The 144,179-nt window shown below is 46.0% G+C and overlaps 2 protein-coding genes and 1 long non-coding RNA gene across 14 annotated transcripts in view; 2 read left to right on the top strand and 1 right to left on the bottom strand.

Annotated features, from left to right (window-relative positions):
* Positions 1-55,027, top strand: part of LOC137425199 (kazrin) — a 738,641-nt gene extending 683,614 nt beyond the window's left edge. For all 10 annotated transcript variants that reach the window (XM_078776419.1, XM_068113383.2, XM_078776417.1 and 7 more), the window contains 5 exons: positions 17,901-18,132; positions 18,395-18,496; positions 21,135-21,301; positions 26,418-26,559; positions 51,509-55,027. In XM_078776419.1, coding sequence (XP_078632545.1) covers positions 17,901-18,132; positions 18,395-18,496; positions 21,135-21,301; positions 26,418-26,559; positions 51,509-51,640 — 775 coding nt within the window. In that variant the 3' untranslated portion in view covers positions 51,641-55,027. The remainder of the gene's footprint in view (positions 1-17,900; positions 18,133-18,394; positions 18,497-21,134; positions 21,302-26,417; positions 26,560-51,508) is intronic.
* LOC137425201 (uncharacterized) lies at positions 27,175-75,674 on the bottom strand. The gene is made up of 3 exons (XR_010984071.2): positions 75,575-75,674; positions 75,144-75,224; positions 27,175-27,304 (listed from the first exon to the last, which is right to left on the bottom strand). It is a non-coding gene; the product is annotated as an uncharacterized LOC137425201 (long non-coding RNA).
* A 7,187-nt stretch (positions 75,675-82,861) lies between these two features.
* Positions 82,862-143,662, top strand: LOC137425196 (transmembrane protein 51). 3 transcript variants are annotated; one of them, XM_078776421.1, is made up of 4 exons: positions 83,844-83,958; positions 98,153-98,238; positions 115,577-116,196; positions 142,829-143,662. In XM_078776421.1, exons 3-4 carry the CDS (start codon positions 115,880-115,882, stop codon positions 143,160-143,162), a joined length of 651 nt encoding a protein of 216 aa, XP_078632547.1. In that variant the 5' UTR covers positions 83,844-83,958; positions 98,153-98,238; positions 115,577-115,879; the 3' UTR covers positions 143,163-143,662. The 3 variants fall into 3 exon arrangements, with proteins under 3 accessions (XP_067969471.1, XP_078632547.1, XP_067969472.1); XM_068113370.2 differs by lacking the exon at positions 98,153-98,238 and having other exon boundaries at positions 82,862-83,958; XM_068113371.2 differs by lacking the exons at positions 83,844-83,958; positions 98,153-98,238 and adding an exon at positions 83,986-84,098.
* The last annotated feature ends 517 nt before the right edge of the window (positions 143,663-144,179 follow it).

The raw sequence follows: 144,179 nt of genomic DNA, 5'->3' as shown, positions 1-144,179 counted from the left end.
TTTTACATGGCGCACAAAGGACCTTCCATGAACGCCCGGGTGCCGTCTGGATCCCAAGCGCGCAAAAAATCCTCTCGCGCCAAACACTTTCGCGCCAAACCCCTTAGCACCATATACAGCCCAGCTTACCTTCGGGGTCCTTTTCTCCACATGCACCTGCAAATCTTTATAAGGATTAGCATGTACAGCATCAGGATGCGAACACAGACTTTGAGCATAATCCATTTCTTCCTCCCGCGGGTGCTTTTCTAAGTCCGGCGTCTTCTTAATCCCAATTTCAACTATTATTAATTCTTTAATTTATTTTTCCTCGACGACCGCTGGCGCTAATGAAATTAAATCTTTTAATTCGGCGGTCGTCGGCTTCTCTATACCCCAGGTCGTGATTTCTATACCCGTCCAGTTACCTTCGCCTTGCTCAGCCTCGCTCAACCCGCGCTCCTCAAGCCACGCTACCTCGTCGCGTACCCGTGTGCCTCTCCCGCGCAACTCGCGGTGTCCTTCCCTCTCCAATGCTTTTATTTTATACCTGGCTTTGTCCCTCGCCAACCCCTCATTAATTTCTTGGGCTTGGCCACCCATGTCCTCCAATTGCTCCCCTAATTTGTTTTCTAATCCCCCAATTTTGTTGTCTACTCCCCCAATTTGACTTCCCAAATGCTCAATTTGGTTTCCCATTCGTTCCAATTGTTCTCCCACCTTGTCCATGATATCGTTCTCTTTCTGCATTTCTGCCATGAATTGGGCATGAGGGCTCGCATTTCGACCACCCCCATTTGCGCAGCGGGCGCGGCCCTCATCGCCATGTGTGAGGCGCCGCCATTTTGTGCGCCTGCAACCCCCACTACCGCATCCTCATTGCTTTCCTCCTCCATCTCTCCCACTTCTTCCTTGGGGTCCTGGGTTGCCTCTAATCCTTCCTCTACCCCCTCATTTACCCTCACCGGCATCCGATCGCCTTGGTTATCCATGGCACGATTTAATTTAGATGTTGTAAAAATTTCGGCCGCTCGAAATTTTGACCAACTTTTTGTCCAAAAATATATAAATTTGGTTCGGGTCCAAATCCCACTCCCAGACACCATTTGTTACGGATTCGGGGGTCGGCTCTCCCCTTATCAAGGGGGAGGGTTAATCCCATTGTCCTTTTAAGCTGGCCGTCCCGCGTCCTGGAAGCTACAACGCTCCTCCCGGTCGGTCTTGGGTAGGGTGATTGGTCAATTTGGGTCCCAAATACCTAATTACCAACACCAACCGCGAGCAGGGAAATAACTCCAGCTCGAACCACGGACGTGATGGTAAATGCCGAGCGGTTAGCAGTCCGCGATCCGAGCCGTTAACAAATGACTAACCCGATTCTGAGCGGTTGCGATCGTGCCACAGGTACTCAATGGAAATAAAGGACGGAGGCGATCGGATTAGGGAAAAACCAAGAAATAACAAGGTGATTTATTAACAACCAAAAAGAAGAAAGGAAAGAAATATACAAGGAAGAAGAAGAAGAAGAAGCAGGACACAGGGCCGGCTTAACTATACAGTCTTAACTTAACACCCCAGGACAAACATACACACTCACACGGGATTGTAGTGGGTAGGGTGGAAGGTCCAGGTAGATGATCCAGGCTCCAATCGACCCCTCTCCAGGCTCCGGTTCCACAGGCGAAACCCGGCAGGCAGCTCTGCGTATCGTTGGCGCGCGACCGGACCTAACATATGGCTGGGGGGGAAGTCCTTCGCAAATGTGCGCTCTTGGATCAGTCCTTTCAATAAGCGCCTATACCCACAAGTTCGTTATCAGCCCTCTCTCCCAACGAGTCCGTTGTGCGCAGTTCTTTCAAAAGGAGTCCGTTTGCAAAGTCAATAACGACGGTCCACTGCGCAGTTCGTACAAAAAGTTACAATCAGCCACCTCCGCGCAGTCCGTAAAAGGGCTTGGCGCTCGCGCTTATATAAACGCGCTTTTAGATCACTCCGCGCGCTTCGAATCCACGCCCGCCAGCGAGCTCACCTCAGCCCTGGTTGGCTGGGAGGGGCTTACCGGCACCGCCTTTGACGGCTCGTTGACAGGGCCACGCCTTATCCTTGGCGCTCCACCCCCTTCCTCCTCGAGCCGACCGGTTGGTCAATGGCGGCGCCTGAGTGAGCGCTAATGCGCGAACGCTGCTGGCAAGGCGGGTAATAGAATTGAGAGAGAGAGACTGGCAAAATGGACGAAAGGGCCTACTCCTTATTTGATTGATACAACTCAGATTCAACTATTGGAAACACAGCCTTAACTAACACCTAATAAGGAAATAACTGGAATTTCTAAGGTGACCTACGTGTTGCTGTGGCCCAACTAAGGGTGATACCTTTAACCTTTAATGTCATGGAATATTTACAGGTAATTATTTATTTACAAAAAGTGTGGGTTCTAAAACCGCAACAATATATATATATATATGTATGTAGATACAGTCACGTAAAAAAGTAAGTACACCCCATGTAAAGTTTTGACTTTTTCAACATATTTCAATATAAAGCTATTTGATCTTCATTTCAACAATATTGATAGATAAAGGTGATATAATATAACAAATATCATGAAACATTTACATTTTGTAGTCCATTGTATAATTTAAATAAACATAAATGCAAATTTCGCATGTGGAAAAAGTAAGTACACCCCTACATTTAACACTACTTCAAATACCTAAAATTAGAATCAGGTTCACCACCTCAGGCGCAAATGATTAGAACATCGTTAGAGAGGATCTTGGAGGAACCTGTCTTATTTAAACCTCAGACATTTAGTTTGGTTTGCTCTTTGTTGTTGAAGTGTGCGGCGTCACCATGCTTAGATCAAAAGAGCTCTCTGGGGCCTTCAGAAAGAAGGGTACAGATGCCTATGCATCTGGGAAGGGATTTAAAAAGATCTCCAAACAATTTGAAATCAATCATTCGACTGTCCAGAAGATCATCTACAAGTGGAGAAGATTCCAAACAACTGCCAACTTGTTCAGGCCAGGCCGCCCCAGCATGTTCAGCCCGAGAGCAGACCGCAAGATGCTGAAAGAAGTCTCTAAGAACCCCAGAATGTCATCACGGCATCTACAGGTAGCTCTTGCCACTGTTGATGTCAAAGTGCACGAGTCTACCATTAGAAAGAGGCTGCACAAATTTGATCTACATGGGAGGTGTGCCAGGAGGAAGCCTTTGCTGTCCAGAAAGAATATCAGGGAAAGACTCAAGTTTGCCGATCAACCCCTAGGCAAAGACCAGCACTTCTGGAACAATGTGCTCTGGACAGATGAGTCAAAGGTAGGGCTATTTGGCCACAGTACCAGAAGACATGTTTGGCAAAAACCAAAGACAGCAATTGACCACAAGAACCTGATACCAACTGTAAAGCATGGTGGTGGAAATATTATGGTTTGGGGCAGCATTGCTGCATCAGGGCCTGGGCAGCTCACCATCATAGAATCCACTATGAATTCTTCATTGTACCATAGGGTGCTTGAGGATAATGTGAGACCATCTGTCGGAAAGTTGAAGCTCAACCGAAGGTGGACCTTGCAACATGACAATGACCCTAAACATACCAGTAAATCCACCAAGGAATGGCTGTAAAGAAAGAAATGGAGGGTTCTGGAATGGCCAAGTCAAAGCCCGGATCTAAATCCCATCGATATGTTGTGGGGGGATTTAAAACGAGCTGTGCATGCAAGCAACCCCTCAAACATCGTACAGCTGAAATAATTCTGCATGGAGGAGTGGGGAAAAATTTCACCCAGTCGATGTCAGAGACTGGTAGACAGTTATAAGAAACGCCTACTTGAGGTTCTGCCAAAGGGGGCAATACCACCTATTAGAGCCAAGGGTGTACTTACTTTTTCCACATGCGAAATTTGCATTTATGTTTATTTAAATTATACAATGGACTACAAAATGTAAATGGTTCATGATATTTGTTGTACTATATCACCTTTATCTATCAATATTGTTGAAATGAAGATCAAATACATCAAATACATGAAATGAAGATCAACACCACATCTTTTCGAAGCTGCTCCATGCGCTCACGCTTTTGAAGCTAAGTGATATTTCTCAATTGTGTTTTTGTCGAGACTGTATCTATCTTTCGGTGTATGTACCTACAGCGTATCTTTTGGAAAATTTTCGGTGCTAATTTTTCGTACATGTATACACAATCGTCGGTTAATGGTATCGAGTATTCTGCGGCCTAGTACTCGTAAGCATAGACTACCGTACCGTCTCCGACCTTGTGGTTTGTTTTTCTCTCAGCGATCCGTCGAATGCGCTGAAATTATTTTTCGTTCTCTGTTTCGTACCAGTCGTTCACCCCGTACCTCCTTGTTTAATATCTGTACTCACAACAAAAAAAAAAAAAAAAAAAAAACCCCCCAAAAAAAAATTTCCTTCCCAGGTCTTATTCGTTTATTTGTTGTTCTTTTTGTTCGTTCGTTCTTCGTTCGCGATCACGCGGTTAGAAATGTATAATCTCTCCCCTGAACTATTTTCTCTCGTATATTATAACACCCTTTTCTTCTTTTCCTACAAAAGGATGCTTTCGTCTTGCTCACCAAATCTATTCATTCCAAAAAAATACCATCTCTTACAGTTCCTCCTTTCTACATTCCCTAAACTATCCAGAACTCCATCCCTCCTCCAGTGTCCTCAAACGTATTTTTGACTCGAAGGTCTCAAACTCATTTTGCAAAAAATGTTCGTTTCCCATGAATCGTACACTTTTCAAAATCCAATCTCACCCCTCCCTTCCAAATCCTCCCCATCACCCATCCCTTTCAAATCTTCCCCCTTGCCCCTTCCCTCCCCTCCCTCCTAAACTCCCCCCACACACCTCCCCTCCGAGACTCTCCCTCGCTCCTCCCCTCCTAGACTCCCCTCTCACCCCTCCTCCTCAAAGCATCCTCCCTGCTTCTTCCTCCTTCCAACTTTCACCTTCATCTCCCCAAACCTTCTGCCTTGCTCTTCCCCCTCCTCAAATAACACCTCACTGTGCCTCACCCAATCTCCATCAAACCTTTTGTCCGCCCCATTCTTCCCTTTCTCCAAGCTATTCTGAAATCTCTGACACACCTTCAACAGCTCTCCCTACCTCTTCCTCCTCTTCCACATCTTACCCTACCCCTCCCCCCCCCTGTTCTGGACCCGATGCTCCCCCTTCCTCTTCATTAACGGTATGGACCTCAAACATCCGGGGCCTTCGCTCAAACTTGACTGACCTCTCCATACAGGTTGCTTCTGACAAACCAGATGTGATCTGCTTAACAGAAACTTTCCTCCTTCATGATGTCTCTGATGCCTTGGTATCTCTCCCAGGTTACTCCCTCCTCCGGTATGATAGACCTGAGCCTCGTCCTGGAGGTGGGGTTGCTATCTTTATAAAAAACTCTCTTCCTCACTCGCCCTCCACTGCCCTCTCTCCACCTCACCCCCAGGAATACCTTTGGCTACGGCTTCCCCTTCGCTCCCACCTTTTGTTCATATGTGTGTTGTACCGTCCACCAATCAGCGATGACTCCATCTACATCTCACTGTCTGATAATATGGACCAACTTCTATCTACCCATCCCAACTCTCTCTTCCTCATATGTGGTGATTTCAATTGTCACCATGCCAGTTGGCTGGGTGTGGGTACCTCTCTCACCAGCCATGGCTCTTCAGCAAAGGACTTCTGCGACTCACTGAGACTGACACAATCTGTCAATTTCCCGACCCGGATCTCAGTCAACGGAGCATCTTCTCTTCTGGATTTGGTTATGACAAACTTCCCTGAAAATGGCTGCTGCTCTTCTTCTGCTCCAATCGGCTCATCTGATCATGTGCTTGTCAAAGTGGACATCTCTCTGACCATTCTCAGAGAGCCTCCTCAGCGTCGACGAGTCTGGCATTTCACTCAGGCTAACTGGCACGGTCTTCAAGCAGCCATCAATCATCTGGACTGGTCTCCCATCTCTACGGCCTCTGACATCAACTCATCCTGGGAATTCTTTCAAAGTAAATTGCTCTCTCTCATGCACAGATTTATACCATCTCGTCTTCAGTTGTCATACCCTTCCTCCCATCCATGGTACACGGAATCTTGTGGTGAGGCTGTTGCCCTGAAACAACTTGCTTTCGTCTCCTGGAAAGCAAATCCAACGGAAGGAAATCTCATTTCCTTTCACAAAGCCCGAAACAAGTGTGTGTCCACCCTCAGGAGAGCCAGGAAACAATATCTCACCATTCTCAAGACCGAACTCTCTTATCTGTCTCCCTCTTCCAAATCCTGGTGGCGTCTGGTCAAATCTGTTTCTGGTGTTTGTTCCCCCTCCATCCCCTCCCTCACCTCAAACGGCTTAACGGCTGACTCCGCACGTGAAAAAGCTGAATGCCTCAACTCTGTGTTTGCCTCCAAATCTTGTGTCCCAAACCCATCCCTCTCTGTACCCACCGTACCCAGTCGTACCCAGCTGCTCCTGGACTCTGTGTCCTTTCCTCCTGACAAGGTGGAAAAGTTTCTGTCAACCCTCGACTCTGATTCTGCAACTGGTCCTGATGGCATCAGCCCACGGGTCCTAAAATCGTGTTCTTCTGCTCTTTCACTCCCTCTTTCTGTTCTCTTCACCCTCTCTTTTGCTCAAGGTCATCTGCCATCTGCTTGGAAATCAGCCAACATCACCGCTTTGCACAAAAAAGGTGCAAAAACAGATCCCAGCAACTACAGACCAATCAGCCTTCTCCCAATTATCAGCAAAGTCATGGAATCCATCATTGCTTCAGATATTAAATCTTTCCTCTTCTCCAATGGCTTGATCTCTGATCATCAATTTGGTTTCAGACCTGGTCACTCTACTCTGGACATGCTGCTTCTGCTTTCTCAACAATGGATGGAGGTCCTCAACGCCAAACAGGAAATTAGAGCTGTCTCCCTTGACATTTCACGTGCCTTCGATACGGTCTGGCACCCTGCTCTGCTCACCAAACTCTCCTCCTTTGGTATCCATGGAAATCTCCACGCATGGCTGGCGGACTTTCTCTCTGGTCGTAGTCAACGTGTGGCCCTGAATGGGTTTCTCTCATCTCCTCTTCCTGTTCAGGCTGGAGTTCCCCAAGGTAGTGTTCTGGGCCCTGTGCTTTTTCTGGTCTTCATCAATGATCTCTCTGACTCTCTTGAAAATCCTCTCTATCTCTTTGCTGACGACTCTACTCTCTGTCGCTCCATTCCTCATCCCTCAGATCGGCAGTCTGCAGCCTCCTCACTCTCTGCAGACCTGGACAAAATCACAGACTGGTCAAACAAGTGGACATGTCTTTCAATCCTGACAAATCTCACACTCTTACAATGTCTCTCCGAAAGGACCGACTGGACAACCCTCCCATCTACTTTCTCAACAATCCTCTCCAAGAAGTTCTGTCGCTCAAGCTTTTGGGTCTCACTATCTGCCATGATCTTTCTTGGGAAAACCACATTTCCAAGCTGGCCTCCAAAGCCAGTCGCCGACTGGGCATCCTCCGTCGTGCGAAGTCCTTCCTTGGCACACCTGAGCTCCTCACCACATACAAGGCTTTCATCCGCAGCTCAATGGAATACTGTTCCCCCCTCTGGGCTGGTGCTCCTACCTCACACCTTGCTCGGCTTCACGCTGTGGAGGCCAAAGCTTTCAGAATCATTGGAATCTCCTGCGATGTAGTCAACGCCGAGGGCCTTTCACTCACTCACCGCAGGCAGGTTGGTGGTCTTTCTGTCTTCTACCGACTCCTCTCCGGCCTTGCTCCCCCAGCTCTCTCTGTGCTCTGTCCCCCCAATATTCCTTCAGGTCGCACAAGATCTGCCTGCAACCCTCTTATGGTTAAACTGCCAAAGTCTAGGCTCTCTGCTCACCTTCACTCTTTCATTCCCCTTTTCTCCCGCCTCTGGAACAAACTCCCCCACTCCGTTCAATCCCACTCCTCCCTCCAGGTCTTTAAAACAGCTGTTCACCACCATCTCTTATCTTCCCCCATCGAAAACCTTGATCTTTTCTACCCCCGGTAATTCACCCCAGAGTCCTTGCAGTGTTCATATGTTTTAATCCTCTCCCACCTCCCCCCAAGTCCTCCCGATGTCCCTGCTCTCAAATGTTGTGTTTGTGTCCTTCCCCCTCTTCCCCCTCTCTTTTGTGTCCTTCCCCCTCTCTCCCCATCTTGTCTGCCGCTCCCCTTGTTTTTTGTGTTTTGTGTGTCGGTTTGTCTTTTTGTGTGATTAATGTTAGCTCTTTCACGAGCCTCGATCTTGTATACAAAAAAAAAAAAAAAAAAAAAAAAAAAAAAAACTGTATGTTGAAATATGTTGAAAAAGTCAAAACTTTACATAATCAATTGTTACGGATCCGGGGTACGGCACTCCCGTTAGCAAGGGGGGGGGTTAATCCCCTTGTCTTGTTAAGCTGGCCGTCCGACCGGTCCTGGGGGTATGACGTCACGCCCGGTCAGCGCTGAATAGGGTAGTAGGCCAATTATTCCTATGACCTAAGTACCAGCGCCTTCCGGTACGCGAGGAAATACTCCCGCCCGGGCTGCAGCGTAATAGATGTATTGCGCCGAGCGAAGCGAGCTGCGACGCGGGCCGTTAACAGAAGACTAAACCCGATTGTAAGCGGTTCGGCCGACATCGCGCCACAGGTACTCAATGGGGAAATCACTAAAGCGATGGAACGAGAAATAACCCAAAGAATAAGAAGGAACAAGGATTTATTAATGAACTATACAAAACCAAAGAAACCAAAGGAGAAACGAAAGCAATACACAGAAGAAGAAGAAGAAGAAGACACAGCGCAAATCCTTAAACAGTCTTACTTCAACCCAGTGACAAGACAAACAGAACAAACTAACGTACACTAATGGGGTTTCCAGGCAGGAATGGCGGGAAGGATGAGAAGGGCAGACGGTCCACAGGACTGGTGGGCAGGGAGGTTCGGGAATCGCGGCACGCCGTTGGTGTCCCGCGTGCACGCACTCGCTCTTGGTTCAGCAAAACCCGGTCGTCAGCGCGTCTCTCTTCGCGTCTCTCTCCAGTGCTCCCTTCTCATGCGTCTTTGCCTTCTCACCGTCTCCTGGTGGGCGCCGTCATTGTGTGTCCTGTTGGGCATGTGGATCCGTGTGGCGGAGACGGGGGTTCGCATCGAGACCAGCCGATGATCGCAGAGCGCGTACCACAACCAACTCCAACCGCACATGTGTATGTATATATATATATATATATATATATATATATATATATATATATATATATATATATATATATATATATATATATATATATATACACACACATGTGCGGTTGGAGTTGGTTGTGGTACATATGTATGTATGTATGTATGTATGTATGTATGTGTGTGTGTGTGTGTGTATATATATATATATACAGACTTGGCATTTAATATGGAATATATATATTTTTTCTTGACGGGTTTACTTTCGAAACTCAGTATATCAATCTGGTGAGTTTCTTTTACACTTTGGTGATTTATTTGTTAAAAGAACCATGTCACTAATTGTCTGTCGCAGCAAGAAGTCAACAACAGGATTATATCACAGGTGGTGTGGCAAAATGTACGGACAGGTGCATTTGATGATTGGCTTCACAGTCGGGTATACAAGGGTTGTTGCGTTCTGTATTAGTGGAAAACAACTGCTGCACGTCTCCAAAAGTTATTGCCGCTTCCTCTGGAGATGGTCCGTCAACTCGACAATGCTGTTTGTCATGGAGTGGTGGCTTTACGAAATTACGGCATGAAACAGCGTGCTATTGCTCGGCAGTATGGCATCACTCAAGGTCAGGTGTCAAAGATCCTGAAACGAAATGCTCAGAGGGTTGTCCCTACTCCAATACCGAGGCCAGGACGTCCCCGCAGAACCACAAGGAGGGATGATCGCCAGCTGCACCGGTTAGTCCGCAATGGCCGTACCAAGTGAGCTAATCGGCTTAGGGCTGAGTGGCAGCAACTGACAAATGTGCCTGTATCCAGAAGGCTAGTCAACCAACGACTGGTTCAAGCAGGCGATCGTGCCAGGCGTCCCCTGAGAAAGCCACGCCTGACCAGACAACACCACCAGCGCCGATTGCAGTGGGCCAGAGAGCACCGTCAATGGCAGCCAGGACACTGGAATCACGTGATCTTCAGTGACGAGTCTAGATTTCTGGTCTATCGTCAAGATGGCCGTGTCCGAGTGCGCAGACAAGTGCATGTAGCCTACAACAAAGATTGTATAGTGCCAAGGGTCCAAGCTGGAGGTGGTGGGGTAACCGTTTGGGCTGCTTTTCATGCAGGGGGCAAAACTGACCTGGTTGTTCTGAATGGAAACCTGAACCAGTTCAAGTACAGGGTCATTCTGGAAGAAACATTGCTTCCATTTGCTCGTGCAGCCTTTCGAGGAAACTTTGTCTTCCAAGATGACAATGCACGGCCTCATCGTGCTCGCATGATCCAACACTTTCTTGCTGACCGTGGTGTAGAGCATATGGAGTGGCCTGCCATGTCCCCGGATATGAATCCGATAAAGAACTTGTGGGCAGAATTAATGCATCAAATCGACCACTTGGACCAGCAGCCGACCTCTGTGCGTGAATTGCAGCAGGCTATTGTCACTGCATGGCAAGCGATTCCTGTCCAAACCTTGGCAAATCTCGTGAACAGCATGCCTCAATATGTACGTGCTCTCCTGAATGCTCGTGGGTGTTACACGAAGTGCTGAACTGTAATTTTACTGTCCGTAATCCCAGTCATAATTTAACTTTTGTTTTTGTGAAAAAAATTTTTGGCTAATGTGCAAAATAAAGAGATACTTCTGGAAAACGTACAGAAGTTTAACACAGTACTGTCCGTGAATTGAGTTCGATATCAGTTTACATCACTTTCAAGGATCAATTTATTTGTTTCGAAATGTCAAATGTGGTTTTTGTTTCTTTTAAAGGTCACATTAACAAAATCTAGAATAATTTCAACATAATTCCAATGAACTTTTGGTTGTAAGACATCTTGAAAAGTAAGTTCACCCCCACAAAAAAATATTCCATATAAAATGCCAAGTCTGTATATATATATATATATATATATATATATATATATATATATATATATATATATATATATATATATATATATATATATATATATATATATATATATATATATATATATATATATATATATACATATATATATATACATATATATATATGTATATATATATATATATATATATATATATATATATATATATATATATATATATATATATATATACATACACACACACACACACACACACACACACACACACACACACACACACACACACATACATACATACATACATACATACACACACACACACACACACACACACACACACACATACACACACACATACACACACACACACACACATACACATACACACACACACAGTGCAGCCCGGAAGTATTCAGACCCCTTCACTTTTTTCACATTTTGTTATGTTTCAGCCTTATGCTGTAATCTTTAAATTCATTTTTTTCCCTCATCAATCTACACTCAATACCCCATAATGACAAAGAGAAAACAGGATTTTAGAAAGTTTTGCAAATTTATTTTAAAAAAAAAACTGAAATATCATATTTACATAAGTATTCAGACCCTTTGCTATGACACTTGAAATTTAGCTCAGGTGCCTCCCATTTCTCTTGATCATCTTTGAGATGTTTCTACACCTTGTTGGAGTCCACCTGTGGTAAATTCAATTGATTGGACATTATTTGGAAAGGCACACACCTGTCTATATAAGGTCTCACAGCTGACAATGCATATCAGAGCAAAAACCAAGCCATGAGGTCAAAGGAACTGCCTGCAGAGCTCAGAGACAGGATTGTGTCGAGGCACAGATCTGGGGAAGCCTACAAAAAAAAATTCTGCTGCATTGAAGGTTGTCAAGAGTACAGTGGCCTCCATAATTCTTAAATGGAAGAAGTTTGGAACAACCAGGACTCTTCCTAGAGCTGGCCGCCTGGCTGAACTGAGCAATCAGGGGAGAAGGGCCTTGGTAAGGGAGGTGACCAAGAACCCGATGGTCACTCTGGCTGAGCTCCAGAGATCCTGTGTGGAGATGGGAGAAACTTCCAGAAGGACAACCATCACTGCAACACTCCACCGATCTGGGCTTTATGGCAGAGTGGCCAGACGGAAGCCTCTCCTCAGTGAAAGACACATGAAAGTCCACAGAATCTTGTTTCTCACAGTCTGACAGTCCTTTCGGTGCTTTTTTGGAAACTCCAACCGGGCTTTAACTTGGGTTAACAACTTTAATTAACTTTAATGGTTAACTTTAATGGGTTAACAACTTACAGCTGTTCTTCAGCAATGTAAGTAAATTAAGCCTTGAAAGTTGATGCAAACAATTCCTGCAGGTGTCCCAACCTCTGCTGATGACTTGATTACAAACCCCCTGTCTGTATAAAAGCAGTGTTGGAACAGACTGTTATTACACCCTCTGAAGCATTATTTGGACAATATTGCACTGCAGGAAGTAGTATATTGGAAACTGGAGGAAACTCTGACAGGAAGAGGTGTGGCAGACCCAAAGCCACAACAGAATCAGAAGACAAGTTTCTGAGTCAACAGCTTGCATGATAGGTGGCTCACAGGACAACAGCTTCAAGCACAGCTTAACACTGGTCGAAGTAAGCAAGTCTCAGTTTCAACTGTGAAGAGAAGACTTCGAGCTGCAGGTTTGACAGGTCGAGTGGCAGTAAGAAAGCCATTGCTAAGATGGCAAAATAAGAAAAAGAGGGTTGCCTGGGCTATGAAGCACCGCCAGTGGACTACTGAAGACTGGAAAAAGGTCTTGTGGCCCGATGAATCAAAATTTGAAATCTTTGGTTCATCATGCAGGGTTTTTGTACACCGTCGAGTAGGCGGAAGGATGGTTCCTCAGTGCGTGACACCAACTGTCAAACATGGAGGAGGAAGCGTGATGGTCTGGGGCTCTTTTGCTGGATCCAGAGTTGGTGACTTGCACAGAGTGGCTGGCACCCTGAACCAAAAGGGCTCCCATAGCATTTTGCAGCGCCATGCAATACCCTCTGGTATACGCCGAGTTGGTCAGGGGTTCATCCTACAGCAAGATAATGACCCGAAACACACCTCCAGGCTATGTCAAAACTACCTTCGAGGAAAAGAACAAGACGATAGGCTTCAAATCAAGGAATGGCCAGCACAGTCTCCAGACTTAAACCCCATCGAGCTGGTTTGGGATGAACTGGACAGAAGGGTGAAAGCAAAGCAACCTACAAGTGCAACACATTTGTGGGAACTTCTGCAACAGTGTGGGGAAGAACTTCCCAAACAATATTTGATTTCCATTGTAGAAAGAATGCCACGAGTGTGTTTGGCGGTTATTTCTGCAAAAGGTGGCTACTTTGCCGAGTCAAAAATATAAAAATTAAATTTGGTTGAACAAAATGATTCTATGATTTTTTTAAATCTCCAATTGTTTCTTTGTTCTATGCTTAATTTCAGAGTACATTGAGACATTAAACTGCGTAAATTTCAATAAAAATTGGAAAAATTGAGGTGTTCTAAAACCTTTGACCGGTAGTGTATATATATGTATATACAGACTTGGCATTTAATATGGAATTTTTTTTTTTTTCTTGACTTGGGTTTACTTTCTTAACTCAGTATATCAATCTTGTGAGTTTCTTTTACACTTTGCTGATTTATTTGTTGAAAGAACCATGTCACTGATTGTCTGTCGCAGCAAGAAGTCAACAACAGGATTATATCACAGGTGGCGTGGCAAAATGTACGGACAGGTGCATTTGATGATTGGCTTCACAGTCGGGTATACAAGGGTTGATGCGTTCTGTATTTGTGGAAAACAACTGCTGCATGTCTCCAAAAGTTATTGCCACTTCCTCTGGAGATGGTCCGTCAACTCGACAATGCTGTTTGTCATGGAGTGGTGGCTTTACGAAATTACGGCATGAAACAGCGTGCTATTGCTCGGCAGTATGGCATCACTCAAGGTCAGGTGTCAAAGATCCTGAAACGAAATGCTCAGAGGGGTGTCCCTACTCCAATACCGAGGCCAGGATGTCCCCGCAGAACCACAAGGAGGGATGATCGCCAGCTGCACCGGTTAGTCCGCAATGGCCGTACCAAGTTAGCTAATCGGCTTAGGGATGAGTGGCAGCAACTGACAAATGTGCCTGTATCCAGAAGGCTCGTCAACCAACAACTGTTTCAGGCAGGCTATCGTGCCAGGCGTCCCCTGAGAAAGCCACGCCTGACCAGACAACACCGCCAGCGCCGATTGCAGTGGGCCAGAGAGCACCGTCAATGGCAGCCAGGACGCTGGAATCACGTGATCTTCAGTGACCAGTCTAGATTTCTGTTCTATCGTCAAGATGGCCGCGTCCGAGTGCGCAGACAAGTGCATGAAGCCTACAACAAAGATTGTATAGTGCCAAGAGTCCAAGCTGGAGGTGCTGGGGTGACCGTTTGGGCTGCTTTTCATGCAGGGGGAAAAACTGACCTGGTTGTTCTGAATGGAAACCTGAACCAGTTCAAGTACAGGGCCATTCTGGAAGAAACATTGCTTCCATTTGCTCGTGCAGCCTTTCGAGGAAACTTTGTCTTCCAAAATGACAATGCACGGCCTCATCGTGCTCGCATGATCCAACACTTTCTTGCTGACCGTGGTTTAGAGCATATGGAGTGGCTTGCCATGTCCCCGGATATGAATCCCATAGAGAACTTGTGGGCAGAATTAACGCGCAAATCGACCACTTGGACCAGCAGCCGACCTCTATGCGTGAATTGCAGCAGGCTATTGTCACTGCATGGCAAGCAATTCTTGTCCAAACCTTGGCAAATCTCGTGAAGAGCATGCCTCAACGTGTACGTGCTCTCCTGAATGCTCGTGGGGGTTACACGAAGTACTGAACTGTAACTTTACTGTCCGTAATGCCAGTCGTAATTTAACTTTTGTTTTTGTTGAAATTTTTTTTGGCTAATGTGCAAAATAAAGAGATACTTCTGGAAAACGTACAGAAGTTTATCACAGTACTGTCCATGAATTTAGTTCGATATCAGTTTACATCACTTTCAAGGATCAATTTATTTGTTTTGAAATGTCAAATGTGGTTTTTGTTTCTTTTAAAGGTCACATTAACAAAATCTAGAATAATTTCAACATAATTCCAATGAACTTTTGGTTCTAAGACATCTTGAAAAGTAAGTTCACCCCCACAAAAAAAATAATCCATATTAAATGCCAAGTCTGTATATATATAACAATGAAACAGTTCTGCCCATCACATTATGACAATCCTATTTACCAAAAATGGTTAAAGTTTCACCATCATGCTGAAGGCCCGCTCTAGCTGACGGTATTAGACGAGTACATGCTTACATTTCATCTCCACAATTGAATTTGAGGATAAAAACAGCCAGCTCGCTCCATAATGCGAAACCATGACCACTTATTGTTGCATTAGTTGTTTTATTTTTTTAGAAAAGCAGCATGTAAAAAAAACTTAACAGAAAATATCAAATTCCACAAGAGATACAGTCCGTCAGCAGCAGCAGCAGCAGTTAAATGGTAAGCACAAATGGCCTTTACTTCTGGTTCCATGAGCTTTGGTCGTGCTGATTTTCCCCTCAGCCGACTTCCTCAAAGATAAGTTTTCCCGGCCATTTTTGTCGTGCATTTACTGTTGTTTTGTTATCTCCATGTTTACTGTGTGTTCCCAGTTCGGTTTTGTTTTAAAATTTGTGCGAATTTGTGAGTATTCGTTGGACTTTTCGTACCGGATTATTTGAGGCCTACATTTTCCTAGTTTGTGAACTTTCATTCAATCAATAAATTTCATTTACCTTTCCATTCATTCATTCATTCTTTTCCTAGTTTGTGTCCAGATCCCCTTTTCCCTACCGATGTTCACATGTTGTGCTTCCCTCTCCTGCCCCCTCTTGTCTTCTGCTCCCTTTGTTATATGTTCTGTATGTTAGCTCTTGCACGAGCCTCGACGTAGTCTACAAAAAAGAGCCATTGACACCAAAATTCAAAGTAAATTTGAGGGGTGAGACTCGGGGAAAAGAAATAATTAGTTAAAAAAAACAGGGGAAATGGAACTGGAAAGTAAATGAAAAAGAATATAAATCAGTATGAAGGTGTACATGGTGAAGAAGTTTGTAACTGTGGATTACAGGAGTTTTAGTGGTTTTATGTTGAGAAAGCGGTGACATCTCATAGACCGCCTTACCTGGGAATCGACACCAAAGGAGAACCGGTGCACAAAGAAGGCGTTGGAAATCTTCGCAGATTGACAGTGGGCCTCTTCATTTTCATCGTCGTTTATGATGACCCCAGGGATTGAATTTATATTGAAACATTCCAAAGTAAGCTTGCTAGCTGTTCTCATAAATGTAGTCGACTCGGTGATTTGAAGGGCTTCAGGCAAGCTTCATGCAATGCATTTGTATTCGTTAAGTTGTCAGTATGCCGCATGCACTTTACCATCAGAGCCATCTTTACTTGCTCCGACCCGAAAGCTATGTGTTTCAATTGGACATTCTTGATATATACATTATTGCTTTTGGGTACATTGTGCAGCAAATTTCTGGTGTAAATGGTAGCAGAGTATCCACCACAACCATCGGTCTTGTGATCGTCATCGATGATCAAATTGCCCTTTGGATTACGAACAATCAGCGACATGGTTCTGATGATCATCAATGCAGTGAAATCTGTGCATCCTTCTTTTTCCCCCATTTGAGTGATGCTAATAAAGGCACCGCAGTGTCACTGGAAAGTGGAATCCTGTTGCACCTAAGCCTGGGGGAGGTGGAATTGGAGGTGAGAGAGTGGACGAAGAAGGAAATGCTATTGTAATTTTTAAGTGATTCTTCACCGTTGGGAGATAAGGCCAAAACGATACATAGCGGGATATCTCAAAACGTTATGGATGGATTTGGATGAAACTTGGTGGAAAGATTGTGTGTGTCACAAGGAAGAATCGATTCGATTTTGGTGAAGATTTGAATATGGATTCGGATATGAGAATTATTTAATTTTTTAAGTGATTCTTCACTATTGGGAGATGAGGCCAAAAACGATACATAGCGGGATATCTCAAAACTTTATGGATGGATTTGGATGAAACTTGGTGGAAAGATTGTGTGTGTCACAAGGAAGAATCGATTCGATTTTGGTGAAGATTTGAATATGGATTCGGATATGAGGATTATTTAATTTTTTCAGTGATTCTTTACCATTGAGGTACATGGCCAAAAACGATACATAGCGGGATATCTCAAAAAGTTATGGATGGATTTAGATGAAACTTGGTGGAGATGTTGGGTGTGTCACAAGGAAGAATCGATTCGATTTTGGTGAAGATCTGAATATGGATTCGGATATGAGAATTATTTAATTTTTTAAGTGATTCTTCACTATTGGGAGATGAGGCCAAAAACGATACATAGCGGGATATCTCAAAACTTTATGGATGGATTTGGATGAAACTTGGTGGAGAGGTTTGGTGTGCGACAAGGAAGAATCGATTCGGTTTTGGTGAAGATTTGAATATGGATTTGGATATGAGGATTATTTAATTTTTTCAGTGATTCTTTACCATTGAGGTATATGGCCAACCAGGCAGAAGTATGTTCTCTACCGAGTGCCGTTCTCGTTAAGTTTGTGGTCAGGACAGTTTATTTTTCCAGTGGATTCTGCATTGACTGTGAGTGAACTAAGGTGCAAAGCACCCAAGGTTGTTTCGATTACTGTAATGGTTGTTGATTGTATTGTCGTTCAAGTTTGAAATTCATGGGCAACTTTTCGCTGTAAAATGTTTGCTTTGTGTTGGGCAGCTTATCGCAAGCGGCGGAGCTGGACACGCTGTGGGTGACAACGGTGTGGCTCCCAGAATTGGGCCTTCCCCAGCACGCCCCTGCGTTTCGTGCACAGCTCATAGACGGGCGGCTCCTGCGGACACTCACCCGCCGTGATCTGGAAAAGCAGCTGCACGTGACACGAAGACAGCATCAGCAGAGTGTGCTTTGTGGAATGGTGCTGCTTCGGCGAGTCGGTTTCAACAAGCAGGTCCGTTGGTTTGGTTTCAGGATGGTTTAGCTCATGACTGCCTTGATTTTTCAGTGTTTATTTCCAAGGACTCCAACCCTCCATTTCATTACTAAAAAATTATTGATCACATCCTATTTAGTGATGTTTTTGGGATTTTTTTGATTAGCATGTGCAGGGACATGCTCTTTTTTGCTTATAATTTATTTCTCACAAATTTGAAACCTTTTAATTTGAATAGCCCTTTATGAATCGTGGTGATAAATGAATGAACTCGTGTTAGGTGCTCATTGAAAGGAGGAAGCAGTGTGAGAATGAAGACCACGACATCATCGTGTGGACAAATCAGCGGGTTGTGAAGTGGCTTCGGTCCATTGACCTTCACGTGAGTGTTGTGATGGACTGGACATCCGTTATTTTTATTCTACTGCAATGAGACAGCAAAATTGCAGCTGTGGAAGCACTCACCCATTATCCATCAATCCTCACCTTCCGTAACAAGTCTTTTGGAAAGCCAACAGGGTGCTATCCTTTCCCAGCCAACCTCTTCCCCGAAAAGCCCTTCTGAGACCCCAATTCGGGCATTAGCCTGCCTCGGGCTTATATTTTGGAACCTGTCTTTCCATCCTTCCATCCGTGCATCAGTGCGTCTATCGGCAGCCTCTACTCAGAGATGACTGATCGCATTTCCTTCATAAATTGGCGCATGCATAATGGCTGGGTGTGGGGTAGGTCAAATTATTTTGGGGTCAGAGCCAACTTGGAATTTTGGCAAATAAAAACAAATTATGGGAGAGAATAGTACGAGATTGTATATGCTTTTGGGAACCATTATTTATCGAAATTAACTTTGCCATTTCCACTACCAACACCCAACTTTGAATTACTGTATATATTTATAGACACTTTACCATACTTCTATCTGCATACCACCATTATTTATTTATATTCATTTTATTTTCCCGGTTGCATAAAATTCCCTCATCCTTAAGGAAAGATTCCCCTTAAGGTACACTGTGATTCCTTAGCGAAGGATTTCTTTGAGGGCTGTTGCATAAACAACCCATAGGAAATCCTGAAGTAAGGATTCCCTTAAGGTTGAGGAAATACTTTGAAGCCACTCCTATACTCGGCAACCAATCAGGTTAGAGATAGGAAGAGGTGTCTGAAAGCAAGAACATGTAATGAAAACATAATTTTAAATGACACTTCTAAAATGTTGCATGGGGAACACGTGCTTCCTGATGAAGGTGAAATAAAATGATTGTTGTATAAAATTCATTCAATTGGAATTTTATTACCTTTGCCACTGAAGGAGGATGGAGGTTGTTTTTCACCCCTGTCTGTTTCTTTGTCTGTTTGTGAACAGGATATCTGAAAAATTTGTGGACGGATTGAAACAAAATTTGGTGGAGAGGTTTGGTGTATGACAAGGACGAAATTATTAGATTTTGGTGAAGATTCGGATCCGAGAATTTTTTAAGTGATTCATTACCATTGAAAGATAGGGCGAAAAACGATATATATCATGATACCTTGAAAGGTTATGGGCGGATTCGGCCGAAACTTAGTAGACATGTTGTGTGTGACGAGGACGAATCGATTCGACTTTGCTGAAGATTCAAAGACGGATCCGGATACGAGAGTTTTTAAAATCATAAGTGATTCTTCACCATTGAGTGATGGGGCCAAAAACGATGTATCGCATGATATTTCAAAAGGTTGTGGATGACTTATGACAAAACTAGGTGGAAGAGTTGGATAGGCAACAACAACAAGCCAATTCGATTTAAGTTCAGGTTTGAATCCCGATGTGGCCTAACAGTGGGATACAAAATGTAAACTGTTCAGCCTGGAGGAGGTATGCACTCTACCGAGTGCCGTTCTAGTTGTAAATGCGTTAATCTCTGCAGTAAATGTTTGGAAACTTTCCAATAATGGTGAAGGTGTGAAATTATAAAAGTGAAATATGAGTGTGAAACAACCAGCAAAAGATTCTGGATGTCATGAAAGAGTGAAAATGTAATCCAAGTCACTGTGCCGCCACTCAGAGCGTATTTCGCAATGTACAATCATTTCTCAATTGTGGAAGTGTTGGTCTATCAGCCTCTGGCGTCGCACTGCGCTATTTTGGCCTTTAACTTTTCGGTACTCCTTTGGTGGTACTTGAAGCTCATCTTCTTCTGGGAAGGTTGGTAGCCCACATCTCCGAGCGATAATCGTCCTCTTCGTCACCAATTTCGATGAAGAGTACCATTTGGAAACTCAAAGGTTGGTACTTAAGTATGAGAGGTGTTGGGGGAGGCAGTGCTCCCTTGAGTTTAAGGGAGATTTCAAGGAAAAACTTAAGGAATATTTATGTAATCCTCAATTTAAGGATGTCCTTCAGGGGAAACTTGACGAAATATTTAAGTAAATCCTCAACTCTTTCCTTAAGAATGCTTTATGCAACTGGGCCTGTGTCCTCCTTGAGGACTTGTATTCTTGCTTAGTTTGAAATGTTTAGCCAAGACTGGCTTTGCCCTTCAAAACCAAAACAATTTCAATGACCTTTACAGGTCATTCTTGATGATGAAATCGACCACAAAAGGACAATTTCCAGTTGTGCTCAGTTCCTTTTTATTTGTACGTGTTGGGTTCTGACTTCTGATTTACAGTATACTGTATATTCAGTCAGAGCATAAAATATATTTGGCCGACCTCCCCCACCCTATCTCCTCTCCACCATTCCCCCATATTCCCACAACCCCCGATTCACCATCACCCCACCCACCATTCCTCCTTTCTCTCGTTCCCAGAGAAAGTAGGCATGGTCAAAGATGCCTATACCATCTGCAACGATGTGTGGTGAGGCGCGCAAAGCATGCTTATCCATGCTGGTATTAATATTTTTCTATAGTTACACTATCTCTGCTGGATCCTTTCCCAGCTGCAATATATTATTTTCTGTTAAAAATCCCTTACATCAAGGTGTGCGCAAAATATGATCGCCCACAATGATCATGACATGTCGCTCTACACAGGAGTATGCTGACAATCTGACGAGCAGTGGTGTGCATGGGGCTTTGCTGGTTCTTGAGCCGAGCTTCTCAGCTGAATCCTTGGCCACGGTTCTAGGTATTCCAACCTGTAAGGGGTACCTTCGACGACATCTTGTCGGTGAGCTTCAGATCCTCGTCGGTCCTGCCAGGTAATGTTGGTTCTTTTTTCCTTGAAAACTGACATTGAATACTTTGCAGGAGCAAGGCTCATGGAAGAGCAGGGTAAAACTGACAAGTGGCCAAACATCAAGGGACAGAATGAACAGGAAAAAAGGAGAGGTAGGAGGGGAGGAACACTGAAACAAGCAAGCAAAATAGTTGACTGATGAAAGTTTAATGGGGTAATAAGGATCAAAGGTCAGAATTGAGGATGACAAGATAGCGGTGCATTGTTTCTTTGAAGACCTGAAGGAACGAGTGCGTATGTGGTTCTGGAAGGTGGTTTTATAGGTGGGAGAAGTGAGGAGTAAAAGAGTTGGGGTGTGCAGTTTGCCTGGATTTTGGAGGCCTAACCAGGAGGAGGTTACTGTAAGAATGCATGCATCCTGGAATAGATAGGGAGGGCCAAAGAAGAGCATAATAATACCAATTTTCAAACAAAAAGGGGATACCATGGACTGTGGAAACTACAGAGGAATCAAATTGATGGAGCAATGAAGGGACAGGAGAGGATTGTAGATTAAAAGCTAAAGAGATTGTAAAAAATAGATGAGATGCAGTACAGATTCATGCAAGGAAGGGGGAACAGTGGATGTGATTTTTAACATGAGACAGATTCAGGAAAAGATGCTGCACAGAAATAAGAAGCTATATTGCACATTGAAAGATAGAGAAGACATATTATAGGATCTCAAGAGAAGTGATGTATTGGTGTTTAATGAGAAGGGCGTACCAGAGAGGTTTATTAGAATTGTGATGGAAATGTATAAGGGAGCGAGCACCATGGCAAGGACAGTCAATGGGGCTCACCTGACACTTTAGAGTGGAGTTTTGTCTCCATCAGGCTGAGTCGCTTCCTTTTTGTGATTGTGATGGATGTGCTGAGTGAAAATATCACAGATGGAAAACTGTGAGGGCTCCTCTTTGCAGATGCCCTCATCATAACAGCAGAGTCAAAAGAAGAGCTGCAGAGAAGTGTTGAAATGGCAAGAGAGTTGGCAGGGATGGAGGATTCATACTAAAACCTCAGAAGTTATGATGGGTAGTAACACTAGAGCAGAGAGGGTGAAGATCACGTTTTGGTCAAGATCAACTGAAGAGTTGAAACAAGTGGACAAATTTAAAATATCTTCGCTCGACATGAAAAGAAGAGGGTGCTTGTGAAGCAGAAGTTCAGGACAAAGTATAAGCAACACGGATAAGGTGGAATGGAGGTTAGTGGTGTCGTCTCTGATAAAAGGATACCGCATAAATTGAAGGTAAGAATCTGCAAGACCGTGATCAGCATGGACTTTAAGACTATAATATACGGTGCAAAAACATGGACTTTAAGAAAAAGGAAAATAAGTTGCTAAAGAGGACAGAAATGAGAATGCTTAGGTGGATTCTTAGAGTATCACAAAGAGAGCGGTTGAGAAATAAGGAAATACGCAAGAGAGCTGGAGTTGCATGCATTGCAGAAAATATAGGATAGGCTAGGTGACGGTGGTTTGGGCCAATGAGGAAAAAGAAAGGATGAGGAACCAATTAAGAAAGTATGGAATGAGCCATTTAGATGGAAAAGATCAAGAGGAAGATATAGATTATGGTGGACGGGTGTTGTGGAAAAACGCTTTGAAGGACAAGGGATTGGGAGAATAACATACAAAAGACAGGGGCAAATGGAGAAGGCTGATCTGAGTAGCCACCGCCCAACTGTTGGGATTATGGCTTAAGAAAGAAGAAGAAGAAGGCAAAGAGCAGCGGGAGAAATATTGGAAAGTAGATGTTAGGAAACAGAGAGACATCCGAACTGCCTGCAATGTGGAAGCAACACACCCGAACTTCCACATCATCACGGGAGATACCGATAATTTTGAGAACAATAGATGATTCCACAGAATCCAGGAGATACAGATTTAATGCTGAGGCACCAACCCATAATGGAGATTGGTAATACATTGAGCCAAGGACAAAGGCCTTGTAAGACTATAGGTAGCTCTGGTTTACCAAGTGTGTGACTGACTTTGGATGCCAGTTTTGTAATGCGGTCGGCCCAGGAAATGTCATGGCTGATGGTGAGTCCAAAAGAGAGACACAGAGAGAGACACAGAGAGAGACAGAGAGAGAGAGAGAGAGAGAGAGAGAGAGAGAGAGAGAGAGAGAGAGAGAGAGAGACAGACAGACACAGAGAGAGACACAGAGAGAGACACAGAGAGAGAGAGAGACACAGCTGCTGTCTGGCTAGCAGAGGGATGGGTACTCTAGGACACAATGTGGAGTTGTCTGCAAAAGGGAAGAGATGGTTTCCAGGGCATCAGTGAGGTCATTTTTTATAGATGAGAAACTACGTGATTGGAGAAGGTCAGAAATTCAGGAATTAAGGCGACCTTCTATGCCATAGGGTTGACGAGCAAAGCAGCGTGCCAGCCTGTATTGAGTGCCCGAGAGATGTCCAGGGAGTCGGTTCTAACCTATTGTTTGAGATTGAGAGCCTCCAGCCCTTGCTGAGAGAGGAGCAGAAGCATGTACAGAGTTGAGTGACCAGGATGGAAAAACAATGACAAACGATTGGCAGATACAGTTTCACAAAAGGAAATCCTAGGTTGGGTATATTGGAGGTAAGCAGACAGCACAGTGCCAGGCAGCTAGAGGCAAATCTAGAAGGGATTTAGGATATATTCACATGAGGACAAATTATAAAAGATAGAGTTAAGACTGCACAGGAATTTAATGAGTCTTCACCAAGAATATTATGCATAGTTTTTGTCACCATTTCTGAGGAAGGGCATAGCTATCATAGAGAGGTTTCTGCGCAAAACAATTACAACGACTCTGGGGTTAGCGAGACAAGTTACGAGAAGCGACGAAAAAAGACACCATTTATACATTAACAAGATTGACCGCACTGTGGTCACAACCTGCAACACAAAATATGTTTTTCGCTTCCTCTGTCCATTGTCACCTCCTCGGTCATTTGGAGTACGGGACTTCCATTAACAACACAACAACAACATGCATTTTAAGGCCATTTTCCCTGCTAGAGCGGGGGTTAGCCTTGCGGTCCCCATGAGAATCTTCTCCATTTTGCCCTATTTTCTGCATCTCTCCTTGTTAACCCCCTTGCCCGCATTTCTTCTTCCACCATCTTTAGCCAAGTCTTTCTCGGTCTTCCCCGTCCTCTACTTCCTTCTACATTCATTTCCATCACTCTTCTCAACCAGTCACTTTCATCCTTCCTCAACACATGACCAAACCATCTCAACCTGTTCCTCTTCACAGCATCCATCACCGGCTCTATTCCCATCATCTTTCGCAATTCATCATTTCATGGTTCTCTTTTTGAGGCAATGTTTTCATGGCCGGATGCCCTTCCTGACGCCAACCCTCTTAGTCGCCTCTTACGACACGCAGGGATATGGTGTACCTATTCTAAACCAGGGTACACACTTCCATTAAGCACGAGTGAATTGACTTTAAAAATGTTTTAAGGGCCAATTGGGAAATGCGCATTTAAAACACTCGTAAAAGATGAACAGTGCGATTGGGAAACACACATTTAATGTGCTATTAAAATATTAACTCAAAACCTCTCATCCATGTCAGCCTCCACCACGGTTATATCAGACGAGCTCATTTTTCACATAGTCACAGATTGTTGAACCCAATTTGGGGCTGTTCAAAAATTATGTAACGCTATTTTTTAAATAAAATCTGACACCCCACTCCGCCCCTCCCCCATCTTCCAATCAACACTCGACATCAAACAAAACCAATGGAAATCTGACACAACAAACTCAGGCAGTATATAATCAACAGAGGCCTGTAGGCCTAATGTCTTGGGCCCAACAGAAAACCAAGATGGTGGCCATGTTATTTTGTATGGGTTTCATGGTGGGTGTAGTTGAGCGACAAATGTGGGTGGAGTCCGGCAGTTGTCCGAACAAGTGGAGCACGTTTTTAAAATTGACCCCCAACAAGAACAACAACAACAAGCATGCACAGCTCTTGTAGACCTGCGAAACCATGAAACCCAGTGGCTCAAAACTTTCCATGCATACTAAGAGAGCTCCAAGGGAGTGCATGAATGAAAAGTGGGTGTTTGGATAAATTTAAACACCAATTTTGAAGATAAATAATTAACCAGATTATTAAATGAAAACAAAAACAGGCTTTATCCTCGGTCAGCCCGCTATCTATCGTAGGGGTCTTCATGTTTGTTTCAGCCTGCTCAAAACGCCTTGCATTGGAGCAGGCCACAACAGTTTCTGCACAATAAAGTGCTCAAAATGTTTGTTTTTTTTACTTTCCTCACTCATCATTGAATGTCTGATCTTAGTACTTGCGGTTTGCTGTATACATCACTTATGTAGGTGCTATAGTTTTCAAATTAGGAGCTTGGAGTGATTTTATGCTTTATATGATGTGATTTTCCATGGTGGCCTCTCACAAAATAATTAAAGTATATAATCAAAATCTGTCTTTTGATTTGAGGATCGGAGCTGGTGGACTAAATAACCTGTGAAATAATTGTTGAACATCATGTACTGTACCAATCAGCATCGCTTTTCATGCCATTTTTATGATTCCTATAAATTTTTCCCCATTGTTTCAACAAATACTAACTTGATGGGAGCATTTTTGCCTCCAATATGTTTAGTTCATGGATTAATTTGACAATCAGCTGTTCTGGTAAGGTGTCAGCAAGTGTTTCTACATCTTGGGAACACCGTCCTTTGAGAGGACATTCAGCCAGCTATCCCATCCGTAATCTTGACAAAATAAAACTCCCATTGATGGATTAAGAATTCTGGGTTCAAACTCATCATTATGATTCCAAGTTGAAAATGTCTTGTTGATGTTTTTAAAATAATAAACCCCATAAGTTTCTGCTTTATGTATCCTGGAATCACACATAATGACATGTAGGCAGTGATGGAATTTTTCCCACGTTTGTGTAAATGTCACCATCGTGAAGTATATTTTTGAATTGTGTAATTCATTCCACGATACTGCCAGCAAAACGCTATCCAGTGTCATAATCCTGGCACGCATAGCAACATTGATGACTGCGCTGCCATTGTTGAATCACTCGTGTACACATTGATGTCATTCACGTATGCGCAGGAGCAAGGACGAACGGCAAACAAGCGAGAGGGAGAGGAAGCCCACGGGTTGTGTGGAACCATTTGGACGACAGTTTGTGAGAAGCAACAGCACAGGGAAAATTATTGAGGAAGATGGCAACGTCAGCAATAATGAGGGCAAGGTCTGTTGGCATAGAACCTGATGCTCTTCGCTTTGAGCTGTGGCAACCTTGATAAACGCCGACGAGCTTTGGACTTTGTGACTCAGAAATGCCATTAAAATTTGCCTTGAGCTTGCTATCTTGAAGGTGGCTGGCAAGTATCAACGTCGTTTGTGCTATAACCATGACGTGAAGCATATCAGATTGCTGCAGTCTGTTTTATTTGCCTGCATTAATTTTTTTGCAAAGTGTAACGTTGAATAATATTTATTGAATGTCAAAACAAAAAGCAAACCAGCTGTCATTATATTATTATTTGCTTGATTTGAGCATTTCCTTGTGTGGCCATTTTATTTGAACAGAGCAGGTGGTAAACCTTTACAATGCACTTATCTATATCAAGGGCAGTATTGCATGTGAGGAGGAGTGGGTGATGCAGAACTTTGGATGGCTCAGATAACGAATGAGGGTTTCTCAATACTGTACCAGGCAGCGTCACCTCATAAGGATGTTGATCTATCACGTCATTTACCCCAATTAAATATGGTGCAATACTTGAGCCAATCGTCATGAAGTTGGAAAGAAAAACAAACAAACCACGAGCAGTTATTTCAGATAATTTTATCGAACCAATGTTAGGAGGTAGGCTCACCTCCATGGGAAGGTGAAGTGACGTTTTTGGGTGTGAGCACTGTCGTGAAAATCAAGCACAGACACGACTTGTCCCTTGGGTAGGTTTAATATCATTTAGATCTGTAGTAATATCCTGTAAAATACATTCATGCAACAGACATTAGAATCAGAGTATTACATGGGCAATGTCCGATATCAATAGGTGAAACAAAACAGGCGCAGCATATAGGGGCATACATACCATTCAAACTACAGGACTATGTCACAGTAAGTGCCGCTGGAGTGTCCGTGCCCCGCGGTTGTCCCGGGTCTTATAGACGTCCCTTTTAGTGGGATAAGCGAGCACTCCCTGGGTTCACCTTCGGTATAATTTCACTACAAGCACTCTTGTTTTTGAAGGACTCATGCCTGAAACGTCGCTTCACCTCCTTTCCCATGGTGGTTAGCATTCCTCTTGATATTTCGTTGAGAAAATTCATTATCCTTATTTTGCCACCAATGCAAACCGACTCTAGTCCTTATAAAGACTAGTTTTCCATCATGGTTATTTAATTTATTTATGTAAAAGCATTTCCCCCATTACATTATTGCAACCAGTAGTTTGCAAATTAATTTTTCGATTTTCAAGTGTTAGGCTAAGGTAAGCTTAATTGTCTGCGTTTTGATCCTTGACCCGAAGCATTGTCCTTCATTAGCAGCTGCTGATGCTCAAATCTATTGTCAATTATTGGCAGCTGCTACCAATGACATGATGTTTAAAGAGCAGGTAGCTTTTAGCAAAGGCTGAAACAACAGCAACAATTGGCAGCGCTACGGCTACCTGATAACTGGGGATTCCTGAGCAGGACATTTTAACGCTTAATCACTGAAGAATTAAATGGCAATAATCTAGTTGCTAGGAAGACTAGAGAGAGATTATACTTATAGACGAACGAGTTTCCACTTCTGTGAATGCAACAAACCTGGTCTGAGTTCTGAACTGTGTTTTTGCCCACAAACCTGTTTCCCTTTTCTCCCCTTTCCTCCCCTTACATCCGAGCATGAGCCACAGTAAATCTTGAGAAAAAAGTACATATATATTCTTGCGGTTTTGAGAACCTTCACATGTAAATTTAGTTGTAAATTTCCTTATAAATAACCCCTGTGTACATTTCCCCTTAATTGGCTGTGGAATGAAATAATTGCACCTTAGTTAGTCCACATTGCAACACGTAGCAAATCATAGGCCCTTTCGTAGTTATATCATAATTATGTGTTTCAGGTAAGGCCATGTTTCCAATAGTTGAATCTGCATTGCATCAAACAAATAAGATAGTTCCCCTTTTCAATTTCCCCAAAGCGCCTCTGCCAGCCGCAGCCGCCTTACCGCTCGCTCCAAAACTCCATTGCCCACGAGGCCAGGATCGGGGAAGAAGGGCGTGTCCCCACCTCGTCATACAAGGTGGAGCCAGGGAGCCCTCGTCATCAAGGTGGAGTCAGCCAGCCCTTGCCGACCAACCAAGAATCGGTGGGCATGGCTTGAGAGGGCGGGGGCAGAAAGATCTAGCAGGTTCGAGAGGGTTCAACGGGGCTGGCCATATAACCCGTTGCGCGAAGCCCCCACCGCAGTTCTGTGGAGGGAGGCGCTTGAACAAGTTCGGAGTTCTGTGGAGTGGTGAGCGTGCAAGTGTTTATGAAAACGGCGCTTGAGTGTTGAGCAAGTTACGAGGCCTGAGAGAGACGCGCAACCTGCAGAGGTACGAGAGAGAGACGCTGCTTCAAACAGCCCCGGCCGCGTGAAGCTTTGACGCGCTGCCGCGAGCAACCCCGCCGTGTGAACCAGAGTGCGGGGAGTCGGCGGCCGCTCGCCTCCAGCCCTGCCATTCTGCACGGACCTGAACCTCATCCTTCGGCCAGCCATTCCTGCCTGCAATTCCCCATTCGTGTACGTGAGTTTGTGCTGTCTGTGTTGTCTGGGATTCTATAAGTAAGCCTGTTTAAGAATTGCCCTGTGTATCTTCTTCTTCCTTTTCTGTAAATTACCTTCGTTTCTTCTTCTTCTTTAGTCTTGTATAGGAATTAATAAATATCTGTTCCTCCGTACTCTTCTGGTTTTCATTCTCATCCGATCGTCCTTGTCTTTCCCATGATTGAATACTTGTGGCACGATTTTGGCAGAACCGCTTACAATTGGGTTAGTCAATTGCTAACGGCTCGGATTCCGGATTGCTAAACCGCTCGGCAAATACCATCTTGACCGGGATTCGAGCGGGGCCATCCACCTGCTTTGTGGAGGGGTTGGCGGAGGTGTCCAGGAATCCCTTGACCAATCACCTTGGCCAATCCTATCCCACAGAGGAGCGGGGTGGGTCCAGGAACGGAGACGGCCAGCTTAAAAAGACGAGGGGATTAAACCCCCCTCGGTAATGGGAGTGCCATCGCCCGATTCCGTAACAATTGGTGTCAGGAGTGGGATTTGAGGCCCGAACCAAATTGTTTTTAAAAAACTAAAAATTTGGTCGAAATTACGAGCGGCAGAAATTTCGTGTAATATTCCAAATTAAAGTCGTGCCATGGATAATCAAGGCGATTGGATGCCGGTAGGGGAGGTAGAAGAAGAAGGGTTAGAGGCAGCCCAGGACCCCAGGGAGGAATTGGAGGAGAAACGCGATGAGGATGTGGTAGAGGGGGCGGCAGGCGCACAAAATGGCGGCGTCGCGCATGAGGTTGCAGCAGCACCAAATGGCGCCTCGCACATGGCAGCGAGGACCGAGCCCGCGGTACCAGCGGGTTGGGACCTGCATTTACTCATAGAGCAATTACGAGCATCTGTAGAAATGCAGAGGGCCAAATGAAGGGCAGAAATGGGAGAAGTGGGGGACAAATCCACCCAGGAAATAAAAGGGTTAAAATTAACCCAGGACCCCAGGGAAGGAGAAGCACAATTGGTAATGGAGGGAGCCGATGAGGGCACAGTAGAGGGGGATGCAGAGGGACAAAATGGCGGCGCTTCGCATGCGGCGACGAGGGCAGCGCCCGCTGCGCAAGTAAGGGCTGGGGACATGCAAGCGTTAATGGCACAATTCATGTCGGAAATCAGGCAAATGAATGACAAGACCACCAAAGAAATTCGGGAAGTGAATATTGGCATGAATAAAATGAATGGTAAAATAGATATCCAAGGGGAGCAATTGGGAAACCAAATTGAGGAATTGAAAAAGGAGGTGGGAAATCAAATTGAAGGGTTTAAAACCACAATAGGTGACCAAATAAAAGCATTGGAGAGGGAGGTTGACCGCAGGTTGAGCGGGAGGGGCACACACGACGAGGTAAAGCGGGTTGAGAAGCGCGGGTTGAGCGAGTTGGAGCAAAGCACAGCCGGGTGGACCGGGATAGAAATCGCGACACAGGGTGTGAAAAACCCGACTGCCGTCGAATTGGACAGGGCAAATTCAGGTGCAGCGACGGAAAAAGAATTAATTCAGAATGAATTGGTTATCGGTGAAATTGGGATTGAAGAGACGGCAGAGATAGGAATTAAATTGGAGAGGGAGATGGAATATGTACAATGTCCATGTTCACATCATGATGCCGTGCTTCGTAACCAAAATGAAAGTTTGCAGGTGGTGGAGGAACGAGGAAGAGGAAGCGCCCAGGTGAGTCGGACTGTATATGGCACGAAAGGATTTTTCGTGCGCTTGGGATCGCGAAAGCACCCGGGCATTCGTGGAAGGTCCTTTGTGTGCTGTGTTAAAGCGAATGGCGCGCGTGTGAAGAAAAGGTGTGTGAAGGTGAACGGTGCGCGTGTACGAAGGGCGTCGGAGCACGAGTGTGTTACCGAAAGTGAGGCTGAGTGCACAGCAGAGTGTGAAAGTGAGGATGAGTGCACAACAGAGTGTGAAAGTGAGGATGAGTGCACAACAGAGTGCGAAGTTGAGGATGAGTGCACAACAGAGTGTGGAAGTGAGGATGAGTGCACAACAGAGTGTGAAAGTGAGGATGAGTGCACAAAAGAGTATGTGAGCGTTATGAGTAGACCTGAGTTTGTGCGAGGGGAGGCACGAGCGAGTGCTGTGACAAAGTGTGTGGGATATACGAGCGGCGTTGGAGCGCCGGGTTTGGTGAGTGTGAAAAGGAACGCGTGGTGTGAGCATGTCCGGGGAGCATCGAAGTTAAACGGGACAGTGGTTAGACCGACGTATAACCGACGCGAGCCCTCGGTCCGTGCCGGGCTGTGTGTACTGCGGGAGCCGGCGGGGATCGGTGCCGCGTCCCTCCTGTTCGGAGAGTCGCGCACGATCCGGGCCTGGCCCCGCCCTGCACGGTCGAGTCCGGGCCTTGCTGGGCAAGGCGACCGGCCCGGTTTGAGGGCAGGTAGGAGGGATCGGAGCGGCGCCCCCCCCCCGTCCCCCCCCCCCCCCCCCCCCCCCGTGGTGGCGGCGTTCCACCCGGGCAAGGTTGGCCCATTGCGCTTGGGAGCGAAAGGCCCTGCGTAGGGATGGTGCTTTAAACCTCGGTCCAACCAAACCGCCTCCCTTGAACCGAATGCTGGACGGACCCAACCCACGGTAGACAAACCACCCGCATTCGTTGCTCGGCTTTGCGAAGCCGAGCTTTGAAAATGTCATGACATACCGAGAGGCTCAGATATAGCGGACTGTGATGATGATAGTGTTTGGATTCGAAATTGGGAATAGTAAATTTGATTGGCGAAGATGATTGGCAGTAAAGATTGGCAAGAATTGGATGGGCAAAATTGATAGGGGGAGATGTCCGATGTAGAGGGATGGTAAATCCACCATCCTTCACAACCCCCGGGCACATGAGCTATAGTTTATGGGGTTGTTTTTTTTTTTTTTTTGTATACTGAATCGAGGCTCGTGAAAGAGCTGACATTTACTTCACAAACAAATCAAGCAGACAAACAAAATATATAAAAAGAGGGAGCGGAAGACAAGAGAAGGGGAAGCACACAAACACTTGAGAGCACACAACATTTAAGAGCAGGGAGATGTGTGGGAAGGAGAGGGCTTTGGGGGGAGGAGGCGTGGGAAGGGGGGGGGGTGGGAGAAATATAAAACACAAGGACACCAAGGACTTCCAGGACAGAAGTTGGTATTTCAAAAAAGTGGAATTGGGGTGAAATTAGCGGGGATAGAAAAGATCAAGGTTTTGGATGGGGGAAGATAAGAGATGGTGGTGAACAGCTGTTTTAAAGACCTGGAGGGTGGAGTGGGATTGAAGAGAGTGAGGGAGTTTGTTCCAGAGGCGGGAGAAAAGAGGAATGAAGGAGTGAAGGTGAGCAGAGAGTCTTGATTTTGGCAGTTTAACCATAAGAGGGTTGCAGGCAGATCTTGTGCGACCTGTAGGAATATTTGCGGGACAGAGCCCAGAGAGAGCTGGGGGGGCAAGGCCAGAGAGGAGTCGGTAGAAGACGGAAAGACCATCAACCTGCCTGCGGTGAGTGAGTGAGAGGCCCTTGGAGTTAGCTTCATCGCGGGAGATTCCAATGATTCTCAATGCTTTGGTTTCAACAGCGTGAAGACGAGCTAGGTGTGAGGCAGGAGCACCAGCCCAGAGGGGAGAGCAGTATTCCATTGAGCTGCAGATGAAAGCCTTGTATGTGGTGAGGAGCTCAGGTGTGCCAAGGAAGGACCTCGCACAACGGAGGATGCCCAGTCGGCGACTGGCTTTGGAGGTCAGATTTGAAATGTGGTTTTCCCAGGAAAGATCATGGCAGAAAGTGAGACCCAAAAGCTTGAGTGACAGAACTTCTTGGAGAGGATTATTCAGAAAGTGGATGGGAGGGTTGTCCAGTCGGTCTTTTCAGAGAGACATCGTAAGAGTGTGAGATTTGTCAGCATTGAAAGACATGTTCCACTTGTTTGCCCAGTCTGTGATTTTGTCCAGGTCTGCAGAGAGTGAGGAGGCTGCAGACTCCCGATCTGAGGGATGAAGAATGGAGCGACAGAGAGTAGAGTCATCAGCAAAGAGATAGAGAGGATTTTCAAGAGAGTCAGAGAGATCATTGATGAAGACCAGAAAAAGCACAGGGCCCAGAACACTGCCTTGGGGAACTCCAGCCTGAACAGGAAGAGGAGATGAGAGAAACCCATTCAGGGCCACACGTTGACTACGACTAGAGAGGAAGTGCACCAGCCATGCGTGGAGATTTCCATGGATACCAAAAGAGGAGAGTTTGGTGAGCAGAGCGGGGTGCCAGACCGTATCGAAGGCACGTGATATGTCAAGGGAGACAGCTCTAATTTCCTGTTTGGCATTGAGGACCTCCATCCATTGTTGAGAAAGCAGAAGCAGCATGTCCAGAGTAGAGTGACCAGGTCTGAAACCAAATTGATGATCAGAGATCAAGCCATTGGAGAAGAGGAAAGATTTCATATCTGAAGCAATGATGGATTCCATGACTTTGCTGATAATTGGGAGAAGGCTGATTGGTCTGTAGTTGCTGGGATCTGTTTTTGCACCTTTTTTGTGCAAAGCGGTGATGTTGGCAGATTTCCAAGCAGATGGCAGATGACCTTGAGCAAAAGAGAGGGTGAAGAGAACAGATAGAGGGAGTGAAAGAGCGGAAGAACAGGATTTTAGGACCCGTGGGCTGATGCCGTCAGGTCCAGTTGCAGAATCAGAGTCGAGGGTTGACAGAAACATTTCCACCTTGTCAGGAGGAAAGGACACAGAGTCCAGGAGCAGCTGGGTACGACTGGGTATGGTGGGTACAGAGAGGGATGGGTTTGGGACACAAGATTTAGAGGCAAACACAGAGTTGAGGCATTCAGCTTTTTCACGTGTGGAGTCAGCCGTGTGGCCGTTTGAGGTGAGGGAGGGGATGGAGGGGGAACAAACACCAGAAACAGATTTGACCAGACGCCACCAGGATTTGGAAGAGGGAGACAGATAAGAGAGTTCTGTCCCGAGAACGGAGAGATATTGTTTCCTGGCTCTCCTGGGGGTGGACAGGACACACACTTGTTTCGGGCTTTGTGAAAGGAAATGAGATTTCCTTCCATTGGATTTGCTTTCCAGGAGACGAAAGCAAGTTGTTTCTGGGCAATAGCCTCACCACAAGATCCGTGTACCATGGACGGGAGGAAGGGTATGACAACTGAAGACGAGACGGGATAAATCTGTGCATGAGAGAGAGCAATTTACTTTGGAAGAATTCCCAGGATGAGTTGATGTCAGAGGCGGTAGAGATGGGAGACCAGTCCAGATGATTGATAGCTGCTTGAAGACTGTGCCAGTTGGCCTGAGTGAAATGCCAGACTCGTCGACGCTGAAGAGGCTCTCTGAGAATGGTCAGAGAGATGTCCACTTTAACAAGCACATGATCAGATGAGCCGATTGGAGCAGAAGAAGAGCAGCAGACATTTTCAGGGAAGTTAGTCATAACCAAGTCCAGAAGAGAAGATGCTCCGTTGACTGAGATCCTGGTCGGGAAATTGACAGATTGTGTCAGTCCCAGTGAGTCACAGAAGTCCTTTGCTGAAGAGCCATGGCTGGTGAGAGAGGTACCCACACCCAGCCAACTGGCATGGTGACAATTGAAATCACCACATATGAGGAAGAGAGAGTTGGGATGGGTAGATAGAAGTTGGTCCATATTATCAGACAGCGAGATGTAGATGGAGTCATCACTGTTTGGTGGACGGTACAACACACATATGAACAAAAGGTGGGAGCGAAGGGGAAGCCGTAGCCAAAGGTATACCTGGGGGTGAGGTGGAGAGAGGGCATTGCAGGGCGAGTGAGGAAGAGAGTTTTTTATAAAGATAGCAACGCCCCCTCCAGGACGAGGCTCAGGTCTATCATACCTGCTCAGGTTTGGCAGTGTAAGCTCGCCGAGGGAGGGCTTGGATAATTGTATAGGGACCTAGAGATGACCATAGGTAACTGTAGAGTTAAGTAGCGACATGTACCCGTAGTAGGGGACGTAGGTAGATTAGTTGGTTGATAACGACGAGGGAGCGCAATAATATGAGGGGCGACTGGGAAGCGCGAGTTTTAGAAGGGCACCAGGTAGATCAGATGATGCATTGTGTTTGTGGTTTATTGAATGAGGAATTGGTATGGAAGTTCTTGCTGGTGAGCATGTTGAAATGAGGAATTGAGAGGCAATGCTCGGAGAAGATGTGTGTGTGAGCGTGGGAAAATCTGGGTGCCTGAGGCAATGGTTTGGAGAATGGAAAGTGTATTGAGCAGCGTATGGTGAAAAGTGCGATTGTGAGTTGTATTGAGTGAATGAAGAAGCCTGGGAGGAAAGGAGGGTGCAAGAGCCACCAGGTGTGTGTGGGCACAGGTGTGTGAATCCAGGTGAGGATGGTTGTGGGGAATAAATGGTCTGGAGTAAATGGAGTATGGAATGCATGGAGTGGAGTGAGTATGGTGGAAAACGTGGAGTGGAGTGGTTGGTGCGAAGGGAGTGGATGGGGAGGATGGACCCCTATCACGAATACCCGGGGAGGGTAGTTTAAAAGTAGGTAGAGGGTATAGGTAAATTGTGGTGGATATTGGCATCTGTGGTGCGTGTGGCAGAATGGTGTTTGGATGGGTGCATTAGTGAAGTGGACATGGCTGGGCGTGTGGCCTGTTAGTGTGTGTGGTTAAATGGACACTCCGCCACTGTGAGGATGTCGGCCAGGTGAGGCCGCAGGTGGGCTCTGGGAGCCGGTAGAGTTGTGGATGGGGCCCGAGGATCCAGAGGACGGACCCGGGTAGCCCTGTGCCAGAGGGCACCGAGGGGGTAAGTGCCAGGGAGGGCCTTCCCCCAGTTAGATAGGTTAGGTTAAGGAGCAGGTAAGCTAGGAGGCAACTGCAGTGGCGAAGGTGTGCAGGTGAGTAGACCTGCTGGGAGAGCCACACGACTCAGCCCAGAAATTGTGCGAAGGCACAGGGAGTTGAATCGGGGGAGTGCGACCCCAAATTTGAGAGCGCCACAGTATGTGCAGTGGGAGTTCGGTTTTTAGAAACGCATAGTGTAAGACGGCCAATGGTTTTGCAGGGAAAGACCCCGGGTAGTGTAAAGTGTGTTAATGTCATTTAGAGGATAGCTAGGATTGAAATCTCCTCGCACCATCTGCATCCACTCACCTGAGGTGACGACGGTGCTCCACACCATGCCATGGTTGTTTTTTTGTTTTTTTTGCAAATGTTTTTGGGAATGTGAGATGCATCATGACGTGGGTGCGACATTGTGTTGTTATTCCATCTCTTCCTCCTTAAGAGGGATTGATGATGAATTGGTGATGGCAAATTTGGTTAGACATTGGGATTGGTATGAATTTGGATTAGGGTAGATATGGGGAAGACGTGACGATAGAGACGAATTGTAAATTGTTTTGTAAATACGGGGTAAGGGGCAAGGGTAGAGTCGGTGAATGGTGGGGTACGTTAGGGACGAGCTTTCTCCGCTCGCTCTCCAGACGCGCCTCACTCTGCATTGCCTTTGTTGATGTGTACCCTTGCGCCCTTGCCCTCGCTGACTCTGCTTTGTCTTCCTCCCCCCTCCCCCCCCCCCCCCCACATGGACCGTGCTCTCTGGGCACTGAGGGAAAGCGTGCGGGAGCCGCAATTGTGTGCCCGAGCCCCCGCTGCCAGCTGCCTGGATCGATGCACCACTTTATGGACCGCACGTCTTGCGGCCATGCACCACCATGTGGACCACCGTTCTGTGGCCGAGCACCATACTGATGGACCCCACGTTTTGGGGCATGACCCCTCTGCTGGGACCGGCCGCGATGGCCCAGGAAAGTTTGCTTGCGGACCACGGAGAGGTGGCCCCCTTTTTGCCCTACAGGTGGACCACCCATAGTTGGCCCCTGTGGGCCATAAATAAAAATGGACACGTTTTGTGCTTTTTATTATTGTTATTATTGCAAATAGGCAGCAAGCCACGAAGAAGAACAACATCTGGAAGAGACATCGGACCAGCAGAGCAGGAGCAGAAACCAGCGGAAACAACAGCAAGACCATCAGTTGTTTTTATTGTATGAGCAATGTAGCACCGAATGGTGCTTTATTGGTGCTTTGATTGGTGCTTTGGTGCTTGCATGCTCGGGGATGCATTGCAATAAAATTCTGCATCCATGGGAATGTGAGGTGGTGTATCGATGCAGTGCATGCTTTCTCCTCCCTCCCACAGGATTCTTTTTGTTTCCTCAGAAAAAAATGACAGGTCCTGGGTTGCAGTGTAAATACAAATAGTCACTTGTAAATAATGCTCCCCACCATAAATGTTTAGCTTGAGAATTAATTCCGCAATTCGGTTAATTGTGGGTGCGAATCTGTTAGGTAGGATGCAACGTAGTAGCGGGACATATTTAATTGTGTTTAAAACTGTCGCACTCAGGGTAAGGTTAATAGTAGAGGGTATTACACCTGCGTGTCACATTAAGTTAAAGTTTTGTTGGCCCGAGCCGTGTCGTGAGGAATGAGGGTGCTGTGTTGCGGTTTTTAGAACCTTCACATGTAAATTTAGTTGTAAATTTCCTTATAAATAACCCCTGTGCGCTGGGTTTTCACAATCGCCTTGCACCTATCAAGGATGCGGAGCGATCACCATGCCGGGCTCGTCCAGGACGCCCGGGCAGGCCCACGCTCAACTTGCCAGGACGCTCGGCCACGCCCCCTCTCGCCTTTCCTGGGCAAACGCTCCGGGATAATGTGTGTATATATATTGCTGCCCGATAAACGGGCTTTTGAGAGTACCTGAGTGTTTTGTTTGAATAAAGCAACTCGGACGAATTCCAGCTTTTTGTCGCGTCCATTCTTCCGATCGACATGGGAGCCCGAGCTCCTTCACCTGTGTACATTTCCCCTTAATTGGCTGTTAAATGAAATAATTGCACCTTAGTTAGTCCACATTGCAACACGTAGCAAATCATAGGCCCTTTCGTAGTTATATCATTATTATGTGTTTCAGGTAAGGCCATGTTTCCAATAGTTGAATCTGCGTTGCATCAAACAAATAAGATAGTTCCCCTTTTCAATTTCCCCAAAGCGCCTCTGCCAGCCACAGCCGCCTTACCGCTCGCTCCAAAACTCCATTGCCCACGAGGCCAGGATCGGGGAAGAAGGGCGTGGCCCCACCTCGTCATACAAGGTGGAGCCAGGGAGCCCTCGTCATCAAGGTGGAGTCAGCCAGCCCTTGCCGACCAACCAAGAATCGGTGGGCATGGCTTGAGAGGGCGGGGGCAGAAAGATCTAGCAGGTTCAAGAGGGTTCAACGGGGCTGGCCATATAACCCGTTGCGCGAAGCCCCCACCGCAGTTCTGTGGAGGGAGGCGCTTGAATAAGTTCGGAGTTCTGTGGAGTAGTGAGCGTGCAAGTGTTTATGAAAACGGCGCTTGAGTGTTGAGCAAGTTACGACGCCTGAGAGAGATGCGCAACCTGCAGAGGTACGAGAGAGTGACGCTGCTTCAAACAGCCCCGGCCACGTGAAGCTTTGACGCGCTGCCGCAAGCAACCCCGCCGTGTGAACCAGAGTGCGGGGAGTCGGCGGCCGCTCGCCTCCAGCCCCGCCGTTCTGCACGGACCTGAACCTCATCCTTCGGCCAGCCATTCCTGCCTGCAATTCCCCATTCGTGTACGTGAGTTTGTGCTGTCTGTGTTGTCTGGGCTTCTATAAGTATGCCTGTTTAAGAATTGCCCTGTGTATCTTCTTCTTCCTTTTCTGTAAATTACCTTCGTTTCTTCTTCTTCTTCATTAGTCTTGTATAGTAATTAATAAATAGCTGTTCCTCCGTACTCTTCTGGTTTTCATTCTCGTCCGATCGTCCTTGTCTTTTCCATGATTGAATACTTATGGCACGATTTTGGCAGAACCACTTACAATCGGGTGAGTCAATTGCTAACGGCTCGGATTCCGGATTGCTAAACCGCTCGGCAAATACCATCTTGTCCGGGATTCGAGCGGGGCCATCCACCTGCTTTGTGGAGGGGTTGGCGGAGGTGTCCGGGAATCCCTTGACCAATCACCTTGGCCAATCCTATCCCACAGAGGAGCGGGGTGGGTCCAGGAACGGAGACGGCCAGCTTAAAAAGACGAGGGGATTAAACCCCCCCTCGGTAAGGGGAGTGCCATCGCCCAATTCCGAAACAATATATATATATATATATTGTTGCGGATCTCAGCGCCGGCCTTCTCCCCTTACCAATGGGGGATTAGTCCCCTTGTCTTTGACTGACCGACGGGACCCGGGACCTATGACGTCCTTCCAGGACAGCGTGAAATAGGGTCGTAGGACTGGAATCACTAATACCTAATTACTCGCGCTGCCCAGAAACGAGGAAATAAGCCCCGCACGAATCACGTGCTGATGGAAGACGCCGAGCGGTTTTGCGTACACGTGATCCGCGCTGTTATAGATGGAACCCGATTAAAGCAACCTTAATTCGTACCACGCTTAGTCAATGGTGGAAAACATGAAGGCGATTGAATTGGAAGAAAGAACAAGGTTTATTTACACTATTCACAATGATGAGAAGAAGAAGCAGAGACACAGGGCAATCCTTAAGAACAGTCTTAACTTAATCCCAAGGACACGGGCCCGTCTCACACACAGACACTCACACGGGGCTTGATGATGAGGGTCAGGTTGATGGTCACCAGCGTGTCCAGGGATGGCTTCCATGCAGCTCTCTCTCCGGTCCCCAGCTCGTACCGGACAGATGGTAAGTAGAGACGGCAGGAGCTCTCCACGTGTCGTTGGCGCACACGGGATAATACGGGGCGAACGATAGGGTCTGGGCTCTGGCGGTTAACACTGGTGGCTTTTGCCGCGTTCACTCGCGTGGCTGCGTACATAATAGGCGAATACAGTTCAAAGCCTTGAAACGCTGACACAATGAAGTGCTCTCAATGCGCTCGCCGTAAAAGTCCTTCCAGCCCTCTTCTCTGCGAGTCCTCTCGATACCGTCCTCCGAGCCCTCTCAAGTCCTCTTATCACGCCCTTTCCCAACGAGTCCCTCTTCAAGGGCTTTGTGCACAGGCTTTTATAGGCACGCCCCGCGAACCTTCTAGCATTTGCCAGACGCGCCTTACCACGCCCTATCACGCCATGCACTTCGAGCCCTGGTTGGCTGGTGGCCCTTACCGTCATCACCTCTGACACTCCGCTTTGACGCCGCCCCACCTCGACCCCGCGCTCCTCCCTCTTGCGCCTACATCGTGTTACTCGACTAGTTCGAGCAAACAAAGGGCAGCGAATGCTGCTGGCAGCCAAAGCGTAACAAACTGCTGCGGGTAGCCCAAAGTGTAACAAATTGAGGGATCAGCCAAATGGGGCGCGGGATCAATTATGCCCATAGGTGGAATTGGAGGGTGGCGCAAAAATGAAGGGACCAAAGCTCATGTCTTCACACAACGCAGATGTTACGAGGGGAAATGGCCTACACTTACACATACTATGACATAACTAATACCCTACGGTGGCCTACGTGTTGCTCGTGGACTATGGGGGGCAAACCTTTAGCCTTTAATGGTGTCATATGTACAAATCTCAAAACCGGAGCAATATATATATATATATATATATATATATATATATATATATATATATATATATGTATATATATATATATACAGTCACGTGAAAAAGTAAGTACACCCCATGTAAAGTTTTGACTTTTTCAACATATTTCAACATACAGCTATTTGATCTTCATTTCAACAATATTGACAGATAAAGTTGATATAATATAACAAATATGAAACATTTACATTTTGTAGTCCATTGTATAATTTAAATAAACATAAATGCAAATTTTGCATGTGGAAAAAATAAGTACACCCCTACATTTATCACCACTTCAAATACCTAAAATTTGAATCAGGTGCACCAGCTCAGGTGCAAATGATGAGAACATCGTTAGAGAGCATCTTGGAGGAACCTGTCTTATTTAAACCTCAGACATTTAGTTTGGTTTGCTCTTTGTTGTTGAAGTGTGCGGCTTCACCATGCCAAGATCAAAAGAGCTCTCTGAGGCCTTCAGAAAGAAGATTATAGATGCCCACGAGTCTGGGAAGGGATTTAAAAATATCTGCAAACAATTTGAAATCAATCATTCGACTGTCTGGAAGATCATCTACAAGTGGAGAAGATTCCAAACAACTGCCAACTTGTTCAGGCCAGGCCAAATCATGTCCATCGGCAAGTTCAGCCCGAGAGCAGACCGCAAGATGCTGAAAGAAGTCTCTAAGAACCCCAGCATGTCATCACGGGACCTACAGGTAGCTCTTGCCACTGTTGATGCCAAAGTGCACGAGTCTACCATTAGAAAGAGGCTGCACAAATTTGATCTACATGGGAGGTGTGCCAGGAGCAAACCTTTGCTGTCCAGAAAGAACATCAGGGCAAGACTAAAGTTTGCCAATGAACACCTTCGGCAAAGACCAGCACTTCTGGAACATTGTGCTCTGGACAGATGAGTCAAAGGTAGAGCTATTTGGCCACAGTACCAGAAGACATGTTTGGCGAAAACCAAAGACAGCATTTGACCACAAGAACCTGATACCAACTGCAAAGCATGGTGGTGGAAATATTATGGTTTGGGGCAGCTTTGCTGCATCAGGGCCTGGGAAGCTCACCATCATAGAATCCACTATAAATTCTTCATTGAACCAGAGGGTGCTTGAGGATAATGTGAGGCCATCTGTCGGAAAGTTGAAGCTCAGCCGAAGGTGGACCTTGCAACATAACAATGACCCAAAACATTCCAGTAAATCCACCAAGAAAAGGCTGAAAAGAAAGAAATGGAGGGTTCTGGAATGGCAAAGTCAAAGCCCGGATCTAAATCCCATCGAGATGTTGTGGGGGGATTTGAAACGAACTGTGCATGCAAGAAACCCCTCAAACATCGCACAGCTGAAAGAATTCTGCATGGAGGAGTGGGCAAAAATTTCTCCCAGTCGATGTCAGAGACTGGTAGACAGTTATAAGAAATGCCTACTTGAGGTTGTTTCTGCCAAAGGGGGCAATACCACCTATTAGAGCCAAGGGTGTACTTACTTTTTCCACATGCGAAATTTGCATTTATGTTTATTTAAATTATACAATGGACTACAAAATGTAAATGTTTCATGATATTTGTTATATTGTATCACCTTTATCTGTCAATATTGTTCAAATGAAGATCAAATAGCTGTATGGTGAAATATGTTGAAAAAGTCAAAACTTTACATGGGGTGTACTTACTTTTTCATGTGACTGTATATGTACACTAACGCTATTGAAAATTGGGTCACCACGTCAAAATCCAAGACGGCCGCCGCCACGTACGTCTGAACCTCGTGAGCGAAATATGATATCATAGCAAACCCTTGTTGGGCTGTTGGGCTAGCGGGTGTTGCCCTTGTTGGGCAAATAGCCCTGGTGTTGGGCTAGCGGCTAGGATGCCGGCTTAGGATCCTAGGATCCTGGGTTCGAATCCCGGCCGATCGCTGAATTAACGCCATGGGGGTTGACTCAGCCTGTCATCCTTCCGAGGTCGGCTAATTGAGTACCAGTTCACTGGTAATTCCCTGTTTGTCGCAAGAGGTGGAAAAGGGGACCAAGGTGCGCAAAAAAGGCCAACCCCTGCTCTGTGGGGAAAATGGTCTCTAAACACATACACATTATACACACAGTGTATTCAGAAAGTATTCAGACCCCTTCACTTTTTTCACATTTTGTTATGTTGCAGCCTTATGCTGAAATCGTTTAAATTCATTTTTTCCCTCATCAATCGACACTCAATACCCCATAATGACAAAGAGAAAACAGGATTTTAGAAAGTTTTGCAAATTTATTAAAAATAAAAAACTGAAATTTCACATTGACATAAGTATTCAGACCCTCAACTCAGTACTTAGTTGAAGCACCTTTGGCAGTGATTACAGCCTCGAGTCTTCTTGGGTATGACGTGACAAGCTTTGCACACCTGTACTTGGGGATTTTCTGCCATTCTTCTCTGCAGATCCTTTCAAGCTCTGTTAGATTGGATGGGGACTGTCGGTGGACAGCCATTTTCAGGTCTCTCCAGAGATGTTCGATTGGTTTCAAGTCAGGGCTCTGGCTGGGCCACTCACGGACCTTCACAGAGTTGTCCCTACGCCACTCCTGCGTTGTCTTGGCTGTGTGCTTCGGGTCATTGTCCTGTTGGAAGGTGAACCTTCGGCCCAGTCTGAGGTCCTGAGCGCTCTGTTTCAGGTTTTCATTAGGGATATCTCTGTACTTTGCTCCGTTCATTGTTCCCTCAACCCTGACCAGTCCCCCAGTCCCTGCTGCTGAAAAAGACCCCCACAGCATGATGCTGCCACCACCATGCTTCACCGTTGGGATGGTATTGGGCAGATGATGAGCGGTGCCTGGTTTCCTCCAGACATGATGCTTAGAATTTAGACCAAACAGTTCAATCTTGGTTTCACCAGACCACAGAACCTTGTTTCTCAGAGTCTGAGAGTCCTTTAGGTGATTTTTTGCAAACTCCAAGCGAGCTTTCATGTGTCTTTCACTGAGGAGAGGCTTCCGTCTGGCCACTCTGCCATAAAGCCCAGATCGGTGGAGTGTTGCAGTGATGGTTGTCCTTCTGGAAGTTTCTCCCATCTCCACACAGGATCTCTGGAGCTCAGCCAGAGTGACCATCGGGTTCTTGGTCACCTCTCTTACCAAGGCCCTTCTCCCCCGATTGCTCAGTTTGGCCGGGCAGCCAGCTCTCGGAAGAGTCCTGGTTGTTCCAAACTTCTTCCATTTAAGAATTATGGAGGCCACTGTGCTCTTGGGAACCTTCAATGCAGCAGAAAATTTTTTTGTAGGCTTCCCCAGATCTGTGCTTCGACACAATCCTGTCTCTGAGCTCTGCAGGCAGTTCCTTCGATCTCATGGCTTGGTTTTTGCTCTGATATGCATTGTCAGCTGTGAGACCTTATATAGACAGGTGTGTGCCTTTCCAAATCATGTCCAATCAATTGAATTTACCACAGGTGGACTCCAATCAAGGTGTAGAAACATCTCAAAGATGACCAAGAGAAATGCGAGGCACCTGAGCTAAATTTCAAGTGTCATAGCAAAGGGTCTGAATACTTATGTCAATGTGATTTCAGTTTTTTCTTTTTAATAAATTTGCAAAACTTTCTAAAATCCTGTTTTCTCTTTGTCATTTTGGGGTATTTGAGTGCAGATTGATGAGGGAAAAAATTAATTTCAACGATTTCAGCATAAGGCTGCAACATAACAAAATGTGAAAAAAGTGAAGGGGTCTGAATACTTTCTGAATACACTGTATATATGGCATATATTTGCATGTGTATATATTGTTACGGACGCGGTTAAAGATGTTATTTTGACCGAGCGGTGGTATTGCCGCGACCGAACAGTTATTCCCCGACTAATACCCGATTCCACCCAAACGTTGGCCGTATCGCACCGCGGCTGCCCAATATGGAAAACTCTAAAGCGACCGAATGCAAAGAGGAAAACGAAGGCAAAGAAAGGTTTGGAAATACTACTAAATTTATTTACTATTCACACACATAAGCAAAAAGACAGCAGTCACGTTTATTTACAAGCACATGAGACGCAGGTGACACAGTGAAAATACTAGCTTATACAGACTTATTGTTGCTTCCCAGGGACAAGACAAAAGACAGACTACGAGCACACTTACACGGGGAATGATGATAGGACTGGCGGGAGATGGATGGCTGGCCGGATAGGGAGGTCCAACTAGTTCTGCAGCTGATCGACTCGTGGGCAGCCGCCGCCCCTTCGCGGCCCTGCTCCAAACTGCCGTCCAGGCCTCACGCTGCTGTGGCTGCAGTTTCGGTGGCTCCAGCTGCAGCAAACGCAGTTTCAGTGGCTCGAGCTGCAGCAAGTGCAGTTTCGGCGGCTCGAGCTGCAGTGAGTGCAGTTTCGGTGGCTCGAGCTGCAGTTCAACCCTGGACTTCTCTCGCAGTTTCTCCGTCAAAGCTCATCTCCCCCTTTGGAAACGCCCTGCCGTGGGTTATATAGGCCCCACCCCTCAACTTTCGCGAACCTCCTCGATCTTTCTTTCCACACCCTCTCCAAGTCCAACCCCTTGTTCGTGGTTGGTTGAGTGGGGCTGACTCACTCCTCCCCTCTATGACGAGGTGGGGACCCGCCTTTCTTCCCCAACCCTGCCTCGTGGTCAATGGCGGCAATTGTTGGAGCGGAGGTAGTTTCCAATCGACGAAAAGGGGGAATGGAAGTTTTTGGGAATGGGAATGAAGGGAATCTATCTCTTTCACTGGTGCAATGGAGTATTTCAATTAATGGGAGACACAGCCTTACCCTAAAACACATAATAAGATATAAGCTATCGAACAGGGGTATTCTATGATTAGCTGTGGTGTGGATGCTTTATGGACTAATTATGGGATGCCCTTTGACCTTTACACAGCTCCGGAGGCAGGAGGCGCAGAATAAACAATAATAATAATACACACAATCAAAAAAATATACAGTCCTCATATCCGCAACACTGCACCCTCCTCCTCTTAGGTACGGCCCGGGCCTACAACTTTTATTTAGTGTGACACGTAGGTGTAGTTCCCTCTACTTTTAACCTGACCCTGAGTGCGACAGTTTTAAAACATAAATAAATATGTCCCGCTGCTCCATTGCACCCTGCCGAACAGACTTACGCCCACAGTTAACCGAATTGCGGAATGGTCTTCAAACTACACACTGACGGTGGGGAGCATTATTTACAATGACTCTGCTTTTATTTACAAAACTAACCCAGGACCTGTAATTGTTCTTTCTGGGTGGGAGACAGTCTGCTCTGCATCAATGCACCATGAAAGCACCTAAAAACGCACCAATACAAGCACCCTCAAGCACCAATCGGTGCAGTCACCATAGTTCATCAGTGTTCAATGCATGTTCAATAATAAAAATAACCAAACAACCCCTAACCCTGCAGGTGGTCTCTTGCTCTTCGGCTCCCTCTGCTGGTTATTATTATTTGTTCTTCCAGATGTTGTCATTCTTTCATTTTCTCACTGGCGGCCTATTTGTATTAAAACTTGCACCCAATGTGTCCTTTTTATTTTATTTTATTTATGGCCCACAGGGCCGACTAGTGTGGTTCACCTGTGGGGCATCGGTGCCCTGTGGCCAAGGTCCGCCAGCAAGATTTCGGGCCCTCATGGCCGGTTCCAGCAGAGGGGCCATGCCCCAACCCATGGGGTCCATACGTGGTGCTCGGCCACAGGCATGTGGTCCATAATGTGGTGCATCGATGCAGACAGCTGGTTCTGAGAGTGCCGGGCGCACAATGGCCGACTCACGCACGCTCCCCTCGGCGCCCAATGGCGCACAAGTCATGTGGGAGACAAAAGAGACAAATGAGCGAGGGGTAAGGTCACAAGGGCACACATCAATAAGGCAATGCAAAGCGAAATGCGTACGGAGGGCGAAGTGAGAAAGCTCGTCCCTACCGTACGTCACCCCCTGTCACCTACACTACCCTTGCCCTTACCCCATATGTACAAAATCTACACATTTACAAATTCGTCACTACTGTCACATCTTCCCCATATTTCCTATACCAAATTCGTCTCTGCAATCCCTCTACTTCAAAATTTGCCATCACCCAATTCATCATCAATCCTCATAAGGAGGAAGAGATGGAACATCAAGCACAATGTCACACCCACGTCATGATGCGTCTCACAATCCAAACATTTGCATCATAAAAAATAATCAAAACATGGCATGGTGTGGAGTACCTGTCACCTCAGGTGAGTGGATGCAGATGGTGCGAGGAGACTTCCTAATCCTAACTATCCTCTAAATGACATTAACACACTTTACACTACCCGGGGTCTTGCCCTGCCAATCCATTGGCCAACTTACACTATGGGTTCTAAAAACCAATTCCCATTGACCAAACTGTGGTGCTTCTCAATTTGGGGTCTCACTCCCCCGATTCATCTCCCGGTGCCCTTGCACAATTTCTGGGCTGTGACGTGTAGCTCTCCCAGCAGGTCTACCCACCTGCACACCTCCACCACTGCAGTTGCCACCCGAGCTTACCTAGCTCCTCACCCTAACCTATCTAACTGGGGAAGGCCCCTCCTGGCTCTGTCACCCCTTGGTGCCCTCTGGCACTGGGCTACCCGGGTCCGTCCTCCGGATCCTCGGGCCCCATCCACAACTACCGGCTCCCAGAGCCCACCTGCGGCCTCACCTGGCCGACATCCTCACAGTGGTGGAGTGCCCAAACCAACTACACACACTAACAGGCTACACGCCCAGCCATTTCCACTACACTAATGCACCCATCCAAATACCATTCTTTCACCTCGCACCACAGATGCCAATATCCAACCACAATTTACCTATACCCTCTACCTAACACTTACACTACCCGCCCCGGGTATTCGTGATGGGGGTCCATCCTTCCCCCATTCACACCTTCGCACCATCCACTCCACTCCATAGTTTCCACCATACTCACTCAACGACCATCCATTCCAATACCCCATATATTCCACACTCCACGTATTCCACACAACCACTTATTCCATACACCTGTTGGTGCACACCTGTGCACTCACACCTGGTGCCACCTGCACCCTCCTCCTCTTCCTGGACCATTTGGTCAACACCACACGCAATCACCACTACTCTCTCCTACACTGCTCCATACACTTGTTCAGTTGCACACCTGTGCAATCACACCTGGTCAATCACACACACTGCTCAATACACTTGAATACACCTCCAACACTCACACGGCATCATCTGAACTACCTGTTGCCCTGCTAACTTAGTGCTCCCCGTCTTCCCTTTAAACTAAGCACATACCACGTCATTATAATCCACACTAATCTACCTGCATCCCCTCTACAGGTATCAGTCACTAACTAACCTTAACGTTACCTAATGTCATCTTCTAGGTCCCTACACATTATCCAAACCCTCCCTCGGCGAGCTTACACTGCCATAAACCCCATAAGCTAGTGCTCCTTTGCCCCCCTCGTGAGGGATGGTGGATTGGCCATCCCATCACATGAGGCATCTCTTACTATAAATTTTGCTTACCAAATTCCAACAAATCAAAAATTTGCCAATTACTGCCAATTCTATTCACTTTTCTAAATTTCGTATCAAATCACTATCACTATCACTATCACCATCATCACAGTCCGCTATATCCTAGCCTCGGTGCGTCATGACGTCATTAAACTCGGCTTCGCAAAGCCGAGCAATGAATTCGGGTGGTTTGGTTGCCTGCAGGTTGAATCCGTCCGGCTTTCGGTTCAAGGGAGGTGGTTTGGTCGGGCCGAGATTCCACGCACCATCTCGGCGCGGCACCTTGCGGTCCCGGGCCCGATGGCTCAATCTCCCCCGGTCGGAACCCCGTCCCCACGAGGGGGCACCGTTCCGCTTCCTCCCACTCGCCCTTGAACCGTACCGGTCGCCTCGCCCGCCAAGGCCCGGACTCGACCGTGCGGGGCGGGGCCAAGCCCGAATCGGCAACGACGCTTCGAAGAGAAACGACGCAGCTTCGATCCGCGCCGGGCCTCGCATCCAACAAAGCACACCGCGCCCCGAGTGCTCGCATCGGCTATCCGTCGCTCTAACCGCTAACCCGGTTACCGTCGATGCTTCACCTGCATGCTCACACGCATACGCTACCCCTTTCACCCTCACCAAACCCGGCGTTCCAACGCCGTCCGTACATTCCACCAACGTACTCCCTGTTACACACCACACCTCTCGTGCACACTCGCTGTTCGCACACTCCCTTAACACACCTCGCGCACCGTCTTGCGCACTCTCCCTTGGTACGTACTCCGTACCACTCACCATGGGTGTGCACTCTTGCATCCACCCACTAACGCGCTCATATGGGCTATCCCACACTCGCGCCATGACCAACTCAGGTGTGCTTCCTCGCACACCCTCAACCATTCCAAGCGTGCATTCTCGCACCCGCTCCACCACCAACTCACTCTCCGGGTCACTCTTACCCTCGCACGTACACTCCGTCCACCCCGACGTGCATTTTCGCTCGCACTCGGTCTCACTCCCACACTTTATAACACGCTCACTCTTTGACGCACACTTTTTCCTCACACGCGTGCCATTTCCACTCACACGGGACCCTTTACCAACGCCCGGGTGCCATATCGATCCCAATCGCGCGACAATTCTCTTGTCGTTAAACATCCTCCTGCAAAATCTCCCCGCACAATACACAGCACGTCTCACCTTCGGGGTTCTTCTTCCTCCCTGCACCAAAACCTGCAAACTCTTTATTTGGTGAGTGCGTACATAATCATGATTTGAGCAGGGACTTTGTACATATTCCATTTCTCCCTGCAATTCCCGGGCTACCTCCGTCATCTCTTCAATTTTAATTCCCAGCACTTTTTCTTTATTCACCTCGACGACCGTTGGCTTTAATAAAATTCCCTCTACCTCATCGGTCGCCGGCTTTTCCAAACCCCGTGTCGCGATTTCTACCCCCGTCATTGTACCCGTGCTTTTCTCAACTTCGTTCAACCAGTGCTTCTCGACCTGCTTTACCTCGTCGTGCACCGATGTGCCTCTTCCGCCTCCCATGCCGTCTACGAACTCCCCCATTTTTTTATGCTGTCGTTTATTCGCTCCCGATATCCCTCCGGGTTGTCCTTTGCTTCCTTCCTCCTTTTTTTCATGTCGATTCCCTGGGTAGCCATCATTGCATCCAATCCCCTACTGTCACCCTTCATAGATGCCATGAAATGCGTCATAAATAGGCAAAAGTCCATTGGCACTGCGGCTCGGCTGCCGGGACTAAATTTGGTGCCGCAACAACCATGTGCGCGAGGACGCCATTTTGCGCGCCCGAAACCTCGTGCGCGAGAGCACCATTTTGCGCGTCTGATACTCCCTCAACCACATCCTCCATATACATTTCCCCTAGGTCCTGGGTCGATTCCACCCCGTCTATCTCTATCTCTCCCACCGGCATCCCGTCGCCTTGACCAGCCATGGCGCGATTTCAAAATTCGGGTTTTGCTTTACAACAACACAAATTTCCAGCAGCTTGTAATTTTGAGCGCGTTAAGCGCGCTTCGGGCCTCGTATCCCACTCCCCGACACCAATTGTTACGGACGCGGTTAAAGATGTTATTTTGACCGAGCGGTAGTATTGCCACGACCGAACAGTTATTCCCCGACTAATACCCGATTCCACCCAAACGTTGGCCGTATCGCACCGCGGCTGCCCAATATGGAAAACTCTAAAGCGACCGAATGCAAAGAGGAAAACGAAGGCAAAGAAAGGTTTGGAAATACTACTAAATTTATTTACTATTCACACACATAAGCAAAAAGACAGCAGTCACGTTTATTTACAAGCACATGAGACGCAGGTGACACAGTGAAAATACTAGCTTATACAGACTTATTGTTACTACCCAGGGACAAGACAAAAGACAGACTACGAGCACACTTACACGGGGAATGATGATAGGACTGGCGGGAGATGGATGGCTGGCGGGATAGGGAGGTCCAACTAGTTCTGCAGCTGATCGACTCGTGGGCAGCCGCCGCCCCTTCGCGGCCCTGCTCCAAACTGCCGTCCAGGCCTCACGCTGCTGTGGCTGCAGTTTCGGTGGCTCCAGCTGCAGCAAATGCAGTTTCAGTGGCTCGAGCTGCAGCAAGTGCAGTTTCGGTGGCTCGAGCTGCAGTGAGTGCAGTTTCGGTGGCTCGAGCTGCAGTTCAACCCTGGACTTCTCTCGCAGTTTCTCCGTCAAAGCTCATCTCCCCCTTTGGAAACGCCCTGCCGTGGGTTATATAGGCCCCACCCCTCAACCTTCGCGAACCTCCTCGATCTTTCTTTCCACACCCTCTCCAAGTCCAACCCCTTGTTCGTGGTTGGTTGAGTGGGGCTGACTCACTCCTCCCCTCTATGACGAGGTGGGGACCCGCCTTTCTTCCCCAACCCTGCCTCGTGGTCAATGGCGGCAATTGCTGGAGCGGAGGTAGTTTCCAATCGACGAAAAGGGGGAATGGAAGTTTTTGGGAATGGGAATGAAGGGAATCTATCTCTTTCACTGGTGCAATGGAGTATTTCAATTAATGGGAGACACAGCCTTACCCTAAAACACATAATAAGATATAAGCTATCGAACAGGGGTATTCTATGATTAGCTGTGGTGTGGATGCTTTATGGACTAATTATGGGACGCCCTTTGACCTTTACACAGCTCCGGAGGCAGGAGGCGCAGAATAAACAATAATAATAATACACACAATCAAAAAAATATACAGTCCTCATATCCGCAACAATATATATATATATATGGGATCTTGCTCATTGTTATTTTTGTCTTTGTCTTTAGCCTTCATCGCTAGGCCAATCGGATGAGAAAATGATGGCTGAAGCACTGTCGGCCTGCGAGGCTGCGCAGTACTCACCACAGCGTCGGAATTCTTTGCCCAGCAGCACAGACTTTGAGGTTTGCCAAGTGTGATGCAGTCAGGGGGACAGCCCTTGAATTTAAGACTTTTGAAGAAATTGCGAATTTAGTTGGAGTTTGTCAGGGACTCCTGGAGGGAGAGCACATGCCAACTAAAAACACAATTCGTTTTTTTTCCCCTAATTGCAATTGATCTTATGCACCTTCAGTCTTTCAATCATCTGTCTCATTGTGATTTGTATGCTGACACCTGTCTCACTTTTTGAGATGGAAAGGGAGAATGTTGACTACAAAGCCAATATCGATGGATGTTGTGTGGGATAGTAATGGCTTTGTGTGTGGTGGTAAGGGATAATGCACAATTCCCAAATCTGAAGCGTTTTGCGCTCTCCAGCCAATGCTTCTGCAACACGTCATGTATGGATCTACAACACATCATATGATGACAATTTTGCTGGAACACAGAGGTCGTAATTTAATTCATGGTCTCCAAAGCTTTGAGATGGTGGAGATGTGGGTGAGTGTAGGAAATTGGCTTGAAACGTGATCAATTTGTGCTGATACACAGGATGCAAAAGCTGATTTGGTGCAGACATTAACATTTCTTTTCATTGTACAGATGTCAAGTCTTCTTGTCGTATTTTATATTGCATTCTGTTGCCGTTACAAAAAATATTTTTGTGAACACATTCATGTGGAAAGCTCGAGGCACACCTTTCATTTAATGAGCGCTCCTGAATCTTGGTAGACAACACGCTCTTGCTTGGAATGAGGTTGTTAAACCCCCTGGATAATGGCTTGTGGCCAATGATAGATCCAACGATTCGTTTTGAAAAAGCAATGCTCCGTTTGCATGTGTAGGTGGAGCCAGCAGGATATAACGTGTCGACTGTTCAGGCAAGCTCGGCAAATGCGCGCCTTGGTCCAGCTCTGTCTCACTAACATGGTTGAATGCACAACATTTGACAGTTGTGCGACCTGATTAATCAGCAGCACTAAATTTCGCTGGTGCAAATTATCTTTCGAGATCCTTCTGTTAATTTCGGAGAGATAACAGAGAACAATCAGTGCGACATGTCTTACCATCACAACGGAACAAATTGTTCCATGTCGATTTTATTTCTAGTTGTACAGATATTGAAGGGTAGGCTAAACTGCGAAGATACGAATGCCTGATCTATTTTGCAAACCCTCATTTTTTGCCATATTCATGTTTCCTCAATCACGAATGCTTTTTCCCAAAACAATCTTGTCTGTTTGTGGTTTCTTATTATTATTATGGCACCGGTTGCTGAATTGCACTACATTTTATCTGAATCCGTACAAGTTATTTATGTTTTATCCTGGCACTCTTGACTCACAAATGTTTTTTTGTTTGTTTTTTTTCTAATTGAGAAGTAGATTTGGGAGCGTTAACTGCGGAATCCTTCAAAAACCAAAAACGTTTTTCAAAACTTTGGTAATGATTAATCACATTCGTATGAATTGACAATCCGGTGAAACAGTGAAGTGTAACACACAGTGTACTAAATATTCCATGTAAGTACTTTGATATTGTTTCACAAATGTATTTTGCGGGAGAGAGGTGAATTTTTTTTTTTTTCTAAACCGTTTGCCAATTCGGTTGAAGGTAATTGCAATTATTTTTGAATCTTTCAATCGAAACGCTCATCTGTGAAACAACTGAGCTAGAAAACAGTTATACTGGTAGTGTTGTGTGCTGGCTTTCAAAAACGAATTGTTAATACAAGCACTTGGAATATTGGAGATGCACACTTGCTGTGTTTGGATTTGCAGCCAAATCCAACAAACTCTATCACTTTTATGATTTCATCCAGTATGTTCTACACTCTCCACCATAAAAAACCGAACATGTGATTGTTTTAAATGTGATTTATTTATGTGACCTTATTGGATAGAGATGAGGTGCAAACCTCCGACAGAAATAAATGGTGAAGACTTACATGATTCATTGTGACCTAATCACGTAATACTGCATTGTGATGAATGTTTTCACATCGGGATCCAACATGGAAGTAACAATCTCAATACCGGGTATGTCCACCTCTGGCATCAATCACTGCATTGCATCTTCGTCACATTGACCATGTGAGCACTCAAATCTGAGCCTGGAGAATTGCATTCCACACAGGAATCAGCTCCTGTTCTGACTCATTGAGGGTGTGTGGATGTAATGACAAGGTTCTAATGCAATGATCAACGATTTCCCAAAGACATGCAATTGGATTAAAATCTGCCAAGATGGCAAGCAAGGGTGTCATGGCATTAATGGTGGCATTGACAAGAACATTCCTTGTTTGAATGGCCCTGTGAGCAGGAGCATTATCGTGCATAAAGATTATTCCAGTATTCCTGGACCATGTTGTTGAAGGGTAGGCAACACATGTAGCTGGAAGAACTCATTGATGTATTCATTTGCCATCAGATTGCTATGGATATGGATCAAATTGCTGTGAAAGGTTTCAGTAATACAACCACACATCATGGCACTTCCATATCCAAAATATGTGGCTTCCTGGACACAAACTGGGTCATATCGCTCATTGTGTCTTCTGTGGACCCCAGCACGGACATCGTACAATCATGCCTTTCAAGGAGAAACGTGCATTTGTCACTGAACATAAACTTGCCTATTGCCTCTGTGTCCATCAGACATACTGATTTCATCACTTGGATAACGTTTTGGCGCAAGTTTCGGACAATGAACAAGAAGACAAGCATGGATACCTTCATCACAAAGACGCCTCAAAAAAGTGTTGATATTTAACTTTTGAGGTCCAGGGAGTGTGTTTGCAGTAACTTGGGCAGTGTGAAGCCGACTGCATAGATGGGTAATGTGGATGTATCGGCCCTGAGTGGAAATCGTTATCCTGTGACTTCCACTTCTTGGAATACCTCTTATGTATCCAGTGGCATGATAACATCTTCTGAGGTCGTAAACAGTTCCTCTTTATCAATTCTACATGTTCGCTTTTTTATGACGGAGAGTATATAATCCAAAGGTTAAATCTAGTATGTCGCCAGCCGTTCCAATGTGACTTGCTGGGTTTTTCCTTTGGACTCCAGAGTTTGTAACATCTCTTGCCAGAAATTCACACTGCATCCTCTTGAACAATATTGTTTTGTAATTATAACATGTTGTCCATTCCTTTCCGCAAATTTTAATCGATTTTTTTTTTTTAAAGATATCTGCAGGTGCAGACACTCGAGTGTGATGTTTACAATGTAAATTTGTCCTTTTCATAAACAGATTGTTTTTCTCTTTTTTTTTTGGCAGCAGATTTGATGTATAAAAAAAAATTGCATTTTTCTGTGCTGTTTTTGTTATTGATTGTAACTGTTGTATATAATGTATGGTTTAATTCGGTCCTGTATTGATTCAAATGTCACAAAATCTCAATAAAGAGGAGATTCTCTGCAGATTTGTGTGCTTCACTTGGTTTTGACTGTGTCTGGTGGCTTTCCATACCCATTTGTTGTGTGGTTCTTTGGCATGATCATTCATATGGAGAAGGTTTGAATACTAGTTTTTTCGTATTCTTGCATTCATGTCACTGGATGGCAAAAGCACAAAGTTTGCACTCCAGGAGAGCACTTGCCTCATGATGATGAGACCCCAGGTTTGAATCTAGTTAAGTACTATCTATCTGAAGGACTTAATATGCTCACGCATTATTTCAGAATATAAGGCGCCAGAACATTGGAATACTGTTCAAGAGTTTAAGGAAATCTGGACCATAAATGATGCACTTTGCAGTATTTCCCCACAGGGTACTTTGCTCTTATTTGTATAAATGTGTTATTTTGGTTTTTTTGGTATTATTTTACCTCTCCTTCTGCCTTGATAGTGCTTCCTCTTTAAAATGCTTTACCTTGTCTACTGCAGTTCAAACCATGGACTTGCAGGGATGGGGAAGTCTTACAACTACTGCTTCCACTACTTTTATGGACCATGCATTATTCATTCCCACCTTGTAGGGTTGGCTGGAGGTTTTTGACCCAAGTCCTTCGTGAACTAGCTGTCCTGGCCTGACATTCGACTGGAGCTGATTTGGGCAGGAATTTGTAATTTGTTTAGGGTGCCGGAGACAACTCGCCTCTTTGAGATTTAGGCACCGTGGGATCTTTAATATTCATCAGCCAATGCTGGCAGATGGGATACCCAGCTTACTGTCCAGCTGAGAGGTGTTGCCCTTTGTTGAGAGATGATGCAACGCCATGTCTGCGAAGCAATGATCCCACAGTTTATTATCGAAACCAGACGAGACAGCTTGAGAAAGACGAGAAAGTGTGCTAACTCGGTGTGCTAACATGTGCTAACTCGGTGTGCTAACACGTGCTAACTCGGTGTGCTAACACTCGGTGTGCTAAGACGAGTAAGTGTGCTAATGGTTCTTCTGATCATGTGCTTGTTAAAGTGGACATCTCTCTGGCCATTCTTATAGAGCCTCCTCAGCGCCGACGAGTCTGGCATTTCGCTCAGGCTGACTGGCACGGTCTGCAAGCAGCCATCAATCATCTGGACTGGTCTCCCATCTCTACTGCCTCTGACATCAATTCTTCCTGGGAATTCTTCCAAAGCAAACTGCTCTCTCTCATGCACAGATTTATCCCATCTCGTCTTCAGTTGTCTTACCCTTCCTCCCATCCATGGTACACTGAATCTTGTGGTGAGGCAGTTGCCCTGAAACAACTTGCCTTTGCCTCTTGGAAGGCAATCTCAGTTCCTTCCACCAAGCTCGGAACAAGTGTGTGTCTACCCTCAGGAGTGCCAGGAAGCACTATCTCTCCACACTCAAGATTGAACTCTCAAACCTGTTTCCTTCCTCCAAATCCTGGTGGCGTCTGGTCAAATCCGTTTCTGGTGTTTGTTCCCCCTCCATCCCCTCCCTTACCTCAAATGGCTGCACAGTTGACACCGCACGTGACAAAGCCGAATGCCTCAACTCTGTGTTTGCCTCAAAATCTTGTGTCCCAAACCCATCTCTCTCTGTTCCCACCTTTCCCATTCGAACCCAACTGCTCCTGGACTCTGTGTCCTTCTCTCCTGACAAGGTGGAGAAGTTTTTGTCAAACCTCGACTCTGATTCTGCAACTGGACCAGACGGCATCAGCCCACAGGTCCTAAAATCCTGCTCTGCTGCTCTATCTCACCCTCTCTCTGTTCTTTTCACCCTATCTTTTGTTCAAGGTCATCTGCCAGAATCTAGGAAATCAGCAAACATTACCGCTTTACACAAAAAATGTGCAAACACAGATCCTTGCAACTACAGACCAATCAGCTTGCTTCCAATTATCAGCAAAGTCATGGAATCCATCATTGCTTCGGATATCAAATCCTTCCTCTTCTCCAATGGCTTGATCTCTGATCATCAATTTGGATTCAGACCAGGTCATTCTACTCTGGACATGTTGCTTCTGCTGTCTCAACAATGGATGGAGGTCCTCAATGCCAAACAGGAAACCTGAGCTGTCTCACTTGACATATCACGTGCCTTCGATACGGTCTGGCACCCAGCTCTGCTCACCAAACTCTCCTCCTATGGTATCCATGGAAATCTCCACTCATGGCTTGCGGACTTCCTCTCTCGTCGTTGGCAACGTGTGGCCCTGAATGGATTTCTCTCATCTCCCCTTCCTGTTCTGGCTGGAGTTCCCCAAGGTAGTGTTCTGGGCCCTGTGCTATTTCTGGTCTTCATCAATGATCTCTCCAACTCTCTGGAAAATCCACTCTATCTCTTTGCTGATGACTCCACTATCTGCCGCTCCATTCCTCATCCCTCAGATCGGCAGTCTGCAGCCTCCTCACTCTATGCAGACCTGGACAAAATCACAGACTGGTCAAACAAGTGGAACATGTCTTTCAATCCTGACAAATCTCACACTCTTACTATGTCTCTCTGAAAAGACCGACTGGATAACCCTCCCATCTACTTTCTCAACAATCCTCTCCAAGAAGTTCTGTCACTCAAGCTTTTGCGTCTCACTATCTGCCATGATCTTTCTTGGGAAAACCATATTTCCAAGCTGGCCTCCAAAGCCAGTCGCCGACTGGGCATCCTCCGTCGTGCGAAGTTCTTCCTTGGCACACCTGAGCTCCTCACCACATACAAGGCTTTCATCCGCAGCTCAACGGTATACTGTTCTCCCCTCTGGGCCGGTGCTCCTGCCTCACACCTAGCTCGGCTTCACGCTGGTGAAACCAAAGCTTTCAGAATCATTGGAATCTCCTGCGATGAAGCTAACTCCGAGGGCCTTTCACTCACTCACCGCAGGCAGGTTGGTGGTCTTTCTGTCTTCTACCGACTCCTCTCCGGCCTTGCTCCCCCAGCTCTCTCTGTCCCCCCAATATTCCTTCAGGTCGCACAAGATCTGCCTGCAACCCTCGTCTGGTTAAACTGACAAAATCTAGGCTCTCTGCTCACCTTCACTCTTTCATTCCCCTTTTCTCCCGCCTCTGGAACAAACTCCCCCACTCTGTTCAATCCCACTCCTCCCTCCAGGTCTTTAAAACAGCTGTTCACCACCATCTCTTATCTTCCCCCATCCAAAACCTTGATCTTTTCTACCCCCACTAATTCACCCCAGATACTTTTTTTGAAATTCCAACTTCTTTCCTGAAAGTCCTTGCAGTGTTCATATGTTTTATACCTCTCTCACATCCCCCCAAGCCCTCCCCCTCCCACATTTCTCCCGATGTCCCTGCTCTCAAATGTTGTGTTTGTGTCCTTCCCCCTCTCTCCCCATCTTGTCTACCGCTCCCCTTATTTTTTTGTGTTTTATGTGTCGGTTTGGCTTTTTGTGTGATTAATGTTAGCTCTTTCACGAGCCTCGATCTTGTATACAAAAAACAAACAAACAAAAAAATAACTCTGCACCTTTCACTCACTGGTCAAACGAGTAAGTGTGCTAATGGATGGATTGATAGTGCTTCCTCTTTAAAATGCTTTACCTGCTAATCTAATCTTGTTAGTCTCTGGCTTTGAATCCAATATCATATAAATTTGAGAATTTTTAAAATGCCTTTTTAATACATCTACAATCTTCTCAATTATAGCCTTTTGGTCTGCACATCTATTTTAACACATGAGATCACAAACTACTGAAGGTCTAAAGAATGAAATCATAAACTAATGTGTTAAAATAAATGTATGAGTAGGAAAGTTGGTGAAAGAGGAGAGCAGTTATGGTTAGGGTTAACAGCGAAGTGGTGTGGAGAAAAGTGGGCTGATTGTCAGGATAACCTCTAGGGGGTAGCACTAGTTTCTGTGCTGTCTCGCCTCGGTTTGAATCTTGATCCAGCTATAAAGTTTGATCCAGCATGATTGTCATCCTGGTGTTTCGCAGGCAGGGAAAGGCATCAATGTGTGTGCCGTCCCTCAGATGGAGGTCAAACTGGGTATCCTGACTGGCAGCATTAGTTGGTGGACGTCGATGCCAGTCCTTCATGAAGAGTAGATGAGATGTTGCTGGCACTCTGGCCAAATTCAAATTTCCTGCTCTGACCTACAGGAGGCACTGCATCAGTGGAAACAACCGCCCTCCCCCCTCTACTCGCAGCCACGTGCTGCACACAAAATAAGAAGAGTAAAATTGGATGAAGGGGGCATAATATAGGTAAATAAGTATTGGGTAATAATAATGCAAATGACGATCTAATATAGGTAATAAGTATCATAGGTAAAGCTGACATAGCTAACAGGAAAAGACAAAGCTAAAATGAAGCATAGGTAAAGAATGAATGGTGTACAGGTAAAGCTAAGAGTTTCAGGTTGTAATAGTACGTAGGTGGGTTGATTAATCTATCTATAATTCCAGTAATCTCTGTGTGTTTGTTTGTACGTTTGTACGTTTGTACGTTTGTTTGTTTGTCTGTGACCGCTGTTTCTCGACAACCACGGGTCCGATATACTTTAAACTTGCCAGGTATATTGCTGGGGACCCGAGGATGTGCCTTTTCAAGGTTTGAAATTAATCGGACAAGTACTTACCGAGCTATGGCGATTTAGCCGTTCGCCGTTCGCTTTGGCGTTGCGAATGGACCAAACCATTGCATGTAAATAGAGGGGGGGGTTCTGTGGTCGTTGCGAATGGACCAAACCATTCATGTAAATAGAGGGGGGGGGGGGTTCTGTGGTCGTTACTGCCACGTGGTTTCAAAGTTTTTTTTTGTTGTTGTTGTTTGCACGCATGTTTTTTTGCACCCACGTACGGGCACGCCCTAGGATGTTTACACACACACACCCCTACACAAATTTTTTTTTTTTTTTTTTTTGGCAAGGAACGGGCACCCACGTACGGGCACGTCCTAGCTTATATATAGTACGGGCATGCCCTAGTATATCAAAAGAGGTAGTTTTAATACTGTAGAGGAATTTATTGAGGCCTCATCTAGAATATTGTGTTCAGTTTTTGATCACCACATCTGAGGAAGGACATGCCCATAGAGAGGGTACTACTAGATTGATTCCAGCACCCGCTAGCTTAAGCTATGCTGAGCATCTGATAGAGACAAGACTAGAACAAGCCGATTCAAATACAAAACAAATAAATAGCACCGCAACGCGGGCGTAACCCCTCAGCCCATGCATGGTGGAAACCAATTTCAAGATGGCTGCCGTGGCGGCCATACTAAAAATCGCAGCACGCCCATTTTCGAAAGGAACCTTCCTCTACTCCACCCCAACACACTGCAAAAATGGATTTAATCGGACAAGCCGTTCTGCTTGAAATTGACGGAAACCAATTTCAAGATGGCTGCCGTGGCGGCCATATTGAAAATCGCAGCGCGCCCATGAACCTTCCTCTACTCAACCCCAACACACACTACAAACATGGATTTAATCTGACAAGCTGTTCTGCTCGAAATTGACGGAAACCAATTTCAAGATGGCTATCGTGGCGGCCATATTGAAAATTGCAGCGCGCCCATTTTCGAAAGGAACCTTCCTCTACCCAACCCCAACACACACTGCAAACATGAATTTAATTGGACAAGCCGTTCTGCTTGAAATTGACGGAAACCAATTTCAAGATGGCTGCCGTGGCGGCCATATTGAAAATCGCAGCGCGCCCATTTTCGAAAGGAACCTTCCTCTACTCAACCCCAACACACACTGCTGCAAAAATGGATTTAATCGGACAAACCGTTCTGCTTGAAATTGCCGGAAACCAATTTCAAGATGGCTGCTGTGGCGGCCATATTGAAAATCGCAGCGCGCCCATGAACCTTCCTCTACTCAACCCCAACACACACTGCAAGCATGCATGGATTTAATCGGACAGGCCGTTCTGCTCGAAATTGACGGAAACCAATTTCGAGATGGCTATCGTGGCGGCCATATTGAAAATCGCAGCGCGCCCATTTTCGAAAGGAACCTTCCTCTACCCAACCCCAACACACACTGCAAAAAATCAATTTAATCGGACAAGCCATTCTGCTCGAAATTGACAGAAACCAATTTCAAGATGGCTGCCGTGGCGGCCATATTGAAAATCGCAGCGCGCCCATTTTCGAAAGGAACCTTCCTCTACTCAACCCCAACACACACTGCAAACATGAATTTAATCGGACAAGCCGTTCTGCTCGAAATTGACGGAAACCAAAAGTCGACGGATGCCCAGACGACAATACCCCTTAGCCCAATTTGGGCTGAGGGGGTGAAAAGTGATACAAAACGTAAACTGTTCAGCCTGGCGGAGGTGTGCACGCTGCCGAGTGTCCATCTATTTATTTATTTTTTTGAGATGATGCCTTTGTGGAGGATAGGATATCGTGTACCGATAGAATGGCCCCCCATATTTACCAGATCTAACTCTAGTTGACTTTTTTTAAATTCTGGGACACATTGTCATAAACGAATGTGCTAAAACAGATGTGTAAATGTTAAGAAACGTTCAAAGAAACCTATATACAAGAATTGACATGTGTATGCCTTTCAGTGGCTCACAATTTGGGCAATTATAATAAAATTTAAAAATATCCCCATGATTCTGGACTTTTGGAATACCCTGTGTATCACAATTCCTTTTCGATTGTTTATCTTGCACCGTTTGGGATTCCCAGATAATTCATTCAGGATCCTCTCACAAAGACATTTTGTTGGATATGCAGATAGCTCATCAGCGAGGAATTTCCTATATCTGGAATGGAGTGATGTCAATAACCTCAATTTCAATGAGATTGTGTGATGTCAGATTTCAACAAAGCAAAAGCTGTGTCATGTCCTGCTGTTTTGGTACCCCTTAACTCTTACCTGAACTTAGGATTGTCTTTGGCCTTGTCAAGATAAGCTCGCTTGAATATATGGTGGTATTTCCCTTGACTTTCATGTCAATTCCTCCTATTTTAGCAAGCATAATGTCACCATACAGCTAGAGCGAGGCGTCCATTCACCCCCTTCAGTTTCACCTTCACCCCTTCAGTTTCACAACTGACAAGGGTTTCCCATTTGCTTTTACCCAAGGACTTTGAGACATTTCCGCAGAATATGCACACAACTGGCAATATTCCAGTGGAACTATAGTTCTGGGGTGGCATAATAAATGCTGCTTTTGGAAGTCACTTTCCTATACACTTGTTCTCCTGATGGTTGTAACACTCGTTGTGATATCCAATGGAGTCATCAGAAGCGTCAGGAAGTTTCACATCAAAGTACTTGTATGTATTGGTTTGACTTCTTCTAAAGTGCGTCAACAGATTTCACCTTCTCCCAGGTAGTATCATCAAAAGCCTTCAGTTTGTCAGCCCTGTGTATAAGGCAGATACGGTATTTGTCTTTCTTGGTACTCATGGTAACTCTCTAAGGTAACTTACAATTTGGAAAGAGAAAGAAAAAGCATGCCATGCAACCACCACCACCACCACCACAGCAATTAACATCACCACTAAACATCTATCTATAATTCCAGTAATCTCTGTCTGTACGTTTGTACGTTTGTACGTCTGTTTGTCTGTGACCGCTGTTTCTCGACAACCACGGGTCCGATATACTTTTAACTTGCCAGGTATATTGCTGGGGACCCGAGGATGTGCCTTTTCAAGGTTTCATATTAATCGGACAATTACTTACCGAGCTATGTCCAAAAAACGATTCAACCAATCAGAGAGCAGCGAACGATCGCGTGTGCCGAACGTGGCGGACACACTCTGCCTCGGATGGCACATTTGAGAGCGTATTCATTTATTTCACGTTTGCAAACTATGTTGGCGTTAAACGATGTTTTAAAACTAATAAAACCGAATTTGCGATTCATTCGCTTTCCTGCGCGTTTGTGCACGCGATGGCGATTTCTTTACCAAACTCCGGAAGCCGTTCGCTTTGGACCAAACCATTGCATGTAAATAGAGGGGGGGGATTGTCACCGTACTCGCAAGCCGTTCGCTTTGGACCAAACCATTTCATGTAAATAGAGGGGGGGGATATAATTTTATATATATATATAGTACGGGCATGCCCTAGTAAACTACAATTACACAAGCGACAATTAATGTGGGAAAAGCAGAAACATTCCTTCGATACGATAACTCCATAAATGAAAATTGGAAAGTGTGGAGACAAAAATGAGGACCAGCCATCAGTAAAATATTGTATATATAAATAATTAATACATTTTAGATGCATTCGGATAAAATTTTACTCGAGTAAATCTGGTTAACCATTCTTGGGCATGAGTGATTTGAGTATGCCACACTTCAACGCAAATTTGTGAGAAAGTGTCGAAGTTGATTTTTGTCAAGACAGCCAGATTCAGGTGCCTGCGACATGTTTACCTTAGAAACAGCCCTCAGACTTTTTTGAAGATAAAAGTCAAATAAAAGTGTGTCAGCTCTTGGACTAACAACATGTGACATGGATTGCCACCATCTTGGAACTACCCAGAATGCTTCGCCTCAACAATGAGTTGCCAGATGTCACCACCAACTCTCGACAAACTTTCAGCAACCAGTCCTTGTTTTGCAATCACAAACGGTCAAGGTTAACCTTGAGGGCAGGTGAATAATTGAAGAAATTCACAAAGATTATGGGAAAAAGTAATAATCCTTCAGGTGTGTTATAATGCCTTGCCAGAAATAAAATGTACACCCCTGATTATAAACAAACTTTATATCAACAATCTGTGGTATGAACACAGTGAAATGGACTACGGATCCTTAGTATCTGGTAGCATGTCCTATGGCATCATACAGGGCTTGAACCTGTGAAGACATCTAATTGTCAATATTCTGAATGACAGTCTGATCCATATTTTGCCAAGTGTGGTTTAGATTTTGTTGCAGCTCTTGATTATTACTTGACAGAAGTCGGCTTTTCCACAGCTCTCCATCCATATGGTTCGCAGACGCGTTTGACGGCGTTCAATCAGGAATATGTGGCATCAAGAGAAGGTGAAGCCCATTCTTTATCTTCCAAGCAGAGGTGGTTCTGGACATTGGCACCATCTAAATGCAGTACGTGGGTTGAGTTCCATACAGCAATGTGGCTTTTGCAGGTATAAAATAAATTGTGATGGAACAGCCTCCTGGATTTTATCTACAATGGTCCACATTAAAGTAGTGTAACTGCAGTTCCCAATGAGTGTTATAACCACAGTTAGCATGGTGAATAACCACAGTTCCTAAGGAGTATAACCGCAGTTGTTAAGGAGTTTAACTGCAGTTCCCAATGAGTGTTATAGCCACAGTTCCTAAGGAGTTTAACCGCAGTTTTTAAGGAGTTTACCTGCAGTTCCCAATGAGTGTTATAGCCACAGTTAGCAATGTGAATAACCACAGTTCCTAAGGAGTATAACCGCAGTTGTTAAGGAGTTTAACTGCAGTTCCCAATGAGTGTTATAGCCACAGTTCCTAAGGAGTATAACCGCAGTTGTTAAGGAGTTTAACTGCAGTTCCCAATGAGTGTTATAGCCAAGGTTCCTAAGGAGTATAACCGCAGTTGTTAAGGAGTTTAACTGCAGTTCCCCATGAGTGTTATAGCCACAGTTCCTAAGGAGTATAACCGCAGTTGTTAAGGAGTTTAACTGCAGTTCCCAATGAGTGTTATAGCCACAGTTCCTAAGGAGTATAACCACAGTTGTTAAGGAGTTTAACTGCAGTTCCCAATGAGTGTTATAGCCACAGTTCCTAAGGAGTATAACCACAGTTGTTAAGGAGTTTAACTGCAGTTCCCAATGAGTGTTATAGCCACAGTTCCTAAGGAGTATAACCGCAGTTGTTAAGCAGTTTAACTGCAGTTCCCAATGAGTGTTATAGCCACAGTTCCGAGGGAGTATAACCGCAGTTGTTAAGGAGTTTAACTGCAGTTCCCAATCAGTGTTATAGCCACAGTTCCTAAGGAGTATAACCACAGTTGTTAAGGAGTTTAACTCCCCCCCCCACCCACCCCCCCCCTTCCCACGCCTCCTCCCCCCAAGCCCTCTCCCTTCCACACATCTCCCTGCTCTCAAATGTTGTGTTTGTGTGCTTCCCCTTCTCTCCCCATCTTGTTTTCCGCTCCCTCTTTTTATATATTTTGTTTGTCTGGTTGATTTGTTTGTGAAGTAAATGTTAGCTCTTTCACGAGCCTCGATTCAGTATACAAAAAAAAAAAGAAAAAAAAAGTTGTTAAGGAGTTTAACTGCAGTTCCCAATGAGTGTTATAGCCACAGGTCCGAAGGAGTATAACCGCAGTTGTTAAGGAGTTTAACTGCAGTTCCCAATGAGTGTTATAGCCACAGGTCCTGAGGAGTATAACCGCAGTTGTTAAGGAGTTTAACTGCAATTCCCAATGAGTCTTATAGCCACAGGTCCGAAGGAGTATAGCCGCAGTTTTTCAGGAGTTTAACTGCAGTTCCCAATGAGTGTTTTAGCCACAGTTCCTGAGGAGTTTAACCGCAGTTTTTAAGGAGTTTAACTGCAGTTCCCAATGAGTGTTATAGCCACAGTTAGCAAGGTGAATAACCGCAGTTCCTAAGGAGTATAACCGCAGTTGTTAAGGAGTTTAACTGCAGTTCCCAATGAGTGTTATACCCACAGTTCCTAAGGAGTATAACCGCAGTTGTTAAGGAGTTTAACTGCAGTTCCCAATGAGTGTTATAGCCACAGGTCCTAAGGAGTATAACCGCAGTTGTTAAGGAGTTTAACTGCAGTTCCCAATGAGTGTTATAGCCACAGTTCCTAAGAAGTATAACCACAGTTGTTAAGGAGTTTAACTGCAGTTCCCAATGAGTGTTATAGCCACAGTTCCTAAGGAGTATAACCGCAGTTGTTCAGGAGTTCAACTGCAGTTCCCAATGAGTGTTATAGCCACAGTTCCTAAGGAGTATAACCGCAGTTGTTAAGGAGTTTAACTGCAGTTCCCAATGAGTGTTATAGCCACAGTTCCTAAGGAGTATAACCACAGTTGTTAAGGAGTTTAACTGCAGTTCCCAATGAGTGTTATAGCCACAGTTCCTAAGGAGTATAACCGCAGTTGTTAAGGAGTTTAACTGCAGTTCCCAATGAGTGTTATAGCCACAGTTCCTAAGGAGTATAACCGCAGTTGTTAAGGAGTTTAACTGCAGTTCCCAATGAGTGTTATAGCCACAGTTCCTAAGGAGTATAACCGCAGTTGTTAAGGAGTTTAACTGCAGTTCCCAATGAGTGTTATAGCCAAGTTTCCGAAGGAGTATAACCGCAGTTGTTAAGGAGTTTAACTGCAGTTCCCAATGAGTGTTATAGCGACGGTTCCTAAGGAGTATAACCGCAGTTGTTAAGGAGTTTAACTGCAGTTCCCAATGAGTGTTAAAGCCACAGTTTCTAAGGAGTATAACCGCAGTTGTTAAGGAGTTTAACTGCAGTTCCCAATGAGTGTTATAGCCACAGTTCCTAAGGAGTATAACCGCAGTTGTTAAGGAGTTTAACTGCAGTTCCCAATGAGTGTTAAAGCCACAGTTTCTAAGGAGTATAACCGCAGTTGTTAAGGAGTTTAACTGCAGTTCCCAATGAGTGTTATAGCCACAGTTAGCAAGGTGAATAACCGCAGTTCCTAAGGAGTATAACCGCAGTTGTTAAGGAGTTTAACTGCAGTTCCCAATGAGTGTTATAGCCACAGTTCCTAAGGAGTATAACCGCAGTTGTTAAGGAGTTTAACTGCAGTTCCCAATGAGTGTTATACCCACAGTTCCTAAGGAGTATAACCGCAGTTGTTAAGGAGTTTAACTGCAGTTCCCAATGAGTGTTATAGCCACAGGTCCTAAGGAGTATAACCGCAGTTGTTAAGGAGTTTAACTGCAGTTCCCAATGAGTGTTATAGCCACAGTTCCTAAGGAGTATAACCACAGTTGTTAAGGAGTTTAACTGCAGTTCCCAATGAGTGTTATAGCCAAGGTTCCTAAGGAGTATAACCGCAGTTGTTAAGGAGTTTAACTGCAGTTCCCAATGAGTGTTATAGCCACAGTTCCTAAGGAGTATAACCGCAGTTGTTAAGGAGTTTAACTGCAGTTCCCAATGAGTGTTATAGCCACAGTTCCTAAGGAGTATAACCGCAGTTGTTAAGGAGTTTAACTGCAGTTCCCAATGAGTGTTATAGCAACGGTTCCTAAGGAGTATAACCGCAGTTGTTAAGGAGTTTAACTGCAGTTCCCAATGAGTGTTATAGCCACGGTTCCTAAGGAGTATAACCGCAGTTGTTAAGGAGTTTAACTGCAGTTCCCAATGAGTGTTATCGCCACAGTTCCTAAGGAGTATAACCGCAGTTGTTAAGGAGTTTAACTGCAGTTCCCAATGAGTGTTATAGCCACAGTTGTTAAGGAGTTTAACTGCAGTTGTTGAGGAGTTTAACTGCAGTTGTTAAGGAGTTTAACTGCAGTTCCCAATGAGTGTTATAGCCACAGTTCCTAAGGAGTATAACCGCAGTTGTTAAGGAGTTTAACTGCAGTTCCCAATGAGTGTTATAGCCACAGTTCCTCAGAAGTATAACCGCAGTTGTTAAGGAGTTTAACTGCAGTTCCCAATGAGTGTTATAGCCACGGTTCCTAAGGAGTATAACCGCAGTTGTTAAGGAGTTTAACTGCAGTTCCCAATGAGTGTTATAGCCACGGTTCCTAAGGAGTATAACCGCAGTTGTTAAGGAGTTTAACTGCAGTTCCCAATGAGTGTTATAGCCACAGTTGTTAAGGAGTTTAACTGCAGTTGTTAAGGAGTTTAACTGCAGTTGTTAAGGAGTTTAACTGCAGTTCCCAATGAGTGTTATAGCCACAGTTCTTAAGGAGTATAACCGCAGTTGTTAAGGAGTTTAACTGCAGTTCCCAATAAGTGTTATAGCCACAGTTGTTAAGGAGTTTAACTGCAGTTCCCAATGAGTGTTATAGCCACAGTTGTTAAGGAGTATAACTGCAGTTGTTAAGGAGTATAACTGCAGTTGTTAAGGAGTTTAACTGCAGTTCCCAAGGAGTACAACTGTGTTGATACTATTGATTTCATCGTTGTGTGTACTTCATGATGGATCACTCCCAAAGAGACCTTTCTACCCAGCAGAAGCATATCAGCATGCTGTTGGCATCTGTCGCTATCGACAAGCTTACAGTCCAACTTGTACCTAAAATCATAATGCTGGACCTGAATTCACATATTTTAACCGGGAGTCTCGTTTTCCCAAAGGCATGGCACAGCTCTCTTTTGTGGAGCTCATGTTTCTTCTCGCAGTTCCAGGACCCACGGGGGTTTGTGGAGCCTATGGCCTCATCGCAATAGTTGCCTCTGTCACGCTTTGGAGTCTCCTTAGCTTTCTGAACAGCACTCAAGTTTTGTCCACTCGAATCTCCAATAACTTTGAGTTGTACGCACATGCTAAATCAGCTGAGAGAAAAATCTCGTCAGTCTTTCACCAAGCTGAGGTCAAACTCTCGAGGAAGCCTTTCGCTCACTTTCGTATCTGCGATGTCAAACACAATATCAGTCCCGGAGTATCTCATCTGCCATTATCGAATGCAAATCACAGCTTTCATAGAGTTTTCGCAGTGCTGTATGATACTGGTCTTATGTTTCACCAGCTTCCTGTATTCCTCTATTGAACTCGTATCTCTCAAAGACGATGTTTGTACGCAGTAGACAGTACTGCAAAAACTTCATTGGCACCGGTGCTTGTCTTTGTGTAACTACGTGGAGATGTAATAAAAGCCAGGAGAAAGTAAACTCATACTCTTCTTCTTTTTCTTCTTCTATAATGACCCAAATACACGACTTATAAAGTGACATATGAATGCTAATGAGGCCTTTCCATACATGCGCTGTTTGTGTTTTCAGTGATTCGTTTCTGCTTGTCTGGGCAATTTTAACCTGCCGTTGCTGGAGTGAAATCTGTAAGTGAAATTGCCTTTCAACATAATTTTCAGCATTTAAAAGGAAGAGTGGCAATTTTAGAATAGTTAACCACAATTGTAATGTTCCTGGATGCAAATGAAACTCACGAAAATATAGGGAAAACAAGAAATATCCGTGGATGAGACCAGTGTTGAGTTCTTATCATTTCCTGTTATTACAAGCCAGCAGCCGTAGTGGATATATTAACACACACACACACACACACACACACACACACACACACACACACACACACACACACACACACACACACACACACACACACACACACACACACACTGAATTTTGCAGCAGCACTATTCATTCATGAAAAATTGTAACAACTAAACCCTGCAAAAACAGAACAAGTTCCACAAATAATAATAATAAAAAAAAACATACAATGCCATAGCCTCCGCCGTGTTTTTAGCAATTTTGCTGTACGGACTTAAAGGCCGCCCATCGCTAATTTTCTGTAAGTGGAAGTGAACCCATCGTTCATTTTCTGAGTGGTATATTTGAACAATATTGTTAAATGCATGTCCGAGAAATGGTCGAGGACGTGGTCAATATCGGGTTTGTTACAACTAAAATGGCCGCCAGTCTACCAGTCAGCCATCTTTGACCAGATCACAAAATAAAGTGAGGTGCATCAATAAAAAACAATGATGTTCATATGCAAGCCATAATTCATTGTGCGTGTGCCAAGTTCAAACATCGGCAAAATGCATGTCCGAGAAATGGTCGAGGACGTGTTCAACATTGGGGTTTTTACAACTAAAATGGCTGCCAGTCGGCCATCTTTGATCACATCACGAAACAAAGCGATGTGCATATGTATGCCATCATGTACTGTCTTTCTATAAAGTATGAACAAAATGAGTCCATGCATCTCCGAGATATGGTTGCAGACGCACGAACGGAAGGACGGGCAGACGAGAACAAATCCACAAGCCCCCATTTCGGACTAAGTCCAATGGGGGCTACTAATGGCCTGCACAAGCTTTGTGTATTTTCACATTACAGAGATGTTCATTGTTGAAGAGTTGGTTACCGTTACTTAGCAATGACACACAGCATCGTCTTTCCAATTGCAGATGCCCATTAAATATTATCAAATTGACGTAGTGCGTCAGCCATTTATTGTGCCTGGAAGCTTTTTTTGTGTGGTGAGTACATTTTCTAATTCGATGTTGTAATGATTATACACACGCGAAAACGATCCTTATAGTAGTCCAGAAGCTCCACAAGCTTCGGCATTTGCGGTTAAGCCAACATAAATCAACAAGTGGTCGCTGAGCGCCAAATGTACTTTCATTACCCCACGTACGAGAAGCGGGGTAAAGCAATTGGCTCACTTTCTGTCGAAAAACGTCAGTTTATGATCGAAGAACTACTTATAATTACAGTTGAATGTTATATTTTGAACATTGATCAGAAAACGAACCTTGAGTTTGGCAGTACTTTGTCTCTATATTGGTCCCGATCACGCATGCGCAGTGAGGAATGAGATGATTGATTGGTTTAGTCTACCAGTCAAACAAAATTTAATAAAATAGCCCTGAGTGGGCTGACGGTCATCGCTTTATCGGTTGTAGTTCAGAACTTTGCTGACTTGAGGGAAACCCCCCCCCCCCCCCCCCCCCCACTGGGATCCAAAATCGAAAAATCCAAGACCGAGCGATTCTGTGGACCATCAAGTCGAAGGGCTGTATCAGGTTTCAGAGCAATCGTTCGGTAACTAAGGGACCTCCCCCCCACACCCCATGGGGTTTTGCCCCATTATCCAAAATCGAAAAATCGAAGACGGAGCAATCGTGCAGGCTACTGTCTTGCATTCATGTGTCAGGTTTCAGAACAATCTGCTGGGTGATAAGGGAGGAGTAGCACAAATATCAAAAAGTTAACAGATGGACGGACAGACAGACATGCGGACATGACGACCCATTTTATAAGTCATCTCTTCGAGAATCAAGGACACAAACGGGCAGGCAGGGTCTGGGTAGTGAGCTCCATCATTAGGAAATTGAAAGAATATGGAACTACCCAGACTTTTCCTAGAGCTGGCTGTTCGACCAAACTGAGCAACCGGGCAAGAAGGACTTTTGTCAGGGAGGTGACCAAGAACCCAATGACCACTCTGACAAAACTACAAAGTTCCTTGGCTGAGATGGGAGAACCTGCCGGAAGGACAACATTCTCTACAGCACTTCACAAATATAGGCTTTATGGGAGAGTGACCAGATGGAAACCACTCCTGAGAAAAAGGCACATGACAGCACACCTGGAGTTTGCAAAAAGGCATGTGAAAGACTGAGAGAATGAGGCAAAAAATTATGTGGTCTGATGAGATGAAAATTGAACTCTACGTCTTCAGTGTCTTCAGCGCTATGAAAACGAGCACAGCTCGTCACCCATCTAGCACCATCCCTCCTGTGAAGCATGGTGGTGGCAGCAGTATGCTATGGGGATGCTTTTCAGCAGCAGTGACGGTGACTTGTAAGGATAGAGAAACAACGAATGTAGCCAAATAGAGGCAAATGCTTGAGGAGAACCTGCTTCAGAGTGCAAAAGACCTTAGACTGCGGCGAAGATTTATGTTCCAACAGGACAATGACCCCAAGCATACAGCCAAAGCAACACTGGAATGGCTTTAGAACAAGAATGTGAAAGTCCTTGAGTGGCCCAGGCAAAGCCCAGACTTAAATCACATTGAGAATCTGTGGAAAGACCTGTAGATTGCTGTTCACCGACGCTCCCCATCCAACTTGACAGAGCTTGAGCAAATCTGCAAGGAAGAAAGGGAGGAACTCCCCAAATGCAGATGTGCAAAGCTGATACATACATACCGAAGAAGATTTGAAGCTGTAATCGCTGCCAAACAGTCTGAAGTAATGACCTAGGGGGCTGAATATTTGCATAAATTAGCCATTTCTGTATTTCATTTTTAGTTAACCATAATTGTAGTGTTCCGGGATGCAAATCAGACACAAAAATATAGGGAATACAAGAAATATCCATGGATGCTCGACAGGTGTTGAGTTCCTATCATTTCCTGTTATTACAAGCCAGCAGCCGTATTTGATAAACACACACACACACACACACACACACATACGATGTGGGAGTAATACACGACCATCAAAATGACGTTATCCACCCCATAATGGTGTGCATGCGCAGGAACCCCTCGAAATGGTGGTGTTCGGGGCACCATAAAGTATGTCATTTGCGTGAGATAAGGATTGTAACCTAAAATGGCTCCCAAGGCTTCTAAATCAAAATAAAGACCAACTACTGCACTGTAGTTACAAGGAAGCCGGACATTAACAATACATACACACACACACACACACACAAATATATATATTGTTGCGGATCTCCCACGTCGGCTTTCCCCTTATCAAGGGGGGATTAATCCCCTTGTCCTTTTATCTGGCCGACGCGAGTCCTGGAAGTTATAACGTTCCTTCCGGTCGGTGGTAAATAGGGTTGTTGGTCGATTTTTAGTCCTATTACCTAATTACTACCACCGACCATAAAGCAAGGGAATAACTCCCACTCGAACCACGGATATTGATGGGGTATGCCGAGCGGATAGCAATCCACGATCAGAGCTGTTGACAGGTGACTAGACCCGATTCTAGCGGTTCCTAATCGTGCCACGCTTACCCACTTGGAGAAAAGACTGATGCGATCGGATGGAGAAGAAACCAGGAAAATAGGAAGAACAGATGGGTTTATTAACAAATGTACAAGAAGAAGAGGAAACGAAAGAAATGTACATGAAAGAAAGAGGAAGGAAAAGCACACAGGGCAGTCTTAATTACAGGCTTAATTTATTCCCTGGACAAACGGGCCCGTCTCACACACAGTCACTCACACGGGGAATTGCAGATGGTAGGTTGGAAGGTCACCAGCGCGTCCAGGCTCCAGTCCGGCTCCGGTCCAGGCGAAGAAAACCCCGGCAGGCAGCTCTTTGTATAGCGTAATGCAACGCGAACGGACAATTATATCACGGGGGAAGGCTGGTATATTGCGTACGTACTTTGCGCACGACTTGCGTCAAACGCCGCCTCCCCAATGTCCTGTATGCAAGCGCCAATTGTGCAAGTCCTGTCCTCTCTGCACCGTCCTAAGGTCGACCTTCGCACCGTCCTCTCATCAGCGCGCTTCCTCGCAGTTCTCTAATCAGCACCAGTGAGTAAGTCCTTTTAGCAAGCGCTCTTATCAGTCCTATAAAAGGGCTTTGTGCGCTGGCTTTTATAAGTGAAGCCAGCAAACGCTCCACGAGCCCCAACCACGCCCTGTCAGGCGATGTCACTCCAGCCCTGGTTGGCTGGTTATCGCTTACCGGCCCCGCCCTGACGGCTGGGTGACGTGGCCACACCTCCTCCTTGGTGCTCCGTCCCCTTTTTCCGGGCTTCACCTCATGGCTTATGGCGGCGTTTAGCGAGCTCTCGCTCAAGGGCAGCTAACGCTGCTAACAAAGGTGCGTAACAAATTGGGAAGGGCCATGGGGCACAGACTGGGGAGCGCGCTTAATGGCGTCGCTTGGAGGGAGGCTGCAAAATGAACGAAAGGGCCTACTTCTTATTTGATTGACACAACGCAGATTCGATTATTGGGAAAATGGCCTTAGGCCAAACAAAAAAATATTCATGTTTAGCGTCCCCGCCCGCTTCCTTTTTAGAGACCGCCTCCTTTTTCTTTTCCTTTTTTTTTTAACATCGTTCGACTGATCGCGAGCAATCAATTTTCTCACTCTCTCGATTTGATAGTCTCCATCATAATTGTTTCATGGCCGCTCACACAAAATAATCCCGTCTGTGATACACGTACATACAGGTCCGGCAGTAATATGCAGCTGGTTGTTGTAGACTAGCAAAATGTGTGAGCGTGCTATAGAATGTTAGCGCTATCGCTAGCATGCTATAGAATGTTAGCGCTATCGCTAGCGTGCTGTAGTTTCTACATGCTCTGATTTCGAGACAGACTTTCTCGATAAATTTGATCCGTATTGAGTGTAACATGTAGCTTTGAGTGTAAATTTGAGTGTAACATGTAGCTTTACCATGTTAGGAAGAAGATATGGTTGAGAAATAATGAAATACTAGCCGAAACCCGTGGAACATCCACGGAAGGGAGGATGTGGTGTATGGATAGAGTGTACCATTATGGATGGCATAGGGGATTTGCTTGTCCGAGTAAGAGTTAGGAATAAAGATGAGAATGAAGAGTGCGTATATGAACAACGATCGCCGACACCGGTACAAACAAATGCATGCTCTGGATTGTCCACTCAGTGGACGGCTTGCTTTCGCCTTCGCCTGTCCAATCAGCGGACGGCTTGCTTTGCCTTTGCCCAGCAGACGCCAATACGATGGCGTCGTAAGATGGCGTCGTATCGGCAGTTAATCGGATGCTTTTGGGCCCCAACGTCGGCTAATTCAGATTTTTTGAGTATGTCTGTACGTGATAAACAAAGAGCGCGGTTCGTAGATCGTAAATCCATGAGTGGCGTGGGCATCCGGTCACTGGGTGCGGCGTAAAAGGGATAACAAAGTCGAGTCCTTACGCTATTATTATATAGATAATGTAAAATGCATTTAGATACATTATTGTATTGTAATAATAAAATAGGTAAGATATTGTTTGCAAATCTCATCTTGAATTTTTCTGTATACCTGTATAAAGACACAAAAGAAAACAAAGTACAGTATGCAAATATATGAAATGGTCTCTTTTACCAGTCTTTTATTAATATGTTACTCAGTACATGTTGTATTTTGTCAACACAGATCGGCAAGACCCAAACATTCTACATGTATTTCAAATCTAAAGAAACAAAAAAGCAGGCGACCATCTTGGGAAAAATGAGCCTGGTGGGCATTTTGAAAAGAAAAAAAAAAAAAGAAAAAGATGCCTCCTCCTCCTTTTTTTCAAAAAGGCAGGACGCTAAACATGTTTTTTGTTTTTTTTGGCCTTATCTACACATATGAAATAACTGACGTCCTATGGTGACCTACGTGGTGCGTGTGGCCTATCTATGGGGTGCTCCCTTTAACCTTTAATGATGTTATATTTATTTACTAGTACCGACTGCAAAGCCGCAATGAGCCGGCGAAGCCAAAGCCTCTTGCCACTATTTTACCCATCACTATGGCATCAGTAGGTTAGGTAGTTGGTAGTAGGTAGGTGTAGTAGGTACCGTACCTGGTAAGACTTAGTAGGTAGTTGGTAGGTAGGTAGGTAGTTGGTAGTAGGTAGGTGTAGTAGGTACCGTACCTGGTAAGACTTGGTAAAAGAGAAGAGCAGACAGTCCTCAAAAAAACATGACCCATCACCAGGGACATCTACTGCAGCATATTCCCAAAAAGAAGACAATGGTGTCACATCCGATGGCTTTACTTGGTGCAACGTAAAAACCTCTCTCAAGTTACCACGGACTGTTGTCGAATCATGTTTCAGTGATGATAGCACTGGTGGAGGTTGTACCATTTTTCCTTTCATTTCGGTTCTTTTTCTTTCTCCGTAACAGACAACAGTGCCCAAAGCAATGACGATTTAGCTTAGGAAATTTGAGTATATGATGAACTATTTCGAGCAGCATATGCTTCCGTGTGATTCGGTTGTTTTGCACCAACCTCGTTCCCGGCGTCGCAGACGTGTCGAGGGCGCTGGTAAGATGTCCTGTGTCGAGGGCGCTGATTGGCTGATTCGGTTCTCCGACGGCCACGAGATTTCTAAAAAATAATTTTTCGTCAATGTGAGAATATTTGATGCCGTTTTCACCGTCCGAAACGCGTAATAAGCTTGTAAAAAAATATTTTTTCAAATGCTCGAATCTCATTGGTTCTGGTGTTTGATGACGATTTTCGTTGAAGATAACGAGGTTGGTCTTAACGTATTTAAATTACTAATGAGAGGTTTCATTAGATTATGAATCAAAGAACGACGGGTGAAACAAACTCCTATTGAACTTTTTCGCAATTGTTTTATGCAAACTTCCGCATCCGGTCGATGGCGCCCACCATCGAGCGCTTTCATTTTAGAAATATTTTTGCAAATGCTCGACTCTCATTGGGTCCGGTGTTTGGTGACGCGTTTTGTTGAAGATAACCAGGCCCGTGCGGGCCGATGTTGGTCTTAAATTATTTTATTAATACATCGGAGGTGCATGAGATTGTGAATCAAACGACGACGGGTGAAAGAAACTCCTAATGAACGTTTTAAATTTGTTATGCATACTTCCGCCTCCGCAAGATGGCTGCGCCCACTGCGCTTCGGATTCTCGAGCCAAGGAATAATCAGGTTTTCAACATAATACGTACTCGTTTATTGACAACACCGGCTTCGCCGGCTACAAGTGTGGGTTCTCAAAACCGCAATTATATATATACGTATATATATATATATATATATATATACTGTATATATATATATATATATATATATATATATATATATATATATATATATATATATATATACATTTATTTGTATAAACACATACATGCATATACATATACATATAAACGCACCTATACAAACACACATGCATAGATATATTAAGTACTTGTAAAAGCTATTTTATATTTGAAGTTATAACTACTTTAACCTATAAGCAATTGACTGGTTTTCCAACTGCCCGGATCATCAGCTGGGCACCGTTTTTCATCGAGGTTTCGATCCTTTCAGCCCAGAACCTCCAAACGTTCAAAGACATTCTCACAAGACCTGATCAAACAATTAGCCAAATATCCTATATTTAACATGATGGAAAATACCTTCTCAACACGTTCCACAAAATCATTCTTCACTGAACAAATTCTTGCAAATCCAAGTCGCTGAGATGAGAAGACATTGCAACCCATTTAATTGGTACATTGCTGCCTGGAAAGGTGTACAAGAGTAAGCCAACAATAACTTTTAAAACACCTGAGAGATGGGGACGTGCTTCTGCACAATGGAACTCTTCGATAACTTTCTCAGCTCACCGAACAAGGAGCTAGCTGCTCGTACTGAAAACTCCCGACCATGTGGGCCGGTGCAAGGCCCTAGTGAGTAGTAGTCCTTGAGCCAACCGGCCATTTTTTGAAGTGAATGCTCCGGGGGGGGGGAGTAATTCTCATTATGATTTTCCATTAGACCAATGTCTCAAGTGTCAGAAAAGGTGTGATGGACATCTGAGAACGGTAGCTTAGTGCCCGGATGGACGCCATCTTTGAAACCACCCAGCTCGAAAATGCCCATTTGGTGGGGTACATTGTTGCACGTGTATCTGGACTTCTATACTAGCTATCGATGTGCGGTTGACGACTAAATATACGTCCGATGTGTACCGTCTAAATAAAAAATAATATGAAGCATTTTGTTTTAGATTAATTCTTATAAAAATCAATTATCGAAAAAAAATCATATATTTTTCAATATTTTATTATTAGACTTGTACTTTTTTTAGTGAAACAACACTGGTATGATTTTCCAAATTATGCATTGTGCTACACCGTTTATCTGTCTATAAAAATAACTCAAAAACTAAAACATATCATCCACCACGAGTGTACACAAAAAATATATGAAAAGGCATGCACTTTCCACAAACCGAAACTATGTCAGTTGGAATTTCCCGCCGATAATCAACCCACAGAACCCAGTGCCGAAAGTGACGTCAGTCTATTCTATATCTATATTCTATATTCTATATCTCAGTCTGAGATTTGTTGCGGTGACCTGGTTAATTTCTGAGGGGGGGGGGGGGGGGGGGGTGGGTGGCTTAAGAACTAAAAGTGAACATGTTAGATGGCGCCACATACAACTCTATTATAGAGTTGTATTGTGGCGCCATCTAACATGTTCACTGACTTGGATGAGTATGTCTATGTAAGCTGGCGAGCTTTTCGGATATCGGAGTAATCTAACGTCAGTCTTTTTGTTCTTTCAGCTGAGATGGCCGGTGTCGAGGCGAAACGGGCGAAGATTGAACCTGAGTCCGGAACGTGCATCCTGTGCAGCAAGAAGTCGCCACTCTCTGAACTAAGCAAGGCAGCGGGCAACAGTTCTTGGAAGACATTGTGTGACGCAGCCGCAGTTAGAAACTTTTATCCAATTCTAAAGCTAGTCCAAGAAGGGCGCAGTTGAACTTCCTAATATTCCAATATTATACCATAGGGCTTGTAGATCAGACTTCACTCACAAAAACCACCTAGCTACTTTGACCAATGCAGCTAGAAGTTCTTCAGTTGATACTGGCGATGCGGTGCGACGGCGATCATCACGGGAAGAGACAGGATCAACTTCAACGGTCTACGATGATAAATGCATTTTTTGCCAGCGTGCTTCAAAATTCATAAAAGGCAGTCGTACCCGTGAAACAGTTGTCTTGGCTGTTGAACTTCGAGCAGATAAGACAATAAGAGATGCTGCGACAGCTCGCAATGATGAGAGAGTTTTGGCATTGACTACACGAGATATGGTTGCAGCTGAGGCTCACTACCACTTCTCCTGCTATAGAAACTACACACGGCCCCAAAATCCTCAAGTAGAAACTGACATTGAAGATAATATCGAGAAAAAAGAAATGATACGATGTATATTCAATTTCATTCGCACTGACTTGTTCTTGAACCCGAGGATTGTTCCAATAGTTGATGTTGCAACAGATATCCTGTCTTCAGATACATTTTCAGTTGATGTTCGTGACTCCATCAAGAAGAATCTGCAGCGCACATTACAAAGAGAGTTTGGAGAATCGCTCATCTTCTTCAATGTGAAACACCGTGTATACTTGATGCCCGATAATCTGACAAAGCGAGAGATTGCTGCAGAGTGCGTAAACCTGAAAGCAGAAGTGAAAGCATTTGAACGAACGGACGGTGAAAGTAACATTGTGCGTGCAGCTACTTCACTGCGACACCAGATCAAAGATGCTCATTACAATGAACGTTGGCCGCCTCAGCCAGCAGAACTCACTTCAGATTACGTGAAGATACCAGATTCTCTTCGTGTATTTCTGCATACTTTGATTTGCGGGAGTGGGGGTAGCTCTGCGCGTGCCGACACACTGGTATGGTCGATGGCTCAAGATATCATCAATGCTGTACACCGGGGTACCATCAGAACATCGAAGCATGTCCTACTTCCGTGGGTCATGAAAACGCTCACCGGTAATACAGAGGTCATCAGAATATTGAATCGACTCGGGCACGGATGTTCGTACACAGTTCTGGAAGAAATCGAGACAGCGCTATGCATAGACAAATTAGCAAGTGTGGAGAAAGATACAGTACCACTTCCGTCACATGTGCACCCTTCGGTCCCGACTGTATTAGCATTCGATAACATCGACAGGCTAGAGGAATCGCTGAGTGGTGGCGGAACATCGCATCGCGTCAACGGTATCATCGTCCAACCGAAGTCGCAGTCGTGTTTGCCGCCCCAACCTCCATCGGCAGTATCCAAAGCAGATAAGAAGCGATCTATCCCGTCATCCAGCGATTTAGTTCCAATATACAGCGGTGGGAAACGAGAGGGCCCACCTGCAATCAAGCCTGCAGATCTTTCTGACACTCTTGCAGGCGCAACATCCCTTGCGCAGCGCCGAAATCACGTATGGATTATGACTCGCATGCTGGAACCATGCGACCAGACAATCAGTTCGTGGACTGGTTTCAACATCATGACTAGAGATCGTGTTCAGGTGACGGAAGATGTAGTTGGCTACCTGCCGACTATAAACGCGCCTGCCACAGATATGGCAACAGTGCAAGAAATCCTCAGAGAAGCTCTGAACATCATGTCATCACTTCAGCTTGAGCGTATACCGGTGGTGCTAGACCAGGCACTATTTGCTAAGGCGACCGAAATAGCATGGAAAGATGTCGATCGATATGGAAGAATCGTGCTCATGATGGGGAACTTCCATACCATCTGTAACTTCATGTCGAGCATTGGGAAAATGTTTGGAGATGCAGGCCTTCGGGATGTAGCTGTTGAGTCAGGAGTAATCGCTGAAGGTTCCATCAACAGGGTTCTGGAAGGCAAGCAATACAACCGTGCTGTGCGACTCCACAAGTTGATGTACGAGGCACTAATGCGCATCATTTGGAAGGGCTTCCAGGTGTGGATAGAAAGCAATCATCCTGACAAGGAACCCCAGATTCGAAGCACTGACCTCAAAATTCGCAGCATCAAGGAGGATGTTTGCCACGAGACTCTCGCTGCTGCTCTCGATGATGATTCATGTGTACAGAGCTTTGACATGTTCGCGAAATACCTACATTTTCTGCGAACCAAACATGGAGACCTGGCTCGCTTCTGGATGATGTATATTGATATGGTAGAGACCCTGCTGGGGTTGATTCGTGCGGATAGAGAAGGCGACTGGATGCTTCACTTGGCTTGTGTCAGAAGAGTGATCCCTTGGTGTTTCGCAATGAACAAGGTGAACTATGCTAGATATCTACCAGTGTACTATGCACAAATGACGCAACTCCACGAAACATGCCCCGAGTTGTACAGGCATTTCAATCAAGGCTACTTCTCCGTACAGCTTAGACCAGGGAATCCATTTGCCAGAATCGCTGTTGATCAGACAACAGAAGAAACAGTAAACAAAGATACGCAAACAGCTGGAGGAACACGAGGTTTTAGTCTTCGACAAGGGGCTGTGTCACGATACTATCTAACTGCAGAAAATCGGGCTACTGCACTGAGGCAACTACGAGAAACTATCCTTGTGAATGGCAGCGACACATCTCACGCCAAGCACCCTGACTTGTCTACTTCTCGCATCAAACGTGATGAGTCTGGCGTCACAGCTATCTGTGATCTACTGGAAAATGACTGGACCAATCCATTCGCCGATGATCCGTCATGTCTTCTCAGTATATCTACCGGAGCGGCTGCGAGGGAGGACGTTTCTAATGACCTACTCAACACCCTGCAAAAGGGGGAAGCGGCGTATCAAAGCTTCCAGAAACGTCTTGAAGAGGGAACAGGCTTTCATGACACATTGAACAAGCTAAACTTGAAGACCTTTGGTAAGATCAAGCAGAAAGTTGTGAAGGGCACAAACAAGGAGATCATCCTGAGAGCTGACAGACAACTGTTTGCCACCATGATACTCATCGCCAAGACAAGGAACCTCGACATGCAACTTGTCCTTTGTCACCCACTAGGGCCGTTACCATGGTCTTTGGCAAACGTTGATGGGTCAATGAAAAAAACGAACAAAGCTGCACTTGCGAAACACATGGAAGGTCTTGTGGAACCAGCCGAGAACGTTGACAAGCGAAGTGCAACAATAATTGATGCGATGGCTCTCATACAAAAGATGCATGGCGAGAACGACACGTTCGAAGAACTATCTGACCGCATCCTTGCTGCAGCGCTTCACGCTGGTCAAGGCAGTGAGCGCATCGATGTTGTCTTTGACACATACACAGAAGAATCCATCAAAGCAGCTGAGCGTGTGAACCGCGGTTCAAATGAAGGCATCAGTTTCAGCGAGATCAGACCCGCACACAAAATCATGAACTGGCGGCGTCTCCTTGCTTGCAGCCAGACAAAGGAGAAACTGGTTGTGTTTCTGGCGGAGTCGTGGAAACATGAAACAAATCGCGAAAAGCTAGGCAACAGAACACTGTATGTCACCTGTGGTGAAAAATGTCTGGTACTGACCCGCGATAGGTGGAAGTTGGTGCAAGCACTCGAATGTAGCCACGAGGAAGCAGACACGCGTATGTTTCTCCACGCAAAGCACGCCGCTACCCACTACAAGACGATCATCTTAGTTGCAGATGACACCGACGTTCTGATCATCAGTCTTCATCTCAGCAGAACCATCGATAGTCAGCTCTTCATCAGACGAGGAACAAAGGTTCGAGTCAGAATGATCGACGTTGGAAAGTTGGCTGCGGTATTGGGGTCTGGAGTTTGCAGTGCATTGCCAGGGCTTCATGCATGGAGCGGGTGTGACACTGTGAGTGCTCTGGCTAGCCAAGGAAAGATAAAGGCTTTGAAGCTTGTGCAAGCGAATGAGCTGTATCTTCAAGCATTCACAGATCTGGGATCTTCGTGGAATGTACCAACAGACGTCTTCAATAGCATTCAGGCCTTCACGTGTCAGCTGTACGCCAAGAACACGAAGATCGTCGGTGTTAATTCGCTCCGTTATCACATGTTCTGTGCAAAGAAGGGCCAGATCGAATCTGGACAATTGCCGCCTTGTGAAGACTCCTTGATGCAGCATACGCTTAGGGCCAACTATCAGGCGGCTATCTTGCGACGCAGCCTTGAAAACCTACCAGACGTCCCAACACCATCAGCAGGACATGGTTGGGAACTCGATGATGGCGGTTCGCTCACAATCCGATGGATGGCGGGTCTACCAGCTCCAGATGTCGTCTTGAATCTCATCTCATGCACATGCAGAAGGACGTGTCGACCGTCAGATTGCTCCTGCATACTGAATGGGTTGAAGTGCACTGTTGTGTGTAAGCTGCAGGGATGCTCCAACATGGTGCAGGATGATGCTATCGTGGCTCAGGATGCCAATGACTCTGATGGCGACTCTGATGATTAACTTTGTGTGCACTGTATATTGTATAGCATATGTTGTTCTCTATTATAATGCAGGCCAAATTGCCTGAAAATCTTTATAGACAGATAAACGGTTTAGCAAAATGTATAATTTGGAAGATCATACCGGTGTTATTTGACTAAAACATGACATGTTCAATGATACCTCCGCTTGCTTATTAGGAATATACATCGTATGGTGTTAAAATCAGCTCCATACGTCTTTCCAAACTCTAGTAATGAATAATTAATATAATTGGCGGCCATTTTGAAATCCAAGATGGCCACCAAAGTGCAGATTTCCTATGTAACAATTTCCGCCTGCTTATTAGATATCGTATGGTGTTAAAATCCTCTCCGTACGACATTCCTAACTTGCGTTATCGTCAGAATAGATAATGCCAGCGGCGGCCTAAGTCATTTTATGCCTCTTTACATTTATTTGTTGTAAACTCGTGGTGGATGATATGTTTTAGTTTTTGAGTTATTTTTATAGACAGATAAACGGTGTAGCACAATGCATAATTTGGAAAATCATACCAGTGTTGTTTCACTAAAAAAAGTACAAGTCTAATAATAAAATATTGAAAAATATATGATTTTTTTTCGATAATTGATTTTTATAATAATTAATCTAAAACAAAATGCTTCATATTATTTTTTATTTAGACGGTACACATCGGACGTATATTTAGTCGTCAACCGCACATCGATAGCTAGTATAGAAGTCCAGATACACGTGCAACAATGTACCCCACCAAATGGGCATTTTCGAGCTGGGTGGTTTCAAAGATGGCGTCCATCCGGGCACTAAGCTACCGTTCTCAGATGTCCATCACACCTTTTCTGACACTTGAGACATTGGTCTAATGGAAAATCATAATGAGAATTACTCCCCCCGCCGGAGCATTACTTTTGGTCTGGCTCAAGGACTATAGTGGAGGGATCGTTACCATCGAATGGACTTTGAACGTTGTGGGATTGCCTCAGGTGGCCATGGCAGACTTGGTAAATTAATCGGGGTACTATAATAATATTGATCGAATATATCATAAATATAATTAAACTATAATAAAGAAAGAGGAAATCTTATTAATGTACTGAAGAATCTCGTGTTATATTTGCTTGAATTGGAATTCCATCCATACTCACCATGTTTCCTTCGCTTGTTATATTCTTCGTTCCTCTCGGGATAAATTGGGCGGCAACGACGCGCTGCAGAAAATCAAATTCTTCGTTGTGAATAGCTATTGAGTGACGTCATCGCGCCACGTGACCATACCCGCCTCAGCGAGTGCAAAGTTTTATTTTACTCATCATTGTGCTCGGTGACTCGGTCTCGCCAGCCTGGGTCGTAATTGTTTTGCAGCTGCTGCTGAAGTAATCGGAGTTCTTAAGTAATCGTCTACAGAAAAAGAGAAGGACCGACAAATAGCCACAACTTGAGGTAAGAAGGAATGATTTAATTATCTTTGGATAGTAACTTCCGGTCGATCTTAGTTTCAATCATTTAGTTTTGTTCGTGGGTCGTACATCGGTCGTGGGACACTGGGACTTCGTACATCGATCGCTGTGCTTCGTTCTGAGGTGGAGTGGGGATTTAGTCTTTTACTTTGTAACTCGTGTGTAAATGGGTCTCACGGCGTGGCTCTGAACAATGGAGCTTTCTTGGACTTCGCCCCGACATTACTACTTTGTACTTTATATCCATTCACCTTCCCCATTCCGGCTCTCTTGTACTTTATACCCCAACCCTGTGCTGTACTTAATAACACCAACCGCCCTCCACAACCACCCCCCACAACCACCCCCCTAGAATAATATCACCACCCCCACTCCCACCACCGCCCTGTGTATTGTACTTGACATCACTAACCCCCAACCTCCTCCCCCGCACACACTATCACCACCCACAACCTCCCTGTGTGCTGCACTTAATATCACTACTAACCCCCCCCCCCCCCCCTACATCCACTCACGGCCCCCACCCCATCTTACCTGGCGGGGGTTGGGGGCTAGCAGGGGTTGAGGGCTAGCAGGGGTTGGGAGCTGGCAGGGGTTGGGAGCTGGTGGGGGTTGGGGATTGGGAGGGGTTGGGGATTGGCAGGGGTTGGGGGCTGGCAGGGGTTGGGGGCTAGCAGGGGTTGGGGGCTAGCAGGGGTTTGGGGGCTAGCAGTGGTTGGGGATTGGCAGGGGTTGGGGGCTAGCAGGGGTTGGGGATTGGTAGGGGTTGGGACCTGGCAGGGGTTGGGGGCTGGCAGGGGTTGGGGGCTGGCAGGGGTTGGGGGCTGGCAGGGGTTGGCGGCTGGCAGGGGTTGGCGGCTGGCAGGGGTTGGGGGCTGGCAGGGGTTGGGGGCTGGCAGGGGTTGGGGGCTGGCAGGGGTTGGGGGCTGGCAGGGGTTGGGGGCTAGCAGAAGTTTGGGGCTGTCAGGGGTTGGAGGTTGGCAGGGGTTGAGAATTGGCAGGGGTTGGGAATTGGCATGGGTTGGGGATTGGCAGTGGTTGGGTTCTAGCAGGGGTTGGGGTCTAGCAGGGGTTGGGGTCTAGCAGGGGTTGGGGGTCTAGCAGGGGTTGGGGGGCTAGCAGGAGTTGGGGGCTGGCAGGGTTTGGGGCTGGCAGGGGTTGGCAGGGTTTGGGGGCTGGCAGGGGTTTGGGGTTGGCAGGGGTTGGGGGCTGGCAGGTGTTGGTGGCTGGCAGGGGTTGGGGCTGGCAGGGGTTTGGGGTTGGGGGCTAGCAGGGGTTGGGGGTTGGCAGGGTTTGGGGCTAGCTGGGGGTGGCAGGGGTTTGGGATTGGCAGGGGTTGGGGGCTGGAAGGGGTTGGGGTCTAGCAGGGGTTGGGGGGGGTTGTGGGCTGGGGCTGCTAGGGTTTGGGGCTAGCTGGGGTTGGGGGCTGGCAGGGGTTGGGGGCTAGCAGGGGTTTGGGGTTGGCAGGGGTTTGGGGCTGGCAGGGGTTGTGGTCTAGCAGGGTTTGGGGGCTAGCAGGGGTTTGGGGGCTAGCAGTGGTTGGGGATTGGCAGGGGTTGGGGGCTGGCAGGGGTTGGGACCTGGCAGGGGGAGGGGGCTGGCAGGGGTTGGGGGCTGGCAGGGGTTGGGGGCTAGCAGGGGTTGGTGGCTGCCAGGAGTTGGCGGCTGGCAGGGGTTGGGGGCTGGCAGGGGTTGTGGTCTAGCAGGGTTTGGGGGCTAGCAGGGGTTGGGGGCTGGCAGGGTTTGGGGCTAGCTGGTGTTGGGGGCTGGGCTGGCAGGGGTTGGGGGCTGGGGGTGGCAGGGGTTGGGGGCTGGCAGGGGTTGGGGTCTGGCAGGGGTTGGGATCTAGCAGGGGTTGGGGGCTGGCAGGGTTGGGGGCTGGGGCTGGTAGGGTTTGGGGCTAGCTGGGGTTGGGGGCTGGCAGGGGTTGGGGGCTGGCAGGGTTGGGGGCTGGGGCTGGTAGGGTTTGGGGCTAGCTGGGGTTGGGACTGGGGCTGGCAGGATACCCTCGAAGGCTGCACACTCGTCTCTGAGCTGTTTTGCTTGGGTTTCAATTCAGAACCATCTATAAACTGTTTTCCCAGTGTTTCACAGGTAAGGTCATTTATCATTGTATGTGTGCGTTGTCCTTCGGATGGACGTTAAACTGGCGCCCTGTCTGCTAGCATTCATTGATGGACGTCGTGCTGGGGATAAAACCGAGTGAATCCGTATTTGGTAAATAATAATGAGGAGCATCACAAGGAAACGTCATCCGTCGGTATCCACATCATCACACGAAGCTTATGGCCAGTCTTAGGGCATTCTTCCTGCTGATCATCCTGAAGCACCGTGAGGAGAGGACATCTTCGGTGTGCCGGTGCTGCGCATCTTCCCCAAGATGATCTATTTCCTGAGCTCCCCTTCCGAGCTGTTCATTTTTCGCCTGAGTCACGGATCGGTTTGAGTAATCCGCAAATCCGACTTCATTCAACTACTTGTAAAATACCTGGCGATTTGTTATTTGAGCTGTGATTGTCGTCTCTGCACCATCACGTGCAACAGTTTTGGTAACTTGTGAAATTGATGATGAAACTGCTGTTTTGTGTTTGTGTAGGGTGATTTGTATTGTTCTTTACCAAAACTCGGGCGATTGTGGTTATAAACAGCCAGAAGTTTGGGGTTTTTTATGTTTTTTTTCTTCTTTAAACACTCCCTGGTACTCACTGATGAACCTGTGAATGTTTGTTGAATATCCATTCAGCCATCACTGATAAAAATGACGACACGCACACACAGACAAATGGCTCTCCGATAGTACAGATTCCTCCTGTCCAGGAACACGGCTGGAAAAAGGACACAGGCTCTCGTTTTCTTGTGCCAGTCTGAAGGCGCCATACTCCATGAGAGACTTAGATATTGTAGCTGATGTCATTCAAAGTGATCGAGACATTGTCGAGGAAGTTGATCAAGATGAGTTGTCCAATGGATCTGATGATGAATACATTGGTTTACTGCTGTATTCACCATTGTTAGAGAGTTGGTACGAAAGCAAGTTGAGGATGTACAGGCCGTCGTAATCTATTGCTTCCGCAAATAGCTAGAAAAACGTTTTTGTGTTACCCAGTTGCAAACTCCATGGAAATGGTTCGTTCCCATACATTTTGATGCGCTGATTTTAAAAAAAAAAACATACACAAGCGATATTCCCTCACGCAGTGGAGTTATTCGACTTTGAATGTATGCAGGTGGGGGATAACTAACTTCTCGAGTAAATAGGCTCTTGGTCAATAAGAAACATATCTTTGCATTGACAGACATTTATTGCTGTCTGATTATAAAGTAATAACCGTAATAAAAGTATCATTTTTAGTACTGAGAACATACAAATGTAATAAATTGCACCATCTGGTGAGAAATTTCATATTAATCATCTTCCTCACTGTTGGACAGAGGATCGGCTCCATTAGGGTCATACTGTTATGCCATGTTTTCAAGTGGTACTTTAAAATTTAATTTATACAAGTCAGGAGACGACAATGGTTCACGAGCAAGCGATATTCAATGACAAAGGACCGACTATAACCGAAACAGGCCCAGACTGGCGCCCACGTGGCAGGTGTCGGCTCCCAGACATGCGGTGTACATGCCTATTTACAAAGGGCCCCAATGTGCTGCGTGCGCAGGCCTTTAAGAGCCAGCTGTACGTAATTGTGTGTGGTGCTGGCCCGGAAATGTCAAAACGAAGGTTACTGACCTTGAAATGAGATAACTGATTATACATTATTTTCTATGAGGTTAGTTACCTACACAATACCGAAAATTTGGTTCGATTCCGACAACTTTGAAAATTTGACCTTTCTGACCTTCAAAGGTCAAAGGTCGAAGATTCTGAAATTTATTGGAAAACTTGTATTTCATGATGTATGTGATAATATAAGATCATGTTCGACATTTCACCCTATCATGAAGCGAACAATGTAATAAAACCATAAAAAATCGACTTTTCTAAATTTTGTGACCTTGTGACCTTGACCTTGTGGCGAAAATGAAAAATCGAGCTCCATGGGGCGAGACACATGACATTGGCCTAACCAAATACCGAAACCCCTGTCAGATTCCACCAACTCCCTCGGAGAAAATGTAGCTTGAACTCGATTACCCCCTAAAAAGACCGTTTTCGGGCGTGGCTCCGCCCACAATGGGCGCAATACGCCCAAATACGCAGGACAACTAGATCATGACATCAACCTTCCACCCAAGTTTCATCAAGATCGGATGATATCATCAGGTAGTTATGCTGCGGACAGACAAACACACAGAGACACACCCAGACACACACCCATGACGAATATAGTGGTCACTCTGTTTGATAACTCGTGAACCAATATTTTATATTATTTTCAAGTTTTCAAGCCAAAATCTCAGGTGATACCCAAATTCTTCAGGGTCTGGAGGTGAAGCTGAAAAAAAGGACCGCATGTCCTGAAGCTCATCTGGATCAGGATCAGGAACAACAGCCACTCAAAGCCCCCACAAACCGGCTTAGACCCTGATATTTGTAATGCCGTGAACAAACTTCAAAGTACAGCAGATAGGTGAAAGTATTGTGCACTCAATGATAAAAGTATCAAATTTGGAATAGTTAGGCCATATCGAAAGGAAGATTTTTAGCTATAGGTCCATCGCAGAAATGTCCTGTGGCAGCAGTGGCAGCCATTTTCCAAAATAGCTGCAATTTCCATGCACTTTCCACATACGTCTCGGATTGGGACATCTCGTCTCATTACAATTTTGATTTATTGGAAACATTTCACATTTGTAAAGTTAGTAATGGTATTTTAAAACCCATAAATGCTGTCTGGTGCACATCCATTTGGTGCCAATGTCACAGATCTTCTGTATACCGATAAATAGTATGTAGGGGGATGCTCCATTCTCTGTTGTGATACTTAAGCTGCACATTCTCCTCCACATTCACAAAGTGCTATACATAGAAGAGCTGCCTTAACACATTTACACAGCCCTTCCTACAGCCGCATCTCAAGAGTTCCCGGCAGTCCTTTGATGCTTCTGGAAGTGTTGGCCAGCATGCATCCCATTCCCCATTGTCGCCCTTGTTCCATCCCCATTCGCTTGTGCTTGGAAGCTTGTGTCAGGAGCTACAATCATCATTTGGCTCCAGCAGTAACCCGCTTGGTATGCAGCCCTCCATCTGTGTTGGATTAATGCTGCCTTTGTTGGAGGAAGACCATCGAGTACTCTACCCTTCTGAGAAAAGAGCCATTTGCAGGCCTGATGGACACATTGCTCACTACTAGTATGGTCATACAGCAAGATCACAAAGTGCTGTAGTTGCTCCATTGAGTCATCTACAGACTCTGGTGCAGCACTCGATGTGCAAAATGCTGATGTCATCCCCAATGTTGCACCTCCATGTGTCCCATGCAGTCTTCTTTCCTCGACCAGCAAAGAACAAGACAGTCACATCCCGTGAATGCATGAAACGCTGGGAGAGCTGCACACTTATCAGGGCCCAGAGCCTTGGCTATATCGTGAGCTGCCAAGATACAAAAGTTATTTCCAGTTCCAAAGACAACCCACAGCTCAGGAATGTTGAGTTGCTGTGCTGCTGTCACTGCCAGGACCACCACATCAGTATCAACTGTGTGGATTGAGATCTTTGTATACCTTCGTTTCACAGCATCCTGCACATGGAGCATGATTCTTGGATTGGCTTCCTCGTGGTTGCAGGGAGCAAGGCCTTCTTCATCTCGACGCCGATTACAAAGGATGCCAGAATGATGTGTGGTGATGACTTGCTTGGCGTTGTCCATTGATCCAATGCAGACTGCCAGAAAATAGAACAGTTCCACCTTGTTCTCATCAATCCTGAGAAACTCAATCCAATTCCTAGTAACTAGGGTGGATGGCTCCACATGTCTTCTAACTCCTTTCCCTCTTCTCTTCCGTGTACCTGCCTTCAGACTGTCTGTAAAGAACTCATCCCACACAATGTCTACCTGTCTTGCTTGCTGCAGGTGAGCTCTGATGTGAGGTAGGAACACTGCAGTTGCATAATCATCAAATGTTTTGGCTGGACCAGGTTGCAGCATATTGACAACTGCAGCTCCATCAAGAACAACAACATCTGCAGCTGGTGCAGACGCACTGGTTTGTGAAGGAACGAGTTCTTCCAGGCAGCCTACCAGATGTGATTTCACTCAAGTTCTCAACTTGCCCATCTGTGACAGCGAAGGTGGGCAAGCCTGATTCTCATGTTGAAAGAACTCGTTGAGGTCCCCATCTCATATCTGTGAGGCAATGTATAGCCTGGAGAACAAATAACAGTCGTTCTTCAGTGACGTTAGCTGCTGTTGTCCCTTTGACTTCTGTTGGGCTGGAGGCCGACTTAAGAGTTGTTAGGTTAAAACAACCTAACAAGAGGTTGTTCCTCTTGATTGGCTCATAAATATGATTTGTTTTGGTTGACTAGGCGCTCTGTGACATACATGTTGTACTGATCTTGTCCTAGCTTCTCAATGTGACGTACAGTGTCTATGACAGCAGGATCAACAAGGTCTCCACTGTCCAGTATGAGAAGATCACCACTGTCCTCACAGAAGGGATTCCTCAGTCTTTCTATTGTATCTCTCAGTGATTTGACACCTTTAGCAAATGCCTTCTGTGTGTGGTGCCTGATCCTGATGCCTGTGATCTGACTTCTTTCTCCTCTCTGTTGAGCTTTCAAACTCTTCAATAACTCGTGCCATTTCAGGGCCACAAACCATCCATCGCCTCAGGGCTATTCGATTCTCAGTCAGGCCAACAGCTCCACCATCACCCTTCACTGCAGCATTGTTTTGTTCATGGGCCTGATCTATTGCTATTGCAGAGAATGCTCGACCTGTACTTTTCACCACACAGTTTCCTTTGAGAAACTCTGCAAGAATCTCTGGATGTTTCAACCATGTCACGCAAATGGACAGGAACCCACCTGGCATAATTAGAGTGGCCGAGAGCAAAGAACCACGGTGTGATCTTGGTCAAAGCATCCACATACAGCAAGAAGTCTGCCTCGCGTATTGATCTCACATAGATCATTAGCTCGAGCTCCGAATTCAGTATGATGAGCCAAAACTGGATTTGAGGCCTGACTTTAGCTTGCTTGCAACACCAGTCTTCTAGAGGCAATATGCTTTCTCCTTCTTGCAAGCTTTGCCCATACTGGTCATATGCGTTCTGTAGGTGTAGGTACAGAGCACAGGCTGTCACCTCATGAGCTCGCCGTGTTTGAGTAACATGAGAGGCTTTGAGAAATAAATCTGCAGTGCCAGATGTGGCCACACCTGCTTCTACCAGTACACTGGTCCATCCACTATTGTTTAGAAGATCTCCAAGTGTGTTAAGAGCTGCCATTTCAATGTGCTGTCCACCGAACATTACACAGAATTGGTTCTCACCATAGCTTGTGGGACAACTCCACTGGATTTTCTTTCCAAGTATAAACAGAGGCTGATCAATGATAATCATGGGCACTTGTCCAGGAATGATTATCTCCACTGCCTTCTGTACAACATCCATTGAATGACGAATCATGGCAACAGAGTTTACTTGGTCATAGAACAGGGGAAGAAGAGCAGTAAGTGATACGCTGTTCTCTGGCTCTGAACCAATTGCCTGCTGACTCGCGTGATATGCAGCTCAGGAGACAGTTTCTTCATCACTGAATGAGTCGGTAGCGACTGTCTGCTTCACATGCTCCAGCCAACTGAAAACACAAGAGAAATACAATAGTGTAACTTATTTTCAAAGAAAAACTACATGTATGCATTTTCAAAGAACACCTGTAATTAGGTGATTATGAAAGACAACTTCCTATACTTTACCTGTATTCTTTCTGCATGGCCTCAGGTATACGTCGACAGTCAGCTCTGTTTGGCCCATCTGTTTTAGGCACTGGTGGATCCTTTCTGGGCACTAGGGCTGAAGGCACACTGGCATACGATTCTGGCAACTCGGCCAAGGTCTTCTTGGAGGCAGTCTGGGTATCATCACAACCTTGCATGGCCTATTTCACTCCACTGGTGTCAGAATTTGGATGCTGAAACAGGGATATGCCTGTTCCATGGAATGAATCGTGAGCAGTTGTCGAGCTTGGGTTGTGGTCTATGTTCTCAACTGCAGCAGTTGTGAAGAGACCACCTCTCAGATGAGCAGGGCAGACCGCTTTCTCAGTCTCATAATGTTGACGAATCTTGTTTCCTAGATCAGTGGAGATGTTCAGCACTCTGTCATATGAGATAGACAGTCCGAGGTTGAACAGAGTGTCTACAAGATCACACTTGCGTGCCTTTGTGTGAACCATATCTCCTAGATAGACTGGCAGAGGTGTCTCTCTTTGTTGGCTGTGTGTTATAGCACTTGCTGCTGTAGAGGTCTCCCGACGGCTCACAAAACTGTTGAACATCAACAGCTGTGTGATGGTAAGTACTGGTTGAGGCACTGGTGTGAAACTTGCTTGTGTTTTGATATTTGGCCCGTTCAGGATCATAGATACCAGTGCAGAAAGGGAACTTGGTAACGATTCCTCTTGGCACTGATCACCAAATGAACCACTGAATCTTGTTTTCATTTTCACCATGTCTCTCCGAACTATGTTAGCAGCTCTTGCAGGAATAATGGCATCACTGTCCGCATCATATTCATATGCTTTTTGTAAAGCAGGACCAACATCCTCATTGCAACCAAGTGCAACCTCTCAGCCTTTTGTTACTGCTATCATGTCTGGAAAATAGGCCAAGATAGGTAACTCGGCCTTATGATATTGCAGTGTTGCCTAAATTCCATCACCATCATCCAGTTGAGATGTATTGCAATGGTATTGGTCTTGGCAGACAACCAATCCTGCCAAATGCCTGAAGATTGCTGATTATGGTTCTGTAACCTGCTCCCTCTGTGCCTTGCCTTGAATCAGCTGGGCAGATCAGTGACTCAGAAGTTTCTTACTGACGCAGAAAACATGTGTCCCAGTCTATTGGACATGCTCGACTGGATGTCCCTGCAGGCTGCTGAGGATCCATCATCTTGTGTACCTTCGCCATTGTTAGCCAGGATATTTATTTGACCACCACCAAACACTAATTAAATGATGGACCCTAATGATGGACACTAATTAAATGATGGATGGATTAAATGATGGATGGATTAATGATTAAATGATGGATGATGGAATTAAATGATGGATGGATGGAATAAGGCCAACATCAGAGTTCACAATGTAGATTGACGTAGCAAATGAGTTTGGGTCAGCACCTGCAAGCAGAATAAACAGCATGTAAGTAGGCATCATTTCAGGCCATACATGCATACATACATGCATACAGATGGGAAAACAACACATAACACCATGATTATACTCATTTTATTACATTATCATGACACCTGGAAGTACTTCATAAGGCGCGTTCATTGTTTGGAAAAGTGGTTGTCACAGCCATCATGGAGCAAATTTGCAATGGCCCTATAGCCAGTTTTCTTTCTCTGGACATGCTAGTCACCTGCCAAATTTCATGCTTTTATCATCTAGTTTACAATATCTTCATAAATTTCACATATCTGCTGGAATATTAGTCCATCATGAGTGATAAAGGTTGTGGTCAAGTTTCGTCGAAATTGGATGTGTCGTTTTGGTGAAGAGAGCAAATACGTATTTTGGGAGTTCAACCACACCACCCCCTCCCCACTCTTCCCCCATAGACCTCCTTAATGAGAGCAGACTTTGTTGTGAACAAAACTCCTTCCTTAAGCATCTGTTATGAAACTTGTGGCCAAGTTTCATCAAAATTATGTATTTGGTTCAAGCGATAATGACTGAAGTATTTACAAACGAACGAACGAACGAACGAACACTCACTTACCTAGAGTGAGCTCACCGGACTAAAGTCCAAGTGAGCTAAAAACTATGCACACTGCTAAGTAATCCATCTTTCACTTGATAGATCAAAGTGAATTCAAGTTTAGTGGAACCCAAGCTTGCTCAGAACCCACATTCCAAAGTTCATTCTCAAAGCCGTCAACAGATTTGACATGTTTGTGCATGCAAAGGTAACAGGAAACAAGGGTACGTAGGTCATTCACCTGACAAATGTTCAGTGACCTATCTTGTAATTTAATTGATTAGCCAACCTACATTCTTTCAACAGTACATGGAACTAGTGTGACTTTGTCACTTCAAATTCTCATTGTCCATCCATTTTTCGGCAAAACTCCGCACTCTATCCCAATCTTTTTGGTTAACTTCCTTTGCTTTGTCATCTCCCTGCTCCTCCACATGAATAATATACCACATTTCTCGAATTTTCAGTCATTTTGACATCAAAAAACAATAAACCATTGACAAACTAGAACGGTACATTTACCTCTCCCTCCCTCCCCCAAACCCCCATGTAGGTTTCCTACTAAAATGGAATGTTTGAGTTTGTGCAAAATGGACATGACAGATCCATGTGAAGGAATGCCATAATTTGACCAACACCCTGAAAAATGAGAAAATGGGCATAAAACGTTGTTTTGCTGGCCAATTCCATTGTGTTGGATAAAAACTGCGGACACTTTAAAGATGTGGGTTATTGGTATAATGGTGGTGATTTTATTTTTACTTGGGAGCTTAGTTGACCAATAAAATCCTGGAATTTGCACCGGTAATTTGTCCACATTTCTTCATGAGCGATGAGCGCTGATTTAAGAAGAAAAAAAAGAAGAGTATATATATATATATATATATATATATATATATATATATATATATATATATATATATATATATATATATACAGTATATTGAAAAATAGTGGTTGCACAGGGGAGGGTTTTGTGAGGTTAAAAAAAGTTGGATTCCTGAATGCCAAACCTGTTTTTCTATCAACATTCCAAGATAACACAACAAAACAGATGCTGAGCATGAACATTTGATGATATACTTTCCAAAACAAAAATTCCAACTTCCAGAAGTGGTGAAAGCCGGTATTGCTCAGCGTAATGTACAATATGTACCATGTAGACATCATAGAAGTGTGGTAATTAACCTGTCCGTAACGATGCGTTCTTGGCTAGGGTGTCTGATTTAACGACCAAAACTTTCCCTCGTACCGGGGTGACATGAAAATGTGAATATGGAGTCTTCTATACAACATTATTCCTTTAAGAGCTTTGCCAATCAGTAGAAACGATCTTCCTGCTTGATTACAACTTTGAGGAAAAAAAAAAAAAATTGCATTGTCAGACCTGCACATCTGAAATTTATATTTTGATGAACCATACTCTTTACAAAGCGTTGGTGCTGCCAAAGCAGTTTCTTGGCAAGAGTTATACTGGGTGGTTTGCCGTTGCCTTCCCAGCGTTTTATCCGTACTCTATCCTTTTAAGTGTTGAGCATTAAGCAAGAAAGCAGGAATTACCATTTTTAAAGTCTTTGTCATGACTCGATCAGGGTTTAAACTTTCAACCACCAACCACCCAGAACTAGAGTGGACGCTCTAACTATGATGTGGAGTCTGAAATCTCAAATGGGCCATTATGCCATCTGAAATGGCCAAGTGTAAATGTTCATTTCCAACCTTTAAAATACACTACTCACAATAAGTCAGGGATATTGTGGGAGTGAGTTTTTTTTTCTTTTTTTATAGGGGTTAGGGTTATGGTATTGAAATCAAGAATGCTGTGTTTTTTCACACATTAATAACCATAGAATTAGGACCAACAACTTTTTTCAACATAATTAATACACAAAATGAACCACACCGAAGAACCTGCCAATATCCCTAACTTATTGTGAGTAGTGTACTACAAGTTTATGAAAGACAGCTGACCGGGTGATGATGCAGAGGTAGCAAACTCTACCTTAGTTTGAGCTCATCTGGGTTCCATTCCCGACTTGACTAAACTGTAGGATTTGTGTTTAGCAGGCACAGCATTTTGTCACAAAATCCGCCGTCCCTCAGATGGCCATTGAGCGGGGTAATTGTTTGCTAATGATCGTTTGGACATTAAATGTCATGAAGAATAGTTTGGTTATTGTGATACTCTGAGCAAATTCAAAATTGCTTCCCTGACTACTGTTGGGAAGTTAACTGTAACCCTTGCCTTTGGACTGCTTTGGCAGCCCTGAATGCACCTTTGAGCAAAGCACCACAGAGAGGTTACCAAAGATGAGAAACCTCAGTAACTTGGAAAGCAATTGAAAATCGCAGAATGAATTGCAATCGTACAATTTACGAGCAAAGAACCTGTCCTTACAGAGGGGTTAATTCTCCAATTTCTATGATGTCTATGGTGTATTTTATTACGACTTCTAATACTGACTACTTCTAACTGATCATTTAACTTCGACCTGGTTCTGCCTATGACATCCACTCACTATATGATACAGATTTCATCCCCCTCACTCCTCACCCTGGGGCAAAGTTTATTTTTTTTTGTTTGTTTTTTTTAACTGCCTTAAACCAACACTGAGTCCAACCACCAATTTTCAAGTCATTCCATCCAGCGGTTCAGAAGAGAGCATATAATTAGAACAAAGACACAAACAGTATGACAATTCTCTCACTTCTATGATGTCTATAATTTTCATACAGAGTTGTGATATTTTATTATGCCTTGTAACACACCCTCATCACCATCAGCATCTCTCAGCAGACATAAATATAAATTGGCCATGTCTCCTACCATCAAGCATATTTTGTGGTTAATTTTTTTCCTCCTCCTTCACACTGGGTTTGCATATGAATGAATGAATGAATGATCGTTTTTAAGGCCATTTTCCCCGCTAGAGCGGGGGTTAGCCTTGCGGGCCCCATGACAATCATGGTCCCCTGTTTGAGGCAATTTTTTTTTTATGGCCGGATGCCCTTCCTGACGCCAACCCTTGGTCGCCTCTTACGATGCGCAGGGATACGGTGTACCTATTCTAAATCGGGGTACACACCGTGATCATTCATCCCAGCAAGCTGGTACTCAATTTGCTGACCTCGGAAGGATGACAGGCTGAGTCAACCCCCCTGGCGTTAATTCAGCGATCGATCGGGATTCGAACTCAGGATCCTAGGATCCCAAGCCAGCACCCTAACCGCTAAGCCAACACCAGGCATATGAAATATAATAATAATAATAGGATCACTGAACCTGTAGTTTATCTTGGCCCTGGCTTAATATTGTGACCCAAATTTGGTAGCGTTTTGATTAGTGGGTCTGGAGAAGATTTTTGAAGGAATGTACGTGATTTTCCAAAACAGACTTTTTTTTGACATTGACTTTTTTTTGGCAAAAGCATTGGCATTTTTACACGCTTCCGGTCACGTGATGGGCATGACTTCTGCAATTTAACATCCCTACTCTGTCTTAATGTTACAACCCAAATTTGGTAGCAATCTGATTGGTTGGTCTGGAGAAGATTTTTGGAGGAATTTACTAATTCCGCCATTTTGATACACTTACTGACGTGATCGGAATGAGCTTTGCAATCCACGTTACCAGTCAGGAGCAGAACCTTGATGCCAAATTTCAGCCAGATCGGCCCAGCGGTTTGGCCAGAGAAGTCGACATAGGTGACGGACGGATGGAGCACGTTTACCAGGGTATGGTTTGCAATGGCTCCAATGATGCCTCGGCGCCAGGCCCACAATCAGAAGCGGCCCGTAATGACCAAAAGGGGTACCTTGAACATGGGGGAACCTTGAATCACAGGCCTCAATTCACTTAGTATAACTCCCTTCACATAGATGTCTCTAGTGTATGATCACCTCATGGTAAGTCGATAAACTACTATAGTCATTACCTTCGCAAAAGCGGAAGGTTATGTTTTGATCGCTGTGTATTTATTTGTATGTCTGTGTGTGTGTGTGTATGTTATTCGCATAACTCAAAAAGTATTCAACCGAATTGCATGAAATTTGGTGGGATGATTGGTTATTATACGGGACACATTTGATTAGATTTTGGGAGCAATCGGGTCAAAGGTCAAGGTCAAGGTCACGAAAAGGTCAAAATCGTATTTTTACCAAGTACAGAACAGTAGCTGCGGCGAAGGTATGCGCTCTACCGAGTGCCCGTTCTAGTTTGCACTTGTCTTTTGGTTTTGCAAGATTACACTTATTTTTATGCCTCTGCCGACGAATTCACTGGAGGCATTATGTTTACAGGTTGTCCGTCCATCCGTCCGTGATAGGTTTTTGTTTCCACGATAACTTGAGAACGGCTGAAGGGATGTTATTCAAACTTGGTGCAGGTATGTATAATGAGGTAAAGATGAACTGATTATATTTTGAGGTCAGAGGTCATATGAAGTAAAAATCCTGTTACGACGATAACTTGTGAACCAGTGATAGGATTATGACCAAATTTGGTATAAAGTATATATTATGATGCAAAGATGAACTGATTATATTTTGGGGTCAAGAGATCAAAGGTAAAATGTCAGACGTCCCATGAGGTTAAAAAAAAATAAAAAATCTCTTACCGAGCTAACTTTGAACCAGTCATGGGATTTTCACCAAAACTGGTATGATTATATTGTTATGGATCTCGGATGTCAGCTCTCCCCTTATCAAGGGGGGGTTAATCCCCTTGTCCTTTTATCTGGCCGACGCGAGTCCTGGAAGTTATACGCTCCTTCCGGTCGGTATTAGGTAGGGTTATTGGTCAACTTAATCCAAATACCTAATTACTAACACCGACCGTGAAGCAGGGAAATAACTCCCGCCCGAACCACGGCGTTAGTGGACACGCCGAGCGAAGCGAGCCACGATTCGGGCCTTAGCAAGGACTAAACCCGATTATGGCGGTTCCGATCGTGCCACGTTTACCCAATGGAGAAAAGACTGATGCGATCGGATGGAGAGGAAACCCAGAAAATAGGAAGAACAGATCAATTTATTAACAATTTACAAGAAGGAGAAGAGGAAATGAAAGAAATGTACAGAATAGGAAGAGGAAGAAGAAGCACACAGGGCAGCCTTAAACAGTCTTATTCTTAATACCCCAGGACAAACGGGCCCGTCTCACATACACACTCACACGGGGATTGTAGATGGTTGATGGTCACCAGCGTGTCCAGGCTCCAGCCCGGCTCCGGTCCAGCGGGCGAAACCCGGCAGGCAGCTCCGCGTGGAGTGGAACGCGAACGGACAATTATATAACGGGGGGAAGGCTGGTGTCCTAGCGGCGTATGTAATAAGTGCACGCTCGTGCCAAACGCCCCCTCTCTCCAATGTCCTGCTTTAGCACAAGGTTCCAACCAGAGTCTTTTCACAAGCGCGCTCTTCTAGTCAGTCCTTCAAATCACAGTAGTCCTCCAAGTCCTTCTTTAATCAGCGCCAGCGAGTAAGTCCTGTGAAAGGGCTTTGCGTTCGCGCTTTTATAACTCAAGCAGCGATCGCTCAGCGAGCCCAAAAGCCACGCCTATCAGGCGATCTTACCTCAGCCCTGGTTGGCTGGTGCTTGCTTACTGGCCACGCCCTGATGGTGGGTTGACGTGGCCACACCTTCTTCCTGGCGTTCCGCCCCCTTTTTCCGGGCCTCACCTCGTGGCTTATGGCGGCGTTTGGGCGGAAGCCCAGCGAGGTTGCGAACGCTGCTGGCAAGGCGCGTAACAATTTGGGAGGGCCATGGGGCACAGACAGGAGGGCGCGCTTAATGGCGTCGCTTGGAGAGGGAGGCTGGCAAAATGAATGGAATGGAGCCTACTTCTTATTTGATTGACACAACGCAGATTCAACTATTGGAAACATGGCCTTATCTATACACATACTAATGAAATAACTGAAGTCCTATGGTGACCTACGTGTTGCTTGTGGCCTACCTATGGGGTGCAACCTTTTACCCTTTAATAATGTCATATTTACAAGTGTGGGTTCTCAAAACTGCAACAATATGTTATGATGCAAAGACAAATCGATTAGATTTTGGGGTAAGAGGTCAAAGGTCAGAGGTCATGTTAAATAATATTTATGTTGCCACGCCAACTTGTGAACAAGTGATGGGATTTTGAACAAATTAGGTGTCAGTATATATGATGCAAAGATGAACTGATTGGATTATGGTATGAAGAGGTCAGAGGTCTTGTCAGGTAAAAAAAATGTAATAACTTGAGAACAGCTGAAGGGATTTAAATCAAACTTGATACAAGGATGTATAATGATATAATGATGTAATAATGTGGGCGGAGGCATATTGGTCGACGTCATGACGTTGAAGAGTCGTTCTAGTTTTGATTTAGATGGCCGAAGTAAATTTCATTGGGTAGGTTCTTCTTTATCTCGTACTATAGATGCAGCAGAAAACTTGAGTATCAATTTAAACTGATGGTGTAAGAAGTCAGGCGAATTATAGAGTAATCAATTATTGATCATCTCTGGACATAGAAAGTGAGCATGCAGTTTTGTATAATGGTATTGCATGGGGCACCTTGAACCGGCAAAGGTGGGGCAGGTCGAATCATGGTTCAAGGTGCCCCGGATAATATGTATATATTTTTTCTTTTTGAATTGCTTCCCCAAATGGGGGCCCACAAATTTGTTTGGCACCAGGCCCACAAAAGGTTAAACCGGCCCTGATGGTGACAATACAACAACAACAACAACATGCATTTTAAGGCCATTTTTCCTGCTAGAGCGGGGGTTAGCCTTGCGGTCCCCATGACAATCTTCTCCATTTTGCCCTATTTTCTGCATCTCTCCTTGTTAACCCCCTTGCCCGCATTTCTTCTTCCACCATCTTTAGCCAAGTCTTTCTCGGTCTTCCCCGTCCTCTACTTCCTTCTACATTAACTTCCATCACTCTTCTCAACCAGTTACTTTCATCCTTCCTCAACACATGACCAAACCATCTCAACCTGTTCCTCTTCACAGCATCAATCACAGGCAATATTCCCATCATCTTTCGCAATTCATCATTTGTCTTCCTCTCTCTCAACGATACTCCGCACATCCATCGAACCATTCGCATTTCCACCCTTTCCAGCCTTCGTTGCTGCTCTACGTTCATTACCCATGTCTCGCTCCCATAAATCATAACACTTCTCACACATGCAGCATACACCTTTCCCTTCAGCTTCAGCGACACTCTCCTCCTCATCAGCACGCCACTCAGTTCCCGAAACTTCTTCCATGCACATCTCACTCGAGCAACCGTTGCCGAGTCTGATCCACCTTCTCCATTCAGCATGTCTCCGAGGTAGCAAAATGTTTTCACACCTTCCAGCTCCACGCCGTCTTCAAGATCCAACTTGACATTTCCTCCATCTGCAGCTCCCTCTGTGCACACCTTACATTTGAATGTAGCTGCCACACTGGTAAATGACCCTCTCAGACCACTACATTTTTGATGAACCCACTCAGCGCACATTGTACATTGAATGGAGTTCACTCTGACACCCTTCCTGCACACAGCACACGGCCACTTCCCAGTTCTTTCCACCTCACCACAAGCTTTACCACTTGCCATCACCTTCGTCTTTCCGATATTCACCTTCAGACCTTTTGTCTCCATACATTCCTTCCACTTGTTCATCTTTTCCTTCAGTCCATCCATACTTTCCGCAATCAACACCAGATCATCTGCATACAACAACTCCCACGGTAAACCCTCCTTTATGTTCTGAGCCAGCACCTCCATCACAGCTACAAATAGTAGTGGACTTAGTACCGACCCCTGATGCACTCCCACCTTCACCTCAATACCTTATGGTGAAGATGGTGACAATACCTTATCTGGAATTCCAATTCCAGATAAGCTAATAATCCACAGCATTTATATATCGCCGATGATATCTGCCAGTTAAGCCAATCAAACGTGTTCCATGATGCAATGGTTGCCAATCTAGGGTTTTGTCCATGCGCTACCGTTTGTAAATGCTGATCATCAATCGAGGAAGATACACGTAATGTTTTATTTAACAGTAAGTGCCATTTAACGTCTGATTATGACTCGGCCGTGGTTTGAACGGCCGAACTCCCAGACTGAGGAAGCTCTAACCATTAAACCACTGAGTCTGGTTTGGCATTAACATAAAGAGAATTGGCATGTCCTCCCCTACCCTAAACCCTCAGGACTAGTCATATATTTTACCAATTATAACCTTTCTGTGCACACTCAAAGTATAACCATCAGTTTAAAATGCATTCTGTCCAGTGACACATACAAACATGCATACATACACACATACATACATAGTCACGTGAAAACGTAAGTACACTCCATGTAAAGTTTTGACTTTTTCAACATATTTCAACAATATTGATAAAGGTGATATAATATAACAAATATCATGAAACATTTACATTTTGTAGTCCATTGTATAATTTAAATAAACATAAATGCAAATTTCGAATGTGGAAAAAGTAAGTACACCCCATGAAATGTTTTTAAAATCTTTTTTTACATATGTGGACATTTTTTTTTTTTTTTTTGTATACTGAATCGAGGCTCGTGAAAGAGCTAACATTTACTTCACAAACAAATCAACCAGACAAACAAAACACACAAAAAGAGGGAGCGGAAAACAAGATGGGGAGAGAAGGGGAAGCACACAAACACAACATTTGAGAGCAGGAAGATGGCTTGGGGGGAGGAGGCGTGGGAAGGGGGGGGGGGGGTGGAGGGAGAAGTATAAAACAAGGACAACAAGGACTTCCAGGACAGAAGTTGGTATTTCAAAAAAGTGGAATTGGGGTGAAATTAGCGGAGGTAGAAAAGATCAAGGTTTTGGATGGAGGAAGATAAGAGATGGTGGTGAACAGCAGTTTTAAAGACCTTGAGGGTGGAGTGGGATTGAAGAGAGTGAGGGAGTTTGTTCCAGAGGTGGGAGAAGAGAGGAATGAAGGAGTGAAGGTGAGCAGAGAGTCTTGATTTTGGCAGTTTGACCATAAGAGGGTTGCAGGCAGATCCTGTGCGACCTGTAGGAATATTTGCGGGACAGAGCCCAGAGAGAGCTGGGGGGGCAAGGCCAGAGAGGAGTCGGTAGAAGATGGAAAGACCACCAACCTGCCTGCGGTGAGTGAGTGAGAGGCCCTTGGAGTTAGCTTCATCGCGGGAGATTCCAATGATTCTGAATGCTTTGGTTTCAACAGCGTGAAGACGAGCTAGGTGTGAGGCAGGAGCACCAGCCCAGAAGGGAGAGCAGTATTCCATTGAGCTGCGGATGAAAGCCTTGTATGTGGTGAGGAGCTCAGGTGTGCCAAGGAAGGACTTTGCACGACGGAGGATGCCCAGTCGGCGACTGGCTTTGGAGGCCAGATTTGAAATGTGGTTTTCCCAGGAAAGATCATGGCAGATAGTGAGACCCAAAAGCTTGAGTGACAGAACTTCTTGGAGAGGATTATTCAGAAAGTGGATGGGAGGGTTGTCCAGTCGGTCTTTTCGGAGAGACATCGTAAGAGTGTGAGATTTGTCAGGATTGAAAGACATGTTCCACTTGTTTGCCCAGTCTGTGATTTTGTCCAGGTCTGCAGAGAGTGAGGAGGCAGCAGACTGCCGATCTGAGGGATGAAGAATGGAGCGACAGAGAGTCGAGTCATCAGCAAAGAGATACAGAGGATTTTCAAGAGTCAGAGAGATCATTGATGAAGACCAGAAAAAGCACAGTGCCCAGAACACTGCCTTGTGGAACTCCAGCCTGAACAGGAAGAGGAGATGAGAAAAACCCATTCAGGGCCACACGTTGACTACGACTAGAGAGGAAGTCCGCCAGCCATGCGTGGAGATTTCCATTGATACCAAAAGAGGAGAGTTTGGTGAGCAGAGCGGGGTGCCAGACCGTATCGAAGGCACGTGATATGTCAAGGGAGACTGCTCTAATTTCCTGTTTGGCATTGAGGACCTCCATCCATTGTTGAGAAAGCAGAAGCAGCATGTCCAGAGTAGAGTGTCCAGGTCTGAAACCAAATTGATGATCAGAGATCAAGCCATTGGAGAAGAGGAAAGATTTCATATCTGAAGCAATGATGGATTCCATGACTTTGCTGATAATTGGGAGAAGGCTGATTGGTCTGTAGTTGCTGGGATCTGTTTTTGCACCTTTTTTGTGCAAAGCGGTGATGTTGGCAGATTTCCAAGCAGATGGAAGATGACCTTGAGCAAAAGAGAGGGTGAAGAGAACAGAGAGAGGGAGTGAAAGAGCGGAAGAACAGGATTTTAGGACCCGTGGGCTGATGCCGTCAGGTCCAGTTGCAGAATCCGAGTCGAGGGTTGACAGAAACTTTTCCACCTTGTCAGGAGGAAAGGACACAGAGTCCAGGAGCAGCTGGGTACGACTGGGTACGGTGGGTACAGAGAGGGATGGGTTTGGGACAGAAGTATCTGTATATTTGGGACAGAAGATGGGTTTGGGACATATCAATATTTGATCTTCATTTAAACAGTATCTATAGATAAAGGTGATCTACTTGTTAATTTTTTGGTGAATGAATTATTGCAAAGTCAATTTTTCATTGTTTTTTGTTCAGAGATGCCATTTCCTTCTGTGGAAAAAGTAAGTACACCCTTGGCTCTAATAGGTGGTGTTGCCCCCTTTGGCAGAAACAACCTCAAGTAGGTGTTTCTTGTAACTGTCTACCAGTCTCTAACATCGACTGGGAGAAATTTTTGCCCACTCCTCCATGCAGAATTCTTTCAGCTGTGCGATGTTTGAGGGGTTTCTTGCATGCACAGCTCGTTTCAAATCCCCCCCACAACATCTCGATGGGATTTAGATCCAGGCTTTGACTTGGCCATTCCAGAACCCTCCATTTCTTTCTTTTCAGCCATTCCTTGGTGGATTTACTGGTATGTTTAGGGTCATTGTCACGTTGCAAGGTCCACCCTCGGTTGAGCTTCAACCTTCTGACACATGGCCTCACATTATCCTCAAGCACCCTCTGGTACAATGAAGAATTCATAGTGGATTCTATGATGGTGAGCTGCCCAGGCCCTGATGCAGCAAAGCTGCCCCAAACCATAATATTTCCACCACCATGCTTTACAGTTGGTGTCAGGTTCTTGTGGTCAAATGCTGTCTTTGGTTTTCGCCAAACATGTCTTCTAGTCTGGAGGCACTTCCAGGAAATGTGACAGTAGGGGTACACTCATGTTACAAGCTGGCAACAATGTTTTTCTGAAAGCCCAGACCTCTAGGAACCCAAAAAGTCTTGTTGCCAGCTTGGGAAATGGTTTGGACCAGATTTGTGGCCATTTTTCAAAATGGCCGCCTACATTTTTGGTGTTTTCTAATATTTGAGCTCTAGAACTTATATCTGGCTGTCTTAAAGGTCTCTAGGGTTATGACCTTATAACATATAGTCATACAACAATCCTCACCCAAATTGGGGTGCATGGCATATCTATAAGTGGTTTTATTGAAGCAAAAAGGCAAAAATATGCCTGAAAAACGCCTTCATTTTGATTTTTCCAAATCACTAAATTGCATACTGTGAAGTTGTTCTTTGGTCAATTTCTTTCAAAATAGTTTTAAAATTTGCCCAGATCCCTCCTCTTCATTAGCAAATCTTCAGGAATATACCCAAGTTCTCAGAAAATATGTTTTATGCATGATCAGCTACCCCTACCCCCTAAATCACAAAACGTGCCAATTTTCAATATTTCCAGATTCCAACCAATATCATTGTTGTATGACTTTTTCTCATCATGATAGGTCCAAATTAACTTACTCTATGTGATTAGGTGTTAATAAAAATTGAATTTCACACTTTAGTGAAAATCCAAGATGGCTGCCAAATGGCCAATAAAATATAATATTTCACATTATGACGTTAAGTTAAGGTAATGCAGTCTACCATTTGATACCAACACATTTTTGAGACATAATATATTGCAATAATGATGCTTTCCTTTGTATCCTTCCTCAGGTCCTGCCCGAATCATCATTTTAACATAATTGTTGTGTTAACAATGTACTATAACATATTGCTTGTTGCATGTGCTGTAAATAGCTTTCAGTGTTGTGGTAGACATAGTCTTTGTCTCTTTCCAGATATGAATGAAGATGGAACCTGTAGCTGTGATAGGCGGGAGACGGAAGAGAGAATCAGTTGCACTGGACATCGACTGGAGCACATGCTTCATTTGCCAAGGCAACAGAAAAAATGAAAAGACAACCAAGCCCACAGATGTTGGTCTCGAACGCTTTAAAGACTGTGTGATTACGAGACAGAAATACCATGACCATGAGTACATCTCAACACTTGACAGAATACAGAGTATTGACCTTGATGATGAAAAAGAACACATAGTATGGCACAGGGGCTGTTATTCAAAGTTTACACATGCCAACCATATTGAGAGACTGAAAAATCGGCATGAAAAGGAAGCAAAGGACTCGTGTGACCAACCATCTACATGCATTCGCCCCTCTTCTAGAGCATCAGTTGCTTCAGTGTCCTGGGACAAATGTATTTTCTGTCAGGAGGATAAGGCAGGAAAGCAATTGAGGAATGTAGCCACTTTAGAGACCTCAGACAGAATACTAAATGATGCTCAAAAGAACAAGATTATGAGATGCCGGTTGGCAGGAATAAGTGACCTAATAGCTGCTGAAGGGAAGTACCACCTTCCTTGTTATGTAACCTTCAGGAGGAAGTCTGAGTCAACTGTGGTAGAAGAAGGCCCAGAATATCCACCAGATGTTTGTTTCAACAAAATGATCGAGGAGGTGGATGCTGGGCTGTCTGGAGGAGACATCTATACCATGAAAACCATCTGGCAGCAATACTGTTACATGATGAGAAGAGACTTCAGTGTCTGTGTGGAGCAATGTGACCGACAGAGTTACAAAGCATTCAAGAACAAAGTCAAAAGGGTATTAGGAGATAGGGCAGATTTTGTACAGTCCATGAATCAACAGGATTCACTTCTAGTCTTCCCACTAATTCAAACAGGTATTGTTGTTCAGAACTTAGCAGAGATGGCAGATGAGCTAGAACAAAGTGAGATACAAGATTCTGATGAAACCTCCCAGCACATTCCATCTTTCTCAGCCGAAACAAAGGACAAGGAACTCTTGAGTTGGCTTTACAGAGTGGCAGTCAAAATGAGAAATGACATCAAGACAATGCCAGGACACTCAGATATTGGAGACATCAATACTGAAAGTGCACAGAAGGTGGTTCCTGAAAGCCTTTACATTTTCCTACGCCTGCTGTGTGATTGTGACAGCATATTTGAAGATTCTGAAGGGACCTCCGAAGGTGATGATGATGGAGAAAGCAAAAGGATTTTGAGCATAGCACAGGACATAGTATGTTTGGCATCTGGTGGCAGAAAGCAGACACCAAAGCAACTAGGGCTAGCTCTCACTGTTCACCAAGCAACAAGGTCCAAGGACTTGGTGCAACTAATGCATGCTGCAGGACATGGTGTTAGTTATGAAACTGTAAGAAGAGCTGACACTGTCCTTGCAAACTCTGTCTTGGCCAGATATGTTGAGCAAAACAACACAATAATACCCCTGAATTTTGCACAAGCTACCTACCAAGGATACATCAGATATGCTAATGATAACATTGACATCATAGAGGAGACCCTTGACGGTCAAGGCTCCTTTCATGCCTCACAGTCTGCTGCCTTTCGAAGAAGCATACCTGGCGAAAAGACCATTGCACCTGATGTCAAGTCAAGCAGTAGCAGATCTGTAACTGTGCCAGAGCATTTCAATGAGATTCAACCTTCAGGCATGGGCACCCAGAAACCCGAAGCAACATTTCCAGTAGCTGTGAAAGCTGATTGGTATATGGAATCGGATGCCCAGGTTATCTCTGAGGCTATGGCCATAGATGTGTCATGGCTCCTTGCACGTCAGTCTCACACCGAGGACCAGCATGTTCCAGGCTGGACAGCATTTAACCAGCGTGTGTCTGATGTGAATCCAGCAAAGACTACAGTAGGGCCTATGCCGATAATCAATGAGCCTGCACATGAGTTTGACACCATCTGGACAGTGATTCAAAACTGCCAAAGGATGACTGCTGCACTAGGGCAAACGTATACAGTACTTACCTTTGATGAGCAACTGTACTGTAAAGCCAAGATGTTGCAGTGGGCCAAACCAGACAAATGCAAAAACCTAGTGGTGATGCTTGGTGGTTTCCATATTCAAATGAATTTCACCAAGGTTATTGGACAGTACATGGCAGATTCCGGCTTGAAGGACATTCTGGTAGAAAGTGGTGTGTATGGCGAGAACACTGCACAGAACATCCTCAACGGGAAACAATGGAACCGCACAATCCGTGCCCACAAGCTTGTGTTTGAGGCATTATGGCGAATTCTGTGGCAGAAGATCCTACATTGGCTGAATGAAAATGAAGTACAGATTGATGCAGAAATCAATCAGGTATCAGAGGACCTTTCGAGAGCTTTCCAGCAGGCAGACGATGAGGCCATCTACAGTGCTCTGAGGCGTCTGGTGCCCAAGGCCTACCAGGTCAGTGCCCTAATAGAAGACATGGACAGGGAACACGAGGCAAATGCCACATTTGTATATTGGCGGCAATACATGCATCTTGTGAGCATCCTCCTGAGGTTCACCCGTGCCATCAGAGATGCCAAGTGGGAATTGTTCCTGACCACTTTTCGCGAGATGCTCCACTGGTTCGGAGCCTTCGACCGGCCAAACTACCTGCGATGGGGCAGTGTGTTCCTGGCAGATATGAATCAGCTGGGGCACACTGCGCCTGAGGTGTTGGCAGGTTTCAATGAAGGGGACTTCGGAGTGAAGGAAAGCACACAAAAGTTCAACCAAGTACCTGATGATCAAGGACTGGAGCATGTCAACAAGATGGGCAAAATCGCTGGAGGAGTCAGGAGTCATGCCATTACAGGATGTGACAGCACCAGTCAACTCGCAGGCATATCAAAGAAGGCAGCATGGAAAATATTTTGTGAAGTTCCTCACCTACTCTCCCAGCTAGGGGTTGCACATGTTCCAAGTGAAGAGATTTGTGCAAAGGCTGAGGAGTTTGTCTGCCGTCTTTACAACCCGAAAGGAGACGCAAAGGAAATCCAGGCGCTGAGATGTTCCCAATTCAGAAAAGTTGGTAAAAAGCCAGAGAACATGCCACCAACAGAGGATGCATTGCACCAGCACATTTTAAGGGCACATCATCAAGCCCTTGTGTGGCGAAATGCCAATGTGCCAAATCCAGGAATCCCCAATCCAACAACATCCGGCTGGTACCTTGAGGACAACCAGCTGATGCCCCGTCTCATGACCAAGGAAGGGCTCACAGCAGAATGTGTCAAAATTGCGACGTGTGCATGTACCTCAAAGGCCCGTCCATGTCTAACTGGCAGGTGCAACTGTAGGAAAAATGGATTGCGGTGCACATTGGCATGCAAATGTGCAGACTTATGCAGGAACCCCCTCAATGACTCTGATAGTGATTAGACGACATGCATGGAAACTTGAGTATATTCCATAATGTCATATTGTTACTATGCTGGCTGTATTTGACGTAATGTAACTAGTCTTGCTTCAGCTCTGTTCCACCAATGTATTACTAGTCTATGATATGACTGTATCCCACATTCTGTCACTTATGTATGAATAGCCAGATTAGCTTGTTGGGTATGACTTTGTTAATTCAGTGCCAAATATTTGTTTAGTTTAAAGGTGCAAGCATTGCATTGACGTTTGTATTGTTTGGATCAGTGTAACATAATAATGTTTGCATTATGTATACAAGTTATGTATGTTTATTTTTGTTTTACATTAAATAATATAGCTTATATTTTACAATCTTCTATGTCTTCATTTATGTAAGTGCCTTGTTTGTCAGCTATGTTGGAACTAATATACTCCGCAAACAAGGCACTTCCAAATCCACACTACTTTCCTGAAATTCAAATGTTATAAAACATAAATTTTACATAAAGTCCCCCTCTAAAATAATACATCTTCAACTCATCAAGACTCTTTCACATACATGTGACCTATAGAATAGTAGTGCCTCATATATTTAGTATAAATGGAACATTTTAGAAGTGCCTCTGAATGAAATTGCAGTCTTATGGTCTCGCGCCACCAAATATTCTATGGCCATTTGGCAGCCATCTTGGATTTTCACTAAAGTGTGAAATTCAATTTTTATTAACACCTAATCACATAGAGTAAGTTAATTTGGACCTATCATGATGAGAAAAAGTCATACAACAATGATATTGGTTGGAATCTGGAAATATTGAAAATTGGCACGTTTTGTGATTTAGGGGGTAGGGGTAGCTGATCATGCATAAAACATATTTTCTGAGAACTTGGGTATATTCCTGAAGATTTGCTAATGAAGAGGAGGGATCTGGGCAAATTTTAAAACTATTTTGAAAGAAATTGACCAAAGAACAACTTCACAGTATGCAATTTAGTGATTTGGAAAAATCAAAATGAAGGCGTTTTTCAGGCATATTTTTGCCTTTTTGCTTCAATAAAACCACTTATAGATATGCCATGCACCCCAATTTGGTTGAGGATTGTTGTATGACTATATGTTATAAGGTCATAACCCTAGAGACCTTTAAGACAGCCAGATATAAGTTCTAGAGCTCAAATATTAGAAAACACCAAAAATGTAGGCGGCCATTTTGAAAAATGGCCACAAATCTGGTCCAAACCATTTCCCAAGCTGGCAACAAGACTTTTTGGGTTCCTAGAGGTCTGGACTTTCAGAAAAACATTGTTGCCAGCTTGTAACATGAGTGTACCCCTACCACCTTTTCTAGGCCACTTTTGGGGATATGCCTCCAGACTATTCTGGTACTGTGGCCAAATAGCTCTACCTTTGACTCATCTGTCCAGAGCACATTGTTCCAGAAGTGCTGGTCTTTGCCTCGGTGTTCATTGGCAAACTTTAGTCTTGCGCTGATGTTCTTTCTGGACAGCAAAGGTTTCCTCCTGGCACACCTCCCATGTAGATCAAATTTGTGCAGCCTCTTTCTAATGGTAGACTCGTGCACTTTGACATCAACAGTGGCAAGAGCTACGTGTCGGTCCCGTGATGACATTCTGGGGTTCTTAGAGACTTCTTTCAGCATCTTGCGGTCTGCTCTCGGGCTGAACTTGCTGGGGCGGCCTGGCCTGAACAAGTTGGCAGTTGTTTGGAATCTTCTCCACTTGTAGATGATCTTCCGGACAGTCTAATGATTGATTTCAAATTGTTTGGAGATATTTTTAAATCCCTTCCCAGACTCGTAGGCATCTATAACCTTCTTTCTGAAGGCCTCAGAGAGCTCTTTTGATTGAGGCATGGTGACGCCGCACACTTCAACAACAAAGAGCAAACCAAACTAAATGAGGTTTAAATAAGACAGGTTCCTCCAAGATCCTCTAACGATGTTCTAATCATTTGCACCTGAGTTGGTGCACCTGATTCTAATTTTAGGTATTTGAAGTGGTGATAAATGTAGGGGGTGTACTTACTTTTTCCACATGCGAAATTTGCATATATGTTTATTTAAATTATACAATGGGCTACAAAATGTAAATGTTTCATGATATTTGTTGTATTATATCACCTTTATCTATCAATATTGTTGAAATGAAGATCAAATAGCTGTATGTTGAAATATGTTGAAAAAGTCAAAACTTTACATGAGGTGTACTTACTTTTTCATGTGACCGTACATACAGTGCATTCAGAAAGTATTCAGACCCCTTCACTTTTTTCACATTTTGTTATGTTGCAGCCTTATTCTGAAATCGTTTAAATTCATTTTTTCCCTCATCAATCTGCACTCAATACCCCATAATGACAATGAGAAAACAGGATTTTAGAAAGTTTTGCAAATTTATTAAAAAGAAAAAACTGAAATATCACATTGACATAAGTATTCAGACCCTTTGCTATGACACGTGAAATTTATCTCAGGTGCCTCCCATTTCTCTTGATCATCTTTGAGATGTTTCTACACCTTGATTGGAGTCCACCTGTGGTAAATTCAATTGATTGGACATGATTTGGAAAGGCACACACCTGTCTATATAAGGTCTCACAGCTGACAATGCATATCAGAACAAAAACCAAGCCATGAGGTCGAAGGACCTGCCCGCAGAGCTCAGAGACAGGATTGTGTTGAGGCACAGATCTGGGGAAGCTTACAAAAACATTTCTGCTGCATTGAAGGTTCCCAAGAGCACAGTGGCCTCCATAATTCTTAAATGGAAGAAGTTTGGAACAACCAGGGCTCTTCCTAGAGCTGGCGGCCTGGCCAAACTGAGCAATCGGGGGAGAAGGGCCTTAGTAAGAGAGGTGACCAAGAACCCGATGGTCACTCTGGCTGAGCCCCAGAGATGCTGTGTTGAGATGGGAGAAACTTCCAGAAGGACAACCATCACTGCAACACTCCACCGATCTGGGCTTTATGGCAGAGTGGCCAGAGGAAAGCCTCTCCTCAGTGAAAGACACACAATCCTGTCTCTGAGCTCTGCAGGCAGTTCCTTCGACCTCATGGCTTGGTTTTTGCTCTGATGTGCATTGTCAGCTGTGAGACCTTATGTAGACAGGTGTGTGCCTTTCCAAATCATGTCCAATCAATTGAATTTACCACAGGTGGATTCCAATGAAGGTGAAGAAACATCTCAAAGATGATCAAGAGAAATGGGAGGCACTTGAGCTAAATTTCAAGTGTCATAGCAAAGGGTACGAATACTTATGTAAATGTGATATTTCAGTTTTTTTTCTTTTTAATAAATTTGCAAAACTTTCTAAAATCCTGTTTTCTCTTTGTCATTATGGGGTATTGAGTGCAGATTGATTCGGGCAAAAATGAATTTAAACCATTTCAGCAAAAGGCTGCAACATAACAAAATGTGAAAAAAGTGAAGGGGTCTGAATAATTTCTGAATGCATGGTACATACATACATACATACATACATACTGTATACATACATACATACATACATACATACATACATACATACATACATACACTCTTCTAGCTAAACAGTTGCATAGACTCCACCTCTTAGGCATGCGATTAGAGAAGCTACAGCCCCCTACATCTCCGTAGGATTATACTGCAGCCAATACCGGGATGGGAATTTGATTCTCGATTTTATAAACAGGTCCACCCTTGAGGGGACATCCACAGACATGCGTTTCAGGCTTGTTGGCCCAGATCAGCGAGGAGTAGAAGCCCCTCCTCGGAGTCACCTGGTCAAACCCTACAAGACATTAAGTTGAGACGAGACCAAATCACTGTAGTGTGTACCAGAAAGTAAGTGCCAGACCAGCTATTGCTGCATGCATGCTGACCAACAGGAAATGCCTGCCACACAATAACCTGTCTGTGGTAGACAAAACAGTTCTGGAAACAGCCAGGAACAATTTAAATGTAATAAATGCTCTTCTTGATAAATGGTTCCAAAAGGGCTTGTGCATACATCTGGTTTGCATAATATTTGATTCCCTCGATCATCTTTTCATCCCTAAGGGATAGCACATTCCTTTCTTTTAGGGGTCTGCAGAGATTTGTCATACTTTGTTGATGATGTCCTGATTCCCTGTTTCCATGTCCAGACTTTCCTGAATATCTAACCTGAGACAGCTTTGTGATTTTCCGTCCAATTTCTATGGCAAGCCTGCAGCCTCTGCTTTGATTTTTCCTGAAGGGAGAGGACAAAGATCAGTTTTTGTTTTTGTTTTTTTGCTGCTTTCCTCCTGGCTTGAACATATCCATTACGATGAATGCACAATGGACATACCTGTGCTACCTATACTGCTGCTACAATTGGCTTTTGAGTTGCATGCATTTGTGATTGTTGAAAAACATTTGTGATTGTTGAAAAACATTTGTGATTGGAATAAAAGTGTTCCTGTGTGCGTTGCAATTCCACCAATCACTATTCGGCCATCCTGGAGCAATGCCCCTCGTGTATGGGGGATGGTCTACGCGACAGATGGTTGCACCGTGTGAGTATACACAGCCTGGGTGCCCATAAATGTCGCCGTTTTAAATGCTTAACCATTCCGTTTTCAATCCTATGATTGAGACTGCCATCGGAGCTAGCAGCATTGTCTCGAGAGAGGTATGCACACTCACCTCTGCACTGTCTAACCTGGGTTTGAATCCTGACCCAGCTTTAAGCTGTCCCTCTGGTGTTTCACGTGTGGGATGTTTCATCGATGTGCGTGCCATCTATTATAAGGTCGTTGAGTCAGAGGACCCTTCTGCCCTCACCGGTTGTTAGTTGACATGAAATATCCCACGGTGTCCTTTGAGAAGAGAAGGCCAGTTCTCACCATCACCCCAGGACCAAGTTACAAATTTCTGCCACCTGCATTGGCATATCGGTTGTGGCCAATCTGTTCACAAAAGACATGGGTTAAATAAAAACGTTCTTTGGCTGACCTACGGTGGTGGTACTACTTGCAGTGGCAGTGATGATTATGACGACTGGCATCATTAGAAAGATCAACCCTAGTTCCTGCCAGCTGCATTTTCATGCCTGTCTAGCCATGTTTCATGACATATGCTAAGTGAAAAGTTGTTCATCTACTTTAGTAAGGTCTCTACCCCAAAGAAAATCTAAATGAAGTGAAACAGGATAATTTGCATAGGACCACAGTAATTAATCGATAGCTTGTAACAAAATAGATGTAGATGCAACTTGAGCTTAGATTGGATTGTGCTGTGCACTCTTAAAACGTTGCATAGCTTAAATTGGAATTAATTTTTTTGAGGATTTGTATTCAAACTTTAGAAAAAAAGATTGGAATTAACGAAAAAAAATTATATTCCAAATGCTATTACCAGACTTGGCTTTTTATACAAGGCACACGACTGTAGCATTCCCTTTATGTGAAAGTTTCTTAAATAATTTATTTTGGGAAGAAATATCTACAAAGATTTCTATCCAATTAGCAATATTTTTTTGGCAGAATAAGGATTCAGAAGTGAAAGCATTTAAAGATAATGGTGAAAACCTTGTCATGGTGTACTGTAACAGTACGTACAATGGCACTCGCCCTTTCTGAGGAAAAAACTTTTTGTTTCTCCGATAAGACTTTCACAAACACTTCCTCCACCCCATTATCAAAGAAAATTATTGTAAGATGCCATCCATTTGTAGGTTTTTATGTTTGCTTCGTCCCAGAGCAGATTGTTTGAACAAGATTGTTGACTGTCGGAATATTGTTTGCTTGGCCACAACTTGATATGTTCAGCTAAATCGGGTTTCTTCAGGCCACAACGATCTCTACATTTGGATAAGCCATCCATACTTTGTATTTGGGGCTCGGTCATTGAAATAGCTTTGTGAACGCCATTGTGCCCAATGTTCATTTGGGGCGATGCTACAGCTTGTCAAACCAAAATGGTGGATGGGAATTGCAGTACAAAGTGATGTGCTAACATTACATGCCTCATGAAATATGTTCCTCATTGGGAATGTGAAATTCAAATGTTGAGGATTAAGACGAGTGTCAGGTTAGCTTGCTAACTCGCAATTTTCTTTTTCCTGTAAGTTGTTGCCTTGTTTTATTTGCACGTTTGCCTATAAGTGACTTTAACATAAACGGTGCTGTCAAATAAAGCTTTGTTGATGGTAATTGAAATTAATGATTTCCATTTCATTTTTCCACAGGATCAAAGCCCTGGAAAAAGTATTGCAAGTGTGCAGCATGAATCGATGAAGAAGAAAGCTTGTTGAAGAGGATTTTTACTCCTTGACGTCACTGTGTGAGGAAGGCGTTGTACAGAAAGAGAGCAATAAGGAAGGTGTGAATTTGGCATTGCAGCACAGATTTGGTAGTACCCTTGTTTGTATCCATTCGAAGTTGAAGAAATGGTCATTCGGTAATTGTCCATATTTGTTTTGACATGCCCATGTTGCACCAGAGTGCTCAAAGTTTTCAATTACCAGATTTCCAATGAAGAGCTCTTCATAATGGCTTCAGAGGGCTGCCTGGGTGTGCGCTATTGCTTGGTTGTACTGGGAATTGGAATGCTCAGCCTGGGAATACTCATGGTCACGTGGCAGTCATTTGTGGAGGAGCCCATAACACCGAACAATGAGAGCAGCGGTGATTTTCCTGGTACTTCGATCGCTCCACCGCAGACTTTTAATCAACCGGATTTCACGACGTATGCTTTTTGCATTGCGGGGTCCTTGTTGCTTGCTGTTGGAATTATTTGGTCTATTTACCAAAATATAAGCGGGTCCCCTGCAGCGGTGGATGCACATCCAGCCCAATCTTCAGAAAAGTAAGCATAATTTTGCTAACATTTTTTATTCTGTTCTTTGTCTCTCACCCACTCTTTCTATCCTTTTTTTTTTTTTTTTTTTTTTTTTTTTTAACCAACCGGAGCACTTCTACATGATCTACACATGAATATTGCTTCTTCATAAGTAGGCTTTGACTTTGACTGAACTCTTCCATGAGCCTTGACTTTGTACACAAAATTTTTTAAATGATGGGCTGGAATGCGCAGGCTTTGTGTTTGGTAAAATGCAGTCAACTCCATGATGGCTAAATATTTCCATGTCCATTTTTGGTCGTCTGCATTCAATTCTCAACTTGACGATAAACTGTCAGATTGGTGCTTCACAGGCAAGGCATTAGGCCACAAAGTGAATGTTAAGTAGGATGTCCTCCCAGCATTAATTTGTGAACGTTAAAGATCCCACAGTATCTTTCGCAATGAGTGGGCGAGTTCACACCCTGACCAAATTACAATTTTTTTTACCACTTACTAATGTCAGGCCTGCTAAGCCAGTTTGTGAACTACTTCGATCTAAATATTTACTTAGGAAAACTGGGAATATTCCTCACAGGAAACTGGGAATAAACCGGAACATTAAGCATGTGTGCATGTGACCAAAACTATGAAAGACATTTTACAATGTCACGTTTCAATAAATTGCAAAATATTACCTGAATTTGTGCGAACAGAAGTCAAACATGTTCATATATGGGCATGTTGAAAAGTAATGCCTCCTATTGTTTCTCCAAAATAGGTAAAGATATTTTAATGAAACAAAGCACAGTCTGCACACAAGTTCTTTCTGACACCGAGCGTGAAGTTTCATGCTCGACATTAGATGTCTCAGTGCTGCCTTGGTCAAGATGGCAGAGTGCAGCATGATGTTAATGCTGTGAAGCGAGTAGTGCTGGAGATGACTCGGCTAAATCATTTCGATCCTTAAACAAATGGTCAATGGAGTACCATCACAAAGGATCACAAGCCCTGACTTGGTTTGGTCAAATTATCATCTCTTCCCCAAACTTAAGGAACACTTTCGTGGAGAACATTCTTCTTCTGACGATCATATTGAAGAGCCGGGCTCTTGCTTGAGACGGACGAAGTGACGGGCAAGACACAAACTCGTCCGAGAAGATGTTTATTGTAAAAACCAACTCGGGAACTCTGAAAAGCCCGTTTATCGGGCTGCATATATATCCAAAACCAGAAAGCGAAACCGAAAGCCACGCCTCTCAGGCGAGGCGTGTTTCGGTGGTCACGTGACCGACAGGTGCAAAGGATTATAACCGCACGCGCGGCACGCTTTGGTGGTCACGTGACCAGCCACCCCGGCGCCGAGGTTGTCCGCCGGTGACGTCACCGGCTGGAGCAAGGAGATTCTGCTGCTGGTCTCGCTTGGGGGACCCATGGGTCACTACACACGCCCCCCCAGAATGACTACACGCCCCCCCAGAATGGACTTGATCCAGGAAGGTCAACCTGAGGGGGGTCATGACCCACCCGAAACGACCCCTGGCCAGTCGCGGGGGGGGGGGGGGGGGGGTCCGGTGTGGTGGCGGGTGGTCGGACGGGGGGTGCAGTGGACAGGGGGTGGCCGCGCCGCAGTGGGAGAGCCAGCCGTAGCGGCTGGCCGACGTCCATGTGGGCCGGTTTGAGGCGGTCCAGCGAAATCCGGTCCGCCCGGCCACCGATGCTGACGATGAAGGACTTGTCCCGTCGTAGGACCCGGAAGGGTCCGTCGTATGGTGGTCGGAGCGGCCCCTGGTGCGCGTCGTGGCGCACGAAGACGTACTCCGCCGAGCGGAGTGCTGGGGGGGACGTAGGATTGGGGGTCGCCATGGCGGGACGTGGGCACCGGGGCGAAACGTCGGGCGGCCTCCTGGAAGTCCGTGCACTGGCGCGCGGCGGACCAGGGGCTGGTGGCGTCGGGCATGAACTCGCCCGGTACGCGGAGGGCCTGGCCGTACACCAGCTCGGCGGTGGACGCCTGGAGGTCCTCCTTGGGGGCCGTGCGTAGGCCCAAAAGGACCCACGGGAGCCGGTCGGCCCAGCCGTCGTCCTGGAGGCCCGCCATGAGTGCGGCCTTCATGGAGCGGTGGAACCGCTCGCACAACCCGTTGGCCTGGGGGTGGTAAGCCGTGGTGCGGTGTAGGGTAACGCCCAACATGCGGGCGATCGCGCCCCATAGTTCGGACGTGAACTGTGGGCCGCGGTCCGACGAGATGTCCGCCGGTGCGCCGAAACGCACGACCCAGGTGGCGATGAACGCCTGGGCCACGTCAGCGGTGGTGGTGGAGGTGAGGGGCACGGCCTCCGGCCACCTGGTGGTCCTGTCCACCATGGTAAGCAGGTGGGTGAACCCCTGCGATGGGGGAAGGGGACCCACCAGGTCCACGTGGACGTGGTCGAACCGTCGCTCGGGCACGGTGAAGGGAGCCAGCGGAGCCTGGGTATGACGGCGGACCTTGGCCCGCTGGCAGGGTGTACAGGCGTTGGCCCAGTCGCGGACGTCCCGTCGCAGCCCATGCCAGACGAAACGTGCTGCCACCAGCCGCTGGGACGCCTTCCGGCCCGGGTGATAGAGGCCGTGGAGCGAAGCAAAAATGCGACGCCTCCAGGTGACCGGCACAACGGGGCGAGGTCGGCCTTGGGAGATGTCGCACAGCAGGACTGTGTCCGCGAAGGGGACGTCAGCCAAGCGGAGGCCCGTGTCCGCCACCCGGAGGGCCTGCACCGTGCCGTCGGTGGCCTGGTCCGCTGCCATGAGGGTGAAGTCGACGCCGAGGTGGACGGCGTTGGCGCCGGCTCGAGAAAGGCAGTCGGCCACGGCGTTGCCTTCCCGGCGACGTGCTGGATGTCCGTGGTGTACTCCGACACGGCGGAGAGGTGGCGCTGCTGGCGGGCCGACCACGGCTCCGTGACCTTGGCCATGGCGAAAACCAACGGCTTGTGGTCGACAAAAGCCGTGAACGGGCGGCCCTCCAGGAGGTGGCGAAAATGGCGGACGGCCAGGTACAGCCCGAGGAGCTCGCGGTCGAAGGTGCTGTACTTTAACTCGTTGGGGAGGAGTTGCCAGCTGAAGAATGCGAGCGGCTGCCAGGCCCCGTTTACCCATTGTTCATGCACCGCGCCCACGGCGTAGTCGGAGGCGTCCGTGGTGAGGGCGATGGGAGCCTGGGGTACCGGGTGGGCCAGCAGCGTGGCGTTGGCGAGGGCCCGTTTCGCGCCGGTGAAAGCAGCGTCCATGTCCGTGGACCAGACGACGTCGCGCTTCGCCGGCTGGCCGCGGAGGGCGGCGTACAAGGGCCGCATGAGTTGCGCAGCTCGGGGCACAAAGCGGTGATAAAAGTTCACCATCCCGAGGAACTCCTGCAGCGCCTTGACGGAGCGGGTGCGCGGGAAAGCGGCGATGGCTTCGACTTTGGCCGGCAGCGGCACGGCGCCGGTCCGGGTGATGCGGTGGCCCAAAAAGTCGATCGTCGCCGCACCGAAGTGACATTTGGCTGGGTTGACGATCAATCCGTGCTCGCTGAGGCGGCTGAACAGCGTCCGGAGGTGGAGGAGGTGCTCGGCTCTGGACGTGCTGGCGACAAGAATGTCGTCCAGGTAGGTATAGAGGAACGGCAAGTCACGCAGCACGCCGTCCATCAGGCGCTGGAATGCCTGCGCCGCGTTTTTGAGGCCGAAGGGCATCCGGAGGAATTCAAAGAGGCCGAAAGGTGTAATCACGGCCGTCTTCGGGATGTCAGCCGGGCGGACGGGCACCTGGTGGTACCCCCGAATCAGGTCCACTTTTGAAAAAATGGTCCGCCCCGCCAACCGGGCGGAAAAATCCTGGATGTGCGGGACGAGGTACCTGTCGGGGGTAGTGGCGTCGTTGAGGCGGCGGTAGTCGCCGCATGGCCGCCATCCGTCCCCCGGCTTCGGGACGATGTGCAGCGGCGAGGGCCAGGCGCTGTCGGAGCGCCGCACGATGCCGAGGCGCTCCAGCGCCGCGAACTCGGCCTTGGCGACGGCGAGTTTGGCGGGGTCGAGACGGCGAGCCCGGGCATACACCGGCGGGCCCAGAGTGGGGATGTGATGCTCGATGCCGTGGCGCACCGCGATGGCCGAAAACGTCTGTCGTGTGAGGGCCGGGAACTCCGCAAGGAGGCGTGCGAAGTCGTCCGCCAATGGGAGGGCGCAGGAAAACTCAGTGGGCGCGGCATGGCTCAAGGCGCATGCCAGGGAGCTGAAAGTTTCAGCGTTGACGAGACGCCGGCGTTTCACGTCGACCAGCAGCCCGTGGGCGCACAGGAAATCGGCCCCGAGCAAAGCCATGGGGACGTCCGCCGTCACGAACTCACAGTGAAAGAGCTGGCTGCCGAAGCGGAGAGCGACGGTGCGTGGGCCGAAAGTGCGGATGGCGGAGCCGTTGGCTGCGACCAAGGGGGGGCCGCAAACGGCGGCCCGCCTGTCCTCCGCCGAAGCGGGAATGACGCTCAGCTGAGCGCCGGTGTCGCAGAGGAAGCGCCGTCCCGATGCTCGGTCCGCGATGAACAGCAGGTTTCCGGAACGGCCGGCGTTCATTGCTGGTAGGGAACGCCGGCTCGCCCGTTTCCCGACTTGCCAAACGTGCACGGGGGCCAACATGATCGGGCCTGCCGCCCGAACCTGGCGTGGAAATAACACCAGGCCGGGTCCGGCGGGGGCTCTGGTCGACGCGTCGGGCCCGGGCGACGCGGCGTCGCCGCTGCCAGTCGCGCCGGCCCGGCGGCCTCCGGGAAGGAAACTGCGTCTCGGGCGGGTGGGCGAGAAGGCTCCCGGCCGCCACCCCGACGAGCTGGCTCGCCGCTCCGGCGAGCTGGCTTGCCGAAGCGATCTTGTCGGCCTCCTTGGCGAGGTCGTGGGGGTTCACGATGGTCGTACCTGCCAGGGCGACCCGTACCTGGGCCGGGAGCTGGCGAAGAAAGAGCTCCTGAAACAGGAAATCCGAGGGGTGCTCGCCGAGCAACGCGAGCATGTAATCCATGCGTTCGGACGGGCGCATATCGCCGAGCTCAGGAAGGTCGAGCAGGCGTCGTGCGCACTCAGCCGGGGAGAGGGCGAAAGCGCCCAGCAGAAGTGCCTTGATGGCATCGTACTTGCCGTCAGCGGCGGGTTCTGGAGGAAGCTCAGGCAGCGGGCGGCGGTCGCGGAGCCAAGCGGGGCGACCACATAATGGTATCGAGTGGCGTCCTCCGTTATGCCACGCAGGGCGAACTGGGAGTCCGCCTGCGCGAACCAGACGGCGGCATGTGCTTCCCAGAAGGTGGGCAGTTTGAGGGACACTGCGGTGTCCATCGCGCGTCGTAAATTCGGGGTCACCAATGAAGAGCCGGGCTCTTGCTTGAGACGGACGAAGTGACGGGCAAGACACAAACTCGTCCGAGAAGATGTTTATTGTAAAAACCAACTCGGGAACTCTGAAAAGCCCGTTTATCGGGCTGCATATATATCCAAAACCAGAAAGCATAACCGAAACCGAAAGCCACGCCTCTCAGGCACGGCACGCTTTGGTGGTCACGTGACCAGCCACCCCGGCGCCAAGGTTGTCCGCCGGTGACGTCACCGGCTGGAGCAAGGAGATTCTGCTGCTGGTGTCGCTTGGGGGACCCATGGGTCACTACAATATCAAGGCTGCTGTGAAGTGCTGGTTAAGTCAGCAGGATGCACATTTCTATTGTATAACGGCATCACAAAACTTGTTTACCATTGGTAGGAATGTGTGGACAGCAGTGATTATGTTGAGAAATGAATATGCACCACTGTAGAACAACGATTGATGTTGGTAAATGTGCTTTGCTTCCTTCAAATATCTTTACCTGCTGAGGGAGAAAGAATAAAGAATAGGAGGCATTACTTTTCAACATGCCCTTGTAAGTAAAGTTTAAGCTTTACTCGTGTAGTTACGTGTTTTACATGTTTACTCGTTGGTTTACTAGTTAGTTACTAGTTAGTTTACTAGTGTTACTAGTTGTTGTTGTTTTTTTGTTTTTTTTTGTATACTGAATCGAGGCTCGTGAAAGAGCTAACATTTATTTCACAAACAAATCAACCAGACAAACAAAATATATAAAAAGAGGGAGCGGAAGACAAGATGGGGAGAGAAGGGGAAGCACACAACCACAACATTTGAGAGCAGGGAGAAGTGTGGGAGGGAGAGGGCTTGGGGGGAGGAGGCGTGGGAAGGGGGGGGGGGGGGGGGGAGAGGTATAAAACACAGGGGGACCGAAATTAGTGGGGGTAGAAAAGATCAAGGTTTTGGATGGGGGAGGATAAGAGATGGTGGTGAACAGCTGTTTTAAAGACCTGGAGGGTGGAGTGGGATTGAAGAGAGTGAGGGAGTTTGTTCCAGAGGCGGGAGAAAAGAGGAATGAAGGAGTGAAGGTGAGCAGAAAGTCTTGATTTTGGCAGTTTAACCATAAGAGGGTTGCAGGCAGATCTTGTGCGACCTGTAGGAATATTTGGGGGACAGAGCCCAGAGAGAGCTGGGGGGGCAAGGCTAGAGAGGAGTCGGTAGAAGACGGAAAGACCACAAACCTGCCTGCGGTGAGTGAGTGAAAGGCCCTTGGAGTTAGCTTCATCGCGGGAGATTCCAATGATTCTGAACGCTTTGGTTTCAACAGCGTGAAGACGAGCTAGGTGTGAGGCAGGAGCACCAGACCAGAGGGGAGAGCAGTATTCCATAGAGCTGCGGATGAAAGCCTTGTATGTGGTGAGGAGCTCAGGTGTGCCAAGGAAGGACTTCGCACGACGGAGGATGCCCAGTCGGCGACTGGCTTTGGAGGCCAGATTTGAAATGTGGTTTTCCCAGGAAAGATCATGGCAAATAGTGAGACCCAAAAGCTTGAGTGACAGAACTTCTTGGAGAGGATTATTCAGAAAGTGGATGGGAGAGTTGTCCAGTCGGTCTTTTCGGAGAGACATCGTAAGAGTGTGAGATTTATCAGGATTGAAAGACACTAGGGCATGCCCGTACTATATCTATATCTAAAATTATATCCCCCCCCTCTATTTACATGAAATGGTTTGGTCCAAAGCGAACGGCTTGCGAGTACGGTGACAATCCCCCCCCCCCCTCTATTTACATGAAATGGTTTGGTCCAAAGCGAACGGCTTCGGAGTTTGGTAAAGAAATCGCCATAGCGTGCCCAAACGCGCAGGAAAGCGAAAGAATCGCAAATTTAAGGAAATGCCCGTACTTCCGTAAGGAAGAGAAAAGAAATGAAAAGGAAAAACATTCCAAACCGCGAGGGAAAACAACACGGCACGTCGACACAACAACGTGTCCTGTGATTGGCCGTACGTCACTGCCAGTAGCTGCCCCCCAAAAAAAGCTTTCACCGTCCGGCGACTGAATTTAAGGGGAAAAATAAAACGCTCTTCGCTTAAAACAACGCCCTTCGCTCTGACTGAATTGGGACAATGTTTTTATGTTTTTAATTGAATTACTATCCGTAATGGCGCACGCTCTCACGGGAGCTCCGGAAGGTCGTATATCGCAGTTACGATGAATCGCAAATTAGTTTTTATTAGTTTTAAAACATAGTTTAACGCCAACATAGCGCCAACATAGTTTGCAAACGTGAAATAAATGAATACGCTCTCAAATGTGCCGTCCGAGGCAGAGTCTGTTCGCCACGTTCGGCACACGTGATAGCTCGCTGCTCTCTGATTGGTTGAATCGTTTTTTGGACATAGCTCGGTAACTGCTTGTCCGATTAATTTCAAACCTTGAAAAGGCACATCCTCGGGTCCCCAGCAATATACCTGGCAAGTTTCAAGTATATCGGACCGGTAGTTGTCGAGAAACAGCGGTCACAGACAAACATACATACAAACATACAAACATACAAACATACAAACATACACACAGAGATTGCTGGAATTATAGATAGATGTTCCACTTGTTTGCCCAGTCTGTGATTTTGTCCAGGTCTGCAGAGAGTGAGGAGGCTGCAGACTGCCGATCTGAGGGATGAGGAATGGAGCGACAGAGAGTAGAGTCGTCAGCAAAGAGATAGAGAGGATTTTCAAGAGAGTCAGAGAGATAATTGATGAAGACCAGAAAAAGCACAGGGCCCAGAACACTACCTTGGGGAACTCCAGCCTGAACAGGAAGAGGAGATGAGAGAAACCCATTCAGGGCCACACGTTGACTACGACCAGAGAGGAAGTCCGCCAGCCATGCGTGGAGATTTCCATGGATACCAAAGGAGGAGAGTTTGGTGAGCAGAGCAGGGTGCCAGACCGTATCGAAGGCACGTGAAATGTCAAGGGAGACGGCTCTAATTTCCTGTTTGGTGTTGAGGACCTCCATCCATTGTTGAGAAAGCAGAAGCAGCATGTCCAGAGTAGAGTGACCAGGTCTGAAACCAAATTGATGATCAGAGATCAAGCCATTGGAGAAGAGGAAAGATTGCCGATTGCCGATTGAGGAAAGATTGCATTTCCAAGCTGGCCTCCAAAGCCAGTCACCGACTGGGCATCCTCCGTCGTGCGAAGTCCTTCCTCGGCACACCTGAGCTCCTCACCACATACAAGGCTTTCATCCGCAGCTCAATGGAATACTGTTCTCCCCTATGGGCCGGTGCTCCTGCCTCACACCTAGCTCGGCTTCACACTGTTGAAACCAAAGCTTTCAGAATTATTGGAATCTCCGCGATGAAGCTATCTCTGAGGGCCTTTCACTCACTCACCGCAGGCAGGTAGGTGGTCTTTCTGTCTTCTACCGACTCCTCTCCGGCCTTGCACCCCCAGCTCTCTCTGTGCTCTGTCCCCCAAATATTCCTACAGGTCGCACAAGATCTGCCAGCAACCCTCTGATGGTTAAACTGCTGAAATCTCGGCTCTCTGCTCACCTTCACCCTTTCATTCCTCCTTTCTCCCGCCTCTGGAACAAACTCCCTCACTCCCTTCTATCCCACTCCTCCCTCCAGGTCTTTAAAACAGCTGTTCACCACCATCTCTTATCTTCCCCCATCCAAAACCTTGATCTTTTCTACCCCCGCTAATTCACCCCAGATCCAGCTTGTTTGAAATTCCAACTTCTTTCCTGGAAGTCCTGGCAGTGTCCATATGTTTTATACCTCTCCCACCGCCCCCTTCCCATGCCCCCCCCCCCCCAAAGCCCTCGCCCTCTCTCAGATCTCTCGATGTCTCCATGTCTCTCGGTCCCTGCTCTCAAATGTTGTGTTTGTGTCCTTCCCCCTCTCTCCCCATCTTGTCTACCGCTCCCGATGTTATATGTTTTATGTGTCGGTTTGTCTTTCTGTGTGATTAATGTTCGCTCTTTCACGAGCCTCGATCTTGTATACAAAAAACAAACAAAAAAAAAAATTAAATAAAAATTCATATCCGAAGCAATGATGGATTCCATGACTTTGCTGATAATTGGGAGTAGGCTGATTGGTCTGTCGTTGCAAGGATCTGTTTTTGCACCTTTTTTGTGCAAAGCGGTGATGTTGGCTGATTTCCAAGCAGATGGCAGATGACCTTGAGCAAAAGAGAACTGAAAGAGGGAGTGAAAGAGCGGAAGAACATTATTTTAGGACCCGTGGGCTGATGCTGTCAGGACCAGTTGCAGAATCAGAGTCGAGGGTTGACAGAAACTTTTCCACCTTGTCAGAAGGAAAGGACACAGAGTCCAGGAGCAGCTGGGTACGACTGGGTACGGTGGGTACAGAGAGGGATGGGTTTGGGACACAAGATATAGAGGCAAACACAGAGTTGAGGCATTCAGCTTTTTCACGTGCGGAGTCAGCCGTTAAGCCATTTGAGGTGAGGGAGGGGATGGAGGGGGAACAAACACCAGAAACAGATTTGACCAGACGCCACCAGGATTTGGAAGAGGGAGACAGATAAGAGAGTTCGGTCTTGAGAACGGTGAGATATTGTTTCCTGGCTCTCCTGAGGGTGGACACACACTTGTTTCGGGCTTTGTGAAAGGAAATGAGATTTCCTTCCGTTGGATTTGCTTTCCAGGAGACGAAAGCAAGTTGTTTCAGGGCAACAGCCTCACCACAAGATGCCGTGTACCATGGATGGGAGGAAGGGTATGACAACTGAAGACGAGATGGGATAAATCTGTGCATGAGAGAGAGCAATTTACTTTGAAAGAATTCCCAGATGAGTTGATGTCGGAGGCGGTAGAGATGGGAGACCAGTCCAGATGATTGATGGCTGCTTGAAGACCGTGCCAGTTGGCCTGAGTGAAATGCCAGACTCGTCGACGCTGAGGAGGCTCTCTGAGAATGGTCAGAGAGATGTCCACTTTGACAAGCACATGATCAGATGAGCCGATTGGAGCAGAAGAAGAGCAGCAGACATTTTCAGGGAAGTTAGTCATAACCAAGTCCAGAAGAGAAGATGCTCCGTTGACTGAGATCCGGGTCGGGAAATTGACAGATTGTGTCAGTCCCAGTGAGTCGCAGAAGTCCTTTGCTGAAGAGCCATGGCTGGTGAGAGAGGTACCCACACCCAGCCAACTGGCATGGTGACAATTGAAATCACCACATATGAGGAAGAGAGAGTTGGGATGGGTAGATAGAAGTTGGTCCATATTATCAGACAGCGAGATGTAGATGGAGTCATCACTGTTTGGTGGACGGTACAACACACATATGAACAAAAGGTGTGAGCGAAGGGGAAGCCGTAGCCAAAGGTATTCCTGGGGGTGAGGTGGAGAGAGGGCAGTGGAGGGCGAGTGAGGAAGAGAGTTTTTTATAAAGATAGCAACCCCACCTCCAGGACGAGGCTCAGGTCTATCATACCGGAGGAGGGAGTAACCTGGGAGAGATACCAAGGCGTCAGAGACATCATGAAGGAGGAAAGTTTCTGTTAAGCAGATCACATCTGGTTTGTCAGAAGCAACCTGTATGGGGAGATCAGTCAAGTTTGAGCGAAGGCCCCGGATGTTTGAGGTCCATACCGTTAATGAAGAGGAAGGGGGAGCATCGGATACAGAACAGGGGGGGGGAGGGGTAGGGTAAAATGTGGAAGAGGTAGGGAGAGCTGTTGAAGGTGTGTCAGAGGTTTCAGAGATTTCAGAATAGCTTGGAGAAAGGGAAGAATGGGGCAGACAAAAGGTTTGATGGAGATTGGGTGAGGCACAGTGAGGTGTTATTTGAGGAGGGGGAAGAGCGAGGCAGAAGGTTGGGGGAGATGAAGGTGAAAGTTGGAAGGGGGTAGAAGCAGGGAGGATGCTTTGAGGAGGAGGGGTGAGAGGGGAGTCTAGGAGGGGAGGAGCGAGGGAGAGTCTCGGAGGGGAGGGGTGTGGGGGAGTTTAGGAGGGAGGGGAGGGGAGGTGTGTGGGGGGAGTTTAGGAGGGTGGGGAGGGAAGGGGCAAGGGGGGAGATTTGAAAGGGATGGGTGATGGGGAGGATTTGGAGGGGAGGGGTGATGGGGAAGTTTTGGAGGGGAGGGGGGATGGGGAAGTTTTGGAGGGAAGTGGGGATGGGGAAGATTTGGAGGGGAGGGGTGAGATTGGATTTTGAAAAGTATACGATTCATGGGAAACGAACATTTTTTGCAAAATGAGTTTGAGACCTTCGAGTCAAAAATACGTTTGAGGATGCTGAAGGAGGGGTGTAGTTCTGGAGAGTTTAGGGAATGTAGAAAAGAGGAACTGTAAGAGAGATGGTATTATTTTATTTTTTTGGAATGAATAGATTTGTTGAGCAAGACGAAAGCATCCTTTTGTAGGAGAAGAAGAAAAAGGTGTTATATAATATATGAGAGAAAACAGTTGTTCAGGGGAGAGATTATACATTTCTAACCACGTGATCGCGTGATCACGAACAACGTGAACGAAGAACGAACGAACAAATAAGAACAACAAATAAACGAATAAGACCTGAGAAGGAAATATTTTTTGGGGGTTTTTGGGGTTTTTGGGGGGTTTTTGGGTTTGGGTTTTTTGGGGGGGTTTTTGGGGGGGGGTTTGGGTTATGGGTTATGCATTTTTGGGGTTGTTTTTTTTAAGTAGAGATATTAAACAAGGAAGTATGGGGTGAACGACTGGGACGAAACAGAGAACGAAAATAATTGCAGCGCATTCGACGAACCGCTGAGAGAAAACAAAACCACAAGGTCGGAGACGGTAGCCTAAGCCTACGAGTACTAGGCCTCAGAACACTCGACACGCATTAACCGACGATTGTGTATACATGTACGAAAAATTAACACCGAAAATTTTCCTAAAAGACACGCTATCGGTACACACACCGAAAGATAGATACAGTCTCGAGAAAAACACAATTGTGAAAGATTACTTAGCTTCGAAAGCGTGAGCACATGGAACAGCTTCGAAAAGACGTGACCTCGCCATGATCTCGCGAGATCTCAAGTTACTAAAGTTAGTTAGTTAGTTAAACTAAAGTTAGTTTACATGTAAACATGTTACATGTTTACTAGTGTAGTTACATGCCCTAGTGTATATGACTGGTATTGTGTTGGCACAATTGTAACCTGTGTATTTTTATACAGGCTTGAGTGAGTGTTAACATTTTTAATTTTCAAAGTTTGAGCTAAAAACGTGATTTATATTGCGTTGGCATCGGGGAACACCTACATCGAGGGAGAAACGTGCTTTGCAGGTCCCAAACTTCTACAAATATAGAAAACAAAAGGACCAACATTTTGTGCCTTTTATCGTTGCTGGGCCATGATTCCTTCATGGTTGGGGGAATATGTTATTCTCACTTTTCTTTACAGATGATCTGCATCTTGTTGGTTACTTGAGCTTTAAAGTAGACTTGATATGTGGTGAAATCAAAGTCAATCACCAGAGGACTCCGAAGTGAGCTTTTATGCACAAGTTGAATGCAACACATCTAAAAAGAAAACATTAACCATCTTACCAACTTGAAGGCACAAGACAGTGGTAATGATCCCTCTGCGTGTACAGGTGTTATATAACCGCTCACCATGCGGCAGACACAGAAACTGCACCATGAGTACTGAATGTAAGAAGGAGGGGACTGCTCAGAGATGGAACCAACAATTTCATATCATTCTCCCTCCATTAATGTTTCAGCTAGCTCGTGGACTATCAGTATAAAAGTATAAACGTAGCCATCCGTAAAACATAGTAGGTTAACTAAGAAACACGATTTCATCACAATCCCAAGTGTTGGGGTCGACGGCACACCCGGCCGGTACGAGTTCGGTAGTTAGCCGATCCGCGCTCATTCCCCGGAGACGGAGGACAAGGCGAGCCCGGAGACGCTAGCTCTGCATGCTCTACCGGTCGCGGCACGCCGTCACTCGGGGCTCGATCGAGCCGAGGGGTACCTGGTATGGTAACTTCCATTTCGGTGGGCGGCTTCTTTGGGACCACATCACGGCGGGTGTCCTCATCTCCACATGGGGCTAAATGTTGGATTGACAGTCAACAGACGGCCGTCTCGCAGCCGAACGGTCAGGTCACGTACTGCGGATTTACCTGCACCAGATCCACTGTCGGTTCGTACTTGCTTTGTCGTACCGATCGCTTCAGATACGCGGGGCCTAGCTCGACAAGCCAACCGGGCAACGACTGACCGCTGGCACCGCGACGCTGAAAACAGAACAGCCGTTCGTGTGGAGTTTGATTCGTGGCCGTGCATAACAACGTCCGAAGGGCATGTAATGCTTCGGGCATGGCTAGGGGCCATTGGTGCAACCCCATCGACTGCAACCGTAAGCGCAGCATCACAGCCTTCCAGATTACTCCATTAAATCTTTCCACCTGGCCATTCGCCTCCGGATGATACGGAGTAGTGTGGCTAGCTGCTATGCCCAGGCCCACGAGGAAGGTCCGAACTTCCTGCGACATGAACGCAGCCCCTCTATCCGAATGCACGAACCCCGGATACCCAAACATTACAAACAGCTGACGCAGGCATCGGATGACCGTGGCTGACGTCATGTCCGAGCATGGAAAGACGAACGGGAATCTGGAGAACTCATCGACCACTGTCAACATGTAACGTAGCGTACTCTGCGTGGGTAAAGGTCCCTTAAAATTGATAATGCCTTCCCACGGGCGAGTCTCCTGGATCAGCACCCCCATTGGTGGTTTATAGAATCGCGGCTTCAACTCAGCGCACACTGAGCACGAGCGGCATAGACGTCTGATTTCCTCAATCAAAAACGATAAGTTGCGGCTAAGCACAAAATGAGCAAAGCGAGTGACCCCGGGATGACACAATGAGTTCTGCATGTGCTTCAGATCCTCTGACGTCATGCCGGCACAAACCGATGGGCGAGATAGAGCGTCAGCGGCTACATTTTCGCTCCCGGGTCGATATATTATGTCATAGCAGTAGTCAGCTAGCTCAACCCGCCATCGTGATATTTTCTCGTTCTTAATGCGCTGGGGATGTTTATGGCCATACAGACAGTAAATGTCACAGACTGCTGATCAGTCAAAAGATCGAACTTCCTTCCCAGCAGCAAGTGGCGCCACCGTCAGACAGACTCCACAACCGCGTACGCCTCCTTTTCCACTGCCGAATGTTTGCGTTCAGCCGAGGTCAATGTCCTGGAGAAGAATGCCACAGGCTTAGCCCCTTGGGTGAGGGTGGCAGCAATCGCACAGTCCGAGGCATCTGTCTCGATGAGAAATGGAATGTTATCATCAATCGAGGTCACACAGGCCCCCGCGATATCTTCCTTCAGAAGGTGAAAAGCATCTTGCGCGTCCTGTGTCAGAGGGAAGGCTTTGCAGTCCACCAAAGGTCTTGTTTTCTCTGAGTAGCCTTGGACCCACCTCGAGTAATGCACGAAAAGCCCAAGGCACTGCCTCAGGGACGCTCGATCACACGGTGCCGCCAATTCTAACAAAGGCCGAAGGCGCTCGGCGTCAGGTTTTATCTCCCCGCCGGTCACTGTGTACCCCAAGAGGTCGATTGTTTTGGCAGCATAGTGGCACTTCTCCTCGTTGAAGGTCAAATTATAACGTCGTGCCACCTCCAAGAATCATTTCAAATTAGCGTCGTGCCCCTCCAGGGTATGTCCGCAGACCGTCACGTTATCAACGTAAACGAAGATGTCTCGCAATTTCTCTTTAACCAAGATGTTGTCTATTGCGCGTTGAAAACATGCCACCCCATTCGTAAATCCGAATGGGATTCACCGAAATTGATACAATCGCTGTCCCGATTGGAACCCGGTATAGGCCCGATCCGACTCCCTGATTGGTTTCTAATGATACACAGATTTGAGGTCCAAGGTACTGGAGACCCTATAATTTGGCCAGGTCCCGGACTAGGTCGTCTATTTTCGGCAAGGGGTACGCATCCAATTGTGTGAATCTATTAATCGTTTGACTGTAATCGACTACCAGTCATTTTCTATGGTTTTCAGTCTGCACAAACCAATACCTGAGCTCTCCACGGTGATCTGCTCGGCTCTATAATGCCCTCATGGAGCATACGCTTGGTCTCATCTTCGATATAGGCGGCATCGGCGTGAGTGTACCTACGGGATTTCATGGTTATAGGTCGGCAATCTGCCGTCAGACTGGGAAACAGAGCAGGGGGATCTATAGCCATCTCGGCTAGGCCGCAGACCGAAAGTATTCTCCCCATGCCCCACACGCATCTCCAAGCGGCCGTGTCTGCGCAAGAAGTCATGACCCAGCAGCACATCGGCGCACAAATCGGGCATCACCGCGAGTCTCACATCTGCATACAATGATTCATTGACTACCAGTTTGAGGGGACAAACGCCTTTGGTGCAGACGGATATCTCCCGCTCATTGGTGCTGGCTTCATGACGGCTGCACTTCATGCTGGGTGACTAACAGTGGAGCTTTATGGAGTGTGGAACGGCGGAGGAGAGATTTTTGGCTTCTTCGCACGGGCGGCTGGCTGCGGCGCAAGTTCGCACCATTTTGCGTTTCCCGCGCAGAGACTCGGGAACCCGTTCGACGACCGCCAGGGTTCGAGGGCTGCTGGAGGAGACCAGAGCTGAGTATCAGCTAACACGACACACCACATTTTTACTTTCATTTATTTCTCCCTGTATCTGTATATGAGTCTGTGCAGAGACGTCTCAATATAGGACTTATTTTACATCGGCATTCTTTTTATCGTGTAGCATTTATCTTCATTAAACCTTTATTTGTTACATTTTCAATTTTGTGTCTGTTGTTTATCTGTCGTGGGTTCGAGGACGCTCAAGTGAAATTCATACAGGTAAGGACCTCGCTGCCCTCCACTACCCTCCTGCACGTGCTGAAGAGGTAACACCGCCATATTTTGGGTATACGCCTCGGAGTTAAAGCTCGGTCGGCCATCCGTCACCCTGCGGTGTTCACTACAGGGTAGACACACGACAATATTTACATATTACCACGAGAAAAGCAACATGATACTGCTGCACATGGCTTTATTATGTTATGTTACAGAACAAGTTTGAGTTTCAGGCCGTTTTGCCAATGTTTCAGTTACGCCCTTTTGGACTTAGAAAATATCACGTTGGTAGGGGACATCTATTGCAAAGCAATGCTCTCACTTGTGTTACGTGGTCCTCCCGGTAACTACCTGGTCTTGGTGACCCCCGGACCGTGGGAGGACCCCGCCAGAAAGATCTCTGATTTATACGCTTTCGTAGCGCAATCAATATGAAAGACACAATAATTCAAGTCAATAAGAAACCTCACACCAAGGATCCGGATTACTCAATAATATATTCCCCAATCAATCAACAGCCATCAACAATCAATCACCAATATTACTAAGATGGCCATCTCATATATTTCCCCCCTTTCCCCACTCACGACCCCTCAATGGTCACTGTCCCTCACAATGTCTCTGGGCCCCTCCAGACCAAGGTGAAGGTCGACTTCTCCGCACCCGGGCGGTTGAACGAACCCCTGGCTGACGTGCTCCAAACGTGCACGTCGCGTACCGGGAACAGCTGCTGCAGCGCACACCTCCTTGCAAAGCAAAGCGGGCAAAGCAAAGCGCGGCTCACAAAGCACGCGAGGCCCAAGGTGCGACCCGTACGCGTCCTTGTAGACGTGGAGGCGAACTGTGCCGGACGCTTGGTTCCGTGCACGACCCCACGGCAACTTGACGTGTAACCGGTAATTACCCCGCACAGGTAACTCCTCTCGCCAGACGGGCTTTCAAACGCAGCGTTCCCCACGCTGCTCAATATCGACACCGCTCGCGTCGGAGCTGGGCGATGAGAAGAAGATGGCCGCTTCTCCCGGACCTTGTCTTCTTCTTCTCTTCCGGTTCACCATCCTGTTTCCGGTCTCCTGTTATCCAGAGCGCCTCTAACCATTTAACCACAACAACCTTTAATAGAATAAACATTAATAAGCAATGACCTGAATAGTAATTCACATAAATTCACATAAATCCGTAACACTCCCCCCCTTCAAGAAAGAAAGTTTGAACCCAGAGAAAGCTTTCTTTGCCGGCCAACTTTGATAAACAAACCCGATAACTCACACCCCCAAATCCTCAGTTCCCCCCGGGCACAATTATCACTTAAAAATAAAGCAACAAAATTTCACAAAAACCCCCAGATTAATTCACTCTGGACAAAGCGTCAACAACTTCTAGTTGCTCTTGGATGGAGGCCCAGCTGAGTACTCACTACATGGATGCCTTAAGGAATGTGGGGTTCACGGTTAGTCCGGGGAGGAAAGTTCATTACATGGACGCCTTTAAGAACGTGGAGTTCACGGTTAGTCCGTGTAGGAACGTTCCCTACCGGGACGCCTTTTAAGAACGTGGCGTTCACGGTTAGCCCGTGTAGGAGCCCAGGCTCGGTGGCTCCGTCGTATATAGAGTGCTTCAACTTCTCCGGACTCCTAACAGTTACGGTGGGACCCCTTGTCCCAGCAGTCACCAGACTGGCGGTCTCCTTCTCGGCCAGTCCTCTGCCAATCATTCTTTCGGGAGATGCCGTAACTCTGGGAGCCTCCATAGTAATATCGGCTGCTGCCAACACCAAAACTACCACCAAGTGGTCCTCTTCTGTAGACCTCTCGACGCCTACGAAATGCCTTCCCTACTGTTATGGTCCGACCCTCCAAATCCTTACCATTCCAATTCTTCTCTGCCTCCCTGGCGTCTCTTGTGCTTGCAAACGTGACAAAGCCGAACCCTCTTGACCGTTGCGTTTCCCTGTCTTTTACCACCCGCACTTCCACCAGCGGCCCATATCTGTTGAAGACAGAGGTCAGAACTTCTTCCTCTGTGTTGAAGTTCAGTCCCCCTACAAATAACTTGGAACTTTTGTTGCCATCCCGAGCTGGGGTGGTGTTATTTCCCCTGCGGGGCTCTTTACCCACCCTCGGGTTACCATAAATTTGCCCCCCGGCCAAATCATTCCCGATAATCACAGATACTCCCTCTACAGGAAGCGTGGCTTGTAAACCGACGGTGACCGGTCCTGACACCAAATCGGATTCCAAATGGATGACATGGTGGGGCACGAACACAGCCACCAATCCCTTGTAACCGAACACTATCACCAGTTGCGGTACTCTTTGACAATGGCAACATGCCTTCAAGCATTAAGGATTGATGGGCTCCTGTGTCCCTCAATACCCTAACAGGTCTTGGGTTAATCAAGTCTCCCTCGAGTGAGACAAACCCCTCATAAATAAATGGTTGGTAACTCTTCTGTGGGCGATTTCTTACGCTAGCCATCGCATTCGGAGTGGTAATAGTCGGACTCCGCTCTGGGTTGTCCCTTTTCATGAGGTAACAACTGGACATCAAGTGTCCAGGTTTTTTGCAAAAGGCGCAAGGAGGCCCGGAGGAAAAACTCGTGGTCTGCCTCGGGCCCCCCGGGAAATAAGTTTGTCTTGGGCCCGTAGCCCTCTGATTTCGAACAGTTGGGGTATCCGCGTTGTCCCCATAATCCTCTCGAGGCCGCCGCCATGTATTGTCGTTCTCCGCACCGGGTGTTCCAGAACTCCCCTGCTGAAGTCTAGGCGAGGAGCTAGGTGTGTGGACCCCTATCCGGTGTGTTAAGGCATAAGCATCTGCCATGGTGGCTGCGTCCCACAACTTTGGTACTTTCTTTTCCTGCAGGTACACTTTGATGTCCTCGTGGACACACTGTTGAAATTCCTCCACCAGCATCAGGTCACGCAATGCTTCGAAGTCGTTCCCGACTCTTTTCGACTCACACCACCGATCAAACATGTTTTCTTTCACTCTGGCAAACTCCACATGGGTCTCACTCTCCCTCTTCCTGGCATTCCTGAATTTTTGCCGGTAAGCTTCAGGAACCAACTCATAGGCTTTGAGGATGTGCTTCTTCAATACCTCATAATCTGCACATTGGTCCATTGGTAGCGCCGAATAAATCTCTTGAGCTTTACCCACCAGCACACTTTGCACTAGTATGGTCCAGGCCTCCTCCGGCCAGTTTAACTGTCGAGCCACTTTCTCAAAGTGTGGAAAAAATTGAGTGACTTCCTTTTCACTGAAGGGTGGAACCAGCCTCACATGTCTGCCCACATCCCAGGTTTTCTGGCTAGGTGTCGACCCCGTCAGCAAGGGTGGTACCTCTCCCCGTTCTCTCATTAAATCCAGCTCCTTGAATTTAATTTCTTGCTGAAGCGCCATGTCACGTTCCTTTAATTCCCTTTCAGCTTTTCTCTCCTCTGCTTCGAGTTCCCTTGCAGCTCTCCTCTCCTCTGCTTTTCTCCCTTCTAACCTTTCCTGGAGTTCTCGTTCCACTCTCCTTTCTTCTTCTGCTCTTTCCTTTTCTGCTTTCCTTTCCTCTGTTTTCATCCTTTCTAACCTCTCCTGGAGTTCTTGTTCCACTCTCCTTTCCTCTGCTTGTTTCTCTTCTCTCCTATCTTCTGCTTTCCTTTCCTCTTCTGATCTTTCCTTTTCTGCTTTCCTTTCTTCTTCTGCTAACCTTTCCTGGAGTTCTCGTTCCACTCTCCTTTCCTCTGCTTGTTTCTCTTCTCTCCTCTCTTCTGCTTTCCTTTCCTCTTCTTTGATCCGTTCCTGGCTCCGTAATTGCAACTCCAGTTTCCGGAGCTCAACGTCTTCTGGTTCTTTGGGTAGCCACTGCCAGGCTAACTCGTCCCATGTTCCTAATCCCACCATAGATTGTATCACCGTGGTCTGCAACTCTGCCTTCCTCAAATTAGTTCGGACCTCCAAGTTAAAATGTTTGGCCAATTTCAAGAGGTCCGCTTTTAGTAACGCTCGGAACTGTGCCTCACTAGGTGTTACCGCAAAGTTCTGTGCAACAAACGCCATGGTGACTATCGTTAACCTTCACCCAAGACTTTACCACAATTTCTCAAAAATTTACCAATTAATAATTAATTAATAAATTTTAATTACTAAAAATTATTATTTTATTATGTTATACAATTTTAGATCCCGGAATTCAATTGGACGAGCCCCCAATTTCTGTTACGTGGTCCTCCCGGTAACTACCTGGTCTTGGTGACCCCCGGACCGTGGGAGGACAACGCCAGAAAGATCTCTGATTTATACGCTTTCGTAGCGCAATCAATATGAAAGACACAATAATTCAAGTCAATAAGAAACCTCACACCAAGGATCCGGATTACTCAATAATATATTCCCCAATCAATCAACAACCATCAACAATCAATCACCAATATTACTAAGATGGCCATCTCATATATTTCCCCCCTTTCCCCACTCACGACCCCTCAATGGTCACTGTCCCTTACAATGTCTCTGGGCCCCTCCAGACCAAGGTGAAGGTCGACTTCTCCGCACACGGGCGGTTGAATGAACCCCTGGCTGACGTGCTCCAAACGTGCACGTCGCGTACCGGGAACAGCTGCTGCAGCGCACACCTCCTTGCAAAGCAAAGCGGGCAAAGCAAAGCGCGGCTCGCAAAGGACGCGAGGCCCAAGGTGCGACCCGTACGCGTCCTTGTAGACGTGGAGGCGAACTGTGCCGGACGCTTGGTTCCGTGCACGACCCCACGGCAACTTGACGTGTAACCGGTAATTACCCCACACAGGTAACTCCTCTCGCCAGACAGGCTTTCAAACGCAGCGTTCCCCACGCTGCTCAATATCGACACCGCTCACGTCGGAGCTGCGCGATGAGAAGAAGATGGCCGTTTCTCCCGGACCTTGTCTTCTTCTTCTCTTCCGGTTCACCATCCCGTTTCCGGTCTCCTGTTATCCAGAGCGCCTCTAACCATTTAACCACAACAACCTTTAATAGAATAAACATTAATAAGCAATGACCTGAATAGTAATTCACATAAATCCGTCACACTTGTTTATCATCATTTACAGTACATTTGTTGTTTTCACCTTCAAATGTTGCACCCTGTTCATGTTGCTGTTTACCAATCTGAATGGAGAACCCGATTTGTCATTTCAAAGGTAGTTGCTGTTATTCGTGTTTCTTGATCTTTGTCGAGTTCTGTAATGCAGAACATTATTCATTGTGAGTTTTCTGGATGGATGGGCTTGGAGGGAGTAGGTTGTGGAATGGGGCGAGGGGGGGGGGGAGATGTGACATACCTTTTTTGGCTGAGCACAATCTTTATCAGGAAATCTGTGCATGTCATGCTTTTGAGGTTTTACTGACTGGAAGAAATGTCAAATCTGCAAAAACAAATTTGTTTGCTTTCCCTTTAACTATGACCTGGGTGCAAAACAATTCTCAAATATTTTGTAACTTGGCAATGTCATGTGTGCCCCGCTTATGGAAGTGTCCTGTTTAACCAGATTCGGTGTAATGGTTCGAGCAGCAGTTCTGGGCCTGGGAGGTCTGTGGTTCAAACCCTATACGAGTCGTACCCAGCAACTTTAAAAACGGCACATGCCGCTTCCTTGCTTGACGTACAGCATTTTTAAAAGATGGAGCAAACATTACATCATTACGCAGGTTTGAGGGGCTTAATGACCTGCGTAGAAGTTCCTTGTAAGGGAACTCCTTTGTCAAAATCAAACACCAGGTGCTTTTTCTGGTTGCCTTGTATACCATAAACCTCTCTGAGCCATGTGGCATGACAAATGTCGAAACGAGTTTGCAAATAAGTTGAGCCAGGCTCAATGCATTGATAAATTGCGTTTTAAAACTGGCTCCATTTTGGATTTCACTCATAGATTAAACTAGTGAACCAGGTGTGCTCTATTCACATAACAGGCAGATCGTCGACCTGTTTTCTTTCCACCTTTTGTGACCTTTATTTTTTTTCCATGAGCAAGTTCAGATGTTGAACTCCATGAACAAAGGTCCTTGTCCCCATTCCAATCAGTGCAGCAGCAGAAGCCTGAATCAGGTGTTGTTTCATTGTGTGCATGTGCTGCGTTTTGTACAGTAATGCCTGGGTAAGGCTGAAATTGTCATGCTTACTCATTCCTGGCGTATGCTTTGTCACAATGCAAGTTCGTAGCCTGCTGTTGCAGATGTTTGTGCACCATCGCAGTATGTCAAAATAAGACTTGGTTCTATAATCTCAGGGTGACTCCCAAAAACCTGCAGGTTTATTTCTCTTCTTGATTGCTCATTTCTGATGCGTAAACCACATCCATGCTCAATGTTTTCTTTGGTTACTGATCTGCATTATTTATTTGTCTGTTGTTCTCAGACATGGGTTTTTCAGGCATTTATTGGGAAAAACGGTGAACCTTAGCATGTGGCAGTCACGAGTAACAGCCTTATAATCTTTTGGCAGTCCTCTGATGTGGCTGCATGGGCAAAATCTTGCTGAACTGCTCGAGGCAAAGGCACATTGTTCCATTTCGGATGCAAATGCAACAATGCTAAGGCAATTATGTCATGGCACTGCTAATCCCATGCCAACTAAACAGTGCTGATGTTTATAGACTTTGCAGCTTTCACCAGCAGAATATTTGAAGCACATATCTATTTATTAAAGCCTTCACTGGCAGATAAAAAGCCTAGTTCTCTGATAAACCAATCTAATGTTCATATGCTGAGGTTCTAGTCACTCAGCTATAACAAATTTTTTTTGGCAGTATGAAAAATGTTTCTGGGTTGAGATGTTGTGCCCCAAGACGTTGTGTTGTTGCATTGTGTGCATGTGCTGTAATCTGATTCTGATTTGAAATCTGATGAAATCTGATTTGAAGTGTTGCAGACTGTTTATGTGGACTTCCATTCAGTAATGTCAGACCCCACACATTTTCCTGTATGGCATGCACAGAAGCCTCATTTTAATTTGCTTTGCAGGGCTGGTCCTTAACTAGTCCTGGGTTGAAACCTAGCGGCTCAAAAGTTTGCATGTTTACCAAGCGAACTCCAAGGGAGTAGTGCATCGAATAAAATCCGGGTAGTTGGGTATTTTTTTGGAAACCCCCTTTTTACGGCGTAGCCCATAGAGCAATGCTGTCTGAAACAGCATTTGTCTGTCCGTCCGGTGTATGTATGCATGTTTGTCCCTTCTGCTGGCATTTTGTGGGTTTATTCCCTTTAAAATTCATTTTCTCTGCAACCATTGGTCTGATTGACACGTACTTTTCACTATAGGAGCGCCTCCTGTATAATTTTTTAATGATGATTATGACGTCATGGGTCATGTGGTACGTGCACCATCTTGGAAAAAAGAAAAACCAAAAAAAATGTGTACCTCTATATCTCCGAAACCGCTCCATGGAAAAAAAAAATGAAAGGTGGCTCATGGCTCATTGTAAAGTACTCCCCATGGGGAATAATACATGTTGATGATTGTGTCATAGGTGCCTTCATTATGACATCATAAATCGAAAAGTAGAACGCATGATGCGATCGGTCTGAAATTTCTTGAGCATGATCTAGGAATAAATTGGTCGAGGGGAAAAAAATTGATGTCATCCGTCACGTCGTTCTGCAGCCATATTTTTACAGCGCAATTCATTCCTAGATCAGTAGGGCAATGCACCATTGCATTGTTTTTTCCATTCAGTAATTTCCAAATTACCAATTCTTGTAACCAAGCTTTAAGCAGGGCTGCCCTTCCTCCTTCTCCTTATTGCCAAAGCATTAAACTTAACTTCTTCTACTGTTCCAACAATTATATTAAGTGAAGAAGAGATTAAGGAATGTGCCCAAAGTGTAACTTTATTGAATGCAACGAAAATAATAAACCAGCGGGATCGCCATGAAGCCTGCCGCAGCCGTGCCTGTTTGCTCCATGGGGGAAAATCTTCAGTTAGGAAGGCAAAATAAAATCATCATCATCATCATCATCATCATTATTATATGGAAGTAAAAGGTAATCATGTTTAAACTTCCGATCATTCCATCGATGGGGTTTGTATATGTCCCACTACTTGACATAAATTGAACATAATTTATTGTGAGGTGTGCATGTTTGTTGGGAAATCAGGGTAATATTTCATGATAGGAGGACCAATGTTTGTCCAACCTGCTCTTAAATAAGTGATGGTGCAGTTACCACTAACTGAGGAAGGCTATTCCATTTCTCAGTTACTCTTTGACTGAAACAGGTCTTTCGTAGAGCTGTATAACTCCTCTCCTAAAACAACTTCATAGTATGGCCTCGAGTTGCATGATAAATCAAATTAAAGTTCGAATTAAAAGAACTTGCATTAACATAATGGGAGAATTACAATGAGTAAAGCAAACAAGAGAACTCCAAGTGCTCGTCATTGAAAGCCTGATCTTCATAACTACCAATCACAAATCGCTTGCCAAGCCAACTGTTTATTTGGAGTGCTTAAATCACTTGGTGAGCGCATTCCAAGCTTATTGGTAATGGAATACCTCATGCCGCCTCATGCTCCCCGCTTGACACTCCTCGTGCTCCCCGCTTGCCACTCCTCATGCTCCCCGTTCGCCACTCCTCATGTTCCCCGTTCACCACTCCTCTTGCTCCCCGCTCGTCACTCATGCTCCCCCGCTCGCCACTCCTCATGCTGCCCCGCTCACCACTCCTCATGCTGCACCGCTCGCCACTCCTCATGCTGCCCCGCTCGCCACTCCTCATGCTGCCCCGCTTGCCACTCCTCATGCTGCCCCGCTTGCCACTCCTCATGCTGCCCCGCTCGCCACTCCTCATGCTCCCCACTCGCCACTCCTCATGCTCCCAGCTCGCCACTCCTCATGCTCCCTGCTCGCCAGTCCTCATGCTCCCCGCTCGCCACTCCTCGGCATTTCTCTCTTCCCCTTCCCCTCCACAACTTCCCCCTCTCGCTCCCCTCACCTCCTGCTCCCCTCCTGCTGCTCCTGCTCCTGCTCTCCCCCCCCCCCCCCCCCCAATAATATCCCTGTCAGCTAAGCAACTCTGCATTACCTAGCAACACCAGGTACCTTTGCTAGTCTATAATATGTCCAACATTTACAGAACAGTACGCCAAACAACAAAAAGTGACGAGTGTCTTGCCGTGCAAGTTCAAAAAGCAAATTAACGAACTAGCTCACAAGAGGAAATGAAAGACAAAAACACATCACATGGTACTGTATTGATGTCAAGGATTATTCGGTGTCATCCCTCCAAATTTATCCATCCAGATGGTGTCATCCATCCCTCCAAATGTCATCCCAGGTGTCATCCCGGGCAAGCCTGGTGTTGGCTTAGCGGTTAGGGTGCCGGCTTGGGATCCCAGGATCCTGGGCTCGAATCCCGGTCGATCGCTGAATTAACGCCAGGGGGGTTGACTCAGCCTGTCATCCTTCCGAGGTCGGCAAATTGAGTACCAGCTTGCTGGGATGAATGATCACGGTGTGTACCCCGATTTAGAATAGGTACACCGTATCCGTGCGCGTCGTAAGAGGCGATTAGGGGTTGGTGTCAGGAAGGGCATCCGGCCATAAAAACATTGCCTCAAACAGGGAACCATGATTGTCATGGGGCCCGCAAGGCTAACCCCCGCTCTAGTGGGGAAATGGCCTTAAAACGATCATTCATTCATTCATTCATTCATCCCTCCAAATTTAGCAATCTTAACCAAATGTCATGCTAATGAGGTAATTGGGCAACAAACGAAGTATCCAGCAGAATTGTTTAAGTGCCCTCCCTGCAGGCAGTTGAATTTATATCATTCCACAAAATGGATGAGAGTGATGGTTATGACGATACCCAAAGACCCACATTGCCGACTCCAAGCTGCTTCAGCTGTTTCACAGCAAAACAGAAGACTAGGACTTTGTGGGCTTTATAGAAGACGATTTACCGGTACCTTAAATGCAGTAACTTTGCAATTAGATGTACTTGTGTATATAAATATACAAAAGAACTGCAATTATAGATATTACGATTAAACTTGCAAAAAAACTGCTTCTTTTTGTGTATCCTTGATAATTTATGGTAACTTGGCCCTCTGTGGTTGTCATGTGCTGTTAGCCTGCAGTTGGAATGTTTTTTTGTTTTTGTTTTTTTTAACGTATAACCCGTGGGTTGTTTGCGTGAAAATACTGAAGGTATATTCTATCCAATCATTATAGATTTGTCATCACGATGATACTGGAAGATTACAACTTCTATGTGACATTCCTGATGCTTTGACTCTCCCCAAAAAAATTGGAGCAAGATCGGGAACAATGAAAATAAGCATATGACTTGTTTTCTTCATTTTATCATTTGCATTTTCACAATATCCATTTTCATCCTCGTGGGCATCAAATGGACTCAGTTTTTCACCCCTTTTGTTCGATTTCTTCCTTTTCCTTTGCAGTGAGGAGACTGAACGGTATGACGCACCACGATACGAAGAAGTTGTACAGGAAGGCCGAGTCGTTGGCTCGGTGCACAATCATTCCATCACTGAAGATGTTTGCTTACCATCATACGATGCCATCGCTGTAGACATTAGAACTGACCCTGACGTGGAGCAAGGACGTCGGAATCCACGGCGCGTCTTGTCCGACTCCACGGCGCTACACCGTGTCATGAAGCTTCATGTGGCCACTGTGGATCGGAAAGCCGTCTCGGAACCCAATTTTATTGAGCCCTTGACACCACCACCACTTTATGAGGACGTACTTGACATACCCTTGGGATTAAAATGATGGTAAGGTGCCACTGTGAACTTGCCTCCTGCTGGTCCTCAAAACCAAACGGCTTCTCGTTTTCTGAGCCGTGTAATTGATCTACATTTCATACAAACGGGTGGAGGATATTGGAATAGCTCATTGTTCCACAAATGTATTGCTCTCGAACCAAAAATGACATCCTTTGTACCAGTCAGTGGTCAGTACTGTACTACGAGCACTCTCAGCCACCTTGCCAAAGGCATCTGTCACATTGAACCTTGTGCTTTTAAAGGTGGACATAATTCATTGCTATTCGATTCTTCATTTGGATTCTAAAATCACTTTTTGTGGTTTGTTGTGGAAGAGGTGTTATGTAAATTGTAGTGTAGTTTGGGTTTGAACTGTAACATCTTTTGTCTGCCTTTTATAACGGTGAAGTACAAGTTGTACAAATGGTTCCTGGGAAAAGCTAGTTATTTCTAATGAGCCAATGTTGAAAATGTTTTACTGCTAGTTAATAAACTTCTGGTTTTGAACACCGTGTGCAATGCATGTTCGCTGTGATTCAGATTATCGGAACAAAGGAGAATGTTTTATTTTGGAAATGGACTATTGGTTTAAAACGAATCTGGGATTTGGAGCAAATTTTCATTGCCATCAACCTATTTCATCAAGTGTAATTTTAATATTGTTTAACTATTGCATGGGCACTGGGCAGGATGACCGAGAGGTACACCCACTCGCCTCTAAACTGTCTAGCCTGGGTTTGAATCCCGACCCAGCTATAAACTGTCATCCCGGTGTTTCACAGGTGAGGTGATTCTTCAGTGTGTGTGCGCCGGCTCTCGGATGGACGTTAAACTGGGTGTCCTGTCTGCCGGCATTAGTTGGTGAACGTCAAAGATCCTACGATGCCCTTCACAAAGAGTAGATGATCTAGCGCCGGCACCATGAACAAACTTGACAAACAAAATTTAACAAAACATGAAACATGAACAAATGAATGAACAAAACAGCATGAACAAATTTAACAATCTCCCACACTCTCTTCAA

This window comes from Myxine glutinosa, chromosome 4 (genome assembly GCF_964187855.1).
Source record: "Myxine glutinosa chromosome 4, kmMyxGlut1.1, whole genome shotgun sequence".
Classification (NCBI taxonomy): Eukaryota; Metazoa; Chordata; class Myxini; order Myxiniformes; family Myxinidae; genus Myxine; species Myxine glutinosa.
This window is presented reverse-complemented; position numbering and strand designations above follow the sequence as displayed.

What these genes read in the sequence shown, in the direction of transcription:
- LOC137425196 (XM_068113370.2), top strand. Translation starts at nt 115,880, where the DNA reads ATGGCTTCAGAGGGCTGCCTGGGTGTGCGCTATTGCTTGGTTGTACTG. An exon ending in CCAGCCCAATCTTCAGAAAA is followed by an intron (nt 116,197 to 142,828) that starts GTAAGCATAATT and finishes TTTCCTTTGCAG; the next exon opens with TGAGGAGACTGAACGGTATG.